At 32.3% G+C, this 114,484-nt stretch overlaps 2 protein-coding genes across 4 annotated transcripts; one reads left to right on the forward strand and one right to left on the reverse strand.

Moving 5' to 3' along the window:
• Nucleotides 1-4,289: 4,289 nt before the first annotated feature.
• On the reverse strand, nt 4,290-20,681 carry LOC139529085 (fibrinogen-like protein 1). Its single transcript, XM_071325343.1, has 4 exons — nt 20,427-20,681; nt 15,239-15,335; nt 8,819-8,983; nt 4,290-5,964 (listed from the first exon to the last, which is right to left on the reverse strand). Exons 1-4 carry the CDS (start codon nt 20,619-20,621, stop codon nt 5,699-5,701), a joined length of 723 nt encoding a protein of 240 aa, XP_071181444.1. The 5' UTR covers nt 20,622-20,681; the 3' UTR covers nt 4,290-5,698.
• A 27,900-nt stretch (nt 20,682-48,581) lies between these two features.
• LOC139529084 (uncharacterized) lies at nt 48,582-103,430 on the forward strand. Of its 3 annotated transcripts, XM_071325340.1 has the most exons (9): nt 48,582-48,744; nt 61,876-62,060; nt 69,277-69,460; nt 73,484-73,575; nt 77,468-77,588; nt 83,870-83,899; nt 88,063-88,173; nt 92,563-92,682; nt 97,440-103,430. In XM_071325340.1, the coding sequence occupies exons 1-9, from the start codon at nt 48,687-48,689 to the stop codon at nt 97,472-97,474; spliced, it is 936 nt and encodes a 311-aa protein (XP_071181441.1). In that variant the 5' UTR covers nt 48,582-48,686; the 3' UTR covers nt 97,475-103,430. The 3 variants fall into 3 exon arrangements, with proteins under 3 accessions (XP_071181441.1, XP_071181442.1, XP_071181443.1); XM_071325341.1 differs by lacking the exon at nt 88,063-88,173 and having other exon boundaries at nt 48,583-48,744; XM_071325342.1 differs by lacking the exons at nt 83,870-83,899; nt 88,063-88,173 and having other exon boundaries at nt 48,586-48,744.
• Nucleotides 103,431-114,484: the final 11,054 nt, after the last annotated feature.

Raw genomic sequence — 114,484 nt, forward strand, 5'->3', positions numbered from 1 at the left:
TAGATTTTTTTTATTGTTTTTACTATTTCACTTTTTACTTTCTTTTCCTGCCAATTGATATGTTATTATATTTGTCCTCAACATACTTCAAATATTTGCCACTGGACGCACGTTACACAACATACAATCAATCAATATTTTCTTCATCACCTCTATATTGTTTTGGCCTTGCTTCCAGACTTACTTTTTTTGTAAAATATTCTAATTTCTGTAAAACACCTTCATATCCTTACAAATGGTGACCTTTTTTAGCCTCATACATGTACATGGCAATTGAAACAATAAAAATAAACAAATATAACTGTATGCTCGGGCATTTAAAGAAATGATTAAGTCCCAGATTCAGTTACAAAATAGATCTTAGGAAAATAATTTAGCATTTTATTAATGATTTTTTTATAAGAAAATGTCAATTCATCATGTTTTTCCTAGACCGGTGAAAAAAAGGGGGGTTTGACAAATTGTCGATTTCCCTTGAAAATAAGAGGGAAGTAAATAGGACATTCCATTCCATTTAAAAAACAAACGTGTATGGTATTAAAAAATAATTTAATGATTTGATTTGTTGCTGATTTGTTGCTGAATAAATTCACAAAAAGACCGTTTTGAAGAAACTAAGAACCTAAATATAGATGTATACCAACATTATCGACATAAACATATAATTTGTACCTATTCTTTAAAAACACAGATCAGAAGTTTCACCTGGTAATCGATTTTACAATCTGTATTGTATTATAAACCAATAAAAAATCGTACTATTCCAATCAACATGTAAATGTATTTTCCATAATTTTAGCTTGCAAAGAGAAATTAAAAACACACAAAGGTGTCAATATTTACACACCCATCGATAAGTTGTCATAAATCACGCATGTGGACGCTGGCAATAATTAACGGCCAGTATAAGAAGTCAAATCAAGCTGTGATTCATTTCCGCTCTAGATATTAAGAAGATTCAGTAGCAATAAAATTATGTTAAAAAAAAAAATTGGTGACCTGAACTGGGGGGGGGGCACATGCCCCCTGTGCCCCTCCGGTAAATCCGCCACTGCTGAATGGGGTCTCATTGGGGGGTTCCGATCCCGGATCCCGCTTACTGTTTTGTCAGATTCCCGTATCCGGCTTAGGGAGCTACCATTTGATTTTTATGGGGGGGGGGGGGGGGAGGCTAGGATGAAATTTGAAAAAAATAGGCAGGACAGGAGTTTTGAGTAAAAGGCAGGATGAGACACTTGCAAAAAAAAAAGTCAGGACGACAATTTAGGTAAAAAAAAGTCAGGATAAACTAAAAAAAAAAAGGGCAGGACCGAACAGAGTGAAAAATAAAAAGGCAGGACAGAGATTACAGCTAAAAAAAAATGCAGGACAAAATTTTTCATCCTAGGCCCCCCCCCCCTAAAAATCAAATGGTAGCTCCCTTACACTATGTACGTAAGCAATTCTCATTTTTTTGTCATTTCCCGGGTCCCGCAAGACCTCATTTCCCTTTTACACGCTTACAAAAATCGGGAATCCCGCGAGATATTCAGCTTAATTTGTACAAGTCTCAATTTTATACTCCTTTTTTAGCTTGCAATATGGACGAAATTTGTTTTCGTTTTCACCGGATAAACATGAGAAAATCTATTTTTCACTGATCTTTCTCTAGTGGTTCTTTTTTAACTGCCGCGAGAAATGAGTCTTGAGACTTCCTTTTAACATTGTTACTTTATTATACCAAACATGGTAAAACCCAACGAATTTTAAAAACTGAAAAATGTGTTTGTTAAACATGTTAAAGGTACACTGATGAAAGCTACAGTAAACCTGGGACTATTATACTAGGCTATATTATACTCTGTATAGTATAATAGTCCCAGAGTAAACATTATCTTCCATATGCTTATTTTGAAAATTCAAAAGAGTCTTTAAACAAATATAAACAGTAAACAATTTTGAAGCCTTGATTTTAGAAATGACAACGCATGTGATCGGGTAGAAATATAATTGGCGCCAATATAATTTGTTGAGAACGCAGCAATATGTTAATGTTTCAAATGGAACACTATCGATTTTAGTGTTAAAAGCCATTTACTAGAATAAGTATTATCTATATATATTTTGTAGGATCCTTTACTATAGATAATTTAGCTGATCTGTAAGAACAGAGACATATAATACAATGTCTCTGGTAAGAATAACATTTTCATGCCTTATATATCATGTACTGTAGTACGACATGTACTACGCTAGATTAAACAGTTAAAACTGACGCGGAAAGGTAACAACCGTCCACCGAAAGCTTCATTTTTATGAAGCCCAGGTGGTCGTGTGGTCTAGCGGGACGACTACAGTGCAGGCGATTTGGTGTCACGATATCTCAGTAGCATGGGTTCGAATCCCGGCGAGGGAAGAACAAAAAAAATTGCGAAAGCAAATTTACAGATCTAACATGATTGGGTTGATGTTTAAACAAGTCTAAATTGAAAACTACGTTCAAACCTATGATTGCGTTGGATAAAAACCGCAATTTTTATACGTGTGCATGTAAAACAAATTTCGTTGTAACTTGTAGAAGGGTCTAAATACCGTGAACACAAACAAAATTTTCCAAAAGACCCAAAAAGTGAAAAAGTATATTTTAACAAAACGCATGTGACTAACAGGTTCAACAACTGATGTTCATAAACCCTGCTGACTGTCATTGGCGATTGCCAAATAAATTGATCACAAGATGTAACAAAATGGATCTTAATATTAATTTAATATAAAACAGAAAACAATAAACTTGCGACAAAGATGTTATACCACAAACATGAGGTACAAAAAAATTGTACACCAGATCCGGATTTCGACAACAAATGTCTAAGTCAGTGATGTTAGGGATCGAAACGGTATTTGGAAGGCCATACAATTTACCTAAATTTAGGAGAGACTCTTGAATTTAAAGAGTCAAAATAGGATGAACGGATCATATAAACCGGAGGGAAAATATGATACAAGCCCAAATATATATATATATCTGACAAGAAATGGATTTCACAAAATGACTACTAGGATTTCTATTATTCAGATGATTTACAATTTAGAATGAAAAAAAAATCACTGATAGATTTGTATGCAAATGAATATACTTATATCGAGTAAACCAACGACTGATTCATGACAAACTATTAAGGAACATATAGACATTGACCGAAAATATGAACATTCGAAAAAATATTATGTTCAACTGAATCTGTGAACTGAATAATGTATTAAATTTGAACCAAACCAATTTCTCATCCTTTGCTTGGTGGTATATCAATTGATGTTTCTCTGTACTTATACATCTCGTTGTGTAATTGTTCTATGATAGTTATTGTATTCTTGTCTTTTATTTTTGCTGATATGATTTTTCTAATATACCTTTTGTGTTTTCTGTAACATAAGACGTGGATCTGTCCTAGCTTATACATCCCTTCATTGTCTTATCATTGTGCCGTGGTAAATGTTTGTTTACATATATTTGTTTGTTTTTATAGTGATTAAGATAATAACACAATGTTGACTGCTGTTCCCCCATTTTTGACATTTTACCAATTATGTTTGTTTGCTTTGTTCACACATCGTTGTCAATTAAATGGAATTTTATGCGACTGTCATACAAGTGCGAGCTTTAGCTAGTTATAACACCAGGTTTATAATAATAGTCCATCATTTTCTATGTTAGAAAATGTCTGTACCTAGTTAGTAATATGACAGTTGTTGTCCACTCGTTTGATATGTTTTATCATTTGATTTTGCCAGTTTGATTGGGGACTTTTCGTTTGGAATTTTCCTCGGTGTTCAGTATTTTTGTGATTTTACTTTTTTTTCTCACATGTAACAGCCATCGTGTTACGCCTTTCATTTATGGTGATAAGATACAGTGACTGATTTAATGAGTCATTTTATTATCACGGCAATATCGGATTTGAACTTGACTTTTATCAAACTAAAGAATAGACCAATTCGTTAACCATCAGGCAGGCAACTAATATTTACCAAAACTTGACTGATTCGGAAAATTTTAAATTGCAACGGGTTTTTAAGGAAAAAAAGGATGGATAAAATGTTTACCGTTGAAAGAATATAACACGGAAGAATACAAAATTACCAACCTTACAACATGATCAAAACAAATCCCTTGAACAAAGCTTGGGGTTGTCTCAGACCCTAGATGGGTATGTAAATTCCGATGCACACATGACACCCTTCGTTTTGCCCATAAAAGGTACATGTCTTTTAAACACATTTTATTTGTCACTACATATAACAATCAGGATCAGACACCAGTTAGATAGTCCTCTCCTAAATATAATAATATTTAATATATAAAAATGAAAAGACATGAAACAACAAAATTAGATGATTATAGATTTGTACAATACAATAGAAAAAAGAAAGTACAAACACGGAAACAAGTTTCTCTCGTGATATCACAATGATGGTGTCCGATCAACATTCAAAGAGATGACTTCAGCTTCACCACATAATCAATTTGGTTCAAGAATAATAGCTTCCATTTGGCAAAGCTGAACTCATCCCTTCGAAAAGTTGACGAACGCCAACACGAGCTGTTTGACCGTAATGGGACATCTGTTTCACAGATGACGACGGATATGTTACATTTTTTTTATCATATTTTTCATATGTTAATATAAAAAAAAAGAAATGGTATGATTGCCAATGGGACAACTCTTCATAAGAGACAAAATTACACAGAAGTTAACAAGTATAGGCTACCGTACGGCCTTCGACAATGATCAAAGCCCATATCATATACGTAGTCCGCTATAAAAAAAAGTTCCGAAATGACATAATAATGCAACAATTGAAACGAGAAAACTAAAGGCCTAATTTATGTACACAAAAACAATGAATGAAAAGCTAATATGTAACACAGCAACAAACGACAACCACCGAATTAAAGACTTGGAACAGGCACATATATGCAAAATGTGTCAGCGTTAAACATGTAGCATTGAAACAACAAAAGGAAACATCAGGAGAAGTCATCGTTGGTCTCATGGTCTCGTGTTTCGCCTCGAGTGCGGGAGGTTGTGGATTCGAACCTCGACCGAGTCATAATACTAAAGACTTGAAAATTGATATTTGCTACTTCTTTCATAAAAACGTGGCATTAAGGAGTAACAGCAAATACTGGTCGGCTCTAAGACAGAATAATGAGTCCGTGTCGACCCAGTGGTTGTAACTATTATCCATATGGTATATATACACAATGACAACTAATTCGGGATACTTAATGTAGAAAGAACAAACAAGCTGGTTAATCTTCATATTTTCCTTAAATTTCCAAAAGATTTTAAAAGTTTCAGTGTATATGAATGTGAAACGAATTCCTATTACAAAACCTGTGAATAGAAAATGCTTTGCGTCTGGAAAATTATGATTTTAATACTATTATGAGGATACCATTTGCGGTTTATATATATTGTATTTCAGCAATATCATTTATTATAAAATTTTACACACAATTTGTTTTCTTCAAAATAAAAATACAATAAATTTTTAGTATATATTGCTCCCTCTTTGATTCAAGAGACAACTTAAATCAATAAATTGAGTAAAGCTTAATGAATAACAAGCATAGTCAAAACAGTTCAAAGATGAATGTAGTTGTGCCACAACAGTTATCAGAAAATTCAGTAAAAATGATTTAAAAAAAAACCATTTACAAATTCGTAGAATGTGGTCGTATCTTTATTGTCACTGCCTTCAATGCAGCAAAGTCCTGCCATTCTCTCCAGTAGATGCAATCAGTTCCGCTACTTTCGGTTGGCTTATAAAGTCCGTTTGGATTGACGCGTGCGCAGTCTCGGAACCACCATGCTCCCTTTCTGGTGCTGTCGGCGCAGTTTGATGGACTAAAATCATTGTCTTTATCCTTAGTTGTAAAAGGAAAACCATCCAGGCTGTAGATACCAACCATGGAGTCACCTGCAATTGATGACACAGTATTATACTTATTTATACTAGAACACACCCGCGAAATCGCGGGCACATACAGCTTGTGAACTGTTGTAGGATGATTTTTTGTAAAAGATATGTATGGAGAATTTTATAAAAGGTATCAAAAGCCCTCTCCCTTTTTCCAAAGTCCGATATTTGTTTCCTTTCTGTTAAATTCAATTATTTTCGTGTTTCTGGCCCCAGACCACAATTATTCTTCTCTTTTGCTACAATGCTTCTTTTGGTAAAAGTCAAATCAAATTAAAAATGTGCACCGTTTCAAACATCAAATAAATGTAGACCATTATAAGTCTAATAAAATATGCTTCAAGGACAATCCATCAGTGCATGATTTTTCTTTTGAGAGCCTTACTAACATGCCAATGGTAGGATAAATAATTTATATACAAACGTTTCCTGAAATCCGAAAGGTTCCTTATTTTCTCATCTGCATACCTTGAAGCTCCTCGGTCTTGAAAATGCACATAGCTACTTATCATTAAAGGCTGTTCCCGAGCATAGAGAGGCATTTTTTTTTAAAACTTAAAATAGATTAACAGATGTGTTGATTTTATCAACTTAACTTGTATATTTAAATTTACTATTAAAAACGTTCAACACCCATTTTTTATAACCCATTATATCCAGAACATACATAAAATCCAGTAAAAGAGAGAAAATTTGGTGAAAAAAAAGTAACCTCGGACGTCAATGCAGAAAACAATGCTCCTACAGTTCACCCCCCGTTTTTTGGTTAAGTGAACTTTAGTTTTCAATCATGTGTTTTGTGTACTGTTTTTTTTGTATTTTTTTTTAATTGTGCGTTGTCATTTCATTTCGACATATGCATTTGAATTTCCTTTTGGTAACCTTTGCCTCTGTTCTACAACAGGAGACTGAAACATCCAATTTAAGATAGAATCTCTATCAAAATTTATTCAAGTTCAAGTCTAAGAGATTGAAACCTATCGGGAAAAGGATCAAAATATCGTCCTCCATCTATAATAAATTGAAAACAGTGTCGTTGGTCTTTAAAAATCCCTTATATCCAATAGTTACGATTTGTGTTTGTGATAGGATGAGCACTGATGAGTCTTATGTAGACGAAACGCGCGTCTGGCGTACTAAATTAAAATACTGGTACCTTTGATAACTAATTAAACTGTTCTTTTTCTGCAATTGACAACATCTATAAGCAGAATCGGCCAAAAAATAACCAAGTTTCAATACAATTGATGTGCTTAAAGACATAAAACAATAACTCGTGAAAGTTTACCGGTACCCTTGTTAAAACTCTTCATTCATTTGATAGTAATCTTGTGTTGACGGCAGTATGGGTTTAACACTTTTCATCTTTAAATATTTAAAAAATGTTTTAGGCAGAAACAATTCTTTCCTTCGTTTGTTAACTGAAATAACAGACCAATCTAATTAAAATATTGATCTCTGATTACGTTATACTACATATGAGAAAGTAATCAGAGATCAATATTTTAATTAGATTGATAACAGACAAAACTTCGTAAACACAAGTTTTATCTGGATTTTTTTTTTAATCCCAGAAAAAGGAAACACAATAATCCGGAATAATTTGGATAAATTATTTGTGGACCAACAAAAAAGAGCAAAACTCCAGAAAAGACACTAACTCTCTATAAAAGAAACGATAGCAAAAGCATATTTAGACTCTAAGTCGAAAAGAAACTGACAATGCAAATCATGAGAAACGACAAAAAGAACAGTTTACTTTACAAAACACAACATAGCAAACTAAAGACAACAGAAGTCCTACAAAAACAGGATTGATTTCAGGTGCTCTGGTAAAGTAAGCAAATCTTTCTCCACATGTGTCACTCGTCGTGTTGTTCATGTAACTATAAACCAATAATTCTAATTCGTTCACTTTTAAGGAAATGAAAACGGGATGGTGATTATAACAAATAGAACCTATTCGACGTCACCTGGTAAATAGATATTTTAAAATGGTAAACAATTTGGTGATGGCGTCCGAAATTGTATTTTTAAAGAAATGATTTCTTATTCACCACTTGTATAGTTTACTTGTAAACGGCAATCGCTCTACTAATGAAATCTCTTGAATATCATATCAACTGGACGATATATACTCCATATGCAGGCGCTTTCGGAATTTTGATCAGTTGAAAAGGCAAGTTTACAATTTGGAAACTAGATTTGAGGGAGACTTAAATGTATTTGTTGTGTCCTTTAATTGAAGTTAGATGGATTCAATATAGTTTCCATTCTTTGAATAATATAAAGAAATTAGAACGTAAGTCTAAAGGAAAATGTTGGCTTATTTTCATTTCTCTTTAGAAGCTCATGCATAAAGCCAGCCTCATGTGATTACAGGAACAAGTTGGAAGGATTAGGAGCTCATTTGGTACCCAAGTGAGTGCCAGTTATACAAATACTTATGTTGTCAGTCAAGAAATCAACCACCTTAATAATGTGAGATTCAGAAAAAGGCTTTTTGAATTTTATAGAGTTTTCCCTTCTTAAGAAAAGATAAGGGCATCTACGTTGTCCATTCTTGTCAATAAACTTTGAGCACATAATTTACATGCAAAAAATAATAAAGCAGTCAATATAATTTATTATTACTTTGATATCTCGTAATATAAACTCAGAATTCGAAGACTAAATCTTGTAAAAAAAAAACCGAAAAAAAAACCTACGGCGAGACAAACACCAGTCTATAAAACACTACAGAAATAACTAAAGATGATTTTTCAATTTCAGTTTTCAATGGCGAGGGACAAATCATAATTTTATAACAGATAAAGTATTGATATAGTTTAGGGTCGAGGTTAAAATTAATTACCAGCAGTGCCACTGTATCCACCAATGGATAGTATATATCTAGATGCCTCATTTCCTATTCTAAAGGTTGAGTACTCAGCATATGTTGTATCGCCATCAAAATCCTCCAGATCGAATCTCAGCAGGTAATCATTTGAAGACGATATAACGTGAAGGTTGTCGTTTCCTTGATGAATACACAACAATAACAATATAAACATAAAATTCCAATTTAAATCTCTATATTGTACGAAACACATATGTCTTCATTACGAGACAGAAATTTTAAAACAAAGAGTCAAAATTTAGGAAAAGTTCTCATTTTCACATTTTCATGTTTCCAGTGTTTAAATTTCAACCTAAGAAATTGGATATTAAAGGGCTTTTGATGCACTTTCATGTGAATTGTCATTGAGTTGTAAAAAATAACAACATAAGTCACCATGCTCGTATTCAAGAACTTGAGGGCTAACATTTTTCTTATAAAAAGTTAAGAAATGTTATACGAGTTTTGAGGAAGTATTCTCATCATTAATTAATAAGATTGGATTCATTTTGAAGCCGTAATTAATGAGGATAAGGGGGAAATAAATACACAGAAGAATAATTAGTACATTAGCCAAAGTTGAAGCTCAAATTACGATTTTTTTAAACGTTGAAATGCTATGAATGGAGCGGTTTTTAAAATGTGGTTTTTCTCATTTTTTCTAATGTAGTTGCCTTTTGTCATGCTTTCGTAAAGACGCAAATGAGAAGAATTTATGTCACCGTGCTGTATTCGAAGATAGATAGAAATAAATCCCCAAATTAAGTCCCCCTTTTGGTAACCCTCACCATTAGCGAGAAAAAGCATGACGTCACTGCCTAACAATTTCGACATTTTCATATTTTCCCTGTTAGGTTATGTCCTCAGTTTTCTGTTGTATAAATATATTGGTTATTTCGAGCTACCTTAAAATAATAATACTGTATTCGGAAATGCAGGAAATATATCCTGCATGAATTTATAAAATGTTCAATGAGGAAATCTACTGATTTTGAAGTGAAGTGTGGTTGTTTTTATACAAAAGAATTACAATAATTAAAACTGCATACTCCTTCGATATGGGATTCTAAAGATCATTGACACAAATTCGATTGTGTCTTTTGTTTTCTTGTTACGAACATTCTCTGTTCAGCTATTTTCTATGTGCTGTGAGACAATTGATTCCAAATCAAAATTATTATCTTACATGAATGATAATAAAAATGATAATGGCATGCAATCTATTAACTACAATTGGATGAGTCGTTATGAAATGTCTGTAATAGTTATACACTGATACATATATATTTTTATATATAGGGATAGGTGTCTGGATAATAAACCTCGAAGGCCGGAGTACAACTCACTTACACCCAATGCCTACCCCCTATATTTGATAACATTACATATTAAATGAAACAGAACGAATAGCATTTTTATTCACAATATCAACCAATGATTAATAAAAAAAAAACATTTGTTTTTATAAATGTAACTCGATTGGTAGTAAAACTTTGACAAGTGGGTAGATTTTTCAATTATCAATGTTGCCGTTTTGTATATTCTCGTTAAATCCATGTGCTAACATGGAGCAGCAGGTCAAGGTCAGACACATCGAGGATTCGTATTATTTGGTATCTCAGCTGGTGGACATTTTGTCCCGAAGGCGTTAATCCGCTCAGTTGCAAAACATAATACTGACTCGGACGCCAGCTGTATAAAACGATCCGAAACGACGTCACCATGGACATGGTGTCGTCTGATACGGCAGGTGTACCTTCATCACCAGACATTACAAATATCCAAAATTGACTCATTTAGATCATCATACTACTGATAATAGCTTTAGTACAGATACACAGCCATGTTCAGTTCTCGTTAGAGACATATTTGATTTTGATGACTCTGAACAACACTGTCTAATTTCGAAATGTGAAGTCAATGAAGTAAAATTTGTGGTGTTTTAATAACAGATGCTCAATTCACTAGCAACCTTACTAAAAGGTCATATTTTACCAGAAGTTACGATGATCTGAATTGTCTATACATGTCTTCTTCGGATTAGAGTGTAACCTTTGTGGATTGGTATACGTCGGTGAAACGAAATGAAGAATACACAAACCTATATCCGACCATAGATCAGACATCGACCTCAATGCAATCGACATTCTTTACCATCATTTTCACCAGCCTGATCATTTCATCGTTTCTACGACAGTTCGCATTATTCAAAAAAATATACCACAGGACTAACAATCCCTATCTAGCATGTCTAGCAACGCCTCTCCGTAGGCAAAAAGAGGACTACTGGATTCAACAATTGGGAACTGTGACACATATGGTTGCAATTACAAAATTGATGGTATTGGTATTCTATCTAGTCCTTCCTGTAGTTCGGTGTATTTGAAATATTTTCAACTCTACTCCTCGACGTAGACGCAGTCATGGTCATCGTCATTATACATCACCTACTCTGCATGATGTCTCTATTAATGACTTGCTGCCATTTATACAACAACCGTTAGGTATTCATTACATTCGCAAGAAACTTTATTCATTACCCCTTTCAAAACTTCATTCTCTGTTCAATTTATGTTTGAAAACGACTGTTACAAACCCTCATTAGAACCAATACAAACTTACAAATCTTTTCTTTTTTAGTTCAATAAAAAATATTTTAAAGATCAGTCTGTACCAATCATATCTTATACATATACCAAATCAATTGCAACTAAATTTTTATCTCAGAATTGACGACTTCAAGTCTCAACCTCCTGATTGCACCTGTGCTACCCAATTCACATATAATCTAGATGTCCACCTCATTACCGGTGACATCAACATTATCCATAACACATCTCTGCGAAATGTGTTATCCAAAGGTCCGAAATATCGTGAGCCTAAATCCATCAATTGGAAATACAATCTCAAAATGAATTACTGGTGAATTCACTCGAGGATTATGTCAGTCGTATTAACTCTTTCTGAATGGATTATGGCTGTGAGGTCTTTGATTCAAATTAGAATTAAGAAACTGAATGGGTCTATCAATACCCATGCAACGTCAATCATTAAAGACTCTAAAGTTGCAAAACAATTGTCCTACTTCCATGACAAATATGTGATTGTCCCCGCAGATAAATTGAAGCCCCAATTAACATCGTTTTTGTGAGTAAATCTCAATACATAAACTGCTTGATAAATCAATTAGGTACTAATATTTTAGTATTGACAATTCACTTGGAAACTCCACATATACCCTCACGTACGGGGCGCTGAATGGGACTCTTGTGGTTTTGTACAAAATTCAATTCTGTCATAACAAAATCATTTTTGTCTTATAAAACTATGTGATACAGACTTGTTTTATGAGAACTTCAATTGTTTGTGATGACAAAATTCATTTTTGAAGACAAAATTCTTTTTTTTTTGTAGACAAAATTCATTTTTTGTAGACAAAATTCATTTTTTGTAGACAAAATTCATTTTTTGTAGACAAAATTCATTTTTTGTAGACAAAATTCATTTTTGTAGACAAAATTCATTTTTGTCATGACAAAAGTCAATTTTTGTCATGACAAAAGTCAATTTTGTCAAAAAGGTATGCAAATATAAACTTATTTGCATACAAAATTGACTTTTGTTACCTGATTTGAAAAACACAAAAGTCAATTGTGTGAGACAAAACTCAATTTTGTGAGACAAAATGTCGCCCAATTTTCAAATTAGGTAACAAAAGTAAAGTCTGTGTTACAAAAATGAATTTTGTCATGACAAAAGTAACTTTTGTCCGCTGAAAGATAATTTTGTATGACAAAATTTTAAATTTGTATTATGCTACAAATTTTGTTAAACTGATCTCATTTTTGTTGAACAAAACTCACTTTTGTCCGTACAAAATTGAATTTCGTGTACAAAACCACAAGAGTCCCATTCGGCGCCCCGTATCACGACACCAAAGAGGAAATCCTGGATAATCATAGGTCTGTTCTATGTTCCTTTGAAATTTCAACCAAAGATGAAGAACTGGATCTTCCATAACTGTATTGCATACCTTAACTACATAAGTGTCCTTACAAACAACAGTATATTGCTGGGTTTTCCAAGTGCTCCACGAAACCTCTTTCTAAATTATTAACATCTTTTTTATGATAAGCAATCAAAGCCGCGATACAAAGTTATTATGAAACTGCCTATTCCTGAGGTGGTGTCAATCAGATGTGGATACTAAAAAAATCCAACGTTCTTTTAGATTACATACAATCTAAGACTCTTTCAGCTTGCAATAGTATTAACACATTTGTCTTTTCTACACTTTACACAAGTATTCTCTATTCCAAACTAAAAGACAAATTGAAAGAGTTGGTAATGCTTTGTTTCATAAAACAGAATGACCAACGTAGATACAAGTATCTTGTCATAAGGAGGGATAAATCCTATTTTGAAAAGAATCACTTTCAGGGGTTGTAACCCACTTTATAACGATTATTGTTTTTGAAATGGGATATGGCTGGACCCCCCTTTTTTCCTGGAAAAATATAGAAATAGGTGATAAATGTTTTTTTCGCTATTGGAATTTCCTGATACATAACTTTTTTTAATATGTTTCGACACAGCTTGTAGTGAACGCTTTTGGATAATCTCTTATGTTCGTGCTATTAAAACAGATTAAACAATTTAACAGAAGATGTGTGAATCAATAGCACTCGATGAATGTAAGAAATATAAAAACTAAAATAGCAAAAATACCGAACTTCAAGGTTTTACTAAGGATCATTCAAGCCTTTTTAATACTGATAAAACACACCATGTCATGCTGAAAACGACGTTTTCTTGTGGATTTTGAATCCAACGTCGCGTCAGGAGTTGAAAATGTTAAAAGGAATGGTGCCATATTCCTGCTTTACCCACAGCTAAGATTAAATGAAACTGTTGGGAGCAGATTTTTTTATGCAAATAAAAGAAATGAAAAAAGGTGTTAGTAACAGAAAAATATCATTAATTGTAAAAATAAATAAAATTAGCTAGTTCTATAAATAGAGGCGTTAGATACAAAATAACGTGACATATGGGGAAAAAGGGAACGGATTGTAAATACAATAATTGAAACATATCCGTCGTAAAAGAGGGACGAAAGATACCAAAGGGATAGTCAAACTCATAAATCTAAAACAAACTGACAATGCCATGGCTAAAAATGAAAAAGACAAACAGAAAAACAATAGTAAACATGACACAACATAGAAAACTAAAGAATAAACAACACGAACCCCACCAAAAACTAGGGGTGATCTCAGGTGCTCCGGAAGGGTAAGCATATTATCCTGCTCCACATGTGGCACCCGTCGTGTTGCTTATGTGATTACAAATCCGGTAAATAGTCTAATTCGGTAGGTCACATTCATGAAAGGGAAGGGGATTGTAGTTACGACGTAAGGAACATATCCGATATCATTTGTGAAACGGTTATTCCATAACGGACAACCAACTCGTGATGGCGTCCGTAAAATTTACGAAGGGATGATTTCAACTTCACCATTTGGAACTCTTGGTTTAATAGCTTCCTTGTTAGCAGAAACCCTCTATCAAGCAAATCAATATAGGAAATGCAAGCACGGGAATATCGTATCAACTGGGAGATATATACCCCGTATGCAGGTGCTGCTGGAATGTTGCTACTCAGAAATGGAAAGTTCACAACTGGAAAGCTGAAATCATCTCTTTTGTCGTAAAGTTTTGTTTTCAACCGACCCTCATTGTCAATTTCTAGATTGTTGTAATCTGTCAAACAGATATTCCATAACGATTAACCAACTCGTTATGGCGTCCATAAAATTTACGAAGTGATAATTTAAACTTTACCACTTTGTTCCTTCCGACGGTTAACCGTTGTCAACACCACTATATTGCTATTTTTTGTTTTTGCAATCCGGATAAGATTCCCGCAACTTGACGACTGAAGTCTATTTTGATTATACTTTTTTATAACAAATTAATTGCAATCTTAGGTCGAAAAAGCAGTAAAATGATATCAATGTCCTAAAAATCTATTGCATTTTTTTTGCATGGAAGAGTTCTTGCATGGTTTCTATTATACTTTATATCTTTTCAAGCAAGTCGACCGAGTGAATTTAGATGACTGATCAGTATTACAGGGAATGGACCTTCGTTATGCTTTTTCATATTATATATCATACTTTTGCCCAAAACTGAGACGTGGAGTTTCGATCCGTGTGTCCATTCCTTTTAAATATACATTTACAGATTTACGACACATAAGAACATGGCTTTAACCAGTCAGGAATATGAAAAATGTTTGAGAGTTTGATTTTGCCATTTGATTAAGGACTTTCCTTTTTAAATTTTCCTCGGAGTTCGGTATTTTTGTGATTTAACTTTTTCCTTGTTCAAACTCACCTATCCAGTATTCCCTGTTGAGATCACCAAATCCTGCCTTGTAATTTGCCCATCCAACATTAAAGTCTGTGCTTCCATCAAGTCGTCGTTGAACAACCTAGCACACATATATTGGCATTAATAAAAGTTGTCCATTATAGTGCCTTACAAGATTTTGTGAGGTAGTCGAAATTGATAGTAAAACGATCTGATTGAATTTGATGCCAAAAAATAGGCAGATCGGACATTTTTTTATTTTTGTTTGTTTAGGATTAATTGTAATTATAATATTATAATGATCATGAGAAATGTTTTTTTAATGAAAATATATCGAGATGCATTTCTTACCTTTCATGCCTTTAGTTTCATTGATAGAAAATAGTATAGACTCGTCCAGTGTCCAGTTTGATGTTCACTTAAGTTACTGTACACATGTATACATGTTCTGATTTAATCAATGCCTTTGTATGAAAAAACTAGAGAGTTTGAAGGTAAACTAATAGTAACTTAATTCAATCAAATTTCAAAAGATTCAATAACATTGACATCATCTTTATAACTTTATAATAAGTAACAGGGGTAAACTGGGTAGGGAGAAAATGACAGATATTTCACATTTTGTTTTGCAATAACGAAGAAGAATTTGTCAATCCAAGGTTTTGCTATTATTCTAAAATCTCTGTATTGGTATAATTTTTCGAAACTTATTTGCGTTAATAAATGTTTGGCCGTCAAAAGTCGACATAATTATTGACTTTATACAGAAAATACGACATTTAAAACATTCGATGTTTCACAAATAATACATGGATACAAAGTCAAATCATTTCTTAAAAATCCTGCTGATTGGTATAATGGTATTGCCATAAAATGCGTTGAAATAAACCGTACTACAAAAAACATTTAATTCTCTCACATAACATTATCACGCACTATAGAGCCGTGTTTTTTTCAAGCCGGTTTCTGTTTTATTTAGAGCATTCGAAATCACCGACGTTATAGTCGAGGTTTCAACTCAGTCGATCATGGTCATTCTTTGCTATATTAAATGTGATTTGGCAGCAAACCTATTTTCTGTTTTTGAATTTAATTTCAGTTTGAACATAGAATAATAAGTGAGAGAGAGAGAGAGAAAAATCTGAAATCATATATATTTGCTGCAAGTCATTTAAAGCCCTCTTCTCTTAAATGAGAAAGGTAAATAGGCCAAATATACTTTAAAGCCCTCTTCTCTTAAATGAGAAAGGTAAATAGGCCAAATATACTTTCTGGATATGTGATATGATTGTTAATTGTCTTATTGATAATATCTATGTACGTTTATGCAACAAAATATGTCGACATATTGTTGCATAAACGTAAGAAAACCTATTGCGCCCCTTTGATAGTAGACTTGCATGTTTTTGTACTGTTGTGAAAAACTGTTTATGATCAAACTCAGTAAATACCAGTCTGAATTGCAAAATAACTTGCCTTGATAATATTTTTCCGTAAAACAATCATGAATTTTCTAAATAAATTGCCGAAATTTACACAAAGGAACTTACTATTAATAATATAATTCAGGAGCCTGTAATTCATTGATTGTCGTTTATTACTTTGTTACATATTTGTTTTTCTTTAAAAAAAATTGTTCATTAATATGGCCGTTAATTTTATCGTTTGAATGGTGTTATATATGTGATTTCAGAGCCTTATATAGCTGACTATGCGGCATGGGCCTTGTGCATTGTTGAAGGCCGTACGGTGACCTATAGCTGTTAATTTTGGTCTCTTGGATTTTTAGATACCAGAAAAGGAGTCTGATTTGTATTTTTAACGTCTAATAAATTCATCAAAATCATTAATATTAAAGATGCAAAATAAGTTTACTGTGTCAGCGGATATCTGATGGATTATAAGGTAGAAAGCAGTAAATTATAAAATATTTAGATCATGAATCAGCTGGAGTAGACTTTTCATTGACACTTATGCCATCGTTTCAAGGAAAAAGCAGCATTGCACATTCAACTACAATATATTCATATGTCACCATACAGTCTTTGGTAATAGAAAGGTCTTTAAATCGCAATGAGTCTTTATAAAAAATGTGTTGAAATATATAATTTTTTAACTTTAACGAGTGGTTAAACAAAAGATTCATACAAAAGTAAATCTCAAAAATACCGAACTCCGAGACTTCAATTTACAAGATATATAATGTATATTACGAGAACACAAAATTAAATCTGCTATTATCATATCTACAAAATTGAGAAAAAATGTATTCAAGTCGCATGTTTAGCCCTTTTTGTGCTTCTTTGATTTTTTTTTTATTAAGATTGTTGACTACTGTACCTCTTATTTTTACCCATTATGTCTGTTTGTTTTGTTCACGCATCGTTTTCAATATAATGGAATTTGATTCGACTGTCGCACAAGTGAGAGGTTAGCACTATAAAACCATGTTCAACCCACCATTTTCTACATAAGAAAATGCCTGTACCAAGTCAGGAATATGTGAGTTGCTACATGTATCCATTCGTTTGCTGTGTTTGTGCTATTTTTTCCCCCCATTTAATTAGGGACTTTCCGTTTTGAATTTTCCTCGGAGTTCGGTACTTTTGTGATTTTACTTTTTATGATCCACAGCTATCACTGTTACATGTATTTGCATTTTTGCAAATCGACTATTTATTCCACACTTGACTCTCTGTGTAATACATGGCCTACTACCAGGATTTTATACGATTCTATTAACGGAATTGATATAAAAAAGGAGAGATCTGATATCATTGTCAAGGAACCTCCAAATAAGGATGATGTAAGCAACTATTGGTCACCGAACGGCTTCAAAAATGAGCAAAACCAATATTAAATGATAAGCTATAAAAGGCCGGACATGACAAAACGTGTAACAAAAAACGAAAAAAACAAACAGACTGATTTAAGACAACCAATAAACGAAAACCAAATATTACAAACAGCACCAACGACAGCCACTGAAGGTAAGGATGTTGGCTTGAAGCAGGCAAATGTAGATTGTAGCTAGCCAGGTTAAACTCGAAACTTAAGCTTCACGAAATTACTTAACCAAAAAATTGGAAGAAATCGCTAAAATTCGTTGCGAAAGAACAGTCATGTAGCAAATTTAACCGAAAGAGACTTCTTTGTTTAGGAAAGAGATCTCACTAACGTACATCGACTCACTATTTATTCCGTCTACCATTGTATGTTGGAATAATAAATCTGAATATATCATAAATGAAACTCAAATATTGCTGTGCAAAATGTCCGACGAAATACTTTAATTAATTTTTGTAGACGTATTTGGCATTCTTATCAAACACATATCTTCTGTTATTGAATAATTAAAAATGAAACAGCAACTTTGAATGTTTCACGCAGCTAAAAAAAACAACATTTTATTCATCAACATATTTTTTTTTGACGAAATAAGAAAGTAATTAAGTTTTATGCCTTTATGTAATTCTTTTGACGCATTTTTGTAATTATTCAGTTCTACAATTATATTCAGATGTTCCTTGTTATAATGCCTTGAAACATTTGTTTCATACAGAACATATATGTGACCAGCCACGACATATCCAGGCTTATGGATGTAGAACGTCATTGTGAGAAAATCGCCGTTAACTATATGTGACTAGCCATTTCCAGGCTTAGGAGGGTACATTGTCTAAAATTTGATTTTTGTATATTTATCTAGAATATTCCGAAACAAAACTCTCTGTCATGTTATTATGACATAGTTGTTGTAATATCAATGAAACGAGTCATTTAGAATACCGGTATGAAAATGATACTGTTCTATGACAACTTTTATTTATTGAAGCCACTAATTTATAAAACACAAAATTATTGTATTTATTGGCTTTTAGTGATGTTCAATAGCGTATTTGAATAAAATTGCAAAGATTTAAATTTACTACAATGCAAACAATTCTTAGCTCTATTTTAGAACATGTAATTTAAACTTGTTGAAATGAAGTTAGTTTGAAATTTGTCAAAGTAAGCTTTATGAATTCCTTTTTTTTTTTAATTTAGATTTATTATGCCTGTCTCTAAACACAGTATGCGACGCGTAACAGTTTATAAGTAGGTGTTCTCATATATTAATTTGATACGGTGCATTTATTATGGATATTTCAGACTTCATTATGAAAAAAAAACTTTAGAACAGAGCATTATTTGTTTGTTTGTAGCTCTATTTTAGAACATTTAATTTAAACTTGTTGAAATGAAGTTAGTTTAAAATTTATCAAAGTAATTCCGTTCTTTAATTTAGATTTATTATGCATGTATCTATAACATAGTAAGCGACGCGTAACAGTTTATAAGCATTTGATACGGTGCATTTATTATGGATATATTTCAGACTTCATTTATGAAAGAAAATCTATAAAGCAGAAATTTGATTTTTTTTGGTATCAATTTAAAATGTAGATTCAAATATTTTTCACTTCAAACGATAAAGTAAAACTTCTTCAAAACTTATATATGATGTATAGTTCGGCGTCCGCAAAAAAGAAGCCAACGAAAGTGTTTATCTCTTCTTTACGTATTTCATTGAATCTCGATATTTATAATGTTTATAATTTTTCTAACAATGACGTTCTACCTCCATAAGCTTGCAAATGTCATGGCGGGTCACATATGTAATCACCTATTGTATTATATAAAACATTTTTTTCAGTCATTTTGATATCATTGGTAGTGCCACATAATAGAAAATAAGCTAAGTATTTCAGTTTATTTTGAGGTTTTCAATATTTTTTGATACACATTACATTTATATAGGGAATTTTAAAATAAGTTCCATTGTAGTGCACTTGTGTTGTCCATTTTGTGGCATTACATCATTTATTAATTCCTCCAAACAAATTAATATGATGACTGTTGTCAGTAAGATTTTTTGGATTATTGCATTATCGTCTTCTCTGTGCCTTATCTACATGTTCTAGCATATTAGTATTGAATGTGAAAGAGCCTTCAAATAATAAATATAAATAACGAATGGAAATTTTTTTTTCTTCAAATAATGGTTAAATTTTGAAATTGTTAGAGAAAATATGGCGGAGCAAAATTGAAAATTAATGCGAGAAGCAGCAAGCAAAGGATTAGAAAGGACCATATCAAGTACGCTGTTGAATATTAAAAGGCATTTTAAAGTCTAGATCAGACATTTAAGAAAATCAAGCTCCAAACTTACCGTCCATCCATGGCAGTCAGATTCCATCTCACAATATACGTTCATTTCTAATCCATAGACAGGATAGATTATATATACTCCGTTGGTACTTCCAACTGGCAATTCACTGCAGTCTTTTGGTAAAATTGGAAGTGATACTTGTAAAGTAAAAATAAGATAAATCAAAGCCAAATTATTTATTTTATTGCTTATCATATGCTGATGATTTACTTCTACTATCTGAAAGCAAAGAATGTCTTCAATCCTGTTTAAATTCTCTAAAAACATACTGTGACAGATGAAAGCTGAGTTCTATTTTTATTAAATAAAACAAAATTATGATCTTCAGCAAAGGTAGAAAAGATTTCAATGTTTTTTTTAGTTTGTTGAGAAAGATAAATATCTGGGTACTAGTATTATCATTTACCTTCATGGAAATTTTAAACATGCCGCAGAACACTTAATATACAAACAAAGCTTAAAAGCACCTTTTTCTCTGCATTGTAAGACTTGTATTCAATACGGTAGATCTTAAACTAAAATTAAAACTATTCGATATTCTTGTAAGACCCATAAGTACTGATGGATTTGAAATATGTATTAAGGATTACAATAATATTGATAAATTACCTTTTGAAAAAAAATCATATTTAATTCTGTAAAAATATTGTAGGAGTTCACAAGAGAAGTTCAAATATGTTAGTGAAGTGTAAATTAGGAAGACAACCTCCTTTGAATCATATACTAATCTTAGCCCTTAAATATTATGATCGACTTAAACAGATTCCATTTGACTGATTGCTTAAAGATACCGGACTATTTCTAAATGACGTTCCCTCTTCTAGTCTTCTGGTCTTTCACACTGTGTGTCATTTCAGCTGATAATTAAATGATGAAAAATCGTAAATACGAAATATCTTATGTTGTGTATGTTATATTTGATTTCAAAGACTCTCCTTTTTATTTAGAGTGGATCTCACTGTGTTAAGGGGTAATATCGTGATCTCATTAATATATGCAAATGTTTATGTTCATAGAGAGGTGATATTTTACAAATTAATGTAATATATCTTTCAACATGTTCAAATTGTAATCTTGGATTTTAAAAATGATTCTAATTATCGTCCAATTTACATAATGTTATTTTTGTATGGTGTTTGTCACTGGAGAAAAACAAATAGTATTGAAATATGTCGAGTTAAGTCTAGATGGACTGAAATAACATCCCGAACACAAATTCTGTATGAATAGGTATTTTTTTTTAATTTTTCGAGTTAGTTCATTATGAATTTAATTAGTTCTTTTAATATTTTAAGGGGATTTGAATATTATGTGAAGTTAATATATTTGTGAATAATCAGTAATTCAAAAGATTGTATTAAAACCTATATGGCTTTAATTTTTGTTAAACATACAAAAATAACAGATATTAATTAAAGGGACACTAGCTACGAGATACATAACAAAAATCAAATTCTGATTTGGTTTCTGATTTATGAAAGTGAAAAGTAAAATCACAAAAATACTGACCTCCGAGGAAAATTCAAAACGGAAAGTCCATAATCAAATCGCAAAATCAAAAGCACATCAAACGACTGTATTATTCCTGACTTGATACAGGCAAAGTGAAATAGTAAAATAATAATTCGCATTTAGCAGCCAGTATGGATCAATTGTGTCAAAATAAGCCAAGAAACATCGATGATGAATTATTAACTTGCAAGTGAATTGCAAGCGGATAATTCGACCTCATTTGTACCGAGAAAGACTTGATTATGAACAACAATAATGCAATGAACTCTTTCACACCAAACTTCACACCAAATTTTAGCTCCCCAGTACTGCAAGGAAGTGGAAATCTTCAACAATTTCAAAATATCCAAAATCCAAGTTCTCCGATGTCTGGTTTCTATGGCATTCCTTACACCCCACAAGGCCCGATTCCACAACCAGTATGTAACTCTACTATGAACCAACCAACAGATAGTATGAAAATTGACAACCTGGCGAATAAAGTTGACGAAATGTGCAAAAAACTGTCTTCAATAGATTCTTTGACTGAAAAAATCGACAAATTTCAATCTACGGTTAGTGCTATGGTTTTAAAGGTAGAAAATGTAACAAAGCGAGTAGGTGAAATGGAACACAGCTTAGAATTCTTGGGTGCGCAATACGAGGCTGGCAGAAAAGAAGATGCTGATATGAAAACTGACATTTCAGACATTAAATCATATAACGAAGAGATTGGCGTAAACTTTAATCGCTTGACTACAGACCTAAACGATCTACGCGAACGGCATCTAGATCTCCAAACACGTTCTATGAGAGAAAATCTTATATTCTCGGGAATTCAAGAATCCAGCGACAACGAAGAAAGCGAAGAGACGGGAGAAATCTTAAAACAATTCATGATAAAAGAACTTAAATTATCAAACCCGATTGAATTCGTCCGTGCGCACAGATTCGGTAGAGCAGACAAAAAACCTAGGCCAATAGTTTGCAGATTCAAATCGTTTAACGATAGAGAACTAGTTCGGAAAAATGCAAACGTACTTAAAGGGAAAAACTATGGGATTAGTGAACAATTCCCGAAAGAGGTAAACGACCGTCGCAAGGTACTATGGCCATACTTTAAAGAGGCAAAGGAACAACACAAGAAGGCACACTTTAAACGCGACAGACTATTCATAGATGGCAAAGAATTTATTCCTGACGACAGAACTAACCACAACATGGAAACAGATAACAACCCAGCAAACACAAGATACGAGAAACAAGGAGCCAAACCGAAGCATTTTCCCCGCAGAGGACCCCAAAAGAAGAAAAATGGTAACGGTGAATAGGTGAACCGTGGAGGATCAAAAGAAACTTCTAGTAAATTTAGTTACTCACGCGGAACTGACGACCTTGAAAATGAACATTTAAATTTTAGCTCAGACTTTAATAATAATCTACACCTATTGTCTTTAAATGTATGTGGGTTGAAAACGAAACTATTATACCCAGAATTTCAAACTTTACTCAATACTTTCGATATTATTTGTCTAACTGAAACTAAACTTGATGACTTTGATGATTTAATGTTAGATAACTATGTTTTTAAATATAAGAATAGAAAGAAATTTATAAATAAATCAGGTGGCATAGCTTTAGGCTATAAAAGTTACTTAGAAGATTTTATAAAACCTATTGATACTGAATGTAAATTTGTATTATGGTTCAGTGTTGACAAAGTAATTTTGAAGACATCTGAAAATGTAATTTTTGGTATTATTTATGTGCCACCTGAGAGTAGTAACTATTCATCAGTTGATGCTTTTTCTGAAATTGAATTAGAATTTCAAACATTAAACAAAAATTCTGAATTTATTTGTTTACTTGGAGATATGAATGCACGTACGGGAATTTTGCCCGATTATGTTGATTTAAATGCAAATGACGATTTTTTTGAACAAAATGTTTTAGATATCAGTGAGTTTACTGACGTTACAATTTTGGATGACATGGGTTTGTCAAGATTAAGAAACAGCCCAGACACTGTCATAAACAGTTTTGGTCGAAAGCTTATAAGTTTTTGCAAAGATAATAACTTATTTATTTTTAATGGTAGAGTTGGAAAGGATAAAATTGGAATGTCAACAAGTAAAAATAACAGTGTAATTGACTATGTTGTTGGTACTTCTTTATTGTTACAAATTGTACATGATTTTGAAATATTTGAATTCAATAAGCTTTATTCAGATGTACATTCACCACTTGCACTTACATTACGTCTAAATGATAGTTTTTCTGGAAAAAAGAGTACAAATAAAAAATCATTTCCAAGAATTAAACCATGGAAACAAGAAAAAAGTGAATTATTCAAGAGTAATATAGATCAAGAAAAACTTGCATCTCTGCATTCAAATCTGCTCGATGCCATTAGTGATACTGAAACTGTGGTTAAATATGATATTGATACTTTTATACAAGAAGTCACTTCTATACTTTTGCAGTCTGCAGAACAAACTTTAGGAACACAGAGGCCAGTAATTGATACACGTAATTGTCAAGAAAGCAAACTATGGTTTAACGGAGATTGCAAAAAGTCTAGAAGGGATTATCGTAAAGCAAAGAGATTATACAAAAAGTATGGTTCAAACCTTTTTAAGAGCAGATTGAAATTGACAGAAAATGCATATAAGAGAACTCTGGATAAAAATATTATTAATTTTAATAGAGAGATGAGAATAAAAATGAAAAAAATGAGATCAAAAAATCCCAAAGAGTTTTGGAAAATTTTTAACAAAGGTCGAAGAAAAAGAAATACAAATATTTCTATAGATGTATTGTTAGATTTTTTCAAAGATTTAAATAAAAATAAGTTTGATGGTCAAAATGACTTTGATATACAAAATGATGTAAATGATGTACAAAATGATATGTTGAATTGTAATATAACGATTGAAGAAATAAAAAAGGCAATACAAGCTTCAAAAAACAACAAATCACCGGGTGAAGATAATGTTATAAATGAATATATATCATCGTCTTTTGAGAAAATGAGTGACATATATGTACTTTTATTTAACTTAATTTTTGAAACAGGTATTGTGCCTGAAGCATGGCTTGCTGGTATAATAATACCGATTTTTAAGAACAAAGGCGACCAGTCAGATCCAAAAAATTACAGGCCTATCACTTTGTTGTCTTGCCTGGGGAAAATATTTACCTCGGTATTGAACACTAGATTAAATAATTATCTTGATGAATACATGTTATTACATCAAAACCAAGCTGGTTTTAGAAGTGGTTTTTCTACAAATGACCACATTTTTTCTTTATATGCTTTATTTGAGCTATTGCGTTTTAAAAAGAAAAAACTCCATTGTGCATTTGTGGACTTTGAGAAGGCGTTCGACTTTGTTCATAGAAATTCTTTATTTTTTAAACTTTTGCAAAATAATGTAAATGGTAGATTTTTACGTATTATTCAAAATATGTATGAAGGTATTAAATCATATATTAGACATAATGACGAATGTTCAGGGTTTTTTAAGTGTGAACTAGGAGTTAGACAAGGTGAAAATCTATCTCCTGTACTTTTTTCATTGTATCTTAATGATCTTCAATCATATTTAGAAGAACATAATATAAAAGGGTTAGAATCAATCAGTTGCGATATTGAAAATGAGTTAACGATCTATCTTAAAATTCTATTGTTTTTATATGCAGACGATACTATTTTGTTATCAGAATCAAGCAAGGATTTACAGTTTATGTTGGATACGTTTTCAAATTATTGTGAAAATTGGAAACTGAAAGTTAATATTGAAAAAACAAAAATTCTTATATTTTCTAGAGGAAGAATTTCAGAAAAAGAAAAATTTTATTTTTGTAATAAAGAAATAGAAATTGTCAAAGACTACAAGTATCTTGGTGTATTTTTTGCAAGAAGTGGATCTTTTTTAACCACAAGAAAATATTTAAGAGACCAGGGAACAAAAGCAATGTATAGTTTATTAAAAAAATGTCGAAGACATAATTTATCAATTGAATGTCAATTAGATATGTTCGATAAAGCCATTTTACCAGTATTACTTTACAGTTCAGAGATCTGGGGTTTTGAAAATTTAGATGTTTTAGAAAAAGTACACTTGCGTTTTTGCAAGCTCATATTAAACCTAAAGCAGACAACGCCAAATAGCATTATTTATGGAGAACTCGGACGATTTCCGATCTCGCTAACAGTTAAGATGCGAATGATAAAATTTTGGTGTAGATTAGTAAATGGTGAAGAGGAAAAAATCTCCTCAATTCTTTACAAATTGCTGTTTGTATATTTTGAGAATTATGGCTTTGAAAGCAAATGGTTGAAATTTGTTAAAAGCATTTTTGATAACTGTGGTCTATCAAATGTATGGAGATCCCAGTCTCATTTTTCTACAGAATGGATAGAAAACTGTGTAGAACTTAGATTAAAAGACCAATTTAAGCAAGAATGGTCGTCTGACATTTTTAATTCAAGTAAAACAATTTGTTATAGAATATTTAAGAATGAATTCTGTTTTGAACGTTATTTATCGTTATTACCCACATATCTTATGTATTATATATGTAAATTCAGATGTGGCTGTCATCGTTTGCCAATTGAATCGGGCAGATGGCATAAAATTCAAAGAGACGAAAGAACATGCATTATATGTAACTCAAATGAAATAGGTGATGAGTACCATTATATTTTAGTTTGTAACTTTTTTAGTTCAGAAAGAAAGAAATTGTTACCGAAATATTGTCAAAAAAATGCAAATACTGCAAAATTTAATCAGTTATTCTCATCAACTGATATTATTGTATTAGAAAAACTAGCAAGATTCATTAAACATGTATTATCAATTGTCGTCCCTCCTGGTTAGTTAAATTGTGTTTAACATACACAATTAAATGAACTGTCTTTATCCATATTTATTTACGCATGCACTATTATTATATTATAATTGTATACTAATTTCTCTGTAACTATGTATGTTTATGAGAATAAAATATTCGTATTCGTATTCGAATCCGTAATCATGTGAACTTCAAATTAACCCTTTAGCTAAAAATTGATTACACATGATTGATGCGTGCTCGGTTATCAAAAGAAGAAAAAAATCAACAATGGAAGTGAAACAAAGGTAAATCATTTGATTGATTGATTCGATCCACAATTTTTTTTTTATTCTTATACACGTCAAATCTTAAATTATTTTTTAACCTATAACTTGAAATAAAACCGACATAGAAAAAACCATTTGCACGTGGTCCATATATCTTTTTATATCTATGAGTATGTTTTTGTTTAATCGTGTTATGTGACCGTCGGTAGTTTTTGGTGTTTTCTCCATAGTTAATTGTATTGCGTCTAGACTAACGACACAAGCAATTCTAATATATATTATCTAATATAGGCACTGTTAACTGTTTATTTAAGACTTATTATAATTTGGTTATTTGTTTTAGTATGTTAGAAATCAAATGAGAGAATTTGAGTCAAATCGGTGCATATGATTTCGACAGTTAGTGCACCTTTAAGGACCATATTTATATTACAGATGTATACCATAGTATTGCAGATAATATATAGAGAATAATACATGGCAAAATCCGTATCATATGTCGTATTATCCCGAGACACCAATATCAGCCCAAGGGCCTTCAGGCTCAAGGGATGATATTGGTCGAAGGTGATGCATGTATGCATATGAAGAAAGCGCAATTGTAAACTATTAAAATAGAGGTTCACATAGCAAATACATTTTAATGGACATTTAAAAAAAAATGTTAACGCTATATGTAAAAGTGATGTCTAATGTTTATAAATATATTTTTGTTGGTTATTCGAAGAAATCTTTCGGTCTGGTTAAAATTCCCTATTTGATAAGAATATTGTTATGGTTCAAATTTCATTAGATCCACTCAAGTCATACCTGTTTTAACGAAAACAAGTTGATACTGTCATGTGATTTCTTGGCTGTTAAATAGTATTTAACAGCAAAGAAATCACATGACATTAATAGTGGTTATTTGATTATCTTGTTTAAAAAAACGATTATATGATTTTATTGACAAAAAATTTGTGATTGTGTGATTGATTGGACATCCCCATGAGGGGCCCATTAGCTTCTTTGTAAAAGTTACCCTCTATCAAGGGCATAATGATGAGAAACGCAACCTCTAGAACATTGTATCAAATTAAAGATGTCAAGTTCATATATAAGTAGGCGCTACTAAAATGTTGCTACATATAAATGGACATCTCACAATAAGGAAACTGAATTCAAAACTTTGGCGTAAAGTTTTATTCTAAACCGACAATCCTTGTAAAGCTTTATATGCAGACATAAATGTATCCGAGCTGGCGTTTAATCCAAGTTCAATAGAATAGATTCGTTCAACATTTGAATTATTTGTCAACGTTAAGATAGAGGATAATGATAGTTTCTTTTTGTTTTTCCTGTGAAGCTCATGTACGACGGTTGTCTCGCATGAAAAACTCAAGAAGATGAGCATAGTTGGTTTTAGCAAATATGCCGATAACCTGGATCAAATATAAAGAAATATACAAGCGGAACACTTAATAGCATAATTCTACTTCACTGTTTAAGTTGCTCAGTCTTTAGTTTTCTATGTTGTGGGTTGTGTGGTGTTGTTTTTCTTTTGGTCTTTTACCTTATTTTACTATTCCGTTCAAAGTTTATTTTCGACTAATGAGTTTGAATGTCCCTTTGGTAACTTTCGCCTCAATTCTTAACAGTTGGAATCATCGGTTATTTATATATAAAATACATCAAAAGAAGAGCAACTATACATATTTCTACATGATATGTTTCATTACTATTTACAAGTCGATTTTCATTTCGCTGACAATCAACTTATAATTTACGAATATCTTCCAAAGCCAAAAACAATTTTAAAGAAGTTATTTATGAAAACTGGATCTTTAATATGTAACAGTTTGCAAACTGAGAATGAAGAAGTGTCATATAAGTGTTTCTTTATATTTTTTAATCTTGTTCATGTGAAAAGCTGAATGATACTTTTGTTCATGTTTAAACAAAAAAGCTGAATGATACTTTTGTCATTCATGTATACTAGTTCTCTTATGGCTGTGACCTGTTATCTTTTTCTCGCACGAAGCGATATTACTAGTATCACATTAATGGGAGTGTGATTAGAAAAAAGTGATACGAAAAATGCGTTAATTTGATTGGCTTATCCAGCATCATTAGTCCATATTGCAACTTTTTCATGGGTTATCATGATTCGTTAGTAACCGATGACTTTCAAAGGTTAAGACGATGTACATTTTGCCACTGGCAACAGATATATGTGATTTCTTCACTAAAAGACAAATCATTCACACTGAATTTTGTAAAGCTTTATTTATTGTATTGTATCGGATCAAGAAATATGACGTCATAATATAAAAAAAAAGAAGTGGTATGATTGCCATTGAGACAACTCTCCACAAGAGACCAAAATGACACAGAAATTAACAACTATAGGTCACCGCATAGTCAGCTATAAAAGGCCCCGAAACGACAATGTAAAACAATTCAAACGAGAAAACTAACGGCCTCATTTATATAAAAAAAACGAAAAACAAATATGTAAACAACAACCACTGAACTACAGGCTCCTGACTTGGGACAGGCACATACATACATAATGTGGCGGGGTTAAACATTATAAGTTATATGGTTCGCTACTGACCCCCTACGGATCCATAGAGGGTTAGTAAAATCCATAGGGTGTGAGGCCGGAGGCCGAATCCCCTATGGATTTTATTCACTCTATATGGATCCGTAGGGGTCAGTAGTTAACCTAGTTAACCGTATAACGAATTTATCGCTGTACCTTTTCTGCTGCTTTTGTTGAAAAATAAACAATGAAACACAACAACATCAATAGATGACTACACCATTAACGCGTCATGAACCCCCTACGGTCTCATAGGAGGTCACCACGTGACGTCTTAAAACCATGCAATCACAACGTGATAATTTACCCGCGGTGCGATAAATAATAGTATGCCATTCCTAAAGACTATATCAGCGATTCTTGGAATTTTTTATTTAACACAATGAGAACTTTTACCATAAGATATGTAGATTTAATAATTTTATCGTTTGATAACAATTCTTGTTATCTAATGCAAAAAGTAATATTACAAAATCGTTTATTGTTATGTTGAAATTAGATCAACTCGAATTGATATATAACGATACTCTTATTCATACTCGATATAAACCTATAAATATTAAATATTGTATTTGATGACATGTAGATATAATAATTTATATACTTGGTTGATTGACACTTATTCCTTCAGGACCGTCATGATGAATAACTAAGAAGTTTACTAAATTTGAAGATAAGTTATATAACACTTGGATTATGGTCTTCTCGTCATAACTACAGTACTCTCGTCATAACTACTACACATCTTTTGTAAAGACCATGCATTCTATTAGATATAGTAACCTTCATCATTATACACAAATTAAAAGAGAGGTAAAATATTCTTACAAAAAAAAACAGCAACCAAACGACAAAAAGTTTACACGACATTAAGTGTTTAAATTTTAAATATTACCAATTGAATTTTGGAAGAAACGTGTGCTATGATATTAATTTTGTGACTTATGTCAGGAAACCTCTGGTAAATGGTATTTCAGGATCTTGTAATATTTTTGTTCTAATTATTGGTATCGATACAATATAGAACATAAAATTTCTCCAATATACCAAGGTTTATAAGTTTATAATCGTGTACGTCAGTCGTACTTTACATTTGCAAAAGATGCATCACTGTCGCTGAAATCAAACACGGGTTGAAATTAAATTAACAGTGAACGCGAATGTGAGATACATATTTTTTTTTAAATCAAGTACAGCCAATATTTTGGACAATTAAAATAGATAAACAATATAAAATGTGCTTCAGAACAATACACAAATTACAATTTAATAGCTCATTGTAGCTCATGATACTTTTTGTTGTGTATATAGTTGCTAGCTTTAAATAAATTTACTTACTTACTAGCTTACTTGCTTATTTACTTACATTATTTATTTATTTACTTAACAACTTTTATAATCCCTCTTACCATTCATTGTTCTTTTTCTAATGAATGTCCTCACCACCGATAATTCCTTGGTTGGATAGCAACACGAATCTAAAGAACATATTCCGGACGTTCGATCGTAACTTGCAGTGCAGCAAGATCCTTCAATCGTACACAAACTTGCACAGCCTACAACTGAAGACACGTATTCGAACCGAAATGTTGTTAGGCTTATTACAAAACTAGAGTTTCTAATAACGCTGAAAGACTGTTTATCAAAATTGGACAACGCACAAACATGTAAGTATCTGAGCATTATAAAATGGAACAGTTTTAGTGCCATGACGTTTTTGAACATCATTAAATTGCTTTTGTGATTTTCAAAATATATATGCAATCGCGTGAACCAATCAGCTGGAGGACTTGAACAATCGATTTGTTGGTATTTAAATTTACACGGCTTAGAGAGGAACAAATGAATGATACAAATATTCATTGATGATCTCTTTGGTTCTCAATCAGCGAGTTTATTTTGAAAACAATATTGTGACAGTGGGTGTTGGTTGGGCAAGTGTCGTGTATGAGGTAAACCATAGTAATTTGTTAATCAGATTTTTTTTTTTCAGCCAATAAATTTCCAATAATCCAGTAATTCAACTGATGCATTTCACAAGATAATTCTTCACATTGTTAACGTCTTGGTATTGTGCTAGTCATCGATTTAGCAGATTACCGATATACTGATATACTGAGATGTAAATATAATCAAGCTAAACAAGAGCATGCAACTGATTAGTACGTAGCTTACGTTCAGATAAAGCGCAAACTGTTAATTACAGTATATACCCTACGACACTTAGTCAAATAAGGTACACGTAAAAACACCTCAACATTTCCAACATAGTAAATTAAGGCTTTTTTTACCACCAACAATCATTATAAATGGTTTATAGAATTTACCGACAAATTGCTGCCATGTTCCCCATGGATTTATATTACTACCTTCAGGTAAAATTCCTGATTGAAATATCAGTTGTCAATCGTCTACAATATTTTTTATTTGAGCGGTGACAGAACGTAATGATGGCCTATTGAAGTACATTGTATCGTAAAGATTGGTATTGGGGGGGGGGGGGGGGGGGGAATTATTATTATCTTACGAACCACACGATGGGGGAATTATTAGTATCTTACGAACCACACGATTTATCGATCCGGCCGATATAGACTTGTCAGTTTACTTTACCAAATAAATAACCTCCAAATTGCGAAGTTCTTGGGGATACATACAGATCTCAGAAAATGAACTGAAATACTTTTTTGTATGAATTGCTTGAAAGTTTTTGACTGACGATTTTCTTTGGTATAGTGAACATGTTTCTGAGGTCATATTTGTCCGTTTCGGGTAATGTTTCGTGAGATGCATGCAGTATTACTAAGTCTTGTGCTGATAACACCAGCTATAAGTAAAAGTCTTCAGTCTTTTTATTTTTACTATATGCCGAACGCACCTTTTAAGTGGTATTTGAGTTCCAGCTTGCTAGATTAATTACTTAAATTTCACACTTTTAAGTTCAATTTTAGTACAGGCTAAGCTCTCATTTATTAGTTATAGCTTGTAGTGCTAGAGCTTTTTTTATGTTATTTATATGTTATATATGCGTTCCTTTGCTTATTTAGCTCATTTAAGTCATCCACTAAGAATTTACAAGTGAAAGGTTAAGCGCTGTAGGGCCAGGTTTGATCCGCCATTTTCTACATTTGAGGGTGCCTATGCCGGGTTGGGAAGGTTACAGTTGTTGTTCATTCGTTTGATGTGTTTTGACATTTGATATTGCCATGTGATTAGGGACTTTCCTATTGAATTTTCCTCGGAGTTCAGTATTTTTGTGATTTTATCTTTTTTCTTTTGTTGATCTAGTCCTTCAAATTTTGAAAACTATTTGATAATAGTCAATACTTGTTACCCTTTATAAAATACATTTTACTTTTACTTGGTGAGGGGGTGGGTAGGAACTGTTATATTCAATACTAGGTTTCCTAAGTCAGTTTCCCCTGTGTGTATAGGAAACGGCATTCAGTAAGGGGAACCAAGGAGGTTTTATGAGATAAACATGGGAATTTAACTAATATATGGCTAAAAGCGTTGGTTTTTCATCTTTTTCGCTGCTTTTTGTGACCATGTCTTCTATGTATCTCCAACTTGCCTTGCGTATATATCTGTTTTTGTGCTTCATGATTAATTTGTTTCATGATCTGTCTTTCTCCCTAATGGGTCGACGTATATTTGTGGTAATCCATGCGCAAAATTTTTAGTGCCAACTGTTTTCTGTAATTTTTTACTTCTTGATCTGTCTTCAGTTGTTTTACTGTACCAGAAGAGTTACCATATGACTTCAGCGATAGCATTTTCCTTAAGGTGGTACCAAACACCTAGAGTGACTAAAATTGGTTTGGCTTGTTTGATTTTTATTACATTTTGACAAAATATTTGCTTTGACTCTTTGACAAAAATATAAAATTTATCGGAAAGTATAGCAGTTAGAATTTGACTCCACCAGTCACAGCCAGATAAGTTGATACCTCCTGCTGTTACTATGAATATTTTTTCTGACTGGCAGCTCTGTCTATACTGCGTACAAAATGTCTATATCCTCCCGTGTTAGATGTTTTAGGATTGTAATTATATGATTAGCTAGGTTTTCATTATGTGGTTTCAGTTTACACTATACTATTTTCCAATCAGGATGTAATTCAGATATGGAGGATCTGATCGGAAATTGTCCCGCAATGCAATAAGGAAGCCTCGTCCATTCAAAGTTCGGTCGCTGCTAAAGATGTGATAATATGGAAGATTTGGCGTAGTGAAGACCAGTATTAAACAAAAAAGAAGAATAATTTCGACACCTGCACACAAAGCAGTCTCAGTCAATAGCCGAATGATTGACATGTTCTTTATGTTGCATTTGTTTTCTAACGACTGATAATAGGCATGATACCACTGGTTACATGTGTGACAGACTATCTCTACATGTCATTCCAATTAACAGGTTGTCACATGTCTCATATGGGTATACGGCGGTGTTTGAGGTTGAGCCACTGATGATTCATAACAAAAAAATCTAAACATTTGAGTAATTTTGCACGAGTGTTGTCATATTTTACTTGCATGTCCAGTGCATAGAATTCAAAAATACTTTATTGTGTTTTGAATCAGTTTTAACAATTGACGCGAATATTGTTTTCAATTGACATCAAAAATAGAAATGTAATGAAGAGTAAAATCACTGTGCAATATAAGCAGTTATAATACCATTAACTCACGTTAACACCTAACTAAACTTCTATTTGAGAAGAGTTCTATTCTGAAAAAGCTGCCATTTTGCTTTTTGTTTACCTTAGCGATCGGATTTTCAACATCTGTAAAGAAGGATTCTAATGCAACAACGTTTGTAACGCTAACGCGTCGCCAGTAAACTTAATTTGCGACCATCAAATCCCCAATTGATGCCGTCGGAGCTTAAGATACAATACAGTTATCTCCTTAATTCTGTGCAGATTGGAAATCTGTTTTGTCCTGTCTTTACAATGCGGAGATGATATAAGTTAATTATATCAAGGAAAAAAAAACACTTTTGAAGAGGAAAAATTGGAGCAAAAAATGACATTTCCGAAATCAGCACTGGCGTTCACCCTGTGCAGAAACTTGTTTTTCTGTTAACTTACAATATGTATAAAAGGAAGTTTGATTCAAAATTTTGTTTGTTTTATAGAATAATACTTGGGTTTTTTTTACTGTAACTGTACTGTTTTTCCACCTTGCCACTGAACTATTCACATCACTTATCGTCCATTGTAAACTTTTAAAAGATATTCGTCTCTGAAACTATCAAACGTGAATGATTCTAAGTGTATCTTGCATTAAGTGTGTTTTTTTTTTTTAATTCCAGTCATTAAACAAACATTGCCATCGTAAGGGCATATGGGATAAAAGGCTTTAATAGTCTATCTTGTAAACCAGGACAACAAAATTTAGATTTTTGTTTTTTGTTTTATGTATTTATAAACTGTTTTGCTATTGAACATGTTGGAATTGCATCATTAAAAAAAATATGCAGTGAGAAATCAAAATAACTGCATATAGACATTAATAATTGAAAAAAAATGTGTATCATATTTTATAGGACTAGTTTTATAAGACAAAAATTTTAAGATAAAGACGACAAAAAACCGAATTCACTAAATGCTTGTTGTCTACGTTAAATGAAAACTACCGTTGTCCAGAGAGGTCGTAAACACAGACAGAGTGAATAAAGGTGTATATGAAGTATTGCAGGTTGACGACAGCAAACTACTGCTACTAATTATATAAGCAACAACAAAAAAATACAAAAAAATCATAAAAGGGGAACAATGACGTTTATGGTTACAGGTTATAGTCCGGCGGCTTCATGAACAATTGTGCACAACGTGTTACAAGCATGAAACTTGGCACAAACCTTCCTCTAGTATTACTCTTTAATTTCAGATAGGGAGGCATTTGAAAAAAATGTCTCACTTCCGGTAAAATTCAAAATGGCGGACAGTATACTTAAATCAGCCCAATATCGAAGGCGGGTATGTGAAAAGGTGTTAAAATCATGCTACTATAATTATATTTGGCACGAACAATGCTTATGTGCTACTTTTGGATACAATTAGAGATTGTAAGTCTTTTGAAGCCCTACTTCCGGTAAAAATTAATATGGCGGACATTGTTATAATGTAAGCCTATTTATTTGGGAGGATAATTGAAGTGTATTTGAATGTACTGCTACTATCATCATATTGTACAGGAACCTTTCTTTGGTGCCTCTCTTGGATACAATAGATAGGCCACATGTCTATAAAATCACAACGTCCGGTGAAATCCAATATGGCGGACATAGATTTTTTTTTTTTTTTTTTTTTTTATTTTGAAATGTTAAAACATTTTTTGTGCTAGTCATTCAACTTTTGACTTTAAGTTATCCTCAATCACAAATATTCACTATATCTAAAAGAGGGACGAAATTTATCAATAATATGGCGACAGCACATTGATTTCTATTCACAATCACCACCACAAGCACACAAAGCAGTGCACGGGAGACCTGATTTGCCACATTTACAACGACCACCGCAGCCTTTTTTACATCCGCAATGCACAAGCTCCTGACAAGATGACGATGCCTCAGAAAGTGCAGTCCAAAAGGGTTCCCATTGATCATCTTTGTCCCTTTTCCATCCATAAGCGCCTGGACTAGGTAGTAATGGAACCAATTCCAAGCTCGATCCCCATACACAGCCGCCTTGGAATATTGCACGTTTAACATGTTGGAAAAGACTAGACCGAGTCGGTGGAATAGCCTCAATTAGTCTTCCCTTTTGCGCAAACAGTTGTTTTCTTGCTTCATTAACCCCATTTGATGTGTTCGTTCGATCGTACATTAAAACCACGTATCGTTCTATCAATGCCATTATTAGATCCATATCAGGTGATGTAGGTTGATCAATCATTATTCGGAATGCTAAAGTAACATCTTCAAATGCCATCCATGTCTCCCACGCAGTCTTTTTTCCTTTTCCAGCAAACGAAGAGACGGTATCACAACCGGTAAAGGCATTAAACACAGGAAGTATGTGTGATATCTCAATGCCTAGTGCATTTGAAAGTTCATGAATGGATATATATCTGAAGCTTTTTCCACTCCCAAACGCTAGCCATAGTTCGTCTGCCCCAATTTCACGAAATAGTGACACAGCAATGACAGCAACATCCGTATCAACTGTTCGAATTATGACTCGTTTAAGTCCATGGTTCACTGCATCCGACACATGCACCATGATTCTAGTGTCAGCCTCTTCATGTGAACATGGTGCTAAATTTAAAACATCATCACGTGGTGGATAACATAAAACATCCTGACCATTTGTTGCTACAACTATCTTTTCTGCAAAATGTTGTTGAGCAAGATGCTGAGAAAGAAAACTGAAAAGTTCCTTTTTATTGTCATCATCTCTCAAAAAACTTTGCCAATTTTGAGTAATTTTATTTTGACCCTGGACTCGTCTGCGTATTCCCTTCTCTCGTTTGCTTCTGGTGGCAGCCTTCAAGCTATTGTCGATGTACACATCCCAGACTACATCCACTCTTGCTACAGTTTCCAGTTGTTTTCTAATATAAGGACAGAATATCAAATCAGCATAATCGTCAAAGGTACGAGATGTTGATGGTTTAAGCATATTCACAATTGCGGCACCGTCAATAACTAAAGCATCCACCTCAGGAGCATCACATGTCGTTGTTGTCAATGGTTCCAAACACTTACTGAGAAGATCTGATTTGGTTCCAAGACGCATTTTCCCATGCTGGCTCAATGCTGGCGGATTTATATTGTTTTCATGGGCAAAGAAGTCTTTCAAGTCGCCACCTCTTGTCTGACAAGATATATAGAGTCTTGAAAATAACGACACATCACTTTTCAGTATGCTAATTTTGTCCTTCATTGCCGAAACAGTCTTCCCGTGTGGAGTTCTAAATAATGCCAATGCATTTTTTTTGATCGGTTCAAAAATTGGAACAGTTCTTTTTATCAGTCTGTCTTCTATGTATTTTTCATACTGTGTTTTACCGATCTTCTCTATTTTGCGGATAGTATCAACGACAGATGTCGGTGCTATATCCTTTGTATCAAGGACAAGCAAATCTTGACTATCTTCCATGAGCGGATTCCCTAACTCATTCATTACTTCTACCATCGACCAAATATCCTTCAAGAATGACTTTTGTACACTAGTCTTATTTTCGTGGTGATGTTCGTCTTCTTCTACCTCAAAATCACTTACAGTGCTCTCAAACTCTTTTGTCAACCTCGCCATTTCAGGTCCTGCAATCACCCATCGTCGTAAAGCTACAGGATTTTCAGTTAATCCAACTGCACCACCATCAGACTTTATTACTGCATTATTCTGCTCATGAGCATGGTCTATTGCTATTGCAGAAAACCTTTTTTTTGTTTTGTGCACAACAAACTTCCCCGACAAAAACTCAACATGAGCATCAGGATTGGTAGAGGAAAGAGCGGTCATATCACGAACATGAACCGGTAACCATCTTGAGTAGTGGATATGATCTAGTGCAAAGAACCAAGGAATGATTCTAGTAAGTGCATCTATATAGAGTTTAAAATGCCCTTCTCTTATGGCTCTGATGAAAATTAGCGCATCTAGTTCAAGTTTCAGAGTTAGGAACCAGTAGTGGAACTGAGGTCTTTCTGTAGACATTTGCAAGCACCACTCCTCCATGTCCAGTTTATGATCAAATTCCTCACTATCACTGTATTCCTGGTAAGCAGCCTTAAGCAATATGTACAAACAACATGCTGATATTTGATGAGCACGTCTGGTCCTTGTTACGTGACTAGCTTTTAAAAATGCTTCAGCTTTACCAGAAGATGCAACATTGGCTTGTGTCAGCACAGATGTCCAACCAGATCCTTCCAACCAATCTCCAATGGTCTTAAACGTTGCCATTTCAATATGAAGTCCACCGAACATTACTATGAACTTGATTTCTGGCCAATTCCATTGAATTTGCTTAGCAACTGCAAACAGAGGTTCATCAAACGGTATGACTGGATTCTGACCAGGATTTAATGCCTCGACACTAGTCTTTATAACATCAAATGAGTGCTTTATCATTGCCACAGATTTAGCCTCTTCTTCAAAGAGTGGTAGAAGTGCTGATACGCAGGGTTCAAAATCCTTGATGGGTTCATGTTCTGCATGATAGGCTCCCCAAGAAACCAATGTTCTTTCCTCTATATCATATTCCTTTGAATTGGAAACAGTTTCAAGCCACCTGTATTCGTTCTGGACTGCTTCATGTAAGTCACCAGTACATCCTTTACATGTACTATCTGTCACAGGAATAACAGGCACATTTGTCTTCAAAACAGCTGGTTTGACAACAGCATATGAATCAGGCAAACTTTCAGTCACTCGTCCGCCTTGGATGCTAGTTAATTGGAAATCTAATCGCTGTTGTCCATTCATTTGAGTTGTAACATGTTGAAAGAGAGAAATTCCTGTTCCATGAAATGAATCCTTTGCTGTCGTTGAGCTAGGGTTATGATCAATATTATCTACGGCGGCAGTGGTGAAAAGGCCTAATCGTAACGATGGAGGACAAACATATCCGTCTTCTTGATACTGCTTACATAGTGTATTTGTAAGAGATGCTGATACTGATAAAATCCGATCTATGAGACTGACAATCCTAGTTTATACAGTTTGTCGATTAACCCTCTCTTCCTTGTTTGACAATGAATCACTATTCCCAAATACATCTGTGAAGGTGTTTCTCTTGATTTTGCATGTCTGTTGGACTTTTGAATTCTTTTATGACTATTGAAAATCAGCATTTGAGCAATGGATAACGTTTCTTGGGAAAAGGAATCAGTTGTTATGTCTGGTCCATACAGTAACATATTCACTAACGTTAAAAGAGATCGTGGTACTGATTTTTCCTGACAATCGGCAGCAAATGTACCATTGAATTCTGAAGATGTTGCCATCATATCACTTCTAACAATCTTCACAGCCTTATATATCTGCATATAATTTGAGTCAAAATCTTCCTCACATGCCCTTCGTAAGGCTGGCCCAATGTCATCTTTAAATGCTAATAAATTTTCTCGACCTTGCTTATAGGCCTCAATATCAGGTACATACGTCAATAATCTATTCTTCAGTCTCGTACTATGGACTCTACCTTCTTGTTCAGCTCCCATTTTCTCCAATCTGTTACCATACATTTTTGAAAGATCTGACATCTTGAATACTGGTGCAACATTATCTTCACTTCTAGATTCTTCTATAAAGCTTACTAATTCAGCTAATGCAATTCCGTGGCTGATTCGTGACTGTGTTCCTCCTTCAGACTCGTCGTCATTAGCCACTCTTGATGCTTTTCGATAAAGATATATTAAGCATTTTACGTGATACTTTGCCTCTTGGGCTACAAGGTCTCCTGCACTTAACTTTGCTAGTAAGGCAGTGTCTTGTAGCTTTTGAGCACATTCACGAACACGATTGTCAATACCGTAGGTCGCTGCTTCACGTAACATCTCATCTTCCTTAATAGAATCACAAAAGAAACAAACATAATCTTTCAGACCTATTTTACAGGGTAAACTCAGACGTGTTGATTTTCTTGCCTATTGTAATAATGATGCTTGCCCATCATCAGATATGTATCTATGTTGTCTCTTTTGAGCCCTTTTGAGTTCCGTAGTATTGAATTTTAGACGACATTTTTTATGCTATTTAGCATTGCTCTTTATCAGTGTGTTCTGAATACCACTCCCATCATTTAGTTTATTTAAGTCTAACCAAGAAGGTAAGGAGTTAATCTCATTAAATTGTTCAAGGTTTTCGGATAATGTTTTATATCCAGCGCTAGTGTCATTCTGCCTTGCGGAGGCAGGACATTGGAGTGTGTCGAGACTATCAGTTTGACAAAATATGCATTTAAACCAGTCCACATTTTGGTCATGTCCCCCTATTTTAGAAGATGTTGGTACTTGTTCATCAAATGTATCAATGAGCTGAAACGATTTGTTGGACATCTCTAGTGTAAACAATATTTTATTATAATAATAAAAGTTTAACTATGAACACATTCACAACTAGGATTTATAAACAAGCAACACAATTAAGTACTTATATGGGGACGAAGTCCCCAATAACAGTAGAAAATTCAATAAAAAAAAAAATCGGGAAAATTTCCCGAATTTTTCATTGTACTAATGAACTCAAAATCGTTCAATTTTTTTTATGTCATGTTTTGAAATCCCGGACCTGCGCAGAAATGTACAATATACTTCCTTTTTCCGGTCTCGTTTGTATGGAACTTTGAGTAAAATATATATTTATCAGTCTAGTATAAAATAGGAAGGAACGTGCAATACCAATTTCATTTTTAATAATTCCTTGATATGAAAAAACGTTACCTAATGATAGCGTTTCTTTGTTTACATTGCATATGACGTCATAATTTAAATAACGTCACAACTAAAATCCCTAACAACAGAACAGAAACGTTACGGTATTTCCGTTTCTTTTTTTTTGACAAATAATTAAGTTACAAAAAAATAATTCATACAGACTTCGTCCCCATTTACAGGTAATGCCTGCCTCATATTATTTATAGTCTGTCTGATCAATCAGTTCTATAAATAATCGGGTGAATTTTATGTCGGGGAATGAAACGAACTATCATATACTAACTGCAAAAGCATCCGAATACCAACATCTTTTTACAAAACAATTTACAAAAAATTTCCAAAATTTCCAAAAATTTTTTTTTGTCTGCCATTTTTTACTTAACCGGAAGTATGGAATTTTTATAAAGGTGTGCTTTAAAATATGATATCAAAAACACACACAAAAGAAAGGTTTGTGCCAAATTTGATGCAGTTATGTTTAGTAATACGCCTATAAACATACTTTAAGTCGAAATTAACTTGAGTAGGAGATGATGTCCGCCATTTTGGATTTTACCGGAAGTGAGATATTTTTTTTAAATGCCTCCCTATCTGAATTAAAAGAGTAATAGTTGAGGAAGGTTTATGCCAAATTTCATGCTTGTAACAGGATGTGCACAATTCTTCTGAAATATGCTTGTAGCCGCCGGACTATTACAAGAACGCAATAATTTGTTAATATAAGCGCCAATATGTGTTAGATGGCACTCAGAATAGAATGGTGTACGGCTTATGGATTGAAATTACTTATCAACTTAGGTTTAAATAATACCGAAAATTAAATTCCCATCTTACTAAGTATAGAAAATAGTTATCAAAGGTACCAGGATTATGATTTTAATACGCCAGACGCGCGTTTCGTCTACATAAGACTCATCAGTGACGCTCAGATCAAAATAGTTATAGAGCAAAACAAGTACAAAGTTGAAGAGCATTGAGGACCCAAAATTCCAAAAGAGTTGTGCCAAATACAGCTAATGTAATCTATTCCTGGGATAAGAAAATCCTTAGTTTTACGAACAATTTAAAGTTTTGTAAACAGAACATTTACAAAAATGACCATATAGTTGATTTTTTTCACACTTTCTACCAACTCTGGCCTAGTTTACCAACTTGCTCAACTTATTCAAGGATAAAATAGTAAAATCCTGTTGAATTTAGTCCTGAGAAATCACCCCACTTATAAAATATTCCTGTCAACTTTACTCGCGTTGGGAACAGTATATCTAGGCAGTGGCTATGTTGCCGGCACCGGCAAAATAGCTGGCTCTGATTAAAATATCTTAATCCAAGCCGTCAAATAGCCTATATCTATAGAAATGGCTATTTGACCGGCACCAGTAATATAGTGAATTTGTTGCTGGTGCTGGAATATTTGACTATTATTTCAAAAGCAATATTTTGATTTTTTTTTAACACATGTTTAAGCTACGTGATTAGCTAATTTGTTATATTGTATAATATGTTATCAAAGTTATGATGCAATGATATTTTTAACTTTTATTTTTTTTTAGGCCAACAAAAAAAATTTAATATGTATGTTTCCAATTACATCTTTGAAAAAATAGGGTAGGTAGGTAGGATATTTTTTTTATTTTACCTTTTTGTTTTACATTGATTCTATGGGAGGGACATATTCTGACTTTAACAACCACTTGCTTATTGAAAAATGAGGAAAAAAACTTCAGGGTAGGATATTTTTTAGAAAATAGCGAGGGTAGAAATTAGGAAACACACATCTTTTTCAACACACAGTTAAAAAATCTGACATTTTATTCTTATGCATACAAGTAGCATTAGACTGTCACTTAAAAATGATTTTAGAAATACACTTGTACTTCATTACAACTACATGTTTAGATATATAATTTCGTTGCAACAAATGGATGCTCAATATTTGTTTTTCTTCTTTTTATTTCTTGTTATACATTATAACAGGGTCTTTCTATACTTAGTATAGAAAAAGAAATTCCCTGATTATAAGTAGTTATTTATACTTGACTGATAAATATTTTTTAAACGATTATATGTGTCTCAATTGATGTAACTTTACTAGCTGTTTACTTATTTAACTTCTGGTACATCAGTAATTATTTGAATCTTTTATGTTGACAGTACACATTTTCATATTACTACTTGTACTTTTCAAAAGTAAATATTAAATTTCACTTTTCACAAGGAACTTACAAATTAACAAATTCACTATATTAATATTGCTGGTGCCGGCAAAATAGCCATTTCTATAGAAATAGCCTATTTAACCTCAGATTGAATGTCTTTGAGAAATAAAAAAGTTATTAACATTTTCAGATTTGGTCCTGTCATTGTCAATTTGGTCAGGTTACGTTTTCAAAAGCTTTAACTTATATATCTGTGTACATCTTCCTATATCGATTTAATGATGAAATCTTATATTTCAAAGGAGTAGGTACAGTAAGACCCTTTTTGGCCCCAAAATATAGCAGTTTTACCAAATTGTTAAAATGTAACTAAACCTGACTTTTAGTTATTTATTGGACATGTTGGACAAATGTTGGAGACTAGAATGCTTCTGCTATATATAAATATGGGCTGTTTTTGACAATACCATGCACAAATATCGGTTACGAGCATCATTAAATCATGCTAAATTATCGAAATCCTTACACATGTTACAATTTTAGCATTTAAGTTAAATTTTAGACTGTTTCCGTCTTAAATGAAAGTGTCCGCATTTGTGTTCATTCTTAATATTGAAATGTAAGTTGTATTTGATGATGATACATAACATAAAGGTTGAGGATGAACACAGATGCGACCACTTTCATTTTTGACAAAAAACATCTGAAAAGTGACATTTTTTGGCATATTTGATAAATTTCACCGTTTTCATATTTCAGCTTGAATCGGACTAAATGACTAAATCAGTTAAAATCTTTCACATAAACTATTTGAATCAAAAATTAACTGAAATAGACACTTAAGCATGTTAAGTGTTTAAAAAGTGTCCAAAATCTTTTGTCAGATGAACCTGAAATTTGAGACCAAAATCGACTCTTACTGGCCGGACCTACACCTTTGAGCCAAAGGATAAATCCTTTAAATTGAGAAATAAAAAAAGTTATTTGGATTTTTCATTTTTGTCCTGTCATTCATCCTATCTTTTAGTGATAAATAAATTTCTGCCAACTCACCACACTTATAAAATATAGTAAAATACCTTATGAATTTAGTTGTCGTTTAGAAAAAAATAGCTAGAATTATTCGTATTGAATTAAGGCCTACCAACTCGCCCCACTTATTATTGATGTGTTATTTTATTTATTTGTGCTAAATGATTGGTACACGAACATGACGAATATGAGCTCTGCAGTTCGATGGGAAGGCAAGTTATCTACTTCGTTTGCTGAACTCCAAGGCGTCCGTCAAGGCAGCGTATGGTCTCCCTCTGTCTACAAACTCTTCGTTAATCCGCTAATAAAAAAAAGATAGAAAGTGACAGTTTGGGTTTCAAGATTGGAAATGTGTTTGTGGGTACTCCAATGTGTGCAGACGATCTGCTACTTATCTCTTCAAAATCTGATGAACTCCAGACTATGATTAGCTATACTGCCCATTTTGCAGAGACAGAAGAACATGAAGAATATAATATAACATGTATAAGTAAGGAAAAAACTAAAGTTATGATATGGAACTCATCTTTAAATTGCAACCTTTGGAATCAAATGGAAAAGTTCCACATTGGCTCAGAAGCATTAGAAACTGTAGAAAATTATAAACATATAGGAATTGATAGAGACTCTCGTGAAGTAGAGGCAACAAGAACAATTATTGGAAATCGTCTAAAAACCGCAAGACAGACATCATACGCATTTATGGGCTCAGGACTGCATGGTTTAAATGGACTTAACCCAGAGGTGTCATGTAAACTATGGTCAACATATGTGGTTCCACGTTTGTTATTTGGACTTGAAATTGTAAATCTTAGTGCTAAAGATATTTCCCGCTTAGATATATTTTGTAATAACTTTCTGAAACAAATTCAAAATCTACCCGCTAGACATGCTAGAGCCTCCAACACTGGAGCTTATTTACTTTTAGGTCAATTACCTATAATTGCACTTCTACATTAAAAGATTCTGATAACGTTTGGTACCATAGTTAGAAGTGACTCTGTCGAAAATGATCTTGCTAAGCGTCAACTGTCTACAAAAGGAAAAAACTCAAAAAGCTGGTTTATTAGGGCTGACAAGATTTTGAAACAATATAACTTGCCGTGTGCCTCAGAGGTTTTACTTAAACCAGAGACAAAATACAAGTGGAAAATGAAAGTAATAAAGTGTGTTGATGGCTTTTGGTCCGAAAAACTGTTTACTGAAGCTAAATCAAAATCGTCATTACGGTACTTAAATATCAAAAACTGTAAAATTGGTGTTGTTAATTCTATATGGAAGAGTGCTGGTTCAGAACAAATGTGTACAATGGTGTATACGTAAAGCCTGTTATAAGATCAAAATGCTTTTGGATACATATATTCTACAGTACCACCGTTCAAAATTTTCAAATGGTCAAAAAAACTTCAATTTGTCCGCTGTGTGAGGAAGGAACTGAAAATTTAGAACATTTTCTTGTCGTATGCTCTGCCTTAAAAAATATTTAATTTAGAGACATCTTTATCTCAAAACTTTATACAGTTGTTGTACCAAAGATTGGGACCGCTGCATGGACTGACATATGCGTTAGCAACTCGAAAATGATAAAAATTAATCTTGGACTTTAGTCTTTTTGATTGGTACTATGTTATGGCAAGCCGTTCTCGTCAAAACTATGTTCAAACCATTTTTCGAAAAATTTACACACTGAGAATTACAACAAAGCACACTGAGATTTAAAAACTTCAAAACGCACACTGAGAATTGAAAATTACACACTGAGAATTGAAGATTACACACTGAGAATTAAAAATTACACACTGAGATTTCATAAAGACACAATGAGATTACAAAAATGAAAAACACACACTGAGAATTAAAAATTACACACTGAGATTTCAAAAAGACACAATGAGAATAAATAAACTGAAAACACACACTGAGAATTTGAAATTACACACTGAGAATTGAAAATTACACACTGAGATTTGTGCGCACTTTTTATGCGCACATACCTAATTAGCATACTTAATCTGAATCTATTACTAGCCTGGGATCCGACCCAATCTAGCTGCGCGTCGTATATACTGACAAGATTAGCCAGGACCCCAGGCTAAATCTATTACAAGCTTAAAACAACAAGGGGACAGAACTCGTTAGTCTTTCGATTTGGTTCCAAATTATTAATAAAAAAAAACCTTTAGAAATACAAGAACAAGAAAAATACCCACTTACTCTTATTACAAAATATAACCAAATGGTGAAAAACTTTATTAAAATTATAAGAAAACATTGGAACAATCTGCAAAAGAATGCAGTGAAATTTTTACTCAAGTGTCTATTATAGCATATAAACGTAACAAATATATGAAAGATTAACTCGCGAAATCAGGGAAACAGTTGGAAGACTTTTGAAAAGGGACACATGTTTAATTACTGGTAGTAATGATCTGAATTATAGGCAACAAACTTATGAATATGAGCGATGTTAAGTCTTGAAATTTCAAAGTTAACGAATGTTGGTTGAAGGAATCGCATTTCATTATGACAAGAGTTCTTGAGATCAAGATATGAATCTGTTGAATTATTCATCTCATGAATATTCATTAGTAATTTGCATATTAATCTCAGTGTGTATTTTTGAAATCTCAGTGTGTAATTAACAATTCTCAGTGTGTGTTTTTCAGTTTATTTCATCTCAGTGTGTCTTTTTAAAATCTCAGTGTGTAATTTTGAATTCTCAGTGTGTGTTTTTTATTTTTTTAAATCTCAGTGTGTAATTTTGATTTCTCGGTGTGTTATTTTAGGTTTTTAATTCTCAGTGTGTATTTTTTTTCGAAAAAAGGGTTTAAACATAGTTTTGACGAGAACGGCTTGCCATACTATGTGTTAGACATGTTAGAGAAAAATGACATAAATTAAATTGGTGGAATCAATCACTAGAAGCTATAAGTGTTACTCGCTCCATGAAAAGCGTAGTGCGCTCTCGGGGGGGCCACTTGCTATATAATTAGTGGTAGGGATGAGCCGCTGGAATAGGTCACTTTTTCATGCTCTACGATATATGAAAAGGGTGAGAAATTCAGATGAAATATATCAATAGGTTGATATTATCACTTGCTTGATTATATCATAAGTATCTGAAACTAATCAGATGTCCGTATTTATTTTTGATGCGGTTAAACCACAGTCGTAAATGCATCAGTTATTTGTCAAACCAATTAAAATCTATTTATTCTGATGTGGTATTTCCACTGATGCCAGTGAAAGATGCAATAAATCCAACTATTTTGACATTTGCACCTAATTAACATTCAAGGGTTTGTATACATAAAACATGATAACAATTATTTAAAGAAATTCCATTGTGACAGCGTCCTTTAAGAGGGAACGGCAATGAAACTTTTTATCAGTTTTAAATTAATATTTTAGCATGTTAAAATCAGTGAAGGTGTTACACTCTGCATGCTCTGGGGTGATATGACATTTATCTGACCACAGATGTAATACCATCTATGATCTGACCAAACGTCTTTTATATGTATTGTAATTTGGAATTGAAATATCTTTATAATGAAAGATGTAAAACGGCAACAAGAAAAAAGTGTTTAAGATGTGACGAATTTATTGGAAAAGAAGGTGATATTATTGCGACTATTTACAAGATGATGAGCGGGGAAAATATTGGAAAATATTGAAATATATCTATAGGTCTGTTTTTTGTTAATTAATATATGACAAGGTATATATTTTTGATTAACAAAATATATGAAAAGGGTGGGGTACTTGATGTCTCAGCTGCTCACCCCTACCAAAAAAAGTTTGAAGTGGCCCCCCCGAGAGTGCGCTCCTTGAAAGTAAATAAACATTTAAAAGTTGTAAGGTTTACCAAACTCATAGGCTGTAAATAGATAAAAATTGCTTAAAGATGTATAGTGACTGGAAACTGATGTAAATATAAAGTTACTGTAACAAAATTTTACTGGATGAACTCCAGGTTCTCCTGATAGAGGAGGGATTTACAGAAGGTAACAGGTTACACATATTTGTTTTATTGTCATAATAGCAAGACAGTTGGATATATTATACATTTAAACTACCTTTTATACGTGTGGAGAGCAGTTGGCAGAAATAAATTCATCTTGATTTTATTATTTTTCATACCTGAATGGGCGAGTTGTCGGGATTAAAATGTTTTACTATTTTCAATTACTAGCGATATGAGTTGGCAGACCTTTTATCATAGGGACTTTAGTCTTTTTTTATAATTGGGGCGAGTTTGTTAACAAGAGTGAGGCTAGTTGGTGGAACGTGGGCCGAGTTTGTGGAACAGAGAAGGTCGATTGGATCTGGGCCGATTCGATAGTGTGGCGAACTGTCCTTCATCAATCCCAGAATCCCTTTGCCTTTGAAAATGAAAGTAGTTCAAATCTAAATTTAAATATTTAATTTTTCCCAAAACAGTCATCAGACCTTTGTGCTTGATTTAACAGGATGTGGAAAGTAATCATTTTCGTAGTGCAGGTCTTATGTTTAGCGTTTTCAGCAAAAGGTATGAGACATACAATACAAACTGACAAATATGGCATCGTTTTAGACCTAGATAAAAATGGGTGGGTCTTTTCACCACCTACATGTAACACCGCCGAACACCCCAGAAACCACTATTAAACCACTAACATGACTAAGAAAAACTGTGATATTATACAATAAAACGATAAAATAAATAATTTAAATCACTTATAATTTCATCAATTTTTAGATTTTTATAGGCATCATTTTTATGTTAAAATCGATAATCAATAAAAGGAAAATCGTCTCCGGATTCAGAACTTTCCCGATTACATATTGTGTGTAACAAATTATAACAAAATTCATATATACATAATAAGAAGTTCAAGTATCCTCGATCTCTGTTCATCTGTCAGATTTCGATATTAATGTCTCTTTTCTTATTATTGGTACAACTATTTTATAGAAGAGATAGAAGAAAAAAATGGGAAAAAAATATATGAGGTGTCACAGAGTCCAAAAAGTGGGGTGTTATAGACTCTCCTTTCTGTTTTCTGTAGATATTTGGACTCTTAATCTTCTGATTTGTTGAATAAATAACTTGAATATTATATTTAAGTCACATTTATGACGATAAAAGACAAAATAATAAACTTTTGAGGTGTTTGGTGGTGTGCGTTGGTGTTCTGTGGTGAAAAGACCTACCGCGATAAAATGAGTAATACGATGCCAATGTGGGTGTTTCGTCTATTGTTTGATCATTGTTGATATAAGTGTCACAAATGACATGAATTGATGTCTCTTTATGTTTTTATTTCTGTTTTGTTTTTCTATGTTTTCATGTACATGTATTTCAGCAATGATTCTTTTGTACTGGATTTTATACCGAATAAAATTAGTTACAATGTCAATGACATCATATGGCCAAATAAAAAAGACACTGGCTACGGTTACCATGGTTACATGGAAATGTAACAATAACAAAAATATTATTGTTACATAATTGGAGACTACATTATGTAATTGCCAGAATACAGGGATGATTTTTCATTTCCTATCGTTAATTATCCGTTTTTAGATGGTGACGTTCCCTTGTCACCATCTTACGGTGTTTATATATCTCAACTTGTACGATTCGCTCGTGTATGTAACAATGTTTTTGATTTTAACGAGAGAAATTTATATATTACTGAAAAATTATTACACCAGGGTTTTCGATATCACAAACTAGTCAAAACATTTACTAAATTTTATCATCGGTATAAAGACATCATTCGTAAATATAGCTCAACATGCAGACTTCTAATACGTTCAGGTATTTCACATCCAATTTTTTATGGTAATATTCTTTATAACATGTATAAAGCACAAAGGTGTCAGTATTCACCTCAGAAACTTACAAAACCTTTGAATAGACTTATTAAGAAGGGATATAATTACGATACTGTTGTCAAGTCATTAAAGATTGCATATTTTGGCGTTAATATTGAGTCACTGATAAGGTCTTTGCATCGGAACTAAACACATTTATTCTAAAATACAGTTGTTGGCATGACACGGGTTATGTTCTTCTCATATATGTTATGATGGTATGATACTAAACCCCTAACGGGAAGGATTGTGCCTGATGTTCATATGATGAAATCATAATCTTTCAGTCAGTTTAATTGAAGTCTGGAGCTGGCATGTCAGTTAACTGCTAGTAGTCTGTTGTTATTTATGTATTATTGTCATTTTGTTTATTTTCTTTGGTTACATCTTCTGACATCAGACTCGGATTTCTCTTGAACTGAATTTTAATGTGCGTATTGTTATGCGTTTACTTTACTACATTGGTTAGAGGTATAGGGGGAGGGTTGAGATCTCACAAACATGTTTAACCCCGCCGCATTTTTGCGCCTGTCCCAAGTCAGGAGCCTCTGGCCTTTGTTAGTCTTGTATTATTTTAATTTTAGTTTCTTGTGTACAATTTGGAAATTAGTATGGCGTTCATTATCACTGGACTAGTATATATTTGTTTAGGGGCCAGCTGAAGGACGCCTCCGGGTGCGGGAATTTCTCGCTACATTGAAGACCTGTTGGTGACCCTCTGCTGTTGTTGTTTTTTATTTGGTCGGGTTGTTGTCTCTTTGACACATTCCCCATTTCCATTCTCAATTTTATTGGTAAGGATCCGATTAATTTAATTACGAATGTAACAATAATAATTGCGTTACTGTTACATTAAATAATAATCATTAATGCCCTTCAGTGTATGCTAGATTGTTTAAACTCAAACCTTTTATAGTTGTGTTGCTTAATTTTTTTCGCCAATAAGAATGAAATTACTACTCGAAATATCTCGACTCTGAAAATGAAAACACTGATTCCACCAGTTTCAACGTGTCGGCAAATGTTAACATCAATTGATGACTTGTATTTTTATGTTTTCATGGTTTTATAAGGTTTTTAAGCTATGCTAGGTTGGATATGGAAATAGGAGGTGAACATAAAATCAGTAATGAATGGTAATAAAATCATATTACAACCTCACATATATATATGCCTCCATGCAACAACAAAAATAGGACGAAAACATAAACATTGCAAAAAGTAATTTTTATATACAAATCCTTGATGGCAAGAGTAAAAAAATATTTTTTCAACTGGAGCATGCATGACAGACATTGAAAGTTTCTTTAACTTCAAAAAAGTATAGTACAGAATGGAATTGTACAGTATGAATATATACAGAGGTGCATATTGCTACATCACTCGTTTGTAATGGCTGCTTGGTCATGCATCAAGATTTGTCTTACTAAAACGTGCTCCAAAATACAACATATTGGATTTGTAGAAACTATTAACATGATTAATATTGCAAATCAAAATTTTAAAAATTGTATGCAATTTTGTAAAATTCAAATAAAAGTTTTCAAGTTTTATTTTAATACATATTACTATGTGTTGACATGAATATCAATAATGTGGTCATTTTTATAAATTTCCTGTTATTAAACAAAAGATTGAGTTTTTCGAAAAACTAAGGATTTTCTTATCCCAGGCATAGATTACCGTAGCCGTATTTGGCACTGGCTAAGGTTACATGGAAATCTTTCTGTTTGAACCCGTCGACCTGGAACTTATCAATTATTGGTAATATTAATTATTTGGAAAACAAAGGTCCTGGCTATCCAGGAATGAAGTATTTTTTAATCAACAGCATTGTCCTATATATTTATCTTAGAAAGTCTTGCTGATTGCTGAATACAACTACAATAGGGAACAATTTGACAATGATTGAATTTAGTAGTGTCCCTTTGATTATGACCCATGTATATGGGCAGGAATTCGCTAGTGAAATTTTAGGGTCAATAGTGTTTATCCAATTAAAAAATAAAGAAATCATGCAAGTATGGAAAATAAACATTGTTTAAATATCAAAGTGGGTTAGTCTTTATTGCCAAATGCAAAAAAAATGGATCCAATTAAAAAAATCAACAAAAAATCAGCACTTGTTATGTGCTGGTAGTTGAAAACTGTAGACAAAAAGTGTGACATTTCTGCAGTGGCAAAACCCCTAGTCATATTTAGAATATGCCTGAAGAATTGTTCTACTATCATAGTTGAAAATCAACTGCAAAATGATCTGTCTATCATTTAGAAACCCCATTTTGTACAGAATCCGATTATTGCTACAAATAAAATACGTTTGAAAATGGACAAGTGCATGTAACTTTTCCCGTCAACAAATGTTACATGCACCTTTTCATTAGCTGATTAGCTTTGGAAACAAGTTATTGGTCCAGCATGGCAAATTTTGAAAGGTGTCAACAATGGGTACAATTTGGATTTCATGATTTTTATCAATCAACTGAAGTTTGAAAAATATAGAAGGTAAGAAAATTTATTTCATTTTCGTGTCAATACTGCCCAATAATACTCATCTTTTTATAACAGTTGTATACTTTTTATAGTAAGCATTACCATAATTATTTTTTTCACATTTCAACCCACTGACAATTACATTAAAATGTGGCTTTGTCATCTTTCACACTAGGCATCTACCAGTGATCAAGCAGATGATAAGAGAGTGGGACCAGGTTAATTTGACCCCACAATGAAGTGTTACATGCACTTTCTGTGTAAATTAGGTTCTTTGATAATGATGTGTGACTTGCTTTGCAATTTTGTCAAAAAATATAAGTTTATCTTGTATTTAAACAGGTTTGACCCTTACAATATTCATTTTATTGCTGAAGAGATTTCTGTACATAACATTGACACGAAAATATTTACCAAGGAAAGGTGTCTATGATACATGCAAAAGCTTTTTTTTGTACGGTTTGCCTTATCAATCTAATTTTTTACATGAAATACCACAGATTAATTGCCAATTTGATTAACTAGTACTTGTATTCATTCTCAGCATTATAAAGATAACTAGCCACTTAATTTCAAAACATAAAATGTAACATTGACACCAGAATAAAAACAATATTACTTTATTACACTTAAAGCATAATTGGCCAGTGCATAATATTAAATCAAATGTAAATTTATGCTGAATTCTTAACAGAGAAGTTGTTGATCTTTCTTGATTTCTAGACTTTACAATATTTACTTGTAATTCTTATCGTTTAAAGGCATGTAACATTGACACATCTTCTGCGTCCAGGTTACATGCTACAACCTAATAAATGTGCATACAATTATTCAATCAATAAAATCTTGTTGAAATTTAAATTTGCTTCATTAAAATGATACATGTATTAAAGAAATAAATGAGTTTTAATTATTTGTGTTTATTTTTTTCCTGATTGACTAGTAATTTTTCCTCATCATTTGTTGGTGTTCCTGTCAATGTTACATACATAACCCAAAATTATAATGTTTTAAAAGCATTGATTTCCAAACCTCTGTTATGAGCTTTAAAATGAGTTTATCTGAGTTTATAAATGACTAACATCTGAAATATTGTCATCACACAATTTCTTTGATGCTCCTATGATAACTTCATGAGTAACATGGACTACGATTTTTGTATCAGGTCTTTTTTGTGTTACATGAGAAGATTTTACTGTGTTGAAATCAACAATTAATCTAATTTTTAATATTCAAAGTTATTATTATGATACCTATTTTAAAAAATAATATATAAAGTAAACCCAAATTAAACTTTTTTTCATAAAGAAATTGTGTATGTAACATTGACATAGTCTATTATTTAGACTTTTACATGTTCAGGCCAGTGTTACATGCGTAAACAAAACTTACTGCCATATGGAGTTATTATCTTATTTTTATTTTACAAAATTAAAGCGTTTTCATGTTTTCCTGTTTAATTTGTCTTTTAACACTAGTTAGTAACATTGACAACAATATTTTGTGTCAAGATCTTTTTATGTTACATGCAAAGGTATTACTTCCTTAAAGTCAGACATTTATATAACATTTTATAACCTAAATGATTAATTAGATATTACTGGGCAGCAATTATATTATTTCTCCAAAGTTGACTATTAAGCACACCACTTTCATCTTCTGGTCTTCATGTATGTAACATTGACATACAACCTTTTACTTTTCAGTCAATGTTACACGCATGAACAGAACTGATAACATTTACTTACTCCTTTGCTCTATAAAGAGATTATTGATAATTTAACTTGTTTTACCACCACCAAACTTCATTTTTATTTCTAAATATAGATATTCTTTTTAGAAGTGTATTTTCTTCATTGACAACAAAATTGGTGTCGGTCTTGAAAATTTACATGCAATTTTTAATAAAAAAAAAGCAATATAAATCTAAGAAGAAAAAGATGATCAGCAATAAATGTGATGAAGAAAACTCTCAGGAAGATGCTGCAAAAAGATACTGTCCCTGTCAACCAGTCAGATGGTGATGTCCCTGGCAGCCAGACAGATGGTGATGTCCCTGTCAGCCTGGAAGATGGTGATGTACATATCAGTCAATCAGTTAGTTGGTGATGTTCCTGTCAGTCAGTCAGTCTGTGATGTTCTTGTAAGCCAGTCAGAGGGTAATTAATGTCCCTGTCAGCCAACAGATGATGTCCTAGTCAGCCTGGCAGATGGTGATGTTCATATTAGTCTGTCAGTTGGTGATGTTCCTGTCAGTCAGTCATATGGTGATGTTCCTGTCAGCCGGTCAGATGGTGATGTCCCTGTCAGCCAGTCACATGGTGATATCCCTTTCAGCCTGTCAGATGGTGATAACCCTATCAGCCTGGCAGATAATGATGTCTGTGTTAGCCAGTCTGATAAGGTCCCTATATTTAGTGAGTCAGGTGTTGACGGTCCTTTCAGTCAGTCAGATAGTAGTTCTGTCAGAAAACCAGATGATGGTGACTGTGTATGCAGACATACTAGTGATCTCCAATTTGACCATTCTACAGCAGTGTAGAAGATATTTATTTCAAAATCTTGTTTATTTATCCCTTTTCATTCACCAGTCAACACATGTATCATGTGTATTTACTGATGCTCATTATAGAAATCATGAGGAATTCAATTTGTAGCATTTTTTTTTAATTGTTATGCCAATAATTGACATTCCAGAATATCTTTTGCATTATAAGAGGTTCTGTGAGGCTCCTTCTGATATCAAAATAATAATAATAAACTCATCATGTATACCAGAATTGAAATTTTGAAGGCCAGAAACGCTTTTCGTTTACAAAAGACTATTCAGTGACGCTAATGAAACAAAAAAGTAAAAGAAGGCCAAATAAAGTTGAAAACAGGACTATGGTCTAATGGGTGTTGGTTTTCTCTTCTGAATTGTTTTACACTGGTCATTATGGGGCCCTTTAAATTGTGGCTTTCTGTAGTTTAGGTAACAAGTTTTCAAGATGAAATGGCATTGAAAAATCGAAACAAGATATTTGAGAGTTTCTATATTATTGTAAATTTTATAATCTATGCATGGATTTTGGTTCTGATTGAGGGTAGATTAATTGTTGTTTTGTTTTTTTCCTTTTTTCAAATAGATAGTTGAAGATGTTGGAGACAGAAAACAAGAAACAAGAAACTTGTTTTGAATGTTTGAAATAAAATTTATTGTTTAAACCTTAAAAAGTTATCATAAATGTAAGATTAACCAGCAGAAATAAAACGAGATATAGGGTAATATGTCTATCAGACAACAACCTCAAAGATGAAACCCAAATTGTTCTTTATAGAAGTTATGTAAACAATTGAAAATAAGATTCTCAATAAATGCAGCTGTATCAACCTCTCATCATGCTCGTAGATTTGTCCATGTTTTGTCTTGGTTTTTCATACTATTAGTTTTAAGTGTAACTAACTGTGTCACATGAATGAGGGATACATGTAATCATTTTGTACCCTTTATAACTTTGTCAGTATTAGTTATTGAGTGAAGAACTTCGTAGATGCTGATGGTTGTGTGGTTGTCTTCTTATCAATCTCATCCCTTTGCATAAAAAAAAACGGGTTGCTTACTTACTGATATAAAAATGTTTCATGTTGTGGAAATTTTGGATGACTCCTTCATCAATTGATCTATCTTTGGTCTTAATTTTATTTTTCTGGTTATTTTGACATTTGAATATCTTTTAATTTAGCCTTCCATAGTGTACCACCATGAACAAGCATAACTTCTGGTATAGTTAAAAAAATATGTCTGCTGTCTGAAATTTAGGTGAATGGTTTTGGTATTAACTACTATTTAAATAATATCATATATGAGAAATGTGGCAGTATAATTGTATAATTTACATTCAGATGGTTGTTTGGAGGCTTTTTATATCTTTTAAGGTCAATTCTGGCATGGTTCATTATTCATATTTTTTGTGTCCACGTTACATGCAACATTTAAGTCACTATTTTATGACAGAAATGAGATAATTGCAAAAATATTAATACAATTTTTTAATGTGAGGGTAACACAATGAAAAAGAGCCTTTACATGTTCAGAAAGAAAATGATTCTTACTGTATTTATCTCTTAAACATTGCATGTAACATTGACAGAAAAGTAGAGGAAACTTGTTTTCACAAAATTTCTGAAAGAAATGAAAATATACATTTTAGATTTTTGATGATAGACAATGTTTTGTGATCAATATATATGATATTGAATGTTGAATAAGTTAAGGAATCATTAATCTCAATTTGGAAAAAGTGTCCATGTTACATGCTCCAAATTCATTATTTGCTTTGGTTCCAAACTGACGCAAGTTTAAAAATGTTTTTTTTGGTTACACATAGAAGGACACCATTTGTAGCAATAATTTGTAAAAAATTTAGAAGCTTATAATGATTTTTATTTTTTTCTTACAATGTCACACTAAAGTAGCATTAGCGAATTCCTGCCCATATAGCAAAATCCTAAATACACCGTTTGGTGGTGCGCCTGTCAAATGCGGAACGTACAGATAAGGTAATAGCTAACATGTGAATATACTATTGGTATCGGTATCGGATTCGACCCGGAACTTGTTAATTATTGGCAATATTAATTATGTGGAAAACAAAAGGGTCTGGAGTGGTGTAATTTTTAATCTACACCATTGTCCTATATTAGTTATATATAGAGTTGAATTCTTTGATTTGTCGTTTTTACCCGATGACAGCTGACAAATTGGACCTCGTAATTTTAGTATTATAAATGAGATATCTTGATATTCTAATAAACAATGATAAATAGATAAACATGTAGCATTCACCAATTTTTATACGACTGCAAAAAAACAACTGTAACAAAGAGGCGGAGTTTAAATCATGGTTTAACATGAAAAATATCAGATTAAACCATAGTCCAAGCTCTGCCTATCTACATGAAGTTGTAAGAACAAAGTATGTCATGATTCTTTTAAATGGAATAACATAACAATCTTTATATTAAACCATGGTTTTTCAGAAACCGAACTATTAAGCTGATTATCACGTAAAAACTTCAAAGGAAATTTGCCGTATTATGATACAAGGAGTTATTAACCAAATATTACATCCCCCTCCCCTATTTCTTAGAAAAATATAATGGATATAAAGTAAAGGTAAATAGCACCTGTCATGCCTGTAGCAAAAAATATTACCAAGAGTGACAAGACAGTAGTACTACATATTATCTATTTTAAGTCAACATAGCAGAAATTGTCAGTCAACTCCTTATGGTAAAAGTGATCAGCAAGACATTAGATCACCAAATTAGTTTAATACATGTAGCTGAATTGTGAGTCCAATCCTGATACATTATGATACATTGTATATACATATGAATTTATATTATTTGACCTACCGAATTAGACTATTTACCGGATTTGATAACACATAAGCAACACGACGGGTGCCACATGTGGAGCAGGATCTGCTTACCCTTGCGGAGCAGCTGAGATCACCCCTAGTTTTTTGGTGGGGTTTGTGTTGTTTATTCTTTAGTTTTCTATGTTGTGTCATGTGTGCTGTTGTTTGTTTGTCTTTTTCATTTTTAGCCATGGCGTTGTCAGTTTGTTTTAGATATATGAGTTTGACTGTCCCTTTGGTATCTTTCGTCCCTCTTTTATACTGACCTTTTAACCTGGTAACCATAGTAACAGTGTATTCTATATACTGTAAATTTAGAAATTGTTGGTAGCATTTATTAATGCGACCTTTTCATTTTAGACTAAAATGCGATTTTAATTTTTGCAATATTGAGAAAAATAATGTTTAATTCATATATACAAAATTTCAAATTGCTATTTAAAATTCTTGCTATTATGACCCTAACATATTTATCGCAATAATTACAAGGAACATGAGGAAACATATTTTAATTTTAAAAATAATAAAAAGATATTATCAACATGATCAAGTATATTTGAAAGAGGAAGTGTACTGACATAAGGGCATATATATATATATATATATATATATATATATATATATATCCAGCTTAAAAGCTTAATGTAGCTTGATGATTATTTATGAATATATATATATAAAAAAGTAGTATGGGTGCAGCTCATTGACATTGTAACATTCACTTTATTTTCATGATCATAGTAAGGTTCTTAGATTGGTATACATGTAATATACCAAGTAGCACTGGTAAAGACCTGGCTAAAAGAAACGTTTGGTCAGTAAGCATGATAAGCAAGGAGATATATATACTGTACATGTACATTGACACTGACAAAGGCTATTTGTTCAGCCAAAATAATTGTCAACTGAGATCACCCCTAGTTTTTGGTGGGGTTCGTGTTGTTTATTCTTTAGTTTCTATGTTGTGTCATAATTGTACTACAAAAAAATGTATTGTTTGTCTGTTTGTCTTTTTCATTTTTAGCCATAGCGTTGACAGTTTATTTTAGATTTATGAGTTTGACTGTCCCTTTGGTATCTTTCGTCCCTCTCTTGAACTTGATTCTAAAACATCATCTTCTTATATGATTACTTATATTAGTACAGTGAGTACTGTTGCACAAAACTTTTAGACTTTTATAATTTTTCCCTTATCTTTGCGGTACATATTACATTTGCTGGTCGGTCCCTTTTATTGACTTCTAGCTATATAATAAAATGGAAATGGGGAATGTGTCAAAGAACAGACAACAGCCGAAGGCCACCGATGGGTCTTCAATGCAGTGAAAAACTCCTGCACTTGGAGGTGTGCTTCAGTTAGCCCTAAACAAAAAAGTTCAGTGATAATGGACGTCATACGAAACTCTGAAATGTACACAAGAAACTAAAATTGAAAATCATACAAGACTGACAAAGACCAGAGGCTCCTGACTAATAGGACAGGTGCAAAAATGTGTTGGGGTTAAACATGTTTTTTGATATCTCAATCCTCCCCCTATCCCTTTAGCATGTTTAGCCAATGTAGAAAAAACAAACACACAACAATATGCGGTTCAAAAGAATCAGAGACTGGTGTCAGAATTATTAGGTAAGAAAAGAAACTGAACAAAATGACAATGATACATTATTTAACAAAGGACTACTAGCAGTTACTGACATGCCAGCTCCATAACCTGATAACTCAATTAAACTGATTTAAATGAAGATTATGTCTTCATCATGTAAATATTTTAGTACAATTCCTCCCATTACATGCATTAGGGGTTTAGTATTATACCATCATAAAATATATGAGAAGATCATAATCTGTATCAATCATGCCAACATGTATATGTATATCTGTAAAAGACATTAAACACAATTTTCAGAGATCATCATGATCATAGCATTTGACATGTTTAAACATGTTAAAGGAAATGAACCCTTAACATGCTTTAATAGGTGAAATGAACGTCACTTGAAATATAAAGATATAAGTTAACGAGGAAGGAAGTTCATGTTATAAACACCTTAATTTGTTCTGTTTATGTAGCATGCTTTTACTAAACGACATTTAATATATATCTTTGATGAAATCAGTCTTCTTATCAATAAATAAATCAAAAGATAGAAAATTAAAGATAAATAAAATGGATTTATAAAGTAACTAAATAGATTTGAATAATTGATAAGTTTTGATATTGTAATATTGATAGTGTAATAAGGAGCCTCTTGGAGAGTGGGTTAACAAGCTCATCTACATTGATCAGTAACCTATCAACTTTGAGGTTGTGAGTTGAAAACAATGCTTATTCATCATTGTTCATCACCCAACATACTTGATAAGGCTAGTCTTTCATATGAAACTAAAATAAAGTCAGCATTTATTTAGACACACATGTGGACAGTAATATCCCCATTAGAAACTTGGGAGGGATCTATATCCCTATAGCTACATTAAGAGCAATTAATGATTTTTTTAATGGTGGGTAAGTTAAACCTGGAGCCAATTCCCTGTGATTAAGGAATATTCTCCATGGGCAACACATCTACCACTCATGCATATGTCTACCCACCATTACAAACTTTATGCATATGTCTACCCACCATTACAAACTTTATGCATATGTCTACCCACCATTACAAACTTTATGCATATGTCTACCCACCATTACAAACTTTATGCATATGTCTACCCACCATTACAAACTTTTCATTAATTGCTCCTCAGTATTAGGATCCCTTTGTAGATGGATTTCAGATCTGGATACCTGTCATGATAATAATCATTGACAATGGATAATGCTGTAATTATTGCAAACCAAATGAAACTTTTCCACATAGTCATCTCCTATTGGTCAATCTAGTTAAACTTTTGGCAGTTCTATTGTTCCCTTGAATAAATACAATAGCTATTCATAATTGTTCTCTGTATGTTTAATCACTGGGACTTTTAAATTGTTTATGAAAGAAACTCATCACTCATTGATTAATTTACCAGAGTGAAAACTTCTAAATTTCTAAAAAATTATTTAACTCACAAAACTGCATGCTATATCATGTATATATATCAGTATAAAATTATGTAGTTGAAATAACATGGTTTTGAAGATTTTTTTCTTAAAATCTTATTTATCATGTTTATTCTGCTTATTATTATAAATATGTTTATTACAATGTTTTAAAAATTATCACAAAACTATGTTTATATATTTCTGATAATCTAATCTAAATCTTCTTGACCTTTTAGTTCACCTGGTGTCTGTCATGTCTATTGTTGTTAAACATGTTAAATTTGACAAAAACCTTCTCTCCTGAAACTTAACTTGGCCAAATTTAAACAATTTTTTCATCATTGGGGTATCAAGTTTACATGGTTTAAAAAATGTCTGATAACCCTGCCTTCCAACCAACATGGGTGACATCACTAGAACAAAGGGGTAAACAATGGTAAAATGCAGTTTATGGCTTATAATGAGCAAAGCCAATACTACATGGTCAGCTATAAAACACCCTGAAATGACAAATAGTTAACAAATAAACAGCCTAGTTTATCATGTTTATGTTCAAAATAAAGAACGAAAAAACAAATATATATGTTTCACAGCAACAAATGTCAACCACTGAGTTACAGATGACTTGGGGCAGGCAAATACAGAATCACTGAATGTGGCAGGGTTAAACATGCCCAACCCTCTAGCCCTAACCATGGACAGTCACTCACAGGTGTACATGGTGTAACAGTACAACGTAATAACAAATTATCAAAATCATATGCATGATAATTAGTTGCTTGAATTTGTTGAATTGTTTCAATGAAATCAAAATTATACGTATACTCATTAATGCATCTGTTTATTATTTTTCTTGTCTTTACCTAACAGGTTCATCTTATCATAACCAAGAACCAGTGAGTCTTTGTGCAGGTAAAGAAATTACAACCAAATTTGTATATGGTGATTCTACAGTGAAATTTATCAACTTGACAGTAATAAATTGGACAGTTAGAAAGACCAAACAAGATACGGCAGAAATATTCTGCTACTATAATAATAATAATGGATTCAAGGTAGGTTTATATTGTATACCTTATCTCCTGAGATATATCTAAATGAGAAATTCTTGTTATATCAACTTATATGACTAAAATTAGCAAAGACCCATGGAAACAACATTTGATACAAAAATTTAACAATACTTTTAGATATTTGGATGATATATTGGCTCTCAATAATGACGACATCCGTATGTATTCTAAAGAAATTTATCCTGTTGATCTTACTTTAAATAAAGCTAATACTAACAATGACCACTGCCCTTTCCTCGATCTTGATATCTAAATCATTAATAGGAAGCTTAATATAAAAATTTATGGTAAGACAGATGATTTTTCATTTCCTATTGTTAATTATCCATTTTTAGATGCACAGTATTATGTATTAGCAAGAAATTTTCAATTGCACAGTTTTGCACAATAGCAAGAAATCTTCAATTGCACAGTTTTGTGCAATAACAAGAAATCTTCAATTGCACAGTATTGCCCAATAGCAAGAAATATCTAAATGCACAATATTGTGCAAAAGCAAGAAATTTTCAATTGCACAGTTTTTATGAAATATTCTTTGAAAATTGGATTTATCTTTCTTTGTCCAGGATAGTAGTTGAATCAACTTAAATCATTGTTTTATACTATATACAATGTATATTCACTTTTACCATTGTTTACTACCAACTAATTTTTCTCATTTCAGATTTCATAAATAAAAAGAAAATTTAAATTTCTTCAAACTTTTTTTTGAGAGGATTAATATTCAACAGCATAGTGAATTGCTCAAAGGCAAAAAAATAATTTTAAGTTCATTAGACCACATTCATTCTGTGTCAGAAACCTATGCTGTGTCAACTATTTAATCACAATCCAAATTTAGAGCTGAATCCAGCTTGAATATTGTGTCCATACCTGCCCCAACTGTTCAGGGTTCAACCTCTGCAGTCATATAAAGCTGTACCCTGCGGAGCATCTGGTTAGTTTTAGTTTCTTGTGTACAATTTGGAGTTGAGTATGGTGTTCATTATCACTGAACTAGTATATATGTATATAACTACACTAGTAAGTGATCATTGTAGTTACAGTAATTTCGTCAATTTCTGAGAAGACTGTTTTTATACGACCGCAAAAATTGAAAATTTTTTGGTCGTATATTGGTATCACGTTGGCGTCAGTGTTGTCGTCGTCGTAGTCATCATCTGAATACTTTTGGTTTTCGCACTATAACTTTAGTTTAAGTAAATAGATATGTATGAAATTTAAACACAAGGTTTATGACCATAAAAGGAAGGTTGGGATAGATTTTAGAAGTTTTGGTCCAAACAGTTAAGGAATTAGGGGCCAAAAAGGGCCCAAAAAAGCATTTTCTAGGTTTTCGCACTATAACTTTAGTTTATGTAAATAGAAATCAATGATATTTTGACACAAAGTTTATGACCGCAAAAAGGAAGGTTGGGATTGATTTTGGGTGTTTTGGTTCCAACTGTTTAGGAATTAGGGGCCAAAAAAGGGCCCAAATAAACATTATTCTTGGTTTTCGCACAATAACTTTAGTATAAGTAAATAGAAATCATTGAAATTTAAAGACAAGGTTTATCAACACAAAAGGAAGGTTATGATTGATTTTGGGAGTTGAGGTCTCAACAGTTTAGGAATTAGGGGCCAAAAATGGGCCAAAATAAGCATTTTTCTTGTTTTTCGCACCATTATACTTTAGTATACATTATAAGTAATTAGAAATCTATGAAATTTAAACACAAGGTTTATGACCATAAAACATTTTGTAAAAGGAAGGTTGGGATTGATTTTGGGAGTTTTGGTCCCAACAGTTTAGGAATAAGGGGTCCAAAGGGTCTAAAATTAAACTCAAAAATTGAATTATTGGAGTTCTTTGATATGCCGAATCTAACTGTGTACAATGGTGTATGTACTTGTAGATTTTTAATTTTTGGTCTGGTCTTCGAATTGGTCTACATTAAGGTCCAAAGGGTCCAAAATTAAATTTCGTTTGATTTTAACAAAAATTGAATCCTTTTGGGTTCTTTGATATACTGAATCTAAAAATGTACTTAGATTTTTGATTATTGGCCCAGTTTTTAAGTTGATCCAAATCGGGGTCGAAAATTAAACTTTGTTTGATTTCATCAAAAATTGAATTATTGGGGTTCTTTGATATGCTAAATCTAACTGTGTATGTAGATTCTTAATTTTTGGTCCCATTTTAAAGTTGGTTACATAAGTCCAAAGGGTCCAAAATTAAACTTAGTTTGATTTTAAGAAAAATTTAATTCTTATTAAATAGGCTTCTTTGATACAAATGTATGCTGAATCTTAACATGTACTTAGATTTTCGATTATGGACCCAGTTTTCAAGTTGGTCCAAATCAGGATCCAAAATTATTATATTAAGTATTGTGCAATAGCAAGAAATTTTCAATTGCACAGTATTCAGCAATAGCAAGAAATCTTCAATTGCACAGTATTGTGCAATAGCAAGAAATTTTCAATTGCACAGTATTGTGCAATAGCAAGAAATCTTCAAATGCACAGTATTGTGCAATAGCAAGTAATTTCAATTGCACAGTATTGCGCAATAACAAGAAATATCTGATTGCACAATATTGTGCAATAGCAAGAAATTTTCAATTGGAGTTATCTTTCTTTGTCCAGAATAGTAGTTGAATCAACTTAAATCATTGTTTTACACAATATACAATGTGTATTCACTTTTACTACCAACTGATAAATTAAAACAATCTTTACCATACAGTGATAACAAGCACTTTTTTTACATTTTAATATTTTATGATGTATTTAAATGAGTAGTTATTGTTGCAAACTCCATTAGAAATTTGAATTGAAATCAGTTTTGGAATAAGGGAAAGGAGGATGTGAAAAAAAATTGGGGGGGGGGGAGGGGGTGTTCAATTTTTCTCATTTCAGATTTCATGAATAAAAATAAAATTTCTTCAAACATTTTTTTTGAGAGGATTAATATTCAACAGCATAGTGAATTGCTCAAAGGCAAAAAAAAATAAAAAAATTAAGTTCATTAGACCACATTCATTCTGTGTCAGAAACCTATGCTGTGTCAACTATTTAATCACAATCCAAATTTAGAGCTGAATCCAGCTTGAATGTTGTGTCCATACTTGCCCCAACCATTCAGGGTTCAACCTCTGCGGTCGTATAAAGCTGCACCTTACAGAGCATCTGGTTAACCTTTTGTGACCTACTCCATTCTTATTGTCGAGCCTGCAACTTTTGTTGCAGAAAGCTCAACATAGGGATAGTGATCCAGCGGCGACGGCTTAGGCGGCGGCGTTAGCTAACTTCTTAAAAGCTTTATGTTTTAGAAGGTGGAAGACCTGGATGCTTCATACTTTGTATAAAGATGCCTCATGTTATGAAGTTTCCGTCAGTCACATGTCCAATGTCCTTGACCTCATTTTCATGGTTCAGTGACCACTTGAAAAAAAAGTTCAAATTTTTTGTAATGTTGAATTCTCTCTTATTATAAGTAATAGGATAACTATATTTGATATGTGCGTACCTTGCAAGGTCCTCATGTCTGTCAGACAGTTTTCACTTGACCTCGACCTCATTTCATGGATCAGTGAACAAGGTTAAGTTTTGGTGGTCAAGTCCATATCTCAGATACTATAAGCAATAGGGCTAGTATATTTTCGGTGTTTGGAAGGACTGTAAGGTGTACATGTCCAACTGGCAGGTGTCATCTGACCTTGACCTCATTTTCATGGTTCAGTGGTTATAGTTAAATTTTTGTGTTTTGGTCTGTTGTTCTCATACTATATGCAATAGGTCTACTATATTTGTTGTATGGAATGATTGTCAGGTGTACATGTCTAGAGGGCACAGGTCTCTACAATAACTTTCTTTTCAACTTGTCCTGTAGGACAAGTACATACCAAAATTTACTTGTCCGAATGAAATTGTTACTTGTCCAAAATATTTCTATTAAAAATAACCTTTTTATATTTTTAGTTGATTAAATGAACAAACCGAATTTAAACAATAGACAGGATTTGATGTATTTCTTTTGATTTGAAATTCTTTTCAAAAATATGAGTCAAGTTCAACTGAATCTAGTCATGTCACAGGACTTAGGTTCTAGTTTTTCATCAATGCCAGTCTCATCAGACTCTAAACATGAGGCATCATCTGATAGGCCTGTACACTCATTGGATTTGTATAATCCTGGTTTTTTTTCAGTTGAAAAAAGTTTATTGAAATGCAATCAATAAAAAGAAGAAGATAAGGTATGATTGCCAATGAGACAACTCTCTGCAAGAGACCAAATGACACCAAAATTAACAACTATAGGTCACGATATTGTCAGTATTGTTTTTTTCTACTTATGATCAAATATGATTTTGTGAATTTAATGGTAAATAAAAATAAAAAAAATTTGTGAAAAAATTACCAGTATGGTATTTCTATATGGAACAGAATAATGTAGCAAAATGAGGTACTGATTAGTCTTGGTCCCAAAATGTCTCCTGCCTTGTCAAACTGTCTATCAATCATGTCTACTAAATATGTCTCCTATGGTGCCAAACTGTCTATTAAACTTGGAGCTAAACCTGTCGAGGTGACGAATTGTCCTGTAAAGTTACCTTATCTACAAAGCACATCATTGATTCGGATCAGTACCCATACAGAAAAAATGATCACTAGGCCAACTGCATTGCTCAACTGAACTGGCCGCCAGTTGAGGGCTAGCTGGCCATCAGTTGAGCAAATAGTTGAGGGCCAGTTGAGGGCTAGCTGGATTTTTGCCATGCAAATTAGGTAGCCCTCAACTATCAATGTTCAACTTTATGCAAATTAGTTGAGCAATGTTTGAGAAAATATCATAGTTGAGGGCTAGGTGTCCAACAGTTGAGCAATTAGAGTTGAGGGCTAGGTCATTAAAAGTTGAGGGCTAGGTGGCCAATAGATGAGGGCCAGGTCATTAAAAGTTGAGGGCTAGGTCTTTAAAAGTTGAGCATTATGTGGTAATTGCAAACTGATGACTACACATTGTAGAAAAAAAAAATTAAATTGTGTAATTTTATAGCCAAAATACTGCTGAAAGATCTCAACTCACAACAGACTACATTAATGCTTTATCTTTACTTTTTAGAAGTTATCTAGCAAATAAGAATAGATCTCTGGTTTTATACCAAATACATTATATTAGAATATTCTTATTGTATTAGTAATACTTTCTAAACAAATTGTCTTAATAATAAAATAAACATGTCTCCTGTCTAACACATTTTGACAATATATAAATTAATGCATATATTTTCTCAATTTTTTCCTCACTCTTTAAAGTCTATCAAGAAAACACTTTAGATATCACTATTTTGAACTAAAAGAGCATAAATATACACTTATTCAAAATGGTGGAAATCAAATCTAATCCAATGTACTTACCAAAAGATGCATGTTTCCAGAAATATGTGTTAAAACATCAATCTTCCTAAATCCAAGAGTCAGGTCAACAGAAGAATACACTGCACTGTTCAATGTCAATACAGTTATTTGTAACTCTTTTTTCTACATTCATTGTAAAATTCATATTTTATTCATGAAGACATCTTTGCTTGCCTTGTGCATGCTCAAACCCAGTTCAAATTTTAAATGTTTGAGGTTCTTTTGGGTATTGTGACAGTGTGATCACTTTGAGATTTGCCCCTAATAATAACTGTTAAGTACCTAAATCTATCTTATAATAAAAAAAAATACTGTTTGTTTCTTATCTTTATGTCAAAGATTTAGTTAAGTTAAAATACAGAAAAATGTATAAAAACATGTGCTTCCCTTAATTTTGCCTCAAACTTTGTGTACATTTATAATAATACTTCCTGTCCATTTGCACTAAAGACAGATAAAACAGATGGCACATAACATTTGTATCACCAGGTCATATTTATAATTGCTCAACTTTTGCTCAACTATAAAAAAAAAATCAAAGTCTGAACGCTCAACTTTTCCTCAACTACAAAAATTTCAAAGTCTGAATGCTCAACTTTTGCTCAACTACAAAAATTTCAAAGTCTGAATGCTCAACTTTTGCTCAACTATATGAAAACCAAAGATCAATTGCTCAACTTTTCCTCAACTTAATGGCCAGCTTCAGTTGAGGGACAGTTGAGCGACATATATCCAACATACATTGTTTGGCCAGGTTTGAGTTGAGCTAAGATTCTCAACACCTATTTTGCTTAAAACAGCTAGCCCTCAACTGTCCGCCACATGGCCACTAACTGGCCCTCAACTTTTTTTTCTGTAGGGGTAAGACTGGTTTCCTAGAATAGTATAATTTAACCTGTTAAAAAGTACCTGACAAAAAAACAGTTACAAATTATCGATTGCAACAAGTACACATGTTGAAGAAAAAGGTTTTGCATTTGAATTAAACAGAATGCAGAAACATGTCAAACTAATATTTGTTTTCTTGTTTTTTGTTTATAATTATTGTTAATCAAAGTTGGATTAAATTTATTTTCTGCTGAATAATTGTACTTGTCCCGACGGACAAGCTTGATACAGCTTTTACTTGTCCGACCTTTTTTCCCTCTGGTACCGGACAATCGGACAAGCGTTATTGTCAAGGCCTGGGGCAGATGTCATGTGACCTTGACCTCATTTTCATGGTTCAGTGGTCAAAGTTAAGTTTTTGAGTTTTGGTCTTTTTATCTAATACTATATGCCATAGGTCAACTATATTTGGTGTATGGAAATATTTAATGATCTTTATGTCAGTCGCGCAGGTTTTATTTGACCGTGACCTCATTTTTTACGGTTCATTGCACAGTGTTAAGTTTTTGTGTTTTAATCTATTTTTCTTAAACTATAAGTAATAGGTCAACTATATATGTTATATAGAAGCATTGTTAGCTGTACATGTCTGCCTGGCATGGTTCATCTGACCTTGACCTCATTTTAAAGGTTCATTGGTCTTTGTTTAGTTATCTTGGTTAATGTTAAGTTTATGGTACAGTTGTTATAAAGCTTAGCTTTTTACTTAGGACTATCAACATAATATCAATGATTAGTATAGAAGGCGAGACATATCAGCGTGTGCACTCTTGTGTCTAAAGGGGTGCAGACAATATACCATTGCAGACTTGACAGCTGATTACACAAATGTTAAACTGCATGGTTATTCATATTAAAACAGTGTCATATTTGTATAATTGCAACAATTTAATGTTTCTTATTTTAGATCCGTCCTGGACAAGGAGACAGGTTCAAAGACAGAGTAACATGGGTTCCCAATACTATAAACCTGAAGTTTAGTGATCTAATAACAAATGATACAGGATTTTATGATGTTGCCATAACTATTTTTGGAGCAGGGAAGGAAGAAACTAAAGATACAAATGCAACTTTCCAGCTGACTGTTAATGGTTTGTTCCTGATCATTATGGATATATTTTAAAATCTACTTACATGCTATCCTATCCTATCCTAGAACTCTTTTCTAATCTATGCACAATCAGTACATTATATGATATGAGCTCCTGGTGCAATTGTTTATATTAAAACTTTTACTCAAATGTTGAACAAAGAATTATCAATGTTAAGATCAAATTTTATTATTCATACAAAAAGACACTCTTCTGACCGGTATATTCTCTGAAAGGAGGATATTGATTTCACAGAAAAACTGATAGATAGCAATATTGAATTTAAAAATAAGAAAAAAAAAAGAATTATCTATTAAATTTTGTTTCCCTTTAAATATATAGCCAGGGGTGTGGAAATATTTGTTGTGAGCACTTGTCCCTGGGCAAGTAAAACTAAAAATTTTACTTGTCCAGAAAAAAATTTACTTGCCCTGATGATTGCAATAAATATTGAAGTATTTCTTGTTAGCTAATATATGATTCTTACTTAGCACTATTGTGCATCACAAACGAATGAAATCCGTTTGTTTATATGTGTAAAAAATTAGGAAAGTAGGAAATGGGTTAACATCAGTTGGACAGAAACCTAACAGCAAACCAACCAATGAAATGACATGTAAAGGACAATTTTGCAGCAGTTTTGGAATAAAAATTGTAGCCAGTAGGTACATAATATACTAAATTTGAACAGTGATTCTCGCTTCTGTTTTTTTTTTTTTTTTAAATACTCTGTGTCCTCCGTTTGCATTAAGGTTTTCTACTCGATTCATGATTCTTTTTGTCTTGTTTGCCCAGATTTTTGTCGAGCCTTCGACTTTAGTCGAAAAAGCGAGACATAGCGATCCTACATTCCGTCGGCGGCGGCGGCGGCGTCCACAAATATTCACTCTGTGGTTAAAGTTTTTGAAATTTTAATAACTTTCTTAAACTATCCTTGAATTGTACGAAACTTTGACAGAAGCTTGTTTATGATCAGGAGATAGTATCCAGAAGTAAATTTTGTAAAAATAAAATTCCATTTTTTCCGTATTTTACTTATAAATGGACTTAGTTTTTCTGCAAGGAAACATTACATTCACTCTGTGGTTAAAGTTTTTTAAATTTTAATAACTTTCTTAAACTATCCTGGAATTGTAAGAAACTTGGCCAGAAGCTTGTTTATGATCAGAAGATAGTATCCAGATGTAAATTTTGTAAAAATAAAATTTCATTTTTCCTGTATTTTACTTATAAATGGACTTAGTTTTTCTTCCAGGTAACATTACATACAGTCTGCAGTTAAAGTATTTAAAACATTTTTAAGATTCTTAAACTAGCCTGGATTTTTACCAAACTTGGACAGAAGCTTTTGACAATCAAAAGATAGTATCCAAAGGAATAATTTTATTGATTTTTTTCATCATTTTTGATGAGTGTGTGATTAACAGCAAAAGAAGGCGAGACACTGGGTTCCGCGAAACCCTTACAAATTTTTATTAAGTATTTGCCAATCGGAATCTCGATACAAAATTTCAAGGAATGACACAACCGGTAAATGATGGATAAAACTTAATCGAGGATCCAGGGTCAATGGACAAAGCCAATGCAATGTTACGCGACTCTGGTTCGCATAGTTATTATGCCCCACCTACGATAGTAGAGGGGCATTATGTTTTCTGGTCTGTGCCTCCGTTCGTCCGTTCGTTCGTCCCGTTTCAGGTTAAAGTTTTTGGTCAAGGTAGTTTTTGATGAAGCTGAAGTCCAATCAACTTGAAACTTAGTACACTTGTTGCTTATGATATGATCTTTCTAATTTTAAAGCCAAATTAGACTTTTGACCCCAATTTCACGGTCCACTGAACATAGAAAATGAAAGTGCGAGTTTCAGGTTAAAGTTTTTGGTCAAGGTAGTTTTTGATGAAGCTGAAGTCCAATCAACTTGACACTTAGTACACTTGTTGCTTATGATATGGTCTTTTTAATTTTAAAGTCAAATTAGACTTTTGACCCCAATTTCACGGTCCACTGAACATAGAACAGTCAGGGATATAACTCTATAGGGTTATTACAGAAAAATAACATACATTTGTTATTGTGGACTAAAAAATCAAAGAACTGTGATAACATACGTATGTTACATGTTTCAAAGGGACAATATACATCATAAGTTTAGCTAAAATGTATACAAGTTCTATTGATATTACTATTGTCTTTATGTATACTTAACTATTGAAAGATGTAACAGTTCATAGTATTCCAATTTTGAATAGTACACCTATATGTTATTACAGAAAAAATATGCCTGTAATAACTAAAGGGTGTTATCACAGCTTCTCTATATCACTTCAAAGCATTTGCTCAGACATAAATCATGCTTAATTACAATGTATTTTAATTTATTGTGAGAAATAATGACCAGAGCATGTAATGAGGTTCTGCGCAAGTTTCTCAGTAATTCCCAAGTGTCTTATATAATAAGTTACATTCCTTTAATAACTAAGCCTTGTTATCACAGCTAAGTTAATTCCTAAATAGCCTTGTCTCATTGATTAACTATGGTTAATCAAAAATGTATTAATTCAATTCAAAAATTAATTATCAAGGCTATGCATTTAGTTTCTGCGCAAAGTCTCAAGAGTTCCCTAGAGTCCACTATAGATTAAATAATTTTACAAAGAACAAACATATGTTATTACAGATTTAGAAAATTTAAGGAAAAGTATTTGTAATAACACACGCAAGTTATTTTCTGTAATAACCCTATAGAGTTATATCTCTGACTGTAGAAAATGAAAGTGGGAGTTTCAGGTTAAAGTTTTTGGTCAAGGTAGTTTTTGATGAAGTTGAAGACCAAACAACTTGAAACTTAGTAAACATGTTCCATATGGTATGATCCTTCTAATTTTACTGCCAAATTAAATTTTTTACCCAATTTTACGGTCCATTGAACATGGAAAATGATAGTGCGAGTGGGGCATCCGTGTACTTAGGACACATTCTTGTTTTTATTTATTTTGGTAATCAATCTATTTCCAGTATCATGTAATATTTATCGTCATGAACATTGATGTTTTTACTTGCTGAAGTTTAGTGTCTTTTACATAAATTAAACATCTTTATACGTTTTGAAGTTAATTTTATGTTTTTGTTTGATTTGAACTTTGTCTTGTACATGTTGTATATTATTTTACTTGTCCACTGGCAACCAAGACAAAAATAATTACTTGTCCGGTTGCTCAAATGTACGAGTCGGACGAGTCGGGCATAGCATTTCCACACCCCTGATAGCAAACCCTAAAGAGCAATAGAAGATAAATATTATATTTTTGCATCAAATATCCTTACCATCTTTACAGAAAATATGTTAAGATGAAATGATCATAGAAAATATAGAAATAAGAAGGAGGTGTAGAAAGATTGCCAATGAGACAATTATAACCCTAAAACAAAGAACCAGGATGTAAACAACAATGCCTTCAATAATGAACAAAACCCATAACAAGCTATAAAAGGTTGTGAAACAATTAAAAAGAGACTTCATCCTTCCTGAGGTTGTTTAATTTGGTATCCAAATCAGTACACTTTCTCCACTCTGTCAGTCTGTATAATATCAGGATGGCTTGTTTTTATTATTCCTGAGCCTATAGTCATGAACATGATGATAGTGAGTCTTGAGGGTAACAAATCATGCAATTACATATTTAATAGTTTTATTTTGTGACTTTTAACCTCAGATCCTCAAGACTTTAAGATCAGAACTATATTTAATGATGAACAAACCCATGGTAATCTATGGTAAAAGAGGCTTCTTACTTCCTGATGATGGATGTTGTTACATTTAGTACCTCAGTACTTAAAATCAGAACACTTTATTACTACTCATTTCTGAGTTTATAAGATTTCTATTGTCTCAGTAACATTTTTGTCAGCATGGCTTTTATTTCTGAGTCCATAGTGATTCTTGAAATTTCTTGAGATTAACTAATCTGGCTCTTACATTTTTGATCATTTTTCCCTTAAATAGTCAAGCATTATATTTTTTAGATCCATGCTTAATTGAAGAAGGGGAAAATGAAAAAGGCTGCACAATGTTGGATTGTTCATCAATGGAGGTCAACCCAGTGTATTCATGGACTGTAAGTTTTGTTACTGAACAATCTTTTCATATATATCATTGCGTAAACCCCTGAGGGTTTACACAGTATATATTGGACGAGTGATGTAGTCTTTCGGAACACCGGATGTTAGTCGGAACACTTCTGGTCTTTCTATGACCACCTTTCAAATACATGCGCAATAGCTATGACCACCGTTCAAATGCATGCGCAATAGCTTACAAATCTGTTGAATATGCATTAGCATCTTAAGTTGCTATAGAGATATTTTATGTATGATCTGAAATTTATTATGATATAATATTTTCTTGCACACGATTACAAGCTGCTAATATTAACCTACATGCGTAGTATTTTAATTAGTCAAACGATGTAACCAGCTGTGTTTAGATATGAGATAAGATTTCATGTAAACAATGCGCTTTATATTCTGAACGAGAATAATTAAAAATAAAATCTTTAGAAAGAGTTTTAGTAGCATTTTATTTTAGATTTTACGTTTAGTGAAGATGTACATGTTGTAAAAAGCAAGCTATTTATTTTTTTATACTGAAATTAAAGGGAAGTCTTTCTTGCATATGATTAAATTACAGTTATTTTTTTTGGTTAAATATTGCAACTTTAATAAAAAAAAAAATGGTTATTAAAAGATATTGAATATGAAAAAATAAAATATTTTGAACGAGAACAATTAAAAATAATTTCTTTAAAAAAAGTATTAGCACTTTTTGAAATTTTACGTCTAGGATAGACCAAGGACATGGAAATATAATCATAAATACGTGCCTCAAATAGGTGTATTGAAAATAACGTTAAAATTAATTATGAAAGTTATGTCCGTATTTATTTTCATTAATATTGCAAATTTAAAGTTATTTTCTTTGTTTAAATATTGCAACATTATTTACTTTTTTTAATAACCTCTGAATCCTTTTCGTCATTAAAATGCGACTGATAAGTATAGATATTCAATATGAAGGGGGAAAAGATAACCGTGACTGAAATCTAAATCTAAAATTTATTTAAAAAAAATACACATTTGACAATGCAGATGTAAGAAATGATACTTCAAGCAATGAAACAACGAATTAAGTGTGCCACTTTAATTACGACTGATAACCTAAAAATGAATCATGCATGCATTTTTAGCAGACTTAACCAGGTCGGCGATAAGATATCGAATATAAAAAAAGAAGATATCGGGTTTGGTGTCAATGAGACAACTATCTGAAAGAAACCAAAATAACACAGAAATACAAACTATGGGTCACCGTACGGTCTTCAACAACAGGCAAAGCACGTACCGCATAGTCGGCTATAAAAGGCCCCGAAATGACAATGTAAAACAATCAGTAAAAAAAGAAAATTAACAAAGTCCGTATCATCGTATGCGTAACTTAGTTGCTCACCAGAGGAACTTTACGCAAGCGTTTAAACACGCGTTCTATAAGTTTGAAGTACGTCGAAATGCAAAGGTATACGCTTGGTGAACGCTTTTACTTCAGGAAAATTTTAATGGAACATAAAAAAAATCATTCAGCTCAAGCGTTTGTCAAACGTATATACATGTACCTGTAAACTGCACGCACATAATATACACGCTACACGAGCGTTGAAAACGCTACAGATAAGTTTTAGACACGTTAAGGGCACATTGCATACAAAAATACTCGTCGCCTTAAAGCTTTCATTTAGGAAAAGAAGTCCGATACGGGTGAAACTTCATCAAACCTACAGAAGATATTACACCCTCTCTAACCATGCAACATGGGACTAGACATAGAAGTACAGGAACTACTCACATTAGTTTGAGCTGTACAGATCTACAAAAATATCCCGCCTGCTTCAAAGGTGCATATAGGATCGACCATGGTCCAGCACTAATGATACAAATACCAACCAGAGTTACAATGACGTGGTAGTAAGTCTTTAAAGGCCACCGAGCGGCCTCCAAAAATGAAAAAAAAACTACTATTTAGTCGGCTATTAAATGCCCCGACCATTAAGATTTAAAAACAAAAATCAAACAAAACTAAACAGCCTTATTGATAACAAAATAATTTACGAAAACAACTTGACCGACATGAATTATGAACAACAACCACTGTACTACATGTTTCTGGCTTTAAAATGGACATTGGCACATACACAATGTGGTGGCCATAAACCCAACCCTCCCAAATGAACCAAACCTTAAGGACAACACATCGCAAGAAAAAACTGTAAAATATCAGTTGCAATTCGCGTCCCTAAAATTATGGGTACGGTGCACAATAATCACTTACATAAAAACAATAGACACAAATCACTGAAATAATCGCACTTACCGAAAGCTATTGCAAAGCTAGTGAACATGTAGACGAACCAGTGGACATAGACGGACTGGTAAACGTGTAAACAGACGGGTGAATGTGACAGACTTATTGACAAACATTCACATATAGACAGACCTGCAGTTGGGAATGTAGGAAGACCAGGAGAAACGCTAAGGTACGCTTTACGCACACCCAATACACGCTTTAAGCTCGTTGTGCACACGATACAGATATGATTGACAGGTTGAATGCATCAAAATTACTAGCGTTTTGGTAGCGTGCATGATTTGTTTTACCTCGGCCGACGTACGTCGGATCTATACGTTGATGTGTGAAGCCGGTATTACATTATTTAAACCACTAAACAGGCAATGTCAGTTTCTAATTCTTATGCACAACAAAAGTAATATAAGACAATACATCTTTATTAATTATCTAATATATATATAATGCCAAACAAGCATTTGGGTTTACGATTGCATTTCTTTTTTTAAAGAAAGCAACTTGTTTATATATTGAATAGCAGACAAATAAAGCTTACAATTATAAACTGATGAATGTCAGTAGTAAATTCTATGAATATTGAACCAGGAAGCATCTATTTTATTATCTCCAACTGTCATCTCAACTGAATGTCAAATATTATCGCTGTTTTACAAAATTTTCCTTTGATTTTGCTGTCTGATAATTTTCTTTCTCAGTGGAGTCGAGTGCTATGAAAATTATTGCTAGAAACTAAGAGGGCACATGGCATTGCTAATGAAATTGACATGTCATAGGTGCAATAGCGATAAACAGATTATCATTGGTCATCTTAACTCGATTGCTTTTCTCGCTTGCACCGTACTGGCTCAAGCAAGAAAACCAATCTCATTGTGATGATCAACAATAATCTATAAGTATCATAAGGGGATAGGATTTGGGTTGATAACACTTAGTATTATCTTGTCTAAATTGTTAAAATATCTAAAAATTATCTTCTGAATCATGTCAGCCATATTGGATGAATACTCTGTTACAAGTATCATTGATCTACATGAATCAAATATTTAAACCTTTAAACTTATAAATATGCATGATATATGTGGTTATATAACAATTAAAAATACTAGAATAATGGCTTAAAGCATAGATGCTTACTGTTTAAAAAAATCAACCAATCAGTTACAGTATGAGAGAAATATGCTGAATGTCAGTAAAATGACAACAGAAATATCAAAAGTAAAAAAGTATAATTCTAAAGGTAACAAGAAGTGTGTACTACAATTTTTATGTTATTTCTTCATAGACAGAAAAAAAATATAACAGTCATTCCTTAAATAACTATGCACCTAGTGCATATTTGGAATGTCAACAAGAGCCTGTGCCATATCTGCAATTATTTCAAAATCCCAATGAGTTTTTTAGTTCATGGTGGCTGTCATAGTCCTGTCAAAATCTTTAAAGGGGAAATATTAACCACTACTATGTAACGATGAATTCAAAGAATCTCCATTATTGCACAAAATTTACATTATTCTTGAAATTATGCAAGATATGATCAAGCAGTCTTGTAACAATTTTAAATGTTAAATTTCTATATCACACATACATTTTAGGGTAAAGATGCTGAAGGAGAGACAGTCAGAAGCATTGAAGTTTGTCCAAAGGAGGAAACAAACTATACATGTTGTGTTGATGCCATGAAGACCAAATGTTCATCATTCACAGCACAAGCAGGTAACTCCTTTCTGTCATAATGTATCTTGATTCATTGCTGTTAGACAAAGGATTAGATTTTATACATGTTGAAGGCATTGCTTTTATTGGCATCATTTACACTCTGGGGTTAATTGTTTGATGTTAAATGTCACGGTTCCACTGAACATAAAAAATGATAGTGCCCACTTCAGGTTCAAGTGTTTGGTCAAGGTAGTTTTTGATTAAGATGATGTTTAATCAACTTGAATCTTAGTACACATGTTCCCTTTGATATGATCTTTCTAATTTTAATGCCAGAGTTTACATAAACAATTTTTGACCCGTCAGTCATGAAACCGAGAAAGCCAGATTATTTGTCAGTCCCAAATATTCTGTCAGTATGATACTAAAATAAAAATAATAACAAATTTTATATATTATGTGTGTAGATTGAATATTAAACCATGCGAAATGCAAGCAAAAACTGTTTGTTTTAACTCCAAACAACTGCAACAATGTCCTATGCTAATGAATATGTTTTTGCCTAAAAAACTTTGTTTTGGTTAGTTTTTATTTAAGAGTGTGAAAAAGCATGCAAACAGGAAAAATTGGTAGAGGGCTGGGGAATTTGATATGTTAACTTCTGGTGACGTTAACTATCTGACAAGCAATGAAATGTTGAGTTATATTTTCACTGTAGTTCTTGACAGGATAAAAATCATGACACAGATTTCCCTTTTAAAAAAAAAAAAAAGTTTGCACAATTAAAAAAGAAGCAACAATCAAAAGACTAATAAAAGAAAACAATGGAGTATTTCACCAGCAGTCAAATAACAAATTACAATAAAAGTTTGGTTATTATCTTGAATATTAATATAGAAAGCAATAAACTGTAAACAGCAATAATGATCAGCAAAGTAAGATCTTCTCATAAGTCGACATGATCAAAATTGTCAATTAACCTTTTAAGAAGTTATTGCCCTTTAAAGAAAATATTTAACAATTTATCGATATTTTTGTAATCTTTTACAAAAATCTTCTTTGATGAAATTACTGGGACAAATGTAACCAAACTTGGCTGAAATTATCATTAGAGAATGTGTCCAATGACCCCACCTGTCAACCAACATGGTCAACATGGCTTCAGATAGAATATAGGGGGGAAATTAAATTTTTGACTTATGAATCTAAAACTAAAGCAAAAGTATAATGCTTGCCTCATTTCATGCATTAATTGTAAACAAAAATATTTGAGCAACAAACAAGGAGCCTTTAGTTCATGTTAGCATCAGGGATGGGGTAATTAAAAATGTAATGGTAATTAAGTGTAATGCATTACAATTTTCCATGTAATTGCATGTAATGTGTAATTGAGCATTTTTTTGATTACATGTAATGGTAATTTAATTAATTACATTGAAAAAAGCATGTAATGCTCAATTACTTTTGAATTACATTTGAATTACATGTACTTTTATGGTGTTAAAGATAAGGGTTTTTGTTTCATTATACAAATTGTAAAATTATATGTACATGTATTTTTCAAATATTACATGCTTTTTTATTATATGAAGTCTGTAATTTATTCTGAAGTTTTTATATCATTTATTTGACCTACAGATTTTTTTTAATAGTCTTCTAATTTACAAAATGTGACAATCATATATTATTATTAGTGTTGTTCAGTTTTTAAGAAAAATCTTTGAACTAAATAGCTAGATTGATAATTAATTAATCAGCCTGTAAACAAAACAAAACACAAAAATGTGTCACTGAAAAACATCTTTCTTAGACAGTAAAATCACTGCATACAATCATTTTGTCAAACTAGTATACACAAAAGGATTATAGAAATAAAAATTAACAGCTGTAAAAACAAACAGCAATTAATCAGATTAAAATGTCCAGAGGCAATGCCACTTTTACATATATTTTATCTAATTAGTAAAATATTGCTTATATTTAGACATTATATACATTATTTGTACTAAGAATTATTTTCAATATTGTGACAAGCACACTTTTTAATTTTTTTTAAATAAAATGAAAAAATATTTCTAATTCATTTCTAATTTCTTTATTCATATTATGTTTAATTCAAATGAGTTCATTTCTGAGATGTGAAAATGCCTTTTGTCAATAGGAACAAATTCCCTCTCCTATCAATATTATGATCTTCTTATCATAAAATTTCCATGTTCTGATCAAGCAATATCTAGCACATTAGCTTCTGTCGAAAATGATTTACAATTGCTGTTTTCAGACCAGACAGATTCAGACTTAATGACAAAACATCAAAATAACTAAATTAAATGATTATCAAATGCAACGCTTAAACTATGCTTACATGAAAATTTTACACATGCATTATATATACATGTAAAAGATTGTTAAAAAATATCATGATGAAATGTAATGTGTAATTTAATTAATTACTTAAGTAAAGTAATTGTAATTTAATTAATTACATTTCAAAAACTGTGTAATGTGTAATTAGTGTAATTGATAATTTTTGCAATGTAATGTGTAATTTAATTAATTACATTCCAATGTAATTGACCCCAAGTCTGGTTAGCATACATTTAATTTACAAGGGACATTAAAATAGTTTTTATACGACCGCAAATTTTGAAAAAATTTTCGTCGTATATTGCTATCACGTCTGCGTCGTCGTCGTCGTCGTCGTCGTCCGTCGTCCGAATACTTTTAGTTTTCGCACTCTAACTTTAGTAAAAGTGAATAGAAATCTATGAAATTTTAACACAAGGTTTATGACCATAAAAGGAAGGTTGGTATTGATTTTGGGAGTTTTGGTCCCAACATTTTAGGAATAAGGGGCCAAAAAGGGCCCAAATAAGCATTTTCTTGGTTTTCGCACCATAACTTTAGTTTAAGTTAATAGAAATCTATGAAATTTTGACACAAGGTTTATTACCACAAAAGAAAGATTGGGATTGATTTTGGGAGTTTTGGTTTCAATAGTTTAGGAATAAGGGGCCAATAAAGGGCCCAAATAAGCATTTTTCTTGGTTTTTGCACAATAACCTTAGGTTAAGTAAATGGAAATCTATGAAATTTAAACAAAATGTTAATGACCACAAAAGGAAGGTTGGTATTTATTTTGGGAGTTTAGGACCCAACAGATTAGGAATTAGGGGCCAAAAAGGGACCCAAATAAGCATTTTTCTTGGTTTTCGCACTATAATGTTAGTATAAGTAAATACAAATCTATGAAATTTAAACACAAGGCTTATGACCATAAAAGGAAGGTTGGTATTGATTTTGGGAGTTTTGGTCCCAACAGTTTAGGAAAAAGGGGCCCAAAGGGTCCAAAATTAAACTTTGTTTGATTTCATCAAAATTGAATAATTGGGGTTCTTTGATATGCCGAATCTAACTGTATATGTAGATTCTCAACTTTTGGTCCCGTTTTCAAATTGGTCTACATTAAGGTCCAAAGGGTCCAAAATTAAACTTAGTTTGATTTTGACAAAAAATGAATCGGTTGGGTTCTTTGATATGTTGAATCTAAAAATGTACTTAGATTCTTGATTATTGAAGTTTTTTTGGTCCAGTTTTCAAATTGCTCTACATTAAGGTCCAAAGGGTCCAAAATTAAACTTTGTTTGATTTCATCAAAAATTGAATCCTTGGGGTTCTTTGATATGCCAAATCTAACTGTGTATGTAGATTCTTCATTTTTGGTCCTGTTTTCAAATTTCAAATTCTACATTAAAGTCCAAAGGGTCCAAAATTAAACTAAGTTTGATTTTAACAAAAATTGAATTCTTGGGCCTCTTTGATATGCTGAATCTAAACATGTACTTAGATTTTTGATTATGGGCCCAGTTTTCAAGTTGGTCCAAATCAGGATCTAAAATTATTATATTAAGTATTGTGCAATAGCAAGTCTTTTCAATTGCACAGTATTGTGCAATGGCAAGAAGTATCTAATTGCACAATATTGTGAAATAGCAAATTTTTTTTTAATTAGAGTTATCTTTCTTTGTCCAGAATAGTAAGCAAGAAATATCCTATTTGTGCAATAGCAAGAATTTTTTTTAATTGGAGTTATCTTTCTTTGTCCAGAATCAACTTAAATCTTTGTTATATACAATATACAATGTATATACACTTTTTACTACCAACTGATAAATTTAAATAATCTTTACCATTCAGTGATAACAAGCAGTTTTTTTACATCTTAATATTTTATGATGTATTTAAATGAGTAGTTATTGTTGCAAACTCCATTAGAAATTTGAATTGATATCAGTTTTGAAAAAGGGAAACGGGGATGTGAAAAAAAAGGGGGGGTTAAATTTTTCTCATTTCAGATTTCATAAATAAAAAGAAAATTTCTTCAAACATTTTTTTGAGAGGATTAATATTCAACAGCATAGTGCTCAAAGGCAAAAAAAACCTTTTAAGTTCATTAGACCACATTCATTCTGTGTCAGAAACCTATGCTGTGTCAACTATTTAATTTTAGATTTAAAAAGTTTGAAGAAGAAATCTTTAATAGATTTGTAAAATCTTGGCATTTGTTTTGTGTAAAAAAAACCCATGTAATGTCAAAAATTTGATCACAATCCAAATTCAGAGCTGTATCATGCTTGAATGTTTTGTCCATACTTGCCCCAACTGTTCAGGGTTCGACCTCTGCGGTCGTATAAAGCTGCGCCCCGCGGAGCACCTGGTTTAATTTTTTGTACACACATGGAAACTTCCTAAAAAATACTCAAATGATCAAGGGAATGATGGGAAAACAAGGTAATTTTCCTAAACTTTTCTGTGTGCAACATCTGTAATCTTTAAAAACATATTTTGTCCTGTCTATATTACAAGTGAGATGAATAACAAGAGTTGCCTCCCATTTAAATCCTGGCTTTTTATATTTTGCAGTGATCGGGAAGGACGTGCGCATATTTACCAGAAATGGCGCATAGAGTGACAAATGTAAGCGCCCATGTGGCGCACAATATTTTTCACATCGTTTCGAAATGTTTAGATATCGTCAAATGGTTTTCCGATCGTGTTCCCTGCCGCCATGTGTGTGTACACAACTGTATAATGTTCCTCCAATCATAGGAGCACCTATATATTTTTGGGACGTCTCGGGTGTTTTCCTATGGTAATATAACCATGCGGTTTAACGTCTCAGGTGTTTTCCTATGGTAATAATAGAACCATGCGGTCTAACTTATAACTCTAAAAACGTAATTAAATATAATTTTTTATAAACAACTTTAGATTTGTGAAATTTAGCTATTAAAGACAAGATCTAACTCTAATAATAATCTTTTAATTTAGTTTAGCTTGCTATTATTTCGATTGAAAACCCCAGAAGCCTTTTTATGAATGTAATTTTTGTCTCCTTAAAAGGCGCTTAACTGTCCTTGTCATTTTTTGGTTTTTGGCTCGTTTTGACATTTTGTAAACATAACTTCAGCGAATTTTGTTTTGTTCTATCAATTAATGGTATTCTCTACTGTTAATCTTGTCATCGTGATGAAGTGATAACAATAATACAAGTGCAGAGGAAGTGCCTGAAATGTCCTCTAATACAGAACATCTGGAATAAGTATGGTATCGACGAAGACCCAAATTTAATGTTAAAAAAAACAACCATGAACATGAACAAACTAAGGCAACAGTACCAGATTAAACATTGTAAATACAGGTTATCTTTAATATTGTTCGTTTCATTGGAATTACAGAATCACATGAACAATATCCATGATATTATTTAAAATCATAAAGGTAAGTACCACCATCTCTTTGCCAAAAAATAATGATACTTTTTTTTTTTACAAAATTAAGTCAATTCAAATGGCCCACTCATTTTACAACATGGCCCATTATCTTTTAAAATGGCCCATTGAATTTATTTTTGAGGGGCCTTGGGCCCATAGTGAAAAAAACCTTCCAGATCACTATTTTGAGGACTGAAAATTAGTTTGGAAAAATCTCAGTTGTTTCATATCAAGATCAGTTAGCATGGTAGTTAGTAAGCTATCATTTTATTTGAAAACAGCAAAAATATAAAAATCAAATAAATTCCTTCCAATTATGGATTAGGTAAGAAAAAGGCGATAAGGCTTATACATGTGAGCGTATGTTGAAATCACCCATCCTCATCAACTTGCTGAGTTCATGAAAAAGTGGTGGTCTTGACCACAAAAATTAGCAAATGACTGCACATTTTCAGTATTTTGCAATATAAATTATAGGGAAATACCAACATATTTCCCACAAGAACCACCAGGGGAAAAAGTTTTGAAAAACTCTGTGAAAATCAATAATTATTTTTCTTACAGGAGAGTTTCAAACTACTGAAGATAATAACAGTAGGTGAATAGGTCTCAATCAGTTGCCTTGTCTTAACTGGAACTATAAGGCTTTGTAAATATTAACACACTTTGCTTGCATGTAATATTTGAGGGGAATTGGATTTTTTAAAGATTTCCCTTAGATGCAATATTTTTTTTAATTAATCTTAAAACCATGTACCCCCCTTTTCCTGGGGAGAATGGTAAACTGTTTGACCAGTTCATTCTTTCAGTCCTTCCAATGAATGTTCTGTTGCATATTTCTCAGGAACTACAAAACAGAGCTTGCTGAAATATCAAATGGCTTAAATCATGTATATATTTTTTTAAATACAGTGGCCTGGTATGAAACTTTCTTTGCATATTTTAAGGAAACTACAAGTAAGAGCTTTTAGATTATGAAGTGCTTAGATAAGTTGTATATACAATTCTGGCCTGTGATTTATTTGACCAACAATATTGTTTATTCATTACATGCAAACAAAATACAACTTATAGACTTTTTATAGTTATCATGACAACTGTTTTTTTTTCTCTTTTCCAATAAATGATTTGAGCCATCAATGCATTAAAAAGCAGCAGTCATCACCATTTTCCTCAATTCTTTCGAAATTTGATTATTTCAAGTGCATATTTATGTTAGAAGCTGTGAACTGTATTTCTATCACTCAAAGAGTTCCATATTTGTCTGAAATGTACACATTTGAAAATGCGTTTTGCTAAATGAGCACTGCAGCTTGTTTGGTCTTCATTTGTCTGCATGATTTCTGAAAGGCATATACTTTTATTGGCATTATGTAAATGTCATTTAGTTTGCATGCAATAGAGTGCACACATTTTTCATTTAACAGTTCTTTCAAGATTGTGTAAAAGTATGTGTTCGCTTTATTTTTGTATTGAATTTTAAGATAAAAATTTGAAAGCATTCCTCAAACGGAATATTCTAGTGGAAGTTTAATAGATTACACTTTTACTTAGAAATTATAATCCACTAAAGGTTACATAACAGGCTTCTTTTTTCGAACGCAGTGATTCTAGAAATTCAGTGCCCTATATTGGCTAATCTTGATCTGTCTTATTACCAGTTTGAAGCTAACAAACACGTTTGATTTTATTTAATGAAACAAAAGTTGTTGATGTTCGAAGAATGAAAAGTTAAGACACTGAATTCCGAACTACTTTTTTTCCCTCTTTCTGTTGGTTGTTTTTACTAGGCCACACCACTTCCAGTAAACATTATATCCTTCCACTTTCCTGGTTTGATATCCTAAAAGAAGTGATATTTTCTAGATATCTGTTTCAAGTCAAGCATACACTTTTTATCAAATAGAAAAAAATAAGTCCTGAAAAATAGTCAGAGAAAAATGGACTATTTTATGTCACTCCATGTTTTGAGATGCACCAGAAAATGGAGTTGTAATACAAGACTGGTACCTACATTTTGAAATTTTTATTGTAAGACATGGTAAAGGGCAAATGCTTTTTCAGCACTATCACGCTTTAACTTTTATTTCCCTTTGAGAAACACATTTTAAAATTACAAATGACACTGCAATTTTAATTTTGACATAATGTTTATATGCACTCCATGTTTTATTGGATCTAGAACATTGCTTTGTTTGTAAAGTGAATGCAGATTGTCATAACAAACATCATATTACACGGGCATCAAGGTCGTCATATCATGGAGTGTTTAGTACAGTGATTTTGTCATAGTTTGGTTAAGTTGGTCATGGATAAGTTTAGTTATTTTCCAAAACTATTGCCTTATTTCTTTTCAAATGAGCAAATAAAAAGCAAATTACATGTTTAAATTTATATTGTAAGTCAAACAATCTAAATTGGAATTGTTGTTTTTAAGAAATCAACCCAGGATAACGAAAATATTGAAATTGGTTTGGATTGGTTAAGCAATTGACATGATTCAGTTAGGATTATTGAAATTGGTCATGGTTTTGATTACATTGGTCATGGGTTAAATCCAAACAAATACATATTTGTGGCACCTTATTATTGATAGTTTGTTCGAAGCCAATAGCGAAAAATTAAAGTAACCAATTAACTAATTCACTAAAGGGAGAAAAAAGCCGACATGGCTTTTAAGTTAGAACATAGGGGAAAAAATTCAATTTTTATACGACCGCAAAAATTTTAAGGTCGTATATTGGTATCACGCCGTTGTCAGCGTCGTCCAAGGACGGATGGTTTCCGGATAAAAACTTTAGTATTTATGTTAATAGAAATCAATAAAATTTTAACACAATGTTTATAACCACAAATAAGGAAGGTTGGTAGTGATTTTGGGGGTTATGGTCCCATCGGTTTAGGAATTAGGGGCACAAAACATACATTTATCTAGTTTCAGGACAATAAGTTGTGTATAAGTATTTCAATTACTCTGAAATTGTACCACAATGTTCATATCAGTAGAAGGTTGGGATTTTTTTTAGGGTTATGGGGCAAACAGTCTAGGAATTAAGGGCCAAAAACAAGCATTTTTAAAGCTTCTGGACAATAACTTATGTTTAACTGTATGGATCTCTCTGACATTGTACCACAATGTTCCATATAATGAAGGGAAGGCTTGATGTCAGTTTGGGGTTAATATCAATGAACATTTCGGAATAAGGGGCAAACAAATGGCCAAAAAGAAGCATTTTTCTTGTTTACAGACAATAACTTGTGTGTAAGTGTATGTATCTCTTTGAAATTATACTACAGGGTTTCTTACTTCAAAGGAAAGCTGGAATTGAGTTGCAAGGTTCTTGCTCAAAGGGGGGTTTCAATAAGTGAGGGGCCCAAATAAGCATTTTTGTAGTTTTCAGTCAATAACTAAATTATACCACAAGTTTCCATACTACAAAGTGATGGTAACAGGGGGTAATGGATCAAATTATTAAGCAATTAGGGGAAAAAAGGGGTAAACAAGGGTTTTTCTGGTTAAGGGACAATTTAAAAGATTTAAAAGAAGTGTAAGGGAGGTAATCCAATTAATTAAAATTTAAAGAAAACTGTTATACATATGTTCAATTACTTGTTTACCTCCCTTACACTGCTTGAAAAATATGTTAAAGGAAGTGATAATTGACTTGAGATGTACATGTAGCTGTAAATTTATTTTTTAGAAGTTAATATGATTCATTTTAACCGTGACTGTAAGTTATTTTATATTTTAATACTTTATAATGAATTTAAATGAGTAGTTATTGTTGCCAATTTAATTAGAAATTTGAATTGAGATTATTTTTGGAATAAGTGATTCGGGGAGGTGTGGGGGGTAAAAATTTTCTCATTTCAGATTTCAGAAATTAAAATGAATTTTTCTTCAAATATTTTTTTTGAGGGGATTTATATTCAACAACATAGTGTATTGCTCAAAAGCTCCATACTTGCCCCAACTGTTCAGGGTCCAACCTCTGCGGTCGTATAAATCTGGGCCCTACGGAGCATCTGGTTGGCTTATAAATCTCTGAAACTATTTTTAAAGCAAAAGTATAAAGCTTGCCTTATTTCCTGCATCAATTGTAAACAAAAGTACCATTTGAGCAACACACAAGGAGCCTCTAGTTCAACATGTTCAAGTTAGAATACATTTACAAAATTTTTTTTTTTTTTTGTACACACATGGAAACCTCCTAAAAATACTTAAATGATTAAGAAAATGATGGGAAAACAAGGTAATTTTCCTAAACTTTTCTTTGTGCAACATTTGTATTCTTTAAAAACAATATTTTGTCCTATGTCTATACAAATGAGCTGAATATCAAGAGTTGCTTCCCAAATTTACACCATGGATTTTTATATTTTGAGGACTGAAAACTAGTTGGTAAAAATCTCAGTCGTTTCATATCAAGATCAGTTGGCATGGTAGTTAGTAAGCTATATCATTTCATTTGAGAACAGCAAAAAATTAAAAATCAAATAAATTTCTTCCAATTATTGATTAGGTAGGAAAAATGTGATAAGGCTAACACATGTGAGCATATGTTGAAATCACCAATCCTCCATCAAATTGCTAAAAACAGAGTACTCTAAAAGTGGTTTTGACAACCAAAATTTGCAACAATTTCAGTATTTTGCAATAGAAATTATAGGAAATACCAGCATATATTCCTTCAAGGACCACAAAGGGAAAAAGATTTCAACAACTCTGTGAAAATCAATAACTATTTTTCTTACAGGAGAGTTTCAAACTACTGAAGTCAATAATCAAACTATGGATAACAAAAATCAAACTATGGATAACAAAAATCAAACTATGGATCACAAAAATCAAACTATGGATCACAAAAGTAGGTGAATAAGTCCAATCAATCGCTTTTCTTATCAGGAACTGTAAGGCTTTGTAAATATAATCAAACTTTACTTGCATGCAATATTTGAGGGGAATTTGAATTTTAAAGATTTCCCTTAAATGCATTATTTTATTCTAATTAATCTTAAAACCATGTACCCCCCTTTTCCTGAGGAGGATGGTATATTGTCGACCAATTCATTCCTTCAGTCCTTCTGTTGCACATTTCTCAGAAACTACATTACAGAGCTTACTGAAATATTAAATGATTTCTATTATCAGCATGCTAAACCGTAAGATTTATTCCTCATCAACTTCCAGTTTATAAATGCTAATATATTCTAAACATAGTGGCCATGTATGAAATTTTCTTTGCATTTTTCTAAGGAACTACAAATAAGAGCTTTCAGAAATTTGTTTTAGAATATGAAGTGATAAAATAAGTTGTAATGACAATGTTGGTCCCTGTAATTTATTTGACCAACACTATTGTTCATTTATTACATGCAAACAAAATACAACTCAAAGACTTTTTATAATTATCAAGACAACCATTTTTTACTTTCTTTTTCAATAAATGGTTTGAGCCATCATTGATGTGTAAACTAAAAACAGCAGTCATCACCCTATTCCTCCATTCTTGTGTTATTGGACTATGTCAAGTGCATATTTATGTTAGAAAGTGTAAACTATGTTTTTATCACTCAAATAGTTCCAATATGTCTGAAATATACACATTAGAAATGCCTTTTGCCTTCTAAATGAGCACTGCAGTTTGTTTGGTCTTCCTTTGTCTGCATGATTTTTGAAAGGCATATACTTTCATTGTCATTATCATGATTATGTAAATACCTTTTTGTTTGAGTGAAATAGAGTGCAAAAAAAATCATTTTACAGTTCTTCAAAGATCGTGTAAAAGTATGCGTTCGCTTTATTTTTGTACTGAAAATTAAGATCAAATTTTAAAAACATTCCTCAAACTCAATATTCAAGTGGAAGTTTAATAGATAACACTTTTACTTAGAAATTTTAATCCACTTAAGATTTCATAACAGCTAGGCTTCTTTTTTCGAGTTATTTAAGAAATTCAGTACCCTCACTGGCTAATCTTGATCAGTCTTAGTATCAGTTTGAAGTGAACCAACACATATAAAAAAGAAGATGTGGTATGATTGCCAATGAGACAACTGTCCACAAGAAACCAAAATGACACAGATGGACACAGTTGGTTTTATTTAATGAAATAAGAATGGGTCATGCCATGAAGAATAAAAAGTTAAGACACTCTGAATTCAGATCTTCTTTTTTTTCCCTCTTTCTGTTTGCTGTTTTTACTAGGCCACACCGCTTCCAGTAAACATTATATCCTTCCACTTTCCTGGTTTGATATCCAAAACTATGCGATATTTTCTAAATAGATGTTTCAAGTCAGCATAAACTTTTTATCAAATATTCAGAAAAAATTGGACAATTTTATGTCATTCCATGTTTTGACATGCACCAGAAATTGGAGTTGTAATACAAGACTGGTAGCTAGATTTTGATATTTTTTGTAAGATATAGTATGTAAAGGGTAAATGCTTTTCCAGTACTATTACGCAACTTTTATTTCCCTTTGGGAAACACATTTTAAAATTACAATTGACCCTGCAATTTTGATTTTGACATAATGTATAAACATGTATGCACTCCATGCTTTATAAGATCTAGAACATTGCTTTGTTTGCAAAGTGAATGCAGATTGTCATAGAAATTATCATATTAGAATATTACGAAAAACACAATTAGAATATTATGAAATAACACAATTAAAACAAGGCAGAACAGCTTTTTATATGACCTCAAAAAAAAGTTGCAGCGTAAATTGGTATCATGTGTCATCATCTTCGCTTTCCAAAGACACTTGGTTTCTGGACAAGAACTTCAATTTAGTGAATAGATCTCTATGAAGTTTAAACACAAGGTATGAAATTACACATGGAAGGTTGTGATTGATTTTGGGGGATTATGGTCCAAACAGTTTAGGAATTAAGGGCCCTAAAGGGGTCAAAATAAGCTTGTGAAATTGTACCACAAAGTTCCATATCACAAAGGGAAGGCTGAGATTGAGTTTGGGGTAATTGCCCCAAAGGTTCAGGAATAGGGGGCAAAAAACATGCAATTTTCCAGTTTCCAGACAACAAGTTGTGTTTAAGTGTATGGATCTCTCTAATGTAATGCAAGGTATCATAACACAAAGGTAAGGCTGCGATTAAATTTTGGGGCTAATTGCCCCAAATGTTGAGGGATTAGGGACCAAAATCAAGCATTTTTCTAGTTTTAAGACAATTACTTGAGGTCAAGTGTATGGATCTCTCTAAAATTGTACAGCAAGGTACCATACCACAAAGGTAAAGTGGGATTAAGTTTTTGGGTAATTACTGAGTGAGAGTTAAAAAAATGGGGGGTTAATTTTTTTTCATATTTTTATTTTAATTTTCCATTTTTTTATTGATTTATATTTCATATTTGTATATTTAAGCAAAAATTACTGATAATTGCCAGGAGATGCACATGTAATATGATGTGTAAATTATTTTATCTTACCTTCTATAGATTGATTGGTTACATTGTGGTGACTATATATATTTCATATATATATAGGTGTCCTAAAAAATACATGGTTAGTTACCATATAGGGTTTAGTATAAGGAGTTACTACCCTTTCAAAACAAAAATTTCATCTGAACGGTTTAAACAGACAAAAAAACTGATAATAAACGATTGAAATATATTCATAAAATAAATTTAAAGCTATAAACACGTTGTTATTGTTAGCATTTGTTTTTTGTATAGACAAATGGAAGTAGGTTCTTAAACATGTTAAAACTAATTAGTATTGAAGTCTTTAAAATCACTTTGATAGGCTGCTAGTCTAAATACCACATGTGAAGATAGTAGGTAAGATAAATTGGTTACACCGTGTGCTAAAAAAAGACTGGAAAATATACATATATAACAATTTGGTGTGCTACTCAGTGCATCAACCTAATACGATATATATGGGGTCAGTAAATTCCATATAACAGGCTATTATTTGAACTTGGAATTATTTTTAATTATGGAATTTGCATTATTTCTTGTGTTAGAAATTTTTAATGAATTCCATGTTTATTCTGTATCATAATGTTCTGTGCTGCGCACAACACATTCTATTACAAAGAAGATATCACATTTTCAATAGAATGTATTGTGCCACGCACAACACTATCTATACAAAATACACTGTGTGGAATGTGTTATGCTCTGCTCAAAACATTATAATACCAAATAAACATGAAATTTATCAAAAATTTCCAACACAAGAAATTATGCAAATTCCATAATTAAAAATAATTCCAAGTTCAAATAATAGCCTGTTATATGGGGTTTTGAGCTTTACTCTCACCCCATATGGAATTTACTGACCCCATATCATATTAATTTACTAACACACCATGTAACTAATAATATAAAGTACTATGCAACAGCAGGAAATCTTCAATTACACAGTATTGCACAATAGCAAGAAATCTTCAATTTCACACTATTGTGCAATAGTACACTACTGTACCAAAGCAAGAAATCTTCAATTGCACAGTATTGCACAATAGCAAGAAATCTTCAATAAAAAATAAATACAAATATTTTGACCCTTTTCAAATTTTTAAGATCTTTCACCACATTTATTTTGTGTCAGAAACCTAAATTATGTAAAAAATTTGATCACACTCCAACATGTTCAAATTCAGACAGTATCAAGCTCAATATTGTGTCCAAACTTGCAACAACTGTTCAGAGTTCAACCGCTGCGGTCGTATCTGGCTGCGCTTAGTGAATAAAATTGAGAAAGGAAATGGGGAATGTGTCAAAGCGACAACAACCCGACCATAGAGCAGGCAACAGCTGAAGGCCACCATTGAGTCTTCAATGTAGCTAGAAACTCCCCCACCCCGACGCGTCCTTCAGCTGGCCCCTTAAAATATATGTATACTAGCTCAGTGATGATTGACGTCATACTAAACTCTGAATCATACACAAGAAACTAAAATAAAAAATCACATGACTAACAAAGGCCAGAGGCTCCTGAATTGGGACAGGCGCAAAATTGTGGCGGGGTTAAACATGTTGAGCATTTTATTGTAGTTGCAAAACTATATTTAGATACATTGAATCATTAAAATTATATGCAAATAATTCTATTTAATGGTGAGTACAAGCATAGATCAATTATTTTGGGGAAAGAATATCAATGGAAATATGGACCATCTCTAACCTTTTCAGTTAGCAGACTCTCTGATTAACATCACTACTGGACATGTCTTATTCCTATTTCACCATGAAAACCTTGGTATATTTTTATTTTCAGCTAAAGACAATGGTGAGAATGATGGAGGTCTACCTACTGGAGCTATCGTTGGAATTATAATTGGTGTACTTGTATTTATTGGGATAATAGTAGCAGTTATCTACATTAGGAACAGAAAGGGTAAATTTTATAGTTAAGTTGTGTTCATAAAATGAATATTACATGTATCATGTGTATTACAAAGAATTTTGTGCACACACTTGAAATTTCACTTACAATGATAAGGAAAAAAAATGACTTCAACATGATGATTGCTGTGTATGTAGGGTGATATTATTAACAAAATTAAAATGATAAATGTGTTGCAGTCTTCTAAATCTAAAATTAAGCATATTTTTTATAGTTATTATTGAATTTACAGCATTTTATTTGGGAATCTGTTCTCAAATGTACTGTGAATTTGTTTATAAAGAAATTTAACTGTAATTTGAATGTCTTTGTGCAAATATTTCACTTCTTTACTTTGCAGCCAAATTTCATGCATTTTCATTAGAAAAGATATAACGTCTGCTTGATTACTTGTTCGTTGCCGCTGATACATATGCATTTTGCCTATGTTGTCAAAATAATAAGATTACACATGATTTTACCCTCAGTTTTTTATGCAGTTAAGCTGCATTATGCGAGCGCCCTAGATTTGTGTTCTACCCAATAAATGCTGAAATACTTGCCATTGTTATTATCTAGCTCGCTACTATGTTATATATAACTAATTGAACACTTTTTTAATACTTTTTATTCTGGATTACAAAAAATATGACCAGAAAAACCTTAAATGATCGTCGATTTATCCAAAAGTTTTGAAGTTACACATAGGAAGTAGTGCTTATTAAGAATCCTTGTGTAGTTCATTATGACTTGTGCTTTTAGCTAAGATGTCAAAGAACAATTGTATGAAATATTTAATCGCCGAAAATCTCTTAAGACAAGTAGTTTAGATTTCCCAAATGGCAAAAGTCGTAGTGATATTGTTTGTCATCAATACGTAGTACAATTACGTCAGTAGTCTTATTATATAATAAGTTCAACTGTTCACGCTGTTGGCGGCAATTTCAAATTAGAAATAGAAATTTTCGTAGCTTTTCAATTTGGAGGCAGGTGTGCAAATTAGCGGTGGTCCGAGGTCCGCGACCTTCCACTTTTGCAAGCGGAATTTTGACTAGGATAGTTGGTTTCTAGCTACGCCCGACGTAGTCACCTTCTACTTGAAAGAAAATAAGAAATTACTTTGCAAACCTTCCATGCAAGTCACCAAAGTCTCCAATTAAACGAGCTAAAAACTTATTTTTATCATTATCATTCATGACAGCGATGTTCATTTTGTTCAACCGCTAGCTTTATACAGAAAATCGCCGACAGATATTGTATAAATTCGAGTTAAATCGTATCTGATTGACAAAAACAACATTGTAAACACATAACAATGGCGGCTGTGAAGACAAAATTTTACAGTATCGGATCCGATTCCGGAAGCGGATAAGGATAATTCCGGGTTTGGCGATCATTAACAAAATAAATCAAAGCAGGTGAAGAAATAAATCTATGCATGGTAAATGAATATAAACAATAGAATTGTAAACCAAAAGATATATGTAAAAGAAAGAAAAAGCAGAAAAATATTTTATACAGAAACTCAAAATTACTTTTTGACAAGTTTTAATTTAAAAATCCAATACAATGTGACAGCTGGGAACAGTATATCTAACAATATACATGTTCATGGTCACAGTCTAAATTTTCTTTATCAGTGATAAATGATGATAATGCATGTGAGATGCTTTTAAAGTGTAAACATATTACTGCAATTTCGAAGGGTTATTTGTTTTTCTCAATTTTGAAGGGTCAATTAAAATAGCTGAAAGTTTCTTTCTATATTTTAACAAATAATGCAACTATATTATATAGACCTGAATGTAAGTAAATCATAAGACATATAGTTGGCATTCTTTGGGCCACTATACCCCCTACGGTTTGATAACTTGGAAACGGTCGAGCTCCCCACCCCTAAACCATATGAGGGGCAGATCCAGGATTTTTAGGCTAGGAGGGGCTCAAACTTAAATTTTCGCCGAGCAGAGCGAGGCTAAAAAAAATTGAGGTAAAATTATCGGAATATTCTTTATTAAGCTGAGAACAACCCATGCTTTGCAAATTTAAGGGGGTGCAAGCCCGCAACACCCCTCCCCCTGAATCTGCCCCTGCATATATTCAAGTATAGGACAATATAATAAATAAAATGAAATATAGGGGGAGTCCCTGGAGTTACCCCACCCCCTCCTGTTTGAGAACTTGGAAACGGTCGAGATCCACACCCCTTAACCATGTATATTCATGTTTGTGACAATATGAAAAATCAAATGAAATATAGGAATAGTCGCTGGGGGTCACCCCACCCTTCCTGTTTTAGAATTTAAAAATGGTCTAGATCCCCAACCCTAAACCATATATATTCATGTATGGGACAATATAACAAATCAGATGAAATATAGGGGGAGTGCCTTGGGTCACCCCACCCCCTCCTGTTTGAGAATTTGAAACCCGTTGAGATCGCCACCCTTTAACCATATATTCATGTACGGGACAATATAACAATTCAAATGAAAGATAGGGGGAGTCCCTGAGGTCACTGTATACCCTTCTGTTTGAGAACTTGGAAATGGTCAAGATCCTTACCCCTAAACCATATATACTCATGTATGGGACAATATAACAAGTCAAATAAAATATAGGGGAAGTCCCTGTGGTCACCCCAACCCTCCTGTTTGAGAACTTGGAAACGGTTGAGATCCCCACACCAAAACAATATATATTCATGTATGGGCCAATATAACTAATTAAATGAAATATAGATGGAGTCCCTGGGGTCACCCTACCCCTCCTGTTTGAAAACTTGGAAACCAATGAGATCCCCACCCCTAAACCATATATATTCATGTATGGGACAATATATATATAATACATATAATAAAATATAATTTTCATAAGTGGGGGCCCGCTCCAGTCACGCTTCAGTGATTTCCTATATAAGCAACCAATTTTTTTCCCAAACCTACCTGTTTGAGAACTTGAAAACCGTTGAGATCCCTAAATTATATATATTCATATGTATGGGACAAAATAACAAATCATTTACATTTACTATGGGCAGGTCAGTCAGACCTCACCTTTGATCCCTGTTGTAGTGAACATTTATCTAATTCGTGTCTCATAACTTTTGTACTATAGAACACAAACTCAGTTTTCTTTCCAGGGAAACCAGTCCATTCATACTATTACATGTTCATACTAAGTCAACTTGAACTTCTAGCAGTCAAATAAAACCAAGGTTAACTGCCAAGTAGAACAACTGCAATCATTGGGAACTTGTACCACTGCAGACTCACCATAAAAATATATACATTGATATATGCATTGCTTTTGAAACCTTGATAACATATAAATTATTTGCCTTAATAAATAAATCATTAGATAAACATGAATGTTCTATATATGAATGTTTAATGTTGAGGCAACATTGCCATAGTTTTCATAATTACGTATATATATACGGTTGCCTTGGTTTTTGGTTAACTGCCTTCAGCGCTTACAGCGCTTTGATTTTATTAAAAGTGTAGATAGTTCAAGATTAGAAATGAAGAAAATCATCATTACTTATATTTTTAAAAAATCATAGAGAGCAAGAAAGAATATACCAAAGGGATATTCAAACTCATATACGCTGAAGGCAAACACTATGGCAAAAAATAAATTATTTCACTTCATTTTTGTCTCACTTGCAATGTAAGTTGCAGAAAAGTCGTAACTTATGGATTACATTCTTACCCTGATAGGGTTAACAATTGTTATGCCCCCCTTTTTCACTGTTATCAATCATGAGTTATGCCCTTTACAAAAGGAAAAATGCAGAATCTTTCATTCTGTTCTCTTACTTAAGTAGCCTCAACCAAGTGCTATGACACAATGCTTATTACAACAAAACAAGCCCTAATCTTAGATTCTATAAACAAGAGGTCAACTGTATTTGATGTGTGGAATGATTGAAAAGTCTGACATGAAAGTGTACATGTGAGCTTGGCCAGTTTTATCTTTGTCCCGTTTTCTTGGTTCATTGGTCAATGTTAAGCTTTCGTGGTTTGATCTGTAAACAATATAGCAGCTGTACTTGGTTTCAGGAATGATTATAAGTAGTATGAATTTAATGCTATTCATTAGTTCAAAGTCTAATAAAGATGAATAAACTCATCATAGATACCAGGATTAAATTTCGATATTTGCACCAGAAACATGTTTGGTCTACAAAAGAGTCATCAGTGATGCTCAAATCAAAAAATGTTAAAGGCCATAACAAGTTCCAAGTTGAAGAATTGAGGACCAAAAATTCCTAAAAGTTTTGCCAAATACAGCTAAGGTAATCTATTCCTGTGGTAATAAAGCCTTAGTACTTAAAAAATTCAATAATAATCACCATATCAATGATAACTCATGTCAACTCAATCAAAAGTGCTGATTTAACTGGGCTGGTGATACCCTCAGGGAATAAAAACTACACCAGCAGTTTTATCAACCCAGTGGTTGTAAATAAACATTATTAGTATTGATTATCGACATTGCGATACCTAACCAACTGATTTCCGACTTATTCCAATCATCCGAACAACACTAATTATAAACCTGGTAATCTTGAAGTGTATTTATATCCAGTATGCACGAATTAAATGTAAGTATAGAAAACAGTTTTTATTTGTAACACATGACGTGAATATATATGCAGTTGTATTTAGTTTTGTGTCCATAGATTTACGAGTTTTGAACAGCGGTATACTACTGTTGCCTTTATGTACATGATGTATGAATAAAATATTGTTTGTTACTTGTAGGTGATGGTGGGTACTTTGCAGCATCATCAAATTAAAAACCTAGAAAGGAGAGGACAAGTTTTTGGAAAATACCTTTAAAAATGGCAGTCATACTTCTAGTTCCATATATGGTGTATTTAAAAATAAAGATGATATAAGTTCACAATGAAATATAGAAGCTAGGATGTAATGTAAATCTGAAACGACACATATGTTTAATATATGATAGATATATTGAGGAGGTAGAAGTAAAGAAAATATTAAAAATAACTGATCTGAAAAAATGAATGGACATTGACTACACTCACAACAAAGACACAACTTAATATCTATTTTAATCAAGTTTAGTATATCTATCAACAGTTTTAGAGAATTGAAAACAGATTTTGTAATTTGTTTACTAACACATTACAGGTGTTACAGCATATTTAAAATATTCTACATCCTAATCTTAACATTGATTTTACAATAAATGTGCATTTATGAATTGCATAAAAGTATCAGTTATATTATCTATATGAGCTATTGTTAGTCTAGATAATTGTTATTATTGCATAGCAATATAATATTTTCCACAGAAAGTAACCAAAGTTAGCGTGCAATAAATTCCAATATTGCACTAGTGCAATAAATCTTCAAATTCATGACGTCATCAACGACAAAATCTTAGTTTAAACCAATTTTTACTTTCAAATATTATATTGCTATACAATATAAAAGGGTCATAGCATGAAAATAAGGAAATATTGTCCCTCGTAGAACATATATTGCACTTGCAAGCTCATGCAATAAAATATTCTACTCTGGACAATAGTCATGCAATAACCCTATATTACATTGGTTGCAATGAAATACATTGATTTCCCAGTGAAATAGAAACATGGTTATTTCACTTTTCTGAAGTCATACAACAATATGTTAAGACATTGATTACTTTGGATTAAAACAAATTGTGAATGTGTAGAAAAAAATAAAGTTCCTTACATTTTCTACATTTATTTCATTTATTTCATAAAAAAGACCATTTGCCAATGTAACAAAGAGAATATTAAACTTGTGACTCAACAACACTGATGAAGAACGCATGTGCTACGCTTATTCGTGAAATAATATGTTGTTGATGGTTACTCTGATTTTTTTTTTTCTATTTGAATTCTTCGATTAGTTATTCTATAAATGATAATCAATTAAAAATGTGGAATATTTTTCATATCAGTGTTCTTCTATGAACATTTTTAAACCGATTTTGGGAAAACATGTTTGACCCAAAAATATAGCAGTTTTACAAAATTGTTAAAATGTAAACTGTTAGTTATTTATTGGAAAAAAGAATGCTTCTGCTACATAACTATGGGCTGTTTTTGACAATACAATGCACATATATCGGGTACTAGCATCATTTGGTCATGCTAAATTACTGAAATCTTCACAATTTTAGCATTTTAGTTAAATTTTAGACATTTTCCGTCGTAAATGAAAGTAACCCATTTGTGTTCAATCTTAATATTGAAATTTAAGTTGTATTTGATGAAAATATATACATAACATATATAAAGGTTGAGGATGGACATGGATGCGGCCACTTTCATTTTTGACAAAAACCATCTGAAAAGTGACATTTTTTGGGGCATATTTGATAAGATTTTTCATATTTAAGTTTAAGTTGGAATGTTTTTGATGACTTAATCAGTTAAAATCTTTCACAGAAACTAGTAAAATTAACTGAAAAAGTGTCCAAAATCTTTCGTCAGATGAACCTGAAATTTGAGGCCAAACTGGGCCCTTACCAGACCTACTCTTTTATTATGTTTATTGCAGAAATAATTATTTTGTTATTTGGCACTATGCCTGGATTCTATTTGCAATTTCATTGGAGAACACTGAGCATATTTACAGTTAAATTTATTAGTCAGAATATTGTTATGAAAACTTGTAAGTTAATTATTCTTCAAAATCTATTTGGTTTTAAAAATGTAGATAGAATATTATTTTCCCCTGCAAAGACTTCACAGTTTGAAGTTGATTATATGTGCTTAAGATTTTCTTGTATAGGGAGAGTAATTTTGTAAATTATCTTAACCAGGTTATAAATTTAATTAGAAACAAAAGTTCTTTTATAAACGCTTAGCATATTTGATGTGCAATTTTAGTTGGTCTTCTAGCCTTAAACATAAAACTGTATAAATTTCAAATGTTTTTTTTTTTATTTTTTATGTAGAATAGTTATATAAATAATGGTTATATAAGTGTGTGTGTTTGTGTGTGTGATTTAAAGATTTCTGTTTTATATTTTGAAAGAGCATAATATATTGTACAATGTTGTAAAAATTAGTGTAGATTGTAAAAAGTTAGTGTAGATTATGACTACTGGGTAATGTGACTTTATACTTACTTACAGGGTTTTCTATTTAACTGTCACTATTATATTGATATTCAAGAATACAATGTTTTAATGGGTAGATATCATTTATGTTCATCATGAACACACAGTTGTGATGCTATATTACTAGCGACATTCACACAAGTGCAACTGTTTAACAATAGATCAATGCTGCATTCACAGAAATAAGTTTAAAATGGTCTTTCTCTGAAAATCCATTTCTATTGTTTTTATTTTACAAGGAGCAAAAAATCTCTTTACTCACCTGTTTATTGGAATATCTATTTTATAAGTATGATTCTTCTTCTTCTTGAAACACAGCGATATAGCCTTTCCTGTACTGATGTGCAATAAAGCAATCAGTCAATTTATCTTCCTCTGGTTATTTTTGTTCACTTACATGTTGTCTAGGCCAAAATTTATTTCATCTTTTGACTAAATTTGTACTTTAAATATTTATAAGAAGAAACTGAAAAAATAGTTATTCATAAGAGGGGTGAAATATACCAAAGGGACTCATATGTTGAAAATAAACAGACAATATCATGGCTAAAAATGAAAAAGACCGATAATCAAATAATAGTTCACAAAACACAACATTGGACAAAAGATTGAGTAATACAATCATCATCAAAAACTGAGGGGTGATCTCAGGTGCTGTGGGAAGGTAAGAAACTCCTTTTCCCCACAGCTCAACACGCGGAACCTGTCTTATTGCTGATGTTTAACTTATGCTTTACAGGTTTTATCAAAATTTGGAAAGATTAGCAATACAAAATAAAATTCTTTCTAATTTTTTTTTAAGGTAGCCTGGCTTAAAGGGCATTTTAATTTCAAGAAAATGCTTCTACCTAGATATTTTTATCTATATTTCAGGATGATGTATTTGTAAGGGTCTGGGAATAAAAAAGATGAAAAATTAATTTTTATAATTTTTTTTCTGAAAATCAGAAAAATAAGGTCAGTTGTTCTTTTAACCAACACATTTTTAAAACTCTAATCTATTGTGTTTATGAGTATTATCCTGTCAGGCGTGTTCAAGTTTTTATACCAATGAAAGTGTAGAAAAAGAACTAAATAATATGATAAGTAGGCCTTTACTGTGTTTTTTTCACCTTCAGTCCATTATTGAAGAGTATATTTTTTGTAATGCTTTGACATGCTTGATGTGCCAATTTACTTTTGTTTTCATAAATAAACATTATGTTTATAACTTCATTTGTTAGTTATTTAGGGCTCAATAAACATATGTCACCAATCATACATGAATTATACATAATTTCATTAAGGACTGTTTTACAAGAAAGAAGTAATTCTGTAACTCATACATTTTATTATAGTTTGGAAAATATAAACTATGTTTTAGCAAAGTATTTAAAAATTCTATTATTTTTAATATAAACCTCCTATCTACTTTAATAAAAATAATAAGAATAATTTAGGAAAAGGGTTTGCTTGAAATAAAAATCTTTCTTAAAGTATTATGAAAGTTGTATGTTCGTGGAAATTTTTTATTTTTTTTTTAGATTTTTCGAGAATATAATAAAGAGGTGAACTTATGTTTTTTCTGAGTTTAAAGGATTTTGAATTGAAAGCAAATTTTCAGCAAGATTATGGATAAATTCTATAATGGTTGGAGAGTGTCCTTTATTGAATATGCACATTAGATCAAAGTGAGCAACACAGGTTCTTTAGAGCCTTTAGTTTAGTTCCATACCAATAAAATTGGCAAATTCATTGTTTTGAAGTCACAGTTTTGATCACTCCTAGTCTTCACCTTATTTTTGTAAAGCAACCTTGAAAAATGTAAATACATTATACTATTTATCATTCATTTTATTCATTAACAATATATTTCATTTCATATTTTTTAAGCATTTAATATTTTCTTGAATTGTATTTTTTAAGTTTTATTTAAACAGTTGTATGCTGCATACCCTGTACAGTGGTGGATCCAGGGGTTGGGGTGGAGGTCTGTGTGTTGGAACTTCCCCTTTTTTGGACAATCAATGCATTTGAATGGGGACATATGGGTTCCTTTTTATCCTGGGTTGGGGAAACCCCCTTTGAAAATGGCAGGATCCACCCCTGTTGATATGCAGATACCTTTTAGTATTGGCAAACATTGTGTGTGTGAAATTTTAATATGACTGTTGATACTGGACTGAAAATAACAAGATTAATTATCACAACACTGGAAAGTGTTACGAGATATTTTCAAATTATGATCTCAAAATTTAAAAATTAGATTTTTTTTATTATCTCATCTACAACAAAAGTCACAGGAAGCAAAACATAGGGATTACACTCCAGCTATGGCATGCCATAACCTATTTGTATAAAGCATAATGTTTTAGAAAGTAGAAAACCTAGATACTTCAAACCCTGTATGCAGATACTTTTTCGTAACAAAGTTTCTGTCTGTCATATGACCTCCTTTTAATGGTTCAGTGACTGCTAATATTTTGTCAAGTGAAATACTCACTGATTTTGAGTAATAGGTAAACTATATTTGATATATGTGTTCCTTGCAACGGCTTCATATCAGTCAGGTATGGTTCACCTGACCTCGACCTCATTTCATGGATAAGCGATCACTGTTTAACTTACATGGTCAAGTATTATCAGTAGGTCATCTATATTTGGTGTATGATATGATTGTAAGGTGCACATGTCCATATTGCAGGTGTCATGTAACATTGTTTTCATTTTCAGGGTTCATTGGTCAATTATAAGTTATTGTGACGAGTCTTTCGTAAACAAAACGCACGTCTGGCGTATATACAAAATTTAATCCTGTTATCTCTGATGAGTTTATTTGTCAGTTTATCAGACTCTTATCAACAGTAGGTACACTGTATGGTGAATAGCATGATTGTCTGCCAGTCATGGTACATATTACCTTGGCACATTTTCAAATGTTCAGATTTTGTGGTTTAATCCGTTTCTCAGTACTATTAGTGATAGGACCACTATATTTGGTGTAAGAAATGATTGTAAGGTGTAAATGTCTGTTCCGCATGATTTATCTGACCATGACCATATTTCTATAGAGAAATGATAATGATAAGTATATATGATACTTATAGTTTAATATTTTGATATGAGCGTCACTGATGAGTCTTATGTACTAGACGAAACGCGCGTCTGGCGTACTAAATTATAATCCTGGTACCTTTGATAACTAGTTTCATATAACAGACTATATAATCAATCATATGTAAAGCAGCCGAGACATTTTAGTGTGTGCACTCTTGTTATTGCAATAGAAATGTTCCTCGATTATATATTCATGCAAAATATTTGAATTCCTGTAAACGAAGAAAAACAATACAAAACTTTGAATTGCATTATACAAGGAAAGAATATTAATCATTTTTCTTTATGTTAATAAAGAGACCACTTGTTTGGATAAATTTAGAATGGTGAAGCATAATGTGTAGATTCACTGTTTAAATAACAGAACAGATACAGTATGTATTTTAAATTATTTTTTATTCACAATTAATGCTTATGTTGTTTATCTGCTTTTAAAATAAAAATCATGTTGCAAAAAAAATTCAATGTCAGTGTATTCAGTACAGGTATTAAGAAAAATTTATTTAGATGAAAATAAAATACATCAATTTGAATATACATGGTTTGATTTTTGAACATCATCTATATGTATAAATGCCCATCCCTAGATTCTCCATCATCTATCATTGAAAACTTCATGGAAAATAAAATTTAAAAAAAGGAAATAAAAATATTTCCATCTGAAACAATTTCTATGGAATGCCATGAAAATATTTTCCATGATACTTTTCCTTGGAAATCCATGGAAGTGTATTCCATGATTCTTAGCTCACCTGACCTGAAATTTTCAGTATACTCACCAAAAGATATGTTCCTAAATCCAACAGTCAATGCAAGTCTCCAGAGAATAAATCTGCACTATTCGATGTCAAGAACTATTTGGAACTATTTCATCTGCATCCAATGTAAATTTGTTCAGGAGAGAAGACATCTGTTGTTGCCTGCATATCCATAGCAAGTTCAAATTTTAAATGTGTTGGGGTTGTTTTTGGGACTTATCTGATATCTTTTAAAAGAGCCCCAATTAAATATTGTTAATTACCTACATCTTGAATATTTTATATATATCATAATAAAAAATCACCCATTTATTGTTAATTTACCATCTTTATGTTTTAATTAATAATAATTGCCCAAAATGTATTAATTCATGTTCTACACTACTCAACTGCCCTTTTGATTTTTCCCTTCTATAAAAGCTTTCATTTGTAAGCCACAACACAGAATGACAAAGTAACAAGATATGACAACCAATCAACTGAAAATACAAACTACATGACTCAAAAAGAGATTGCTGCGTCATAGTGATTGTCGACTATTGTTTGTGTAAAGGAATTAAATTGTGTGTCACAATGTGTCACTGTGTTAAATAGTCTAAATACGGTAACATTTCAATAACTTGCATAGACCACACTGTTATAAATGGTCAAATCAAAAGGACGGTATAATGTGGTGAACCATACATGCACGTAATGGCAAGCAATCTAATATTTTTTCATGTAAACCTTTTTAGCTCACCTGGCTCAAAAGGGTCAGGTAAGCTTTTCTCTTCACTCGTCGTTAACTTTTACAAAAATCTTCTTCACTGAAAATACTGGACCAAATTAACCATATTTGGACACAATCATCAATTGGGTTAGTGTTTAAAAATTTGTCAACCAATATGGCCGTCAGGGCAAAACATAGAACATAGTAGTGAATGCAGTTTTTGGCTTTTATCTCTGAAACTAAGTAAACATGTTCATCATTTATATCTGCCTCCAAATTTTCAGAAGAATCGGGCAACATGTTGTTGGTTTGCTGCCCCTGTATTAATATTAAGGAAGTTTCGCAGTTTTTTGTCGCAGAAAGCTCGACATAGGGATAGTGATCCGGCGGCGGCGGCGGCGTTAGCTAACTTCTTTAAAGCTTAATTTTTTATACGACCCCAAAAAAAATTTGGAACCGTATAATGGTATGATGTCGTCTGCGTCATTCGAAGACACATTGGTTTCCGGATAATAACTTTAGTTTAAGTTTATAGATCTTTATGAATTTTTTTCAGAAGGTTCAATACCACAAAAGGAAGGTTGGGATCAACTTTGGGGATGATGGTCCCAACCGTTTAGGAATTGGGGGCCCAAAACAAGCATTTTTCTAGTTTCAGGATAATAACTTGTGTACAAGTATTTCAGTTGCTCTAAAATTATACCGCAATGTTTAAAACCACAAGTAGAAGGTTTGAATTCATTTTTGGGATTTGGAGCCACGGTTTAGGAATTAAGGGCCAAAACGGGGCCAAAACAAGCTTTTTCTAGTTTCCAGACAATAACTTGTGTGTAATTGTATGGATCTCTCTGAAATTGTACCACAACGTACCATATAACAAAGGGAAGGCTGGGATTAAGTTTTGGGTTAATTGACCAAAACATGTAGGAATTAGGGGCCTAAAAAGGGCCAAAAAGAAGCATGTTTCTAGTTTCAAAACAATCAAAACAATCATGACAATAACTTGTGTTTATTAAAGTGTATGGATCTCTCTGAAATTGTACTGCAAAGTTCAATATTACAAAAGAAAGCATGGGATAGAGTTTAAGGGTTATTGCTCCAAGGGGGGTTTCAAAACGTTGGGGGTGGAATTTTTGTTTACCATTTTTTTTAAGGGATTTCTTTTTCAAAATTTCAAATTTTGGAAAGTTTCAAGAAGAAATCTTCAATTGCACCGTTTTGTGCAATAGATTTGGTTAGATCTTTGACCACATGATTTTGTGACAAAAAACCATATTATGTAAAAAAAAAATTTGATCACAATCCAATTTCAGACAGTATCAAGCTTGAATATTGTGACCAAACTTGCCCCAACTGTTCAGGGTTTGACCACTGGGGTCGTATAAAGCTGCGCCCTGCGGAGCACCTGGTTAGAAGGTGGAAGACCTTGATGCTTCATACTTTGTATATAGATGCCTTATGTTACGAATATTCCGTCTGTCACATGTCTATTGTCCTTGACCTCATTTTCATGGTTCAGTGACTACTTGAAAAAAAATTATCAGATTTTTTGAAATATTAATTTCTCTCTTACTGTGAGTAATAGGATAACTATATTTGGTATGTGCATACCTTGCAAGGTCCTTATGCACGTCAGACAGTTCTTACAAATTATGTGTCAAGGAATATACAATTCAATTCAAATTAATCACGGGTAATGTTTCGATTTACTTACAGAGTGACAGATATATTTATATGTGGGTTGAATTAAAGTATAGAAAATTTAAAATAACAGATGATATGCACCATGAAATTTTATCTTTTGGTAATGTTCCACTAAGTACTTAATTTTATAATGCCTTAAGAGGTTAATGAGATGGTAAATCTAAACACGTTGCTAACACTTTTCTCTGTATTTCATTCAATTTGTCAAGATAACCTGAAGTGCTGGATTTCCAAATACTACAAACATAATTTAAATTTGAACATACTAAGCTGTCATATATTTGAATAAGTGTTTTGGTTGGTATTGTTGCTATTCCATTGATTTCTCTTATATAATCCATAAAGATCTTTTGGCTCTTACTGTACATTTAATATGACTATTGAAATTTAGTAATTCCCTATATAATCAACCAAATCCCCCCTTTTTTTCTTTACTGAATATACAGTACTATGTTTTATTGAATGCTTAGTTTCATTCTCCAATTATTGCTCCATTTTAGTACTTGATTAAGGTATTTTTGCAATTTTGTTTTTGTATAACTTTTGAATCTGAATGTGATTGTCAAATAGCTGCATCATCTGCAAACCTACAGCAAGTTGCAGACACGGATTTAAAAATATCTTGTATGAAGATGTTAAACAGGATTGTGGAGATAACAGCTAGATCCTTGTGGTAAAACAATACTGGTTTGAAACCAAGGACTTTTGTAGTTGTTTACCATGTATCTTGCTTCTCGGTGACTGAGGAGGACGTGTATCCACATCCACATTTTTCCTTTGATCCCATTGTTGTACAACTTTACCACTAGACCCTCTCTCCAAACACTGTCATAAGATTTTTCAAAATCAATACAAATTACAATAGTGGATTGATTAATCCGTTAAAAATAGCTGGTGTTAAAGATAATAAGGCATTTTATTTGTGGTACCTCTTAAATATCGGAAACCTTCTCTTATTGGTCCAGGATGTTGTTCATTTCTACAAATCCTTCTAATTTCACGTACGTTATAATTCTTTCCATCAATTTTGCCACAACACTAAATAAGCTAGTTAAGCTGATAGGTCTGTAAGATGACGGTTAATTGTTATTTGGTTTATATAATTTGACATTTGCTCTTCTCCAATGTAAAGGTATAATTCCTTTTCCCCATGAATTGGGTAATGATTTTTAAAAGTTTGGATTTTAATTGGATTCCACCATTGATGAAAAGTAGTCTGCACCTGGAGCTGATTCTTTTTATGGCCCCGCAACGAAGTGGTCGGTGCCATATAGTTTTACCCTTGTCTGAAATTCCGTAATTCTGTCATTCCGTCATTCCGCAACAAACCATTATACGGAGGTTTTTTTCTAAACGCCTTCAGATATTGGGCTGATTTTTGGTATGTGAGTTAACCATGATTAGTTACAGATCAAGTTTAAGTTTCGTTCCGCTCTGCTAATTTTTGCCGAAGTTACGGGCTTAGGACTTTTGATAAATTATTGAAAATCACAGTTCTACTGACTTTTTTTTCTAAAATCTTCAGATATTGGGCTGATTTTTCGTATGTGAGTTAACCATGATGAGTTATTGATCAAGTTTAAGCTTTGTTCTGCAGCGCTAATTTTTGCCGAAATTACGGGCTTTGGACTTTGATAAATTGTTGAAAATCGCAGTTATACGGACCTTTTTTCTAAACTATTTCAGATACTAGGATGATTTTTGGCATGTGAGTTAACCAAGATGAGTTACAGATTAAGTTTAAGTTTTGTTCCGCTCGGCTAATTTTTGCCGAAATTACAGGCTATCAACGGGACTTTGATATATTGTTGAAAATCATATTTATACAGACTTTTTTTCTAAACGCTTTCAGATATTGAGCTGATTTTTGATATGTGAGTTAACCATGATGAGTTACAGATCAAGTTTAAGTTTTGTTCGGCTCGGCTTATTTTTTCCGAAATTACAAGCTATGGACTTTCATAAATTGTTGAAAATCACATTTATATGGATCTTTTTTCTAAACTCTTTCAGATATTGGGATGATTTTTGGTATGTGAGTTACTCATAATGTGTTACAGATCAAGTTTAAGTTTCGTTCCTCCCCGCAATTTTTTTCCAAAATTAAGGGTTTACAATTTTGAAATTTTTTTTCTATACGCCTCCATATTTTAAGCTGATATTTGATATGTCAGACTACCATCATGTTTGTGTCCACATGTGTTATTGAAATTGCAGATTTTTCAACTTATTTGTGTCGCTTTGACACATCTAGTTTTAATTTAAAGACTGATGCTTCTAACTCTTCCATGGTAATATAATCATTGTACCTGATGTTATTTATTTTTCTTCTTGATTAGATTATATTATATTGTTGTATTATAGTTCGTTTCTGTGTGTGTTATAAGTTATCTACGTTCATATCCGTAGATATGGATATTTTAACACCCTGAAGTACCCCAGTACACCATGAGGCGTAGCCGAAGGGTGTACAGGGTACTGAAGGGTGTACAAAAATATCCATATCTACGGATATGAACGTAGATAACGGATTTATTCCCGGTCTTAGTCCGAATCGGGCGAGTTTTATGGAAATTCGGGTACAAAGTGTAACGTGAAAACAACGTTTTTTTCATTATCTAAAAAAGTTTTATTGAAATTTGGAAATTTTACATATTTTTTACAGGCTGTAGGGTACTACCTTTGGTAGAACCCTACAGGTAGTCAAATATAAGACGTTTTTAATACGGAGACAGAGAAACTGGATTGAGTCAAATTTGGCGCTCAATGTTGTGAGAGTTACGTCATAGATGGTGTGACGTCAACGTGGGTCATTTGCATAGCTAGGTCAGTAGTCCCATTCCTTGAACATGTGGCAGTCAAGTGATGCATTTAATGAAATGAATGTAAATGATCGGCATAATAGGACAAAATCGTTAATGAATAAAATATTTAATTACAAACATCATGGATAATCTACAGAATTCAATATTTCACAAGGAGCAATCATGGAACTAAGGAAAACTTGCGTGAAGTTCCCGGGGATAATGGTTAGCAACGATCTGTCTCTAATAATGATCTTTTTGTTCCAAGACCAAATACAATTTTTTATAAAAAATCTTTTCATTATTCTGCAACCAAAGTATGGAATAATTTACCACTCGAAATAAAAAAATGTCCTAATGTGGAATTATTCAAGAAACATAGTTATAATCATTTTCTTGAAAATTATATGCAAGTCAACTAATTTGTTTTCCTTTAACAAAACTATATCAAATATTGTCATTTATTACCCTTTGTATATTTCAATGATTGAATTGTAAAATTGAGAAAGGAAATGGTGAATATGTCAAAGCGACAACCACCCGACCATAGAGCAAACAACAGCCGAAGGCAACCAACGGGTCTTCAATGTAGCGAGAATTCCCGCACCCGTAGGCGTCCCTCAGCCGGCCCCTAAAATATGCATAATAGTACAGTGATAATGGACGTCATACTAAACTCCGAATTATACACAAGAAACTAAAATTGAAAATCATACAAGACTAACAAAGGCCAGAGGCTCCTGACTTGGGACAGGCGCAAAATTGCGGCGGGGTTAAACATGTTTATGAGATCTCAACCCTCCCCCTATACCTCTAGCCAATGTAGAAAAGTAAAAGAATAACAATACGTACATTAAAATTCAGTTCAAGATAAGTCCGAGTCTGATGTCAAAAGATGTAACAAAAGAAAATAAATAAAATGACAATAATACATAAATAACAACAGACTACTAGCAGTTAACTGACATGCCAGCTCCAGACCTCAATTAAACTGATTGAAAGATTATGTCTTCATCATATGAATATCAGGTACAATCCCTCCCGTTAGGGGTTTAGTATCATACTATCATAAAATATATGAGAAGAACATAACCCGTGTCATGCCAACAACTGTTTTTTTAGAAATAAATGTGTGTATATACTAGTAATATATATTGTAAATTAATGTATGAATGTATGAATGTTAACTGTATGCATGTATTTTGTTTGAGGGCCTCAATGAAAATTAGACTATTTCTAATTGAGTTACCCTCTTTAAATAAAGAATTTATTATTATTATTATTATTATTATTATTATATGGGTTAGCAACACCCAGGGGCTATGGGTTTTGTAACGACGTGCGTTAACCAATCAAAATCCTAGATATATACTAAGCCGGGGATAATACATTTTAATGTTGTGTTTCTGTTGTGTTTCTGTTGTGTCGTAGTAGTTCTCCTCTTATATTTGATGTAGCGTATTACCTGACGACATCGGGATATAAGTATTTAGTCGGATCTTAACATGTACTTATGATTTGTTTACAAACCCGTATTAATAAAAATAAACAAAACAATTTCGAAATTTTCAGGACTTTATTAAAACTGTATTTGGGTAAGTTGATGCAAGCATACGATTTGCATTGCGTCTTACACTTTAAGACGCAAATAATCGTCGACTACTTTATCAAAATATTGTGTAAAAACATTAATTATTAGCTATGAAGTTCAAGTGGCTCGAGCATTTTTCTGAGTAAGCTAAAAATGTCAAAGAAATATTTTTTACAGTGGGTTAGCTTTCATTAGTCCTCTATCCTATAGATTAAAAACTTTTGGTTATATTTATAATTTAGAATCTTCATTGAAGGTGGAGCACGAATGCACAGTTAATAAATATATTGATGTTCCATTTTGTATGCAAGAGTGACATTCCTTTTTATTATGTGCTGATTCGAAAAAAAGTTATGCGAGTAGTGTCTCCCTTTTACAGATTATAATTAAGTTTAGGTTTCCGATTTAATTTTTAATAATAACAAAATGTATCAATTCAATATATTTCAGTTTTTGTTATTGGTGTATCAAAGACATTGATGTACGAATATAATACGTTTAAAATGATGACATACCAATATAAAGAACCGTTAATCATTTCTGAAAAAGATTATAAATGAAAGACGAATTATTTATCTCCCCTTCATGATAGATTGGTTGAGTTATCTAATATCAAAAATTTCATTTCATATTTGTATATATCCGGCTCAGCCTGTCGGGTTAATACAAAGCAGGGTCAAAATTAATATGTTCTAGTTCTGAATATACATTAAACTTGCCACTGGACGTAAATTATTGAAGTGCTATTTGAAATTTTTAAATCGTTATTTATTTCACATGTGATGACATAAATTATCAAAGTGTCGTCCATCTCTCCCAAATGTTCCTTTGACATCTTACGCCTCTTACTTTTTTTTTGGGGGGGGGGGAGGGAGAGCATGGAAATGAGTGATTCGTATCTAGTATCAATGTCTATTGAAATATTAAACGTTAATAAAATAACGCTAGTTGAAAATCATCCAAAACTTCAAATCGGTTGCTGGCTGTCGAACTCAAAGAAAATTTAGCACCGTATTATATTGTCCATGTTGCTCAATCTTTCTTTAATGCTTAAAGTTTGTTCAGGCTAACATAATTTTGGCACAAAAATAAATCATATTTTGTTGTATTTCTTCAAACTGTCTTTAACGCACTGTAGGACCATCAAGTTAAAAATAAGGCCGCTATAGACGTCAAATTATCTGGGATTATCAAAAACTATGCCTAGTTTTATATTTTAGTACTATTGATTAACTACAACAACAATAAAATGCTTCGCTGAGAGCAGCCTGATACACCCGCAGATGTTGAACCATGAAAATTTTGGGCACGTTTAGACACAATAATCAAGATTGATACTGTCTAAGTTTGGATTGTGATCATCAAATTTTTGACATACTATAGGTTACTGACACAAAATATATGTGGTCGAAGGTCTTAAAAAGCTATTGTGCAAAATATGATACTCTTAGGGGTAAAAATTACCCCAAAACTCAATCCAAGCCTTCCCTTTGTGGTATGGAACCTTGTAGTGCATTTTTAGATAGATCCATACACTTAAACACAAGTTATTGTCAAATAGTAAAACTAGAAAAATGCTTGTTTTTGGCCCCTTATTCCTGAACGTTTGGAGCAATTGTACCCCAAACTGAATGTCAGCCTTTCATTTGTGATATGAAACCTTGTGGTACAATTTCAGAGAGATTCATTACTTCCCAATGTCATATTAGAAATTTATGAAAATCAAAACGGAATTTACATCAACAGATATAAATAATTCATCAAAGTTGTATGATAATTGGTGAAAGCATTTTTAACGTACAAAAACTGGAAAATCTCCCCTTTTTTAATGAATAAAACCTCATATCTCGGAAACGTAAAATCGAAAATCTGTAAAATTCTTAAGGGAGCTTACATCAATAGATATGAACAATTCACAAAAGTTTCATGAGAACTGCTGAAAGCAATATTGAGTTGTTGTCCGAAAACGGAAAAATCCCCCTTTTATAATGAATAAAACCCTATAACTTGGAAACACAAAATCTAAAATTCATAAAAAACGAAAGGGAGCTCACGTCAATAGATATAAACAGTTCACCAAAGTTTTATGTCAATTGGTAAAAACGTCCGATATGATGACGACGGACGGACAGACGGACGGACAACGATATACCATAATACGTCCCGTAAACGAGCGTATACAAATTTAACACGTACTATACATTTGGCTTTAAAAGTCTACATCAATAGAAATATTTAACACGCACACACACATAGACATGTATTTATGTATAGTTACATGTCTTAAGAGTACTGCTAAATATTAACCAACACAATAATGGTCCGTCTGGTGAAAGAATATTCCACTCATATAGACAAATGAATTGTGCTGATGTTTATGTAACATTTGCCACTGAAAGTTTTGCAAAATTCAAGGAAACAATGGGGAAAAAACCCAAAACAAGTAATAATAGTTTAGATGTAGGTTCGTGTTCAGATCACTCAATGTGATCACTTGGCTGTAGACAGTGATATTGTGAGATTGTCGGAATCCGACCTTGACTGAAAAGGTCAACCAGTTTTTTTCAATACAAAGGGAGCTGATTAGCTCTTGATTCTTTGGTTCTTTTGAGAGAAAAATGGCCAATATGATATAGCAGAGCGTGCTTAAATTGGCACACAGATTCAATCAGTTATTTTCAAATTAACTATCATTAATCAGTATTGGCAAAAAAAAGTACATATACCGTAATAAAAGATAAATGTAATAAAAGAATATACATTTAAAGAAAAAGAGGTGAATCCACAGAAAATAGAAACTGCAATCTTACTCTCAATTTCATTGGATCTCAAAATTCTAACTCTTACCAGAATTTTTACTCTATCTAACAGTATAACTCGGAAATTTCTACATGTAAGTGTAACTCGAGCTTTCACTAGAGCTCTTACTGAAATAAATGTTCGAAATCAAAATGAAACTCGAACTTTAACTCAAAATTTCACTTAAAGTCGAACTTACGTTGGTGATATTATGGAGCGTATGTAATTACGGACATGTTAACCAATTTTAAATTTCTTCCGAATATGGTGTCGTTAAGGGCTTTTTTTTTTAAAAAGTGCCAATTTGTGGCTTTTTAATACGGCATTTCAGGTTTTATCTTCCCGGTGCAAATGGACAAGTTAGTGAATTTATTGTTTTTAGTCTAAATGGAACGTGTTACTTTTCAGCCCAGATACCTTCAGTATTCCAAAGTAGAAGATTCTAAATCTGTAAATCCGGATCCGTAAATTATTTTTAATACGGCATGAGGCAGACATTCGTTTTCCCTATGCAATTAAAAAATTCAGATGATTTCAACTTTGACAATTACTTTATAATAAACTGTTACTTACTGTATGTAATGTTAAAACGTTTCTGTAGATTGGTGAAATTATCAATTAATAATCGAAAAAAAAAAAATACCTTGAAAAAATGTTAGTATATTTTGAAGTGAAAAGGTTTAAGTCAATCCAATAGTTCCAAGCATTGCAAAAAATGCTCCTCTGTTAGCAACGTCGTTCTCTGAGCGTTAGTTATAGTTCCCGCCAAAAATCGATAATAAGATTATTTCCGTTTTAGCGGATTTAAAACATCGGTGACCCCCCTTTTTTATTTATGCTTTTAAAATCTCCCCTGAAGCTGCAACTTATGCAGGAGTTTGAAGAGAAAAACATTAGTAGATTTTTTTTATTTTAAGAAAAATCTATAATTAATAGAAATTAAAAATGGCGGGAAATGTTCAAAGGCCTTGAAAAATACGGAAAGTCAAACTGAGAAAAATAAATGTGTATAAGGTAAAAGTTACAATTGAATGTTATAGTTATACCAGTTAAAGATCGTTTTTCAATAATTTCGCCTTCAATTAGCAACTTAAAGCGCTATTTTCAGGCGCGGATCCAGAGGGGGGGTTCCGGGGGTTGGAACCCCCCCTTTTTTTGGCCGATCAATGCATTTGAATGGGAGCATATAGCTGGAACCCCCCCCTTTACTCTGCGTTGGGAA

This window comes from Mytilus edulis, chromosome 6 (assembly GCF_963676685.1).
Source record: "Mytilus edulis chromosome 6, xbMytEdul2.2, whole genome shotgun sequence".
NCBI classification, from domain to species: Eukaryota; Metazoa; Mollusca; class Bivalvia; order Mytilida; family Mytilidae; genus Mytilus; species Mytilus edulis.

Coding starts and splice junctions, on each gene's coding strand:
- LOC139529085 (XM_071325343.1), bottom strand. CDS start 20,621: ATGATAAGCAATAAAATAAATAATTTGGCTTTGATTTATCTTATTTTT. Junction 15,336..20,426: donor CTGACTGCCATGGATGGACG/GTAAGTTTGGAG, acceptor TATGTGTGCTAG/GTTGTTCAACGACGACTTGA. Junction 5,965..8,818: donor TGGATACAGTGGCACTGCTG/GTAATTAATTTT, acceptor CATCAATTGCAG/GTGACTCCATGGTTGGTATC.
- LOC139529084 (XM_071325340.1), top strand. CDS start 48,687: ATGTGGAAAGTAATCATTTTCGTAGTGCAGGTCTTATGTTTAGCGTTT. Junction 88,174..92,562: donor TCAAACTATGGATCACAAAA/GTAGGTGAATAA, acceptor TTTTATTTTCAG/CTAAAGACAATGGTGAGAAT. Junction 92,683..97,439: donor CTACATTAGGAACAGAAAGG/GTAAATTTTATA, acceptor TGTTACTTGTAG/GTGATGGTGGGTACTTTGCA.